Below are 128,648 nucleotides of genomic sequence, written 5' to 3'. Positions count from 1 at the left end.
CGTTAAGTCCCGCGAGAGTGAACAACGCTCACGCACTGTGTTTTACGGCACCCGGCATGCTGGTGTTTTGGGCCACAGAATCTGATGGGTCACAGATTTTTGAAACGACATCTTGAGCTGAAGCATCCGACCAGTCTTGGGAAATATCTGCGAGTGAATGATGATCAGAAGAAATGATTAACAAAGGGTAAGATCAGTCAACAGCTGCAAAGTTCCTCCACCCAAGTAAAAAAAAAAACTGAAGAAATGAATGTGAACTAGTTCATTTTAATCTGTGTGAACTAAACTTTGAGCTAGCTCTTTGTGAAGTGTGAACTTGCACAACACTGCTGAAGACTACAAGTTTGAAAATGAAAAAAATCTGGCGGTGTGGGGTTAGAAAGAAGGACAATGGACACCATTCTTTCAACAGATATTCCCTTCATTTGGGTAAGATTGGATGCCATTTTCTTGAGAAATGTCTTTATTGTGCTAAACATAAGGAGAGTGCTCTTAGTGTTTACCACGTCTGAATGTGTAGTGGCTTTTATTAAGCGCTGTCGTCGTCTCCATGTTTCTGCTTTATCTGCAAACGCATGCAGAGTGAGGCCAGAGGAGGAAAAGGAGACGACTAATAACATCCTGCTTGTGTCAGGAAGCAACAGGATTTATGGTAAATAGGACTTTTCTTTTACACTGGCACGACCAAGGTTGTTGGTATTCTGGCTAACAAAATTGCAGCTGAAAGAGGCTACTAGTTATCTTGACCACAGTCTCAGTTGTTCATGAAAACGATGTGCATATAAATGCAACATAATTAATTGGACAATGATATTTCTTTAAAGGGGGCATAAACAACAGGTTGGAAGGAGCACTTCTAGCTTGGTGCATTATAGAAAACAAGAATACAGATGAATGTATTTAAACGTAGGACCAATCACAGATACATGGAGTGAGGTTGTGTCTAAAAAAAAAAGGGGCAAACTGTGCTGTCAGTGTTAAGTGTGGTGTGTTACACAGGACACAGAGAGCTGCCCAGTAACATACCTGTACAAATCTCCAAAATGTCTGGGCATGTCCGAACCCGATTCACTCTTGACTGTTACAATGTGAAAAAGTGTGTCTTCAGATGAGGAAAGTACTGTCTGCTTGAACGTTAACTCTTCCAGCATATGTAATCACACTGAAAAAAAATGTACAGAGATTTGATTGATGATTCATAATCTCAGTGTTTTAGGAAATTTTGAATTTATCCGAAAGGTTTGGTAGTGTCTTGAAGGAGATGATTTTACTCTTCAATGGCAGAAGGACAACAGAGGTTTCACTCAAGAAACTACTGGCTAAAACCACGAATGTAGAATGAAAAAACCTCTAATAGCTCTCTTTTTATAAAACAAAAACCTTCTAATGATGATGAACTTTCTTATATTGCTAGGAAACCTCAGAATATCAAGAAATTGTATTAATTTTTATTAAGAAATGAATGATACTTTTGAGCCATTATTTTAATGCCTCAGTTCATTCTGTCTTTACCCTTAAAAACAAACGATTGTAAGTGGTCACAATTGCTTGTACATTTGTATATAACTGGGTATTACATTTCACCACAATTTGTATTACATATCACCACTTTTCTCATCAATTATTACCCATTAGAGACATGCTGAAACTGCACAAAACCTAAGGGGAGGTTGATACTCCGGCCTCTGGGAGTTCCCTCTGGGCGTGGATGCGAGCTTAGCTATCCCTTTTTGTCTGTGTGTTGTTTAACTGTGGTTGACTGGTGACCTGTCCAGGGTGTTCCCCTCCCCTCTGCCTGTTCCATGCTCGGAAAAGTTCCAGGCCCACTCCCTCCCTGTGCTTAGCAGAAGCAGGAATGGGGGCGGGGGGGAGGGGGGGAGAACAAACGGCTACACTGCAGACCAAACTCATAAATGCTCAATGATATCAAAAATCTTGTCCTGGGCGGAGGAGTCAACTGAGCCAACATCATCGACATCAGGTCTCCAGAGAAAGGAGGCAGCCTGCCATTGCAACTGGAAGACAAGAACTATTGCTGTTTCTTGATGAAATCCCTGAAGAGAAGCTGTAACTTCAACTGTGTGTTCAACTGTGTGAGCATCGAGGTGAAGGGCACTGAAGGCAGACACTACTGGTTCTGCAAAGGAGCCTCCAGGATTTAGCTTAAGAAGTGCTATAAAATAATCAAATAAATAATTTTGTTCATGGTCCCCAGAGGAATAATCCTGATGACTCTGGTGATCGTCTGACGTCGACATTTGTGGTTTTGAGTGAAATGTATCAATAGGGATTGTCATGAAATTACTTACTGACATTCATGTTCCTCAGGATGAATCATGATTACTTTAGTGATCCTCTGACTTAACCCCTATAGCGCCATCATCAGGTCAAAATTTCTAGATGTCGAATACTTTGGTTTATGAATAAATACCTGCAAAACTGACATTCCCATCAGCCTCGGCTGTACTTTGTGTTTAGTGCTAATTAGCAAATGTTAACATGCTTACACGCTAAACTAAGATGGAAAACATGGTAAACATTATACTTGCTAAACATCAGCATGTTTGCATTGTCACTGTGAGCATGTTAGCATGCTGACATTAGCATTTAGCTTAGTGTAGCTTCACGGAGCAGCTAGCATGGCTGTAAACGTTTAGTCTTGTTAACATCTCCCTGTGAGATTTTAATTGAAACAACTTTTTACTTTTTGACAGTAAGGTCTGGAACATTATAAACAATCGCTCAAAGCTTTGTGTACAGTACCTGATGTTACCTGATGTGAACCTGCATTTAGACTTTTTGGTTAAATATGTAAGTGGCTGAGTTTGCTTTCATAACATGTAAATGAGACATGTTCACCTATAAAGTACAGGTCTATGACAAAAGAAAGAAAAAAACGACATATTTTAATGTTTGTTTTAATAAAGCCTCCAGATCAGCTTCAGTGCTCCTTGTCATAGATTCTCCAAGTCTCTTTCATTTGTCACCCGTCCATAGATGTAGTGACACAGTTCAGGAGCTTTCTCCCAAGATGTTGTGGTGAAAAACAGAAATGCAGTACAAAGCTGCTATCAAGACAGACTTTTACACACACACACTGTGGCACAGAATGATGTTTTGATGGGACAGAATCCTAGATTTGTTCAAATAAGCAGCGCACAAACTGCCCGCCAAATGCCACCAGAATCAGTAATACTTTATCTATCTGAGTTCAATCAAGGTATTTTGAATTCCTAACATCCATGCACACACTTTGGCAGTGTCCAGGATTTTGCAATAAAAAGCCAGTCATGGTACAAGCATGACTGTGTAACTATTTGCACTTAACTCTGTGTGTTTTCTGTGTATTAACCTGCTCACTCCCTCTCAGAGCTGGAGGTGACCTGATCAAGATCTGCAGTGGCTGGCTGGCTCCTCTGTGAGAAATGGGCCAGGCTGACATGTGTCAGCCATGATAAATGCGCAGGTGTTTGGGTCGGTGTTAAGTAAATGGAGTCGTTATTGATGACCTCAGAGCTCCCTGTGTGTTGCCAGTATCAGTGATGACTTCCAGGCCTCTGTGCAGTAAAAGGGGATGTTTTGATTCTGCGGGTCAAGGAAGGACTCAGCCTCGGGGCCAGGCTGCAGTGTCTGCCATGGGGTTAAGTTGAGTTACTTGGACTGATGACCTCAGAGGGGAAGTTCACTGGCACTGCAGCTCTGTGGCAGCTTCTGTGCGGACTGGCTGTTACTTGCTCCTGTCATGATGGTTAGAGCTGAAAGTAACATTCATGCTTTTACTTAATTTTTTTTTGTATATAGAGAAATAAACAGTAACGTGGTGAAAAAAGATGAAGCAACATGTACTAGTCATCAAAGATTCAAAGATACACACATGCTCACGCAATATGTGCAGGGTGGCATATCGATGCTTCGCTAAAAAAGCTAGCGTGCCGTAAGAAGGCTGATTAGAATAAGAGTAATAAGAGCTAAATTGCTAGAGGTCGCTTTACTGATTCAAGTCATTTCGTTCCATTCATTTCAAAGATTCGTAGTCACTGTTCACTTTTTTCCAAGCCAAGCGATCACATCACCATTCAAATGCACTTCAGTACGTGTCAGTAAGTGAAAGCAGTGCGACGTTCAGTGCTGATTCTGACTGTTCAGTAGTACGTCATGTTCAATTCAGTACAAAACTAGGTCAATATGAGCTTTGTTTTAAAGTTTAATAATTCAGCAGCTAACTATTTGCGACAGAGTTATGGCATCACAAAGTTTCTTTTAATGAGGAAGTAACTGCATATCACAGCTGAGCTGACAACAGTGCTTTCAGACACCAGTGAGAGGAGCTCTGCTGCTAAAACCTACTGATTTTGTCAGTGACAGTGGTGATTCAGTATAAACAATTCAGTTTGAAGATTTTGGTGTTAAAGATTCCTTCATGCATGTACTGAAGACATTTACTAAATGCTAACATCAGCATGCTAACATCCTCAGGGTGACAATGTTAACGTGCTGATGTTTAGCAGGTCTAACAGACATTTCACTCAAAACCGCAAATGTCAACCTCATGGTGGCGCTGGAGTAAATGTCAGGGGATCACCAAAGTGATGAGGATACATCGTCTGGGAACCATGAATGTCTGTACAAAATGACAATCTATCCTGTGGTAGTTGAAATATTTCAGTCTGGACCAAAGTGGTGGACCGACCAACTGACTGACAGACTAACAGTGCCGTATCTAGAGCCACACCGCTAACATGGCTAAATATTCAAAGATAAAAAATGATAAATATATGTAATATAAATATTAAAATACTAACATGTATATTGGCCTGGTGTGTAGGTGGGATTTGCAATTTCAGTATAAAAAATGCAAAATGTACATATGTCACAGTAGTAAAGCAGACTACACAAGGCAAACAATCATCAATATGAATAAAAATCAATTATTAATCCCCATTTAAGATTTATGTCAATGAAGTGGTTGAAATGTATCCCACATATAAAAAGGCTGAAAAACAATTTGACACAAGTTAACTCTCCACTCCATCCCTGTAGATGCCTCTTTCCAAGCAGGAAATGTGTATGTGGAAAACCTGGATGGATGAGACATGATATTATCATCACTCTCAGCAGCAGTTTCTGTTGTCTTTCTCCATATGAAAAACACAGCAAGCCCTCTGTTATTGTCACCTGGGCTAGATACTGTTATCCCAAAGGACTGAAGGTATTTATCACCTTCAGGGTGATATGTATGCATGTCACTTTGTTACACGTCTCTCGGGATAATCTGTGATTTGAATTTACATCAATAAGATTACATAACATGCTCCATCTGTTGCCCCTTGCTAGCACAGGGGGGAGACAAACATGCATATCTTTACACAGACAAGAATCTAATTGTTCAATTAGGGACCGTATTAAATGAATAAGTGATTCACCACAGTTTACTTTACAACAACGTAGATCATTACTGCCTCTGTAATGCAATTTAGGACAACAGTGGAGGGTTCATCATTCATGGCAATGTACACTTTTTTGCTCCCATTACCCTGCAGTAATCGGAAAGTGGTATCATTAATATAAATGACTGCAAATTGAGTGGCTTTTAATATATATTGGATGGCTCATATTGATGAAATCAAGGAATCACATCATTTGCGTTCACTTCCATTAACCCGACATATCCTTCTTGACATAAGTCTCGCTCCTGACTCTTAGTGGAATTGATTAAGACGGTCTTCATGTTCTGTTTCTGGTGCGAGAAAAGCTTGTTGTGTAAGTGAGCACTTGCTTAAAACGTGGGGGTAGCCTGTAGTTGGGAGGGATGGAGGTGGGGAGGTGGGGGAGAAGCAGACAAAGCCTGCTGAGCTCCAGAGGTTAAGTCCCCCCCCACCACCAGGCCCGCAGGAATGTGTGTGTGAGAGAGTCCTGCAGGCTACATTGTTGTCTGTGGTGCATCCTGCTCTGCAAACACTGCAGAGCTGCCGTACTCCAAGACTCGGGGGTATGGACTTGGGAAGGAGCCTGTAATGTGGGAGGTCTGGATACCAAACAGCCAAACAAGGCATTATATGATATAGTTGCTGTTTGTTGTGTGAAAGCGAAGAAAACCTCTGTGGAGCAGTTGTTTAGTTATAGATGAACTTTTTCACTCTTAAGAAAAAGTGCTTTGATGCTGTTTATGTAGGGTAAACACAGCAAACCTCCAGAACTAATAGAAACTAGAAAGGCAAGGCCATGGCCATCACTGTCTTTTAATTTTCATCTTTATTGTTTCCACTTGCATTGTATCAAGCACAGTATTTTGATTGACACTCCCTGCTTTCTACTTCAGTGTCCTATCTGGTTTGTTGGTGGTGGGGTTTTTTTTGCCTATAGCTGCTGCTGGTAATGCCTTGGAGCATAACCAGAAAATGTAGGCTGCCATTAACACAGCATTGGTGAATAACAAAGCAAAGCAATGTCTCATGTTACTAGAGATGTGATCAGGACTACAAAAAAGTGGGGACGTATTGGAGGCAGGAATGGAAGAAAAGGAGTGACCCTGAAATCCTACAATCCAAAATGAAAAAGATCACATACAGTATTCAGCTTTACCCTACTCAAAGAAAAAGTTTGGCGTTTTGCGAAATTCGCTTTCCATGCCAGGAGTAAGATGTAAGTAAGAAAAATGACAATTTGTGGTTTTAGGGGAGACTATGTGCTGAACTGTTTGCTGGAGTCTTCCCAACGTGTTGTTTTTACATTTTGGTTTTTACATTTAGCTTAGCTTAGCATAAAGACTGGAAACAGCTAGCATAGCTCAGTCCAAAGGTAACAAAATCCTCTTACCCGCGCTACCAAAGCTTACAAATGAACACATCATATCTCATTCATGTAATCCATAGAAAAAGAGTGGAAAAACAACGATTTCCCATTTTATGGGGGTTTATATGTCAGACTATTCTTCACTGGAACCAGTTGCCAGACAACCAGACTCTGGAAGTTACTGGTGCTGGCCAAAATAGTACAGCACGCAATCCTCTGTAAAACAGCGAGGTGTAGTTTTAACACTTCGGCATTTGTATGGAGTAAACAACTGAGATATAACATGTTAATTAGTGAGCTTTAGAGGTGCCAATAAGTGAACTTTTTTACCTTTGGACAGAGCCAGGTTAGCTTTTTAACTTACTGGCTGCTGGCTCCAGCTTCATATTTACCGTACAGACATGAGCGTGTCTGTCTTCCTTACTGACAAGAAGAAATAATTGTCTCATGATATTCATCTATAAAGTTCTACTGTTAAAGCCTCCAAACTACCGCACATCTCTTCTCTCATTTAAATCTTGTAACTACAGTACACGATACAATAACTACTCAACCTTACATATGTACACACTTATCTTTGCAGAACTACTTTCAGGTACTATGCACCTTTTCAATGGAATGAAGTGCAAACTTCCTCCAAGCTAGATATGAAAGTTTTACTATTTGATGTTTTTCATGACTCTAATTGTTTTTATTTATTATATTTTGTTGCTTGATTGTTGGTTGTCTGGCTTTAGACATGTCGTTCTTGTATATTTGTTGCATGTTTGTCTGACTATGAAAGTTTCTTGTACTCAGGTCTCTCTTGAAATCTTGATCTTAATGACGCTACCTTATGAATCCCACCTTTAAAACTAAGAAATAGATGTGTCAGGAGTTTTCCTGCTTCAGCACTATCGATTACAGTGACTGGTTCCTCCTCCCGTGAATTTTATGCAGTTAAAGTCAGAGCTATTTGTGCATGTTAATGGCCTTGTCAGAGGCCCCTGCTTGACTGTTAACCACAGTAGGACAATTGATTTGTCAAACAGAGTAGTTCTCCACATTTCTATCCATGCGTACAAGTGTACTCTGCGGCACTCTTAAGCACTTCTGGGTTCGAGTGAAGGAGGTGGTGTTTTCAGGGAGATTTCAGACAGGAAAAGTTGGAGGGAGCACGAGAGGTGTCTGGCTGGACTTTCAGCTCAGCGCCGACAAGCTGCACTTCACCTTCCAGCTGCTCTCTGTCCCTTTGGATTCAAGGCAGGGGAGGGAGCAGGGGCCACAGGGAGGGAGAGTGGGAGGAGGGGTTTGGATAGTGGACGGGTGGGGGCACGCTCTTGAGCTGTCAGGCCCTGGAAATTTCCGTTGTATGTTTCAGCTCTTTTCAGGATGGGAGGGGTTTGGAGTTGGAGTTTGGGTTGGGGGGGAGTGGTTGGGTTGGGGTTTGGGGACTTGGCAACCAGCCAGCCACAGCAGGAAGCTTGCTAGTTTCACACAGACAAAAAAAGCAGTCCTGGACACCGCCTGGCTATCTGAGCGCGGCACTCTAGTCATCACCCAAAAAAACAGGAACTCTGAAATGAGGTCTGCACGGGTGGTGGCACAAATTGACTGCTATTTACTCACAGCTGCACTCGACATTCATATTTCCTTACTTTATGTTGACAACGTAAAAGGCATCAGCTAGAGAGGATGATGTTTTTCCTTTCAGCTGAGTCACTTCCAGACTTGCATTTGATAATGTCTTATTCTTCAGTTCACATCAATTCCCCCTATATACACCTGACTTTTCCACTAAACAGAAGTAGCCAAAGCTGCCAAGAATTCAGTATGGGTTCATATTAAATTAGTCATGTGTCAAGTGGCCTTGTTTACTTGGAAAATGTCTGGACTCAATATGTAAACATCCTCATTTACTGAGCCTAAACAAGCAATCCATCAGATCCCATTTTAAGTACATTTCACAATAGGGGATCTGACATGTAACTGCAAAAGGATTTAGAATAAAAACAACAGCAAAATCTATTCATAGGAGGTGTGGATGCTGGCCAACTCACAATTAAAAATCTGGTAACAAAAAACAACAGCAACAACAACAAAACAAGCATGGTAATTGTAGCATGAAATGTTTTTTTTAGACTGAAAGGGATGCCGTAAGTTTATTTGGCTTGGCAAAGGTCCCGATTTTAAACCAGAGGCAGGAAGAAGTGGAGCAGAGCAAGAGCCAGCGGGACCGACAGCAGGCCTGGAGAGCAGGAGGTGCTGCTGTGCATCAGGTGGACAGGATGTGTGTGTGTGTGTGTGTGTGTGTGTGTGTGTGTGTGTGTGTGTATGTGTGTGTCGGAGAGGGGAGTGTTGCAGGGGGCAGGTGGACACTGGTGTGGCTTGCTGAGGGCTCAGGGCCCCTAGCAGGTGGATGCTCAAAGAATAGAAATTAAAAAAGGGGGGATTAAGGGGATGAAAGCAAGCTAAGGATTACTTGTCTCCTTTTCTCCACCGAAGATAGAATACAAGCCAAGGGTCTCATACCAAAACATCCATTTGCAGGAGGGGGCAAAATGTATTACCCAATGCTAATGCTTTTTCAACCATAAAGATCAGAAACTGTTCATATTTGGGGAAACCAATGTTTTAACAGGAAGTGATATGTAGTAAGATTTTCCTTAATGCAGTGTAGCAGTGGTAAGTGAAAAGGTCCACTAGTCTTAGCCAGCATGTTGCATTTTAAACATAAATGCATGTTTTAGGGATGCAAATAACTATAATTTTCATCATCGATTAATCTATCATTTATTTTTTAGATTAATTGTTTGAACAACAGTCTAAAGATATCTAATTTACAAAGGGAAAGCAGCAAATGCTCACATCTGAGAATCAGGAACCTGAGAATTGTTAACATTTTTGCTCAACAAACTTGAGCAAACTTGACTTAAAGCAATAGTTCGACGTTGGGAAATATGCTTATTTGCTTTCTTGACGAGAGTTAGATCAGAAGATCGATAACACACATTTTAGTCCGTCAAATATGGAGCTGGAGCCAATGGCTCGTTAGCTTAGTTTAACATGAAGACTGGAAACAGGGGGAAACAACTAGCAGAATCCACCTACCAACACCTCTAAAACTCACTAATTAGCATGTTGTATCACCTTTGTTTATTCAGCTCAAAAAGTGTAAAAACGACAAAGTGTGATTTTACAAGGGGTTATGTGCCGGACTATTTCTTGGCCGGGAGCAGTGATTTCCTTGAGTCTCCAAGTGACGATAAGACTTCAGGAAGTCACTGTTCCTGTTCAGATTAAACATATATAACATGATAGAAAAGGTTTCAGTCGTATATATAACATGTTAATTAGTGATCTGTGGAGGTGCTGGTAGGCTGTTTCCCCATTTCCAGTCTTTATGTTAAGCTACGCTAACAAGCTGCTGGCTTCATATCTTCATATTTACCGTACAGACACGAGAGCGGTATCTATCTTCTCATCTAACTCTCGGCAAGAAAGCAAATAAGCGTATCTCCAAAATGTGAAACTATTCCTTTAAACGATTAACCTGTTAACAGAATTGTTGTCCATTCATTTTCTGTCAATCAATTAATTGACTCATCGTTTCAGCTCTAGTAGGTTTTCCTTATTTGAAAATACTTTTATGCAGCACATGACTTTTATATTGCGCACAATTAGTTATACTGTAATAGTTATTCCATAACAATTTGTAACATCTTATAAAAGATGAGTGAACTCCTAATGTGAGTGAATTAAGATTAAATGAATTTACCCTCCTTTACATCCTTGCCCTCATTCCTTCAGTTATTGCAGAAGTTGACAGCACTCATTTGGAATACGTAAAAGTTGTGCCTCTGCCTCCATTTTTCTGACTGAAAATCAATATGATCTTATCAAAATTACAGTGAAATTACTCCCTATCCCTCCACCCTCAAGACCCTGCGTCGGGTAGTTTGTTTCTGTTGTTGTGTATTGGTGAACATGGCCTCTGCAGTGGATTATGGCACACAACATTATTTATTCATGGCCGGGAACGATAGATGTGGCGCAAGCTTCTCCTGAGTATTGTCCATCTGTTAGCTGGCCTACTGTACACACTAATGTAATATGTGAGTCCTCAGGAGGTGTACTAATAGCCGTTCATGTGTTAATGCTTCACACTATTTATCTGTGTAATAACACTGCCGTTAATTATAATTAGTGCCTTGTCGTTGGAGTGTGATTTATCTGTCCCTGAAGAAGTGCAAGATAAACAGCGAGTAAAGTGTGACCTTACTGGTTTTATTTGATCACCACAGTGCTGACAGCAGATCACCCTCTCACAAGACACCTCTAACATGGGAAAACCTCAGGTCTAATTGCTCCCTATAAGACACTATAATCCGTCTCTGAGGACTGCTGTACACATCATTTTACACAAAGCTGCAGATAATTTAATTTCCACCAAGGGAGCTTTCAGCATTAGCCTGTAATAGAAAAGGAAGATTGCTGCCAGATTTCCAACACAAGTGCCTCTGTATCACTATGATCATGAAATTGAAGCAGCAAAATCAGTTTTCCTCTATTGATTGTTTTTCTTCTGAATAAGAAGAAGGCTGTACTTAAGTTGTTCAAACTTCCCCAAGACAGATTCATAAATTACGGGACAATATGTAATACTTTATCAATCCTTGCGCAGAACTGTGTGTTCTAAGCCATGATTCATTGTCTCACATTTAACGTTGTAGTTTTTCATTTTCTACAACATATATTAGGCCTAAACGTATCCATAACTTGCGCATTTTCAGTGTAAGTAACTTTTAAATTGAGCACACTGCAGATTCAAATGCACTGAGAGTGATGCCTTTACATTATGTTGCTGTCACCAGATGCTGTAATTTATGTTGCACTGAGAGCTGGAAAAAATAACTCCTTTCCCCTCCTTCCAACATTAATTATAAGGAAAAGGTGTTAGACTCAGCTGTCATTTAATGAAATGTAAGAAAGTGGATCGGCTGCAGACATAATAATTTTCTTTGGCGGAAAGATACTCTGTTTCACAGTCTGATGAGCAATGCATCAGTAGACTACTTTGCATAGACAGATAATAACATGCTTTATCATGTACTGTAATACTCCAGATAGCTACACACAGCAACACATGATCATCTCTGGGTACTGGGTCTGTGCTTCCCATCTTCAGCTTAAAAAACACACAGCTGCTACAATAGACTGCAGTGTGGAGGGGTGTCTCACTTTGATCTTTAAATACCCTCTAACGTTAAGGCACGCTCATTGGCTTTGATTTTTTTTTAATAACTGCTGGGCAAAATGCAGACGCTCCCTTGAATCTCCGCCTATGTAGCTGTAGTACAGCAGAGAATGCGAGAACACCTATCCCCTCTTTTTATTTTTTTTCTTCCTCCAACACCACTACCATCTGTCCCTTTCTTCCATTTCATGTGCTCAAGCAATATCCACACCCCTCTCATAGCAACAGCACAACGCCGCCGCCCCCCGCGCCTTGCAGTGAATTTTTCTTCCCCTGGATCTTCGCCTCGCACCATGCAGACGGTCCCTTGGCCCTGCCTGACGGTTCAGTGTTCCCCCCTCCCCCACCAGCCGTGCTCCTGTTTCACTCAAAGATGGCGTCGGCTCTAGAACCCCTGGTCTGTGGCTGCATTATTAGGCTTGTTGTTGTCTCCGTTTCGCACGGTTTTGGCACCTTCTCCTCGACGGCTCGACACGAAATTCCGGTGAGTAGCAGCGGAAGCCGGATGGGGGGACGTGAGATTTTTTTCACGGTCTGCTTTACCCGAGCTTCCCTCGGAAACCAGAACCGGACCAGCTCGGGCTTTCTGGGGAACCGCGAGAGGTAGAGGAAGAGAGGGGTACGGAGGGATGATGATCGCGGAGGTGGGTGGGGGGTACGGAGGGGGGAACCGAGGCCTAGCTAACTTACTCCGCTCCAGCGGCCTTGTCTTCACCGCACCGCAGGCTGAAGCATTACGTGGGAGGGCGGTTGGTGGAGGGAGGAAGTCAGCGAGGCGGGGACCGCTTGTAGGGACGCGTGTAAGCGGACAGAGGCTCATCGCCCATACCGAAGGCTGAGAAGGAGGCCGCAGAACATGTAATACTGCAGAATCCGCGGCTATGATATCTAAATTTTTGCACTTGCCCGCTAGCCGAGATGGCCGTCTGCAAGTTGCATTGTGCCTTTTACAAGGCCGCGATCTCACGTTAATATCTGAATGACATTCAAAATGAGATTATTTGCTGAGTTTGCTGCGGTGTGATGGTTTGAAGTGTCTGAAATATCGGTCGAAGGGGAAAATGTTGTCTTTTTGAGCTGGAGCGCTGGCTAACCTCTCGTTTCATTCTGTTTACGTTTCGTGTTAGCGAGTAACGTAGTAACATAATCGTAACGTTAGCTCGTGGGCTAGCTTCTAACGTTAGCTTGCTAAACAACAGCTGTTAGCGGGAAGACTTGTTGTCAGATACTTAGCTGCTTAATACATCAGTGAGAGTAAACAGCACCACAGAAAGAAGTTTGGCAATGCGGCAATTGACTAAGCTTTGATTTTTAGCTAGCCTCTCAGCTAATGTTTGCTAACAGTCTGTGTTTTGACTGCATCATGTTTACGTTAGCAACCCAACTAGCCCAATGGTCAACTTGCTAGTGCAGTTTTTAGGATGATGTTGTTTACCCTTTTATACCTCATCGATTCCATAATTTTATGACAAATCTGTGCCATTTCTAGTGTTTATTAGAGGTTATGGTCATTCCTGTTCTTTGACTATCCATGTGCTATAGTGGCTGTGGTTTTGACAGTGATATCCATGTAACATGAGGACTGCATGGTTGTTTACAAATATGATTAACAGGGTGCTGAGAGGTTACATGTATCAGTTATTGCCTCGCTTCATAATTTTCAGTTTTGTTAGTAGTGCATGGTCAAACATCTAAGGGCATGCATGGCTTTGTTTATATATGTGTGTTAGTGCACTGTATAATGTGCATGTGTTTAAAACGTTGTACCCTATCTAAGGTTATCTGCATCTCACTCCAACTCATCATCCCTTAACTTAACATTGTTGACATATTTGTTTCCTACTTTATCAAGTGTTTCACCTTTTTTCTGCAAGGTTTCACTAACCTTTGTCTTTGTGTGTTATTTTCTTTTTTTGTGCAGGGTTCCTCATCTACCGATTAAATCCAATAGGCATGAAGGTGATCAGCCCTTGCTGCTCCCTGGGGTGAGATATCTGGTCCGTCCCAGAGCTGAGAAGCCCAGACTGCTGGAAGAGTAGAAGACAGCGAGCGAGAACAAGGAAACGTGGATGCAGAAAAAAGTCCTTATCTTGTGGAATGTTGTAATCCACAGAAAACATATCTACTGTATTGCCCTCACCTTTATCATTGAAACACAAATTTCATTTCCTGGAGACCATGATCATCTTTCACAACTCACTTTGAGACTGGCTAGTTTGCCAGGGACAGGAAACTGACTGATCAGGTTTTATTGTCCGTGTATAGGTATTTTGCGACTGGCAAAGTGGGATACACCGTATTTTTGTGAAAGCCCCTCTTATTGTCAAGATCTACTCTACCCTACCTTGTGTGCTGTGGGAGTTTAAATTACTAATAGACCTGCTACTTCATCCACTCCCCCTGCTTCTCGCCAGGGACCTTCACCTGGCTGGGAGTGGGTGGTGGGTAGACTGCATTTTACCGGGTGGAGGCTTGGCTCAGGGGGTTTGTGCTATGGTCAGCTGCTCATTACCGTGCTGCTCATACTCAGCTTCTGAGGGACTCTCTGTGCGACCCCAGGACAAGGGATAGTAAGCAGGCAGAGGGCAAAGAGGAAGAGGAGGCGGCGGCGCTACGGCGCAGGCCAGGTGTTTCCTTGCCGTACAGTCCCTATTTATTGCGTGTGGTCATTGTGGTAAGGCCTCAGGGCCCCCTCACCCACTCAGATCGCAGCCATGGTGAAACTGGCCAACCCAATGTACACCCAATGGATCCTAGAGGCCATCAAGAAGGTGAAGAAGCAAAAGCAGCGACCATCAGAGGAGCGCATTTGCAATGCGGTCTCTATGTCCCATGGTCTGGACCGCAAAACAGTTTTGGAGCAGTTAGAGCTTAGCGTCAAGGATGGCACCATCCTTAAGGTCACCAACAAAGGTCTAAACTCCTACAAGGACCCTGACAACCCTGGGCGCTTGGCTCTGCCCAAGCCCAAAGGTAGTGGCAGCTCTGGAGGAGGAGGAGGAGGAGGGGGAGGAGGAGGAGGAGGAGGTGGTGGTGGTGGTGGAGGTGGAGGAGGAGGAGGTGGCAGCAGCAGCAGTGGCGGCGGCAGTGGTAGCTCTCACTCCCATTCGGGGAAGAAACCGGGACTCGACTGGAACAAGTTGATCAAGCGGGCATTGGAGGGGCTCCATGAGCCTAGTGGCTCCAGCTTAAAGAACCTTGAGCGCTTTCTCAAGTGCCAGGCTGATGTGGCAGCCTACTTGTCAGGCAGTGGCTCCATGGGGCCTGGCCTCTTCCACCAGCAGCTGAGGGTGGCCCTGAAGAGGGCTGTGGCCCATGGACGTGTGACCAAGCAGGGTCCACTGTTCCAGCTTGTCAGCCGCAGCAGCTCCCTGGATGACGGGACCGGGACGGTGTCTCTTGAATCACTGCCACCTGTGCGGTTGTTGCCTCATGAGAAAGACAAGGTATTGTCTCTGCATGTACGTCTTCCGCAAACAAACATTTAAAACTGTGTGCATGCACCTCAAACCTACACACATTCATGAAATACATCTGAAAAGACATGTGGTCACATTTATTAAGGTCATTATTGGCATGTCAAATGGATGTAACATTTACCATTTGGATGTTGCTGATCACTGTTGATGGCAAAAGCTGTTGTATAAATACATATGTAAAAAGATAAATGGGTGTAAAGCACTTTGGTTTGTTGGCATCACGTGTCTGATAAGATCACTAATATCCTGTTGAAACAGCAACTGTAGTTGAGGCAAGTGTGACAAGAGATTTGATGTGCTCTTCAGTTAAAACTTTTTTGGAGCAACAAAAAGAAAGTGAGTGTGATCTGTGAAAGTAACATAAAACACCTTGGGTCTTTCTGTAATCCATACAAGACACATTCCCATTGCACAATAGCTGCTGCACACTCAGAATTGTCCAGATCTATCAACTGGCAATACCCAAGATGTTGGCACTGCATTTTCTCTGCTTGTTCAAATTGGTCATGGCCTACAAGGCTGTAATTTACTACAGCACAGTAAGGTCTTTGACTGTGTGAATGTTAGTTTTAGTTCATCCAGCATATGGTGTAGTGGTCTATACCAGATAGCCCATTGCAATTAGTTCAGAAGTGGCTGAGAAAGGTTGAGCAACATTTGTAAGATCAGTCAGATGCCAGAGTGAGCGTTTTTCCACAAACTAGAGTGTGCATCTTTGTGTTTATGATGTTATCGATGTCGGTTAGGGAGACCAGGGGTATCAGATCAGAATACATGTTAGAAAGACCTCAGTGAACCCAGTTGGTCAGTGTTACATTGTTTTGCTGAATGTATAAGTGATAGAATCCCAGGTGTGTGCGCGTACTGTTGGCCAACCCAGCAATACTAGAACGATGCTGGTTGGATGGCTGGCGGGCCAGTTTTCAGCAGAAGTCCTCCAGAGGTGGAGGAAGACGTCAGGGGAGAGAGTCACATGGCTCCCAGCCTCCTGCAGGGAGTGTGGGCCAGCTGCAGGGCTGCTCCCTTTCAGGAGCCGTCAGGAGATGGGAGGAAGAAAGAAAGAGAGGGAAGGGGAGGAACACAGACGAGTGAGAGAGAGGTGGTCTGTAGTGGTGCCAGAGGAAGAGGCCTGGATGACGCAAGCTACAGGCCTCTGTAACCAGAAAGGGGGAGAGAGAGGCAAAGACATAGAGGGAGAAGAAAGCGAGAGAGACAGAATGAGTTAGAGAGAGGGAGAGGCAGACATGCAGGCGACAGAGGAGAGAGGGAACACACCCACTTTTGTAACCTGATCAGAGAGAGCAGCCGGCTGCTACCCTCTTCTTCTCAGGGCCAGGGACATGTACACACACACACACACACACACACACACACACACACACACACACACACACACACACACACACACACACGAAACCATTCAACTGAATGCTAAGAATGAAACACACAGACCTAAACACAAACTGAGTGCATTCTGACACGAGACCACACACACACATCAGTTCTCATAACTTCAGATGCCCACAGACATGCAAACATGGATTCTAACAACCAATGTGTAAATAAACCCATTAGAGCTACAGGCTGCCAGCGTAGCGGCCCATCATTGGGTCATATGTCTCTCAGGTTATCAGTCGGTTAGCAGACGTAGATCTGGAGGACACTAGACCGGCTCTAAACACTGTTTTGACTGGCTCCTGGCTTTATCTTGCCCCTTTGTGGGTGTGTATATACAAGTCTGCAGCCACGGAAGCTGCTGGTAAGGACGCCCATACACACAACACACACACACAGAGTAGGATTAGCCTAGAGAGCAGGCTGGAGTCACATGGGGTCTGCCTAACACAGTGACCTGCTTGGCTGCAGATGGCCCACCTCTTAAGACAAACAGAAATCAACCTCCTCCTTCTCTCTGACCCAGCTACTGATCAGCTACTGATCGGCCTGCTACTCTGCCCCACAGAACCAAATGAAAACAGACGCAAAATAATGCATAACTCAGTGTGAAAACAATGTTTCTGCATATGTGAATTTATTTTTTATGTGACTTCATATTGCACCAGTAAGATCTATCAAATCCTGTAAATTTAAACTAGACATTGGCACAAGCAATTTTGCTTCAGGAGACCACCCTGTTGCATCAGTGAAATAATTCATCAGTCAAAGATTATGAATTAAACGTGTAGACATGAATAGGGAGGTTTTGTTGTTTGCTTGTGAGTCTCATTTTCAGGCTAGATAGGGCATGGAGAAGCTGCGGCATCAGTGAGGAAGTTGACATTTGTGTCTGGCATTCACACAAGCCTGTTTACTCTTCTTCCCTGCCTATTCTTGTGATGTATCCTTCATATATCTCTCCAGAGGATGAAACCTTATTGCTGCTCAATCATATGTGTTTTGCGAGTGACTGTTGGTGTGTTCTTGATGTATAGGTTATCCTGTGCGTCAAAGAGATAGTAACTGTGCACGACAGAGACGGGTGTTGCATGATCACTCTCCTCCGCTCTCCCACTCTTCCACTGATGCATCATTGCCATATTGCCCTGCATGATTGCTAACAGTTATGATTTCCTAAGGAAAGGAGGAGAGCGAGAGTGTGAGTGAAGGGGGGCGGGAATCAAAACAAATGGCAAAGCACTGGCTTTGACCCCATTTGCGGAGGAGATTTGTGTACTCAACATGCTGATGTTTTTGTCAGAGCGCTCCATTCAAACGGGATCCCATACCCTACTTCTGTCTCCCCCCTCTCACCCTAATAGGGTACCATTGCCAGGTCATGAAGGGGGAGGTGAATGGGGGAGCGAAGTCAACCAGGGGTCATGGATATAGATGGCAAACCTCATTGCCTCCCTGAGCGCCCGTTAGTAGTATGAGGCTACGGCCATTAGGTGGGATGGGCTTTACGCTGAGCCTTTGTGTGTATATCAGTGTGGATATATAGTTGTGTGTGTGTGTGTGTGTGTGTGTGTGTGTGTGATGTTCATCCCGTCATAATAGACAAGAGCAATCTCCCTGCCCCGCGGTTGCCCTTTCCTCAACAGCTGGAGCGGGGTGAACCAGAGTTCTCGATGTCGACGTGCAGTGTCACGGTGAGGACGTGTGAAAAAAGTGACTTGTGAACAACACACACACACAGTCACATTTTCTGCTCGTACACGGTGCTGCGGTTGTGGCGATTTCCCTCCAAAATGTCCCACTGACCCTATAACAGGCTAGCATCCTGCAGCTAATGGTTCCTTTGCTGGTAGTGGTTGTGGAGCTGCTACATTAGGCAACTCTCATTATGAACCATAATGGATATACTGTATTTATCCACTGCAATTCCTTCCACTTTGCCGGTATTGGATCGACCTCCACCTGTCTCTGTAACATCACACACATTACCTCTGCTTGTGTTTGCTCAAGGTGAAGACACCGTGTATCGTCACTCGGAGGACCGTGTATACAAAATGCCCTCAGACATTGATTCTATTCAACTAAGGCTAAAGCAATTCCTCAAGTAACTCTTTTGCTATAAATCATAAACGAAGCTTCGTTGCAAATAATTAGCATCGAAGCTTTGTTTAATCCATAAAATTAAATACAGTTCGCTGTGTTTTGCACAGATTATAATTACTGTTGCACAGCGCGCTTACGCTGTGTGTGAGATCAGAGACAGTTCAGAGCGTCTTTGGTGTGATTTGACAGCGCAGATTACAAAGACTAAACTCTGTATAGTCTATCTATTGTAAAACTGAACTAGCCTACCACAATAGCACGACGTCCATGCCTCAACAGAAAGAAGACAGTAAAGGCTTACGTTATGCCTGAGCTGTAAGATTGAAACTTGTAGTTCTGAAAGTTAAGTATATATCCGGGGGGGTGGTGTTAAGCAAAAGGTGTTTGGTTTTGCATTTCAGAACGTGCTTTCTTTAAAACCCAGAATGAAATATGGCACTTAAATGCACTAAATGTTTAGTTTTGACATATAAAATTATTGTATAAAAAATGTCAAATTTTCTAAAAATGAAACCAATTAGTTGTTCATTTTAAGAGACCTGTCTTATTTTCTCTTTTTCATATTTACTATTGCTCTTTAATAAAGCAAATGTATTTCTTATCCGATAACTCGATTAATCAATAATTGGTAGAATATTCGATTACTTAATCGATAGCTGCAGCCCTATATGCAACCCGCTTCTTCATCTTTTTCTGTCTCTTCTCTTCCCTTCTTCTTTTGCTGCTATATCATGTTGTGTAGTCACAGGCGATGATTTTGTGTGTTCGCTGGATGGATGGAAACATTCTCAGGGTTAGCACTACACCACAGGAATGCTGGGAAAATGACTAAGTTGGTTGCCATGACTCTATTGTCAACTTTTCTTGAATTTCAGATTTTTGACTGATCCCGAAAGTCTTTATTTCTGCCTCCATTTCCTTGACAGACATCTATTGTTTCAATTTTGTCAGAGCCCTGGCCTCAGTTGAGCCATTATTAGTGCCTAAAATTGAAAAAGCTTGTTCCGCTCTCTGATGGCATGATCTTTAACCTCATGCTGCGCTGCTACCACAGACCCAGTTCTTGTTTGACATTTAGCAGCACACACCAGCAGAGAAATGGAAAAACTGTTGAGCATTAAGTACACATTTATTAAAAGGGTAATTTTTACAGAAATCATAATGAACATACTGTATTTTCTTCCTTACTTCAAGTGGTATCGTGCCAGATTGTGTTATGTGTGTATTTCCTGTCATATCTGCCTCTGAGTTCTGCTGCCACCCCAGATACAATCATGGGGAATGGAATTTCATTTGTGCTGCTCAAAGTAGTGAAAAATGACATTTGAAAACTCGACAAGCGATGTGTTTTTCAAGAAACAGTGTTCCCAAGTTGCTCAAGATAATCCACAGACCTCACCGTCAACAGTTTTCATCTGGACTATTTCTTTAGAAAATAATTATGATAAAAAAACTGTCCAAAGTGAGGTCTGTGTCTGAGGCTTGTCATATGCAAAATACATGCTGTATAGTGTGTTTATACAGTGCCGGAGTTTTACCAGTGTGTAGCCTTAGCATTGGCCATCATTTGTTTTTTCAGTGAAGGTGTTCCAATTTGACCCTATTGGCTGCAGAAGAACAACCAGGTCGAACAGACACTGCTAGCCATGAGTCTATAGAAACGGTATTAGCAGTAGTGTCAGAGCCCAGGGGGAGCAGTTACCTCCAGCTCAGCAGTGACTGTGATGTGAATGGCATTTGGCACAGGAAGTGTAGCTGTGTGAGGCCTTGCGTATGGCTAACCTCACCAACCCACAAATAGAGCCAATGTGTTGAGCAGCTGTGGAAGTGACGGCTGGAGCACGGCCAGCCCCGCTCCGTTTGAAGCGCCGATTTAGCTTTGTGCTCCCTGGCTAACCTCGATTTTAATGTAGGGCACGTTGGCACAACACAGGGTCTTCCTCAGGCTGTTGTAGATGTCGCATGGAAATGTAGACCAGTTAATTTAAAGTCATTTACAGGCTAGTGGGGCTACAGGGATTTCAGATTTGAAATGTTAAGTTTACTCTTCTGTCAACTGATGTCACTTGAACATACATTCATGCATGTTTGTGTGCTCTTTTAAGAAAATGTAACAATGGTGTATCAAGGTGTGTCTCATGACTACTAGTGCTTAGTGCCTCTAATGACTACAAGTGTGTGTGTGTTTGGCTTTCAGTACCACGACAAAAACAAAAAGAAGCCTTAGGCAGACATCATTGTATAATTATTTTCTTCTTTTTTTTTTTTAATTAACAACCTGCACACAGTGCTGGTACAGAAAAAGTCACTGAACACATACCAACTTATTTGTAATAATGTTAATAGTAATTAACATTATTACTATTGTTATGTTTTTCCTACCTTGTAGGCCCCACATTCTTTATGTCGTTATTATTGCTTTTAGTATTTCTTTTTTTCTCTAATGTTGCTTCACTTGTAAACACAGTACAGTGGTCTCTGTGGGTTTCCTGTATAAATACCTACAGTAGACAGTGATCGGCACGCCCCCAGTGTGGAGGAGCAAACAGGAGTACCAGCACGGAAGCCAAGCAATGCACTGCTGTGGGTCTGGGCAGCAACAAAACTTATTTTGCCATCTAAAAAAAAATCACTTTAAGTGTACGCTATATTTAGAATATATTCAATGCTTTACCTTGCAGTCAGACAGCCTTTCCGACGGGAAACTGAAGCCATTATATCCATATTTGCTCTCTTCAAGGTAAGTCAGTGAAAATAAAATAAATAAAGCGTACTCTTAAGCTGATATTGAATTTTTGGAATTTTTTTTTGTTTTAGACATGCTTTTTAGGTGGCTAAAATAGGTTTTGTTGCTGCCCCCGTCCTCAGCAGTGCATTGCTTAGCTTCTGTGTTGGTACTCCTGTTTGTTTCTCTAAACTGGAGGTGTGCCGAACAGCATCTAAAGATTGTAGAGCTGGGGTTTTTTGGGGGGTTCTTTATTTATTTTTTTTAGCTTCGGTACTTTCGATACTATCGAATGTACAATTAATGGAGATCATATCGTTTTAAAGACGTATCGAAAAAGTATCAAAGTATCAATACTTTTGACAACCTCAGTTTGTATGTTGTCTCTGATTGCACAGTATGTCCTGTAACAGTGATCAATGAGTTTGTGTTCGAGGTGGGGGCAGCCATAAGGGAAGTGTGGTGGGGGGGTTGCTGAGATTGGGCTTCCATGTTAATGAGATCCTTGACTTGAGACGAGACAAGGACAACAGCAATGCTTTACCCTCTATCTTTTCTCCCATTGCCTTTTATCCTTTCTCCGCTCCTCCTCCATTTCTCCTTCTCCTTTCGCCTTTCCTCCATTGTTCTGTCCTTCCTGTCTCACTCTCCTATCCTCTCTCTTTGGATAACAAAAGCCAGTTTATAAAGGGGAAATAGGGCCACCACAAGTGGTTTTCTATAACCTATTATCTCCATGTACAAGGTCTTAGACAATGCTACATGTTGCCTCGGGTATTAATTCCGACCCTTTTGAAAACAAAATGAAGAACTAGGCTAACACTGGAGCACAATGGTACAGGATATGGAGTGTTTTTGGCAACGTTGTGCTAAGTGATCCATAAAGCATGGGTGGGTGTGTCAGCTGGGTTAGACTAGGGTACCTTCACCTGTCGTCTGTTTGTGTGTAGGCATGTGTTTGTAGAGGAGCCTGTAACTTGCAAGACATGTTTGTATGGCATTTCAGGTCCACCCAGTCATTGCAGCTAGTTGCTAACAGTTGCCACAAGGCGTGTCTTTTTGGCTCAGAAAAACGTTTTGTTCCTGAATCCTCCTTATGTTAGAAAAACACAGAGCACATGCCAAAGCATGAACACACAGGCTTAAAATAGACACACATGCATCCACACACACACACAAGTCAAATGTCGACCATGACACTTAAATCAGTCAGTCAGTCGATGTGAGAAATTTCTAGAGCGATGCTGTGGTGTATGAGCAGTCCTGGCAGCCAGCGCTGGCTGAGGTAGAAAAGGCTGAAACAGGGAGGAAAAACAGCTCTCAGGAGGAATTTGAGGATTGTGTTTCGCTGTTCCAATATCCCTGTCGTGGAGGGAGGATTAGCTTTTCATTTTTTAGTATCTGTTGGGGATTAATTTACAGTGACAGCCAGTAACTGAAGCCTCACTGTAACGTGCATCTTTATACAGTGTGTGTGTGTGTGTGTGTGTGTGAGAGAGAGAAAGGCGACGCTCGCTCTCAGCTCATGTTTACTCGAGCGCTCAAAGGGCGAGTGGGAGCAGTTGACCTCCTCCAGCGGGGAAGGGGTTAAGCGTCAGGAATGATTGAGGTGTTGTTCGCACGCAGGCAGCTCAGAGGACTGCTGCTGCAGATTTTCTCTTTCTTCTCTTTCCCTTTCCATTTCCTTTGCTCTCTTGCCCTCTGGATTCTTATTTTTGTCCTTGCTCTGTTTTTTTTTTCGCACTCCTCTCCGCTTTTCTTTCTTCTTCTTGTTGCTGTCTTCCATTTCTCTTCAGTGACTTTGTTGGTTTGTTTCGCAGACCAATATAGCTATTTTCATCATGCATTCAGATCATATGGAGATTAGTAATGATTTGTTTTGGAATCTTACAGTATAATCCAGTACATAATCACCATTTTGTATAATTGTTCTTGTGAGAATGGAAAATGGTTTCAGAAATAGAGAAGCTAGTGCTTATGCATTTATCTTCCTCTTTGCACCTGCATGTCTCTGCCTCTCTCTTCACTACTCATTCTTTACAACCCTCCTCTCTCTGTTTACCTCTTTCTTCCGTTACTCCCTCACTCCATACCTTTTGTTTCTTTCCCTCTCTGTCCCTGTGCGGTTAGGTGGGTGGGTAGAGGGGTAGCGGGGGGTGTTGGAAGCAGCCTGAGTCAGAAGGAAATGAACCCAATAAATCAAGCTCTTGTCCCTGTCTCCTCCCTGCCAGGACCTGCTGCCTACCCAGCTCTCTGCAGCTATGTGCATTTACACTGTTGTCCTGTAGAAAACCTCGTAACACCATCTTCAGTGAATGTCACGCTGCTGTTTTTCCAATTTAAATAAATGATCGGATTGTCCCCTGTGGGTTGTAGTTCATGTTGTGACCTTAGGAATGTGCCTCATACAGAGTTTTTCATGATTTCCAAATAACACAATGATCTAAAATGTACAGATTAGTATATTCTGATAGTGTATTCATCATTGTCACCAGGGATGTGCTTGAGAAACTCTTCCTTTTTTCATATTTGGCAACTACCCTGTAAAGTCATAGTAAGTAGTGATAGAAGTTATGTAAGTATGAGTGTATGTTGAGGTAAAAGTGTAATTTGCAGCTAGCTCTCCCAAATAAACTTAATTTTTATATTCGTGGTTTGCCATGTGATGATTACAGCATCTGCCTCTTAAAATATCACAGGTCACATGCTAACTTTCTGCTAAAAGCCATGCTGCTAACTGAATTTTGTAGAACAACATACTTATGTCACAGACCAATGGTTAGGTACCACAAACCACAGCCTCATAAATGAGTTGGATTAATTGAATCAACAGTAAAAGATGCTTTATTATGAGGTGTCTTAACTATCTGCCCCAGGCTTTTTTCTGTTTTATTGTGTTATGACTTTGAATAATTAGTGTCTTTGACACTGATGAACACACAAATAGTCAAAGCGAAAACAAATCTCTGCAGATTAATCCAAATTAAGCATAAATATAAAACACAAAGATTGCTTAGAATTTATCCACTTCAAGTCCGTTTTAAATTGAGTTGAGAAAGTTCTGTCAAATTGTTTCAGGAGGACTGGGAGTGATCAGCAGTTTTCAGTTCCTGCCACAAGTTCTGAATTGGGTTGAGGCCTGGATTCTGACTCGTCAACTCTAGGATGTTGTTGTGTTAAAGCTTTGGCTTTATGTTTGGGCATGCGTCTTCCCCCATGTGGTAGTTCTCTTGCAGATTCTGCTGCAGTCATGTTACCCCCCTATCTTCAATGGCGTGCTGCAGAGAAGCATTCCCACAGCATGATGCTACCGTGCAGTGTTTGCGCTGACATGCAGGAATGTGGGAATCACAACATAGTTTAGAGTTTAGTATGATTTCCAAAAAGCTCCACTTTGTTGTCATCAGAACCTTCTTAGTCTCAGAATCTCCCATGTGCCTGGCAAACAGCAGCCCAGATGTCATGTGAATTGTTTTCAGCAGTGCTTTTCTCTTTGCTGCTCTACCATAAAGCAACAGATGTCGTATGCAGCGTCTCCCATTTCAGCCATGGAGCCCTGTAGCTGCTTCAGAGTGTCCATCACTTCCATCTCACACAGACAATTTTGAGGACAGCTTGCTCTAGGCAGGCTGTGCCACAGTTAAATTATTTTCTGATGAACATACAATGCATATATATGTATATATATGCATTTTAAATCTGTGCTTGCATCAATTTGAAGATATTTGGTTTTGCTTTTTAATTTGATCACTGTCAGAATATCCTAATTATGCCCACTGATTTTCAGTGTTAAACAATAAAATATGAAAAGGTCAAAAGGAGTTTTTATAGGCACCTTAAATCACCGTACAATATTACAGAATTTTTCAAACACAATATTAGTTCTCCTGGCATTTGATGCTACCAAAATTAATTTGTATACAGGACATTTATGTGAGGTGTGAATATCACAGCCAAAGTAAAAAGATTTTTATGGTTAAATTGTGACAGTAATACAAATTTGACTCACTTATATCTGTTGGATACTGCTCAGTACAAACAGAATGTGTTGCTGAAAATTACTTGCGGTATACTCTGAGGTAGCAGTAAGCCAACACTTCCCCTCAGGGCTTCCAGGCTCCAGAAACTTTGAAGGAGAGTCACCTCATGGCCCCTCCCATTTGTGTTTGTGCCTGTATGAAGTGCACCTGCAGTGCTTCAGGGATGTGATTTTTCAGCTTTATTGGACACACAAGTCTATTTGATGTCTAACAACATGTTAAGTGTTAGTCTTCCTTTTGTTTCCCTGGACACAAACCTGGCTTAGGTTGGTGCTTGTGTGCATATCAGATAATGTGTTTGTTTTGTGTCTGAGTACATACCTGCTGGCATGATTTATGTTTTCGGGGACACACTAAAAGATTTATATAGCCCCGGAACTGAATGTCTGATGGCATGTTTCAGATTAAGTGTCAAAATGGGACACGTTGCACTGGAATTAAACTCCTTAGCCAGTACAACCAAAGGAACTGAGACACAGGAATCAGCAGAGACATTGACGCACGATGGCAGCCTCTAACATGACATGTCACATAAATTATACAAACTCAGTTATCACAGTAGCTCTCATGCTCTTCATTATCCTAAATTCTGTTCACAGATCCTCGTGCTCTATGGTGTCGTACTTTTCAGTCTGCTCGTGGCTTGTTAATACACACAGCAACAGTCATCCCCAATTGCAGGACACACAAGGCCACTTTGTTGTTTTCATTTGTACAATTAAGCTGTTAAGTTGACTGACAGTCTCAACCTTCTCTCCTCTCTCCTGTGTCCCCCTTTCCCTTCTGCTCTGTCCCTCTGCCAGCCGGTGGCAGAGCCCATCCCCATCTGCAGCTTCTGCTTGGGCACCAAGGAGCAGAATCGTGATAAGAGGCCGGAGGAGCTCATCTCCTGCGCAGACTGTGGCAATAGTGGTGAGTGCTGCTTTGTGACCAGTAAGACATGAGCTTCTTTAAAACACTTCTTAACACCACTTCACTCTATTATAGCTGCATTTCACCTGTTTTAAATACTGAGCTTACCAGTGTATAAGGGTGAAATTGACATCCACTACTTCCTCAGAGTGTTGTAAATATTAGAATATGGTAACACAAGCATAAGCATTATGTGTCTTTTTACATATAGAGTAGTATATACTTGTTTTCAGATACATGAAAAGCCACTGCTTAGCAAGCCCTACTCCGAAAGTTCCTGTACTTTTGGAAAGTCCCAAGCAGGGGCCTTTTGGGGGGTAAAATAATGTCCCCGGAACTTAATTTAGACCCTGGTCCCTGCATTAGAAACGCTCAGAGTTCCTCCAAAGGTTCCTAGTCCCTGGGGAAAGTTCCTGCAATCGAAACGCAGCTTATGCGTTGGTAGACACAACCACAGAGGAAGAGGATCCAATCAGCTGTCTGCAAAGTATGTGATTGGTTAAAATAATAATAATACTCCTTTCAGCACTTTAACTTCAACAGATACTTGAACTTAACTTAAATTTACACATCAGCTTCATTTAGTGGTTGCAAAAAACTGAAACTTCCATTTTAACTGCCATTTCAACTTCTTTCACTAATTGCATTTAAACTGCCACATTACCTTTTTTCAGTATTTCAACCATTTCAAATAGTTTAACTGCTAATAGCTGCTGCTTTTAGCTGTGAGCACACTTACATTTTCTTCAGGAAATGTAGCCTTTTCTAGTTCCTTCTAGAATTATTCTTTATAGTGGTTGTGTAGTGTTATTTTGGTTGATTTCCTTTTCTCTCTGCTCCTTTTTTGGGTCCAGGATGCCATGCTTAGTAAGATGAGTAAGTACTAAGTATGAGTACTTGAGTAAGATGAACACAATAATTGAATACACAGATACTGGCACTGGTCTATGTTTTCAGAAAAATTGGGATATCATTTTTTTTTCCCTTTTTATAAATATTATATATAGAAATATTGTTTTCCTTACCAGGAGTTGTAGTATTCTCACTAAGGCCTGACATTGCTTAGTGAAAGCAGAGGAGAGATTGTGTTCCTCCTCTTTCCTCAGTGGGTTTCGGTCCCAGACAAGGCCGTCTTGTATGCTACTCTATAAACCGAGCAAAAGCACAGCTCTGACAGATTGTCATTTATGTTTGAACACTCTTTATGCAGCCAGGTTTGATTCAGTGAGGGCTTTCAATTCCAAAAGGAGCTTTTTTTTTCTCCTTCAGTGATGCAAGTGGGTCACGGCTGTCAGTCAGCAGTGACAAAAAAAATCTGTGACGTTGACGCACTTGTTTGTGTATGTGTGTCTATCTACCTGCAGGCCACCCGTCCTGTCTCAAGTTCTCCCCAGAGCTCACAGCGCGAGTCAAGGCTCTGTGGTGGCAGTGCATCGAATGCAAGACTTGCAGCAGCTGTCAGGATCAAGGAAAGAATGCGGTGAGTGAATGAGCGAATATGGCGGACTGGCAGCCTAACGGTGTCTGTGAACACTCTCTTCTCTACTTAAGTGCTAGATAGAGATGCTGATAGACATATCTGTGCTCCTGCGATAGAGCTATTTTTGTCAGCCTCTGCATGATTTCACTCTTTTCTCTTACTTGTCATGTGAGGAGTCATTGTTATTCAAATGTTTGCAGGGAGGTTTAATGGTAAGACAAGATGCACAATGATAAAATACATCTTTAAGGACGCAGAATAAAATAGAAACAAGAAGTTGCTTAAACCAATCACGGTGGATATTACTAATTAGTTTTAATGCATTGTTGTGCATAAATATGAGATATATGTAATGACACATATCTCATCAAAATGTGTCATTAGAATGAGCTCAGGAGCTTTGATCAGCCGTCAGTTCATTTTATCATCAAACAAAGTGCATCATATCTCATTGGATATGGATGGCGCTGACTGACCCTTATGTGACTTACAATTTTGGCCCAATATATTGTTCTAGCTTTCATGTATGTTTATCATGTATAATGCCTCACTATTGAGTCACTGAGACTCACCTTGTCTGAAACACATCTAAAGCCTTTGATAATCATCAATACTTGTGTGTGTGTGTGTGTACTGCACAGGACAACATGTTGTTCTGTGACTCCTGTGACCGGGGCTTCCACATGGAGTGCTGTGATCCTCCCCTCACCCGGATGCCAAAAGGTAAATATACAAGACTGCTCCTTTAACTCATCACCTACGGCCTCATTGCCTATTTATAGCCCCCCATGAATTCAACTTGTATCTGTTCTACCTCTGAAAGAGTACACAAAGCTCATACATTACTGTGTGACCATTATAGTCACACTAAACGATTTCTTGAGTTGTTACCTCCAGCTCTAACTAAGCACCTAATGCTAATGTCCCAGAGCATGTTGGTATCTGCACTGAAGCCTGTCTTGTCTAATCCACCTCAGTGTATGTGAGCCTGTGCATTTTCTCTTTCCCTCCCAGGCATGTGGATTTGTCAAATCTGCCAACCCAGGAAAAAGGGAAAGAAGCTTTTACATGAAAAGGCAGCACAAATCAAACGGCGCTACAACGCACCACTGGGACGGCCTAAGAACAGGTAAAGAAACGCCTTCAGCTAATGCTGTCGTCTTAAATGTCAGCCCAGTGGAGAGCCACAGCAAGATGCCATATATCTGCTTCACCAGAGTGCAGACGAGCTAACAGCTACAACGCCTACTCTCCAGAATGAGCTTACAGCTATTTTTTATTTTATTTTATTGCCATTTCTCTTTTGTATATTTTTTTATATATATTTTTATATAATATATTTTTATATATTTTTTATTCTTTTATATTTCTATATATATAAAACATAGTGTAGGGTTCAGTTGTCGTCAAGTAGATATGTATGTGGTCCCATAAGCAGGGCTCTGGACCCTGTATAACCTCCTGACAGTCTTAATCAGAGTGCTCACTTCCTCCTCAGGCCGGGGCGGCCCTTCAAGAAGCTGGGCGGGCGTGGTCGGCGGAAGCGCTCTGCCTCGGCCAACTCATCCTCCAGCTCCTCATGCGAGGGTTACCCTGGTGACGATCGGCTGCTTTTTTCACTGCGGGACGACGACGACCTGTCACAGAGCAGCCTGCGCTTCAACAACAAGACCAAGGGCCTTATCGACGCCCTCACAAAGTTCTTCACGCCATCGCCCGAGGGCCGCAAGGCACGGCAGGAAGTGGTGGACTACTCACAGCAGTGCCGCATCCGAAAGAAATCCAGTCGCAAAGGGGAAGGAGATGATAGGGGAGGTAAGGACTAGCTGTGTTTTTTTGCTTATATACACAGCACTTTACTACCATTGTTGGCTAAATTTTAGTCTGCAGATTAACCGCTCTGGTTGATGAAAGATATATTAGATTTGTACTGAAGGTTTCTTCCAAAAATGGAAAGTTAAAAGATTGGCAGCATAAGTTCATAAAGTTGATGTTCATGTATTTGACATGGATATTATGAATAGCGTTGGAAATCCAATATAAGTGATGAGTGATGTACATGAAGGGATGTGAATGTATTGTATTGTGTTCAGTGAAAGAGGCATACAACTAAATTGCAACAGCACAGAAAAAAATAAAATTATTAATGAAGTGACTGAATGAATTTTAACAACGCAAACAATTCCACAGCATAAAATGTCAATAGTTGCACTTTAGTGAGCCATCAGCATCATATCATTAAAAAACATACTGTATCTTCATGCGTCATTTCCCGATACTTTTATCAGACTCGATTAAGGGTTGTCAGCTAAATGGTTTGCTAACATACAGACTCTGTACTACCAGCTGTTATTGTGATGCGTAGACTGTGCTTCAGTGTTCTTTGTCCGTTTTTAAAGAATTATCCAGCCCCCTGATACTGTTACTTATTTGGAAGTTGTAGACCAGAGGTAAAAATGGTGTACAATTGATTTGTTATTTTCTGCCTCAGAAAATTGTTGCTTATGCATCAAAAGAAATTGCTTTGTAATATGAAGTGGCCACCTGCAGTTCTATTTCCACTGAACTTTCCGACGCCAAAAACACACAGAGAGTCTTTAGTACAGCACAGTAGAAGAGAATAAATGTGACAGGGGCAGGGCAGACACATCAGGGCATCAGCCACAGTGGTAGGTTTATCATTGAAAATATATGTGCATCTGTGATGATATGACCTAAATATCAGAATCAGAAATACTATCTTTTGTTACAGCTGCTCACTGTCACGTCAATGCACACAGGAATAGAAGTACTAAGCAAATCAAAATATAATAAACTATAATACAGGCGAGATAAATTAAGTACAAAGTGGATGTAAGTATAAAAGCTAAATAAGTGTAAGTACAAAAGTGGATTTAGAGGTTGATAAGTATGCACAGTATAATAATACAATGTAATAATATAAGTAATAGAGCAATAATGAGTACTGTTAAGTAAGTTAAGTGTAGCTTATTAAGATGATATATATGAAATATATATCCATCTATGATGTCATCACATTTTACTTGTGTATTAGGAAACTCACATGTGGCAAAAATATGCTCAGTAGATAGTATGTTAACCTTCACTCTTTAACATGGAAGCGTGAATGAAGTGGGACACATTCTCCGAGCACTTCATGTCTTGTGTGTTTAAAGGCTAACTTTGAGCTAATTCCGCTGCACTGTTTAGTAAAATCTGTTTCTGAGTGTGCGTGAGGATATAGGAAACTCTCCACCTACATGTTGGTCTTTCACCCCATTCATCCCCTGTGGTAAATTAGCAAAAATCTTTAGAAAGAAAATATTGTTTGATTATCAGGCTTTCTTTTAAGAAAACTGTTAACCATTTATAAATGCCTCAACGTCTGCCCACTGTGGCAGTCGCACCATTGTAACAATCAATCGGCAGACGTCTTGGCACGCCATCTAGCAAGCTTCTCACTAGATATGCATTAATGTCGATTGTGTTTCAATCCCCAGACAATCAGGAAGGCAGCGACTGGCGTGACGACGATGACAAACTGCCTGGCCACGAGAACCTGACGGAAAAAGACATTGAACTGTTCAGACACATCCAGGAGCTGGCACTACAGGTAGAAAGACAGAGAGACAAAACATAAAATGTCTTAAAAATGTGGTTAATGAACAGAATTGGGACAATGGGAAAGGAGGAGCTGAAGAGGGGTCAAATTGTAGAGTGAGACAGCATCAGTAGGAGAACCAGGGAGAGACCTATCAGTGAATGACTGAGGCTGCAAAGCTGGAGTCATTGGAAGTGATATTGTGTAAACCCACGATGTGCAGCAGGGGAGCTGGATTTCAATGGTAATGAGAATGTGGTCAGAAAGAGCAGAGTCAACAACACTTAGGTTGTAAAAGATGAAGTCACTGGTTCAGACGAGGTGACGTAGGCTGTTTGTGGGTGGAGAAGTCAATGAGCTGTGAGGAGACTTTTCCATAGAACAGCTGCCAGATTCAGCATGTATATTAAAATCATCCATTACCATAGATGCAGGGCACATGGGGCAAAACAGAATGATGTGTAGTATTCAGTGAGGATCAAAGGTTTGGGTTTAAATGACCAGTAGATGCAAATAACAAGGGGTAATTGAAGGACAACAGCTTCACTACAAGGTAATTAAAGTAAAGTGTTGTCACTGTTTGTGATTGATGGCAAACCGTACTCCATGTCTGAAAGGGCAGGGCTGGTCAGTGTAACCATACCCTGGAGGCACAACGTGGTTGAGTGGAATTGTACTCATGTTTGATGTAGGCAGAGTAGTAAGCGTTAACGATGTGTGGAAAAAGGCCAGTGTGATTATCTAGGCTGAGTAGCAGTGGAGTACATGGTCATCATGAACGACAGGCAGGGTTGTCCAAACTGGTCTTGTAAAATTTTGAGGCAATGCGTTTTCACAGCTCCACTTAAAGCTCCACTGTCATGCTAGCAGTTAGCTTGGTCTCGCTGAGAATTATAAGAAGGTGTGGCTTTTGGCCTCTGACTTATTCGATTCAATTGTTTTAGCTGTAATGTTCTTGTTTGGGGGGTTCCACTGGTTTGCCTGTGTTACTAGTGCATTTATGGACACTTAGTTATTACACTAGAGTGCAAGTTCCTAGGCCAGTAGTCTCTGGTGTGTCATCTGTCTGCTTGCCCCATGATCTGCTAATCACTCCAGTAGTAAACCTGGGTTTGACCTTCCATGTCTCTCCCTCCCTTTCTTCCTTCATCTTTGTTGCTCACCCAAACAGAAAGTCGGGGTGACAGGTCCACCAGACCCTCAGATGCGCTGTCCATCAGTCATCGAATTTGGCAAGTTTGAAATCCAGACGTGGTATTCATCTCCCTACCCCCAGGAGTACAGCAGGTAAGCTAACGCACCATAATGAAGCACAACAGCATAATGCACTTAGCTCACAGTCCTGCTTGTATGCATAAAAAATTACCACCAGCATAATGGAGCTCAATTATAAGGTTGTTTACAGTACCACCTACTTTGGCAGGTAACCAGCCAGAGCCAGGGAGGTAATTGATTCTGATTCCCCAAGGGTGTATTCATTTTTCATTCATGTATAAAATAAATAAAATCTGCCCTGCTGTTCTTACCAAAACTGCTATTATTAGATATTTGAAAATGAAAATGTGAAAGAATATTAGCATAGAATAAAAGTTTACTGACCCCTTAAGAGCAAAAATAATTATATTAACCCTTAAAATGTTGTTCATGTCCTATTGTTTCCACGTATGCCTCAGGCATTGCAGAGTTTTTTTTTTTGCTTCTTTCAAAACAAGAGCTGTGAAAAGGGTTGTAATTAACCGTTATTTTCATTATTGCTTAATCTGCCAATTATTTTCTTAATTAATTGTTTGGTCTGTAAAATGTCAAAAAACTGTTTTTAAAAAGAAAATGCCATCACAATTTCCCAAGTTGACAAATTCATATTGCTTGTTTTGCCCGACCAACAGTCCAAAACCAAAAGATACATCTACATATGTTTTTGCTTAAAAAAATGCCAAAGAATTAATCAGTTGTCAAAATAGTTGCCGATAAATGTACTGTCGATCAACTAATCAGTTAAAGGACTATTCATTTCAGCTCTAGCTATGACATTTTATAGCCATTCCTCACTTTTCCGTCTTTCATTGTACTCCCCTTCTTATTCCCTTTCCAGACTACCCAAGCTCTACTTGTGTGAGTTCTGCCTGCGCTACATGAAGAGTCGCAGCATCCTCTACCAGCACATGAAGAAGTGCAACTGGTTCCACCCCCCTGCTAACGAGATCTACAGGAAGGATGATGTCTCTGTATTTGAGGTGAGGAACTGTTCAGAAAGATGGACTGAATGATGGTGATAGTTAATGAACTGAAAGACCAGAAGAAAGATAAAATAATGTGAGTGAGTGATGGTGGATGACGCTGTAACAGAGAGAGACAGGCCTCTGTTGAACACCAACAACCACTTCGCCACTACAGCCACATGCTTTACCACAAATTCTTATTGAAGACTGTGGGAGTATCTGCATGCTCAGGGATTAATCATATGCATGGCGCTCCAATACTTTCCAAATTCCTAATGGTGATTAATTGACATCCCTACCTACTATAGTGGAATATTCTTTTGTTTATTTAATCAGGGAAAGTCGCTGTTATTTTTAGAATAATTCATAATTACCAATTTACAGTTACGCTGTTATTCTGGTTCTTGTAGCGCAGCGGTAGATTAATATAGTGGATTGTTGTCTGCAAGCCATGGCCACTGCAGCTCCTATTTCCCTGCTCTACACTCCATCCTTACTCGGCGGAGAGCAGAAATAACTGGCAAGCTGCCAACCTGAACCTCCCTCCTTGTCTTTCTCTTTACAGCTCTTTGTTTCTCTCCTCCACCCTCTCTATCTGTCAGGGTCTCCAGAGACACAGCTGAGATCATTGCCCGACACTAACTTTGACTCCATTCACCTTCACTTAGTTCCACAGCTCTCTAACAGCAGCTTAAAGATGTACTTCTGGACTGTAGTGTTTCTGGGACTGAACACTAGTCATTTAGGAAACATTTTGTCATTGTGTTGTACTGATGTGTTTTCTCAATAATCTCACAACAGGTTGATGGGAATGTGAGCACAATCTACTGCCAGAACCTGTGTCTCCTGGCCAAGCTGTTCCTGGACCACAAGACCCTCTACTATGATGTGGAGCCCTTCCTTTTCTACGTCCTGACCCAGAACGACAGCAAAGGTTGCCACCTGGTCGGCTACTTCTCCAAGGTATGGCCATGATGCTCCCAGCGTCATCCCTGTGCTGGATTTCAGTCCCTCTTGCCCACAGCCTCTCAGCAAAGTTACATTCAGTCTGAATTTTGTATTTTCACACCACCGCCACCATGCATGCCTCCTCCATTTTCAAGGCATACATAGCTCTGTAAATTGTCACCATGTATAAATTTACTAAAACAACTACATTAACCAAGATGGAGAGAAAAATATATTCACATTAAATAAAAATTAAATGCATTGGTGTCACCCCACACTGGTGCATTCTTACAAACATACAAATGCTCATGCTGTGTCCCAGATAAACACTGGGTGCTGTGAGCTCTATTGCCCCTCTGTGGAGTTTGCAGTCGCAGGTGCTCCCATTAACATGCCATCTCACTGCCAAAACACAGCAGTTAGTGAGTGGACGCAGCACCATCAACACCCTGCTGTACACCCACACAGGCCTGCTCTGTGATGTAGTTTCCATGATGTGTTTTCTAATGGTGGAATGTGTCTGTGTCTGTGTCTGTGTCCTTCCCTCTTCTGCAGGAGAAGCACTGTCAACAGAAATACAACGTATCATGCATCATGATTCTTCCACAGTACCAGCGCAAGGGCTACGGACGCTTTCTCATCGACTTCAGTAAGGGCTTCAGCTTTAACTACACACACATGACAACACCAATAACTGGGAAATATATCTGTGGATACTACTTTTGATAGACAAAATGAATGAATGAAAAAATAAAAAAAACAGTAAACCACAGTACACCATGTACTGTGGTGTACATCTTTTGTCGCTCATGGTGTCTGTGTCCTTGATTTGTTCCTCCCTCCCTGCAGGCTACTTATTGTCCAAGCGCGAGGGCCAGCCAGGGTCTCCAGAGAAGCCTCTGTCGGACCTAGGTCGGCTGTCCTACATGGCATACTGGCGCAGTGTGGTGCTGGAGTGTCTCCATGAAGTCCGTGACCGGCAGATCACCATACGACAACTTAGCAAACTGACCGGGATCTGCCCGCAGGATACATCACCACCACCCTGCACAGCCTCAACATGCTGGAGCAACGAGGAGACAGGTAAGAGACAGGACCGGCATACACTCAGATACGCACCACATTACTTAGTGCCATGTTAAATGGGTCAAGGACGCACTTAAGTGGTACACACTGTAGTTACAGGTACATTGTGACGTAAACAGTGAGCTGTACTTGTTTTATTATTTTCATCATTATTTCCCCTGTATTATCATACTGTATAACTTACTATAGTGCAGTGAGAGATAGGAGGAGGATCTGGTTGCTAGACAGTACTCAGTCACAAAACAATAATTGATCTTGTAAAGCTTAACCCAAACAAAACAGAATATGGCCAGTAGCCAGGTTACACTTTGCCTAAGTCAGCCTTTAAAGCAGACTTTAGTAGGATCATTGCTCACAGAGTCCCTATAATATTTGATGTATATAAATTCCACTGACCTTCAATAAAGGTTAGGTCCTGCTGCTGCCTTCATTAATTGACTCCATTTATTCTTGTTAAGCTTTTTGACACAGAGTTGTCATTGTTAACAACTTGATTCAATATGAAACCCTTGTTTAAATACAATTCTTAATTACGATGAAATACTGATTTTGCTGGATGTCAGCCTAAGCAGCCAAAACATTTTGCTGAGGTGGCCCACTGTGATTGTAACACACTGCATGTAACACTGACATGTACCCAAGCCATTTGACAGAGTTATAATGCTCCTGTGTCTTTTTGCTGTGGTTATGTCAGGCTGGTCCTGGTGCGAAGGGAGAAGCTGGTGGCTAGCCACATGACTCGTCTCAAGGCCCGGCCACGGCAGCTGGAGGTCGACCCCGAGTGTCTACGCTGGACTCCCGTCATTGTAACCAACACTGTGGTCTCTGATGCCGATGGAGATGATGACGATGAGGAGGAGGATGACGAACCAGAGGAAGATAACCGGAAGGAGGTAAATACATTGATTTTGTATTTGCTCTAAGTGGAGATAACAGATTGATCTCAGAGTTGCTGTACATTCTTATTGATTCATTATTGATTTTATTTTACTTAATCTTTAAATAGATCAAACCTAGTCACAAGGTCCCACCAATGTCCTGGCACATACGTCAAGGGAAGAAGAGGGAGGAGGAGGAGGAAGAGGAGGAGGAGGAAAGAAAGTGCTTCCTGGGGTTTCCCATTAGCCAGAGCTCTCCAACTTCCACTCCCATTCGCTGTCCAGCCCCAGTCCCAGAACCACCACGACCCCCTCCCCCAACAAATGGAGAACGCAGACCACGGGGACGCCCACCCAAAAACTGGCCATGGGGCAAGGTGAAAGACAGCACACGGGTGGGACGGCCACCTAAGATCCGCCCAGTGGATGACGAGGACGATGAAGACGAGGAGAGAACAGAGGGAGGAAAGACCACAGGCTCTACCAGCAGCCCCCCCTCCCTTTTCTCCCAGGACAGACAAGCAGAGTCCACAGCCTTTCACTCACTGGACATGGCCAGGCACCCCTCCATAACCCCCACAAGAAGAGGGCGGCCCCCAAGGAAAAAGAGAGGCCCTAAGCCCAGACTGATGGAAGGGCCTGGAGAGGGGCTGGCACAGCTTCCTGTGATTTCCAGGTTAAATGAGGCTCCGCCTGTCAGGAAGAGCTGCTTCAGTGAAAGCAGTGAAGAAGAGGAGGATGACGATGATGAAGATGATGAAGAGAGGAGGGCATGCTCCCCACCCATCCTCACCAAGCCTGCCATGGGGCTCAAATGCAAGGTAAGAAACTAACAGTGTTCAGATTTGCCGATATTGAAACGATCAATCAGATGTGAAAATCTGATTTGTCCGTCAGACAAACATTACCAGAGCACTAAAAATCTAAATAAACTAGCATTCAGTAGTACTTTAGAACTGGATTCAAGTCCATGCCGTGAACTTTACTCTAATTATCTTCAATCTCAGTCAGTCTGGCTCCTTTAAGTCTGTAGGTGTCATTTTAAACTAAATTTCAAAGGCACACCTAATTCCCATCCTGTTTCTACCTAGAAGCCACTGAGGAAGCGTCGCTTTCGCCAGCGCAGCCACCCTCACAGCAGCGTGGTGACAGAGACTATTTCTGAGACCACAGAGGTGTTGGATGAGCCCTTTGTGGATTCAGACTCAGAGAGGCCTATGCCCAGGCTGGAGGAGGAGTCGCCCCTGGGCCACCCACTGCACCGCTACCCCCCGGCCCGGTCTGCTCTGAGGTTGTCAGACCCAGCACCCAAAAGGGGCCGACACTCCAACCTCACAGATTCAGAGGAAGACGGTGAGCCGACATGCTTTTCATGCCAAAATTGGCAGGATTTAGTAATTATTGGTGTGTATATACATAGGTATGTGTGCAGCTTAATCTAACACTGGCAACATCTTCTTGCTTCCTCTCAGAGCTAACACCTGTGCTGAAGCCTGTGGCTGCTCTGCCAGCAACTCCATCAGAGACCATGTCGGCCAACCCTGAGGTCCCAGTCAAGAAGAAGAAAGGCTGGCCCAAGGGAAAGAGCCGCAAACCACTGCACTGGAAGAAACGGGGACCTGGAAAACCACCTAGTAGTGGGCCCAACCAACGAGCAACTGCAGACAGCCAGGCCCAAAGTGGGGATCCCCCACCCCCCAAAATCAAGATGAAGCCTGGCCGCAAGCCCCGGAGCTGGTACCTGCAGCGGGCCCAGGAGGAAGCAGAGAGGCAGGAGCAGGAAAGACAAAGGCTGTTGGACCAGCAGCTGGATAAAGATCCTCAGCTGCTCCAGACAGATGACCGTAACAGTAAGCGAGTCTGCAGAACCAACACTGACAGAGACAACAAACCGAAAGACTCTGATGAAGAAGATGACTATCTCCCTAAGCCTGTTGAGCAGAAGGTGCCCAAGAGACGAGGGAGACCGCCGAAGAACCGCGCCCTCCGACAGCCACCACAGCCTGCCCCTAAACCACCTCCCACCTCTGAGCCAGAGGAGGAAGAGGATGAGGAGGAGGAGACTGAAAGAGTCTGGGAGGACGACAAACCCAGCCGTCCACCGTCCCGTCCCCTGCTGTCCCCTTCTTCCACCTCAGGGCCCCGGGCCCCACAGTCCCGGCCTCAGGATACAGATATGGGTGACAGGGAAGAAGACGATGAGGAGAGGGAGGAAGAGGAATGTGGCAGCATGGGTGGCGGTAGTATCAACAGGCGAGCAGCAGTCACACCAGGTTCAGGAAGCAGGCGCAGTGAAGACCATGATGCAGATGATGAAGGTGACGGACACTTGGAGGACAAGAGCAACAACAGCAGTAAGAAGAGGAAAAGTCAGGACTCTGAAGATGAAGATGATGATGATGAAGACGAGGAGGAGCCTGCCTCCCGTGCAAGCTCTCCTCCAGTCAAAGAAGAACCCCAAGGTGGAGAGGCTTTTTTAGACATGGAGAACAGCGTGGCCCGGGACTATGTCAGCAAGCAGGAGGAGGAAGAAGAGGAGGAGGAGGAGGCTGAGGAGGAGGTGCAGGAGGCCAAGTGTCGGCCCTCCTCAGCCGACCCACAGCAGGAGGAGAGGCGGCGCAGAGAGCAGGAGGAGTCTGCTGCAGCAGCTGCGGCAGTGGAAACTGTTACGGCCATGTCTGTTCCCTCTGAGCCCATGGCGCTCCAGCCTCTGCACCCGGACGACAAGGACGTCACGCTTTTGATGGAACCCCAACACACACATCCGCACTCCCACCCTCACCAGCACTCTGACTTCAAAGAGGAGCTGGGCCACCATCACCCACACCACCCCCATCACCACTCCAATGAGCTGGACCTGGAGACTATGCAGGCCGTCCAGTCCCTGACACAGGGGGAAGCGCAGGACGAAGAGACTGAACCCCAGCCACACCACGGGGCCTACCAGGACTGTGAGGAGACACTAGCTGCCTGCCGGACCCTGCAGAGCTACAGCCACACAGGGGAGGCCGAGGAAGAGGCCCTGGCCTTAGTGGAGGAGTGTGGGGCCTCCCAACACAGCAGCCCCCTCCCTAATCCCCCAGTGCCGCCCCTGCCCAGTCAATCTGTGCGCTCAGTGAACAGTCCGGGTTTGCCCTCAAGCATCATGGACACAACACCAGCAGGGCAGAGGGGAGGGACACCTGGCCCCACTGGAACTGGGGGCAGTAGTGGTGGTGGTGCTGGAGGGGGGTACACCCAGATCACGCCAGAGCATCCCAGTTCTCTGTCTGCCCCCTCCCAGCAGAATATGGAGACGTCGCCAATGATGGATGTGCCGTCTGTGTCCGACCACTCGCAGCAGGTGGTGGACAGTGGCTTCAGTGACCTCGGCAGCATAGAGAGCACTACAGAGAACTATGACAACCCCAGCAGTTATGACTCCACCATGGGCGGAGGGGGCAATGGAACGGGGAATGGGGGGAACGGAGGGGGATTGTCAGCTGCTGTAGTTGCAGGAGCTTCCACAGCTTCCTCGTCATCAGCCTCCTCTTCTTCAAGCTCGGCCACCCCGTCCTCCTCCCAGTCTAACAGCTGCTCCTTTGTGCCAGCCCCCAGCCTCACATCTTCTACAGGAACTGGAGGATCCCAACTAGCGATGGGCAGCTGTAGCCTCATCCAGCAAACAGGACCAGTTCCCAACAGTGGACCAGGTGCCAGTAATGTAGGCAGTGCTGTGCCCCAGCCCCCACCACCCCCGCCGCCATCAAACACCCCTAGCTGTGGCATTAAGTCTCCTCAGAGCTGTGGTGTGATCGAGAGGCCTCCTAGCACCAACCAGCAGCAACAGCAGCAATCTCAAAAAAAGGTTCCTCAGCAGCAGCAACAAGCCCCCAACCCTCAGCCTCCGCCATCAGCTCCACCACCACCACCGCAGCAACAACAGCAGGCCCTGTCCCAGTGTAGCATGGGCAATGGCTTCGCCTCTACACCCATGATCATGGAGATACCTGAGAGCGGAGGTGGAGGGGGGGGCCGTACCCTGTATGAGCGCATGGGTCAGGACTTTGGCACAGGGGGCTACCCCCAGCCATCAGCAACCTTCAGCCTGGCTAAACTCCAGCAGCTCACAAACACCATCATGGACCCCCATGCCATGCCCTACTCTCATTCAGCCTCTGTCACTTCCTACGCCACCAGTGTTTCTCTCTCCAACCCCGGGCTGGCCCCGTCACCCCACACTCCCCTCCCTCAGGGCCAGCCCACTATGACCCCACCACCTAACCTTAGCTCTGGCTCCATGAACTTGGGCTCCCTGCAGCTGCAGTGCAACATGCCCACTACCAACATCGGTCTGGGACCCCCGCCGCACACGCAGCGGCTACAGGGCCAGATGGCTACAGTCAAAGGCCATATTTCCATCCGGTCCAAAGCCACTCAACAGCTGGCCCCAGCCCCACACCAGCAGCAGCTCTATGGCCGCAGCTCAGGGGCCGTGGCCATGCAGGGCACACCACGCACCTTGGCTGTGCAGCGCGGTATGATGCCAAACCTAATGCCCACGCCGGCACCATACAATTCCATGAACATGACACCACTTAATGCCATGTCTGCAGGCTACCGAATGCCCCAACCCATGATGAACAGTGGTTATCACGGCAATCCCCCTTACATGAATCAGCCAGCTCAGTACCCCATGCAAATGCAGATGGGCATGATGGGAGGGCAGGGTTACCCTCAGCAGCCTATGCAGCCCAATCACCACAGCAACATGATGTACACTGGTCCCTCCCATCACAGCTATGCTGGTGTTCCAAAACAGTCACCTTACATGAGCAGATGAGCAGCTAAGAACTGAAAAAGGACACATGGGTCCAGAGCTGATACTCGCTGTACTCTAAATGTCCATTACTCCTGTTCACCTTCCCTTCAGTGCCATGGCAGGCACCAGGGAATGTAGGTGATTGGAGACAGATAGGGTCTTTGGGTTTCCTGTTTTTCTATGTTGTCATTTTGTCCCTTTTTATTTGGGCTCGTTTCCCCTCCCCTCCCAGCTGGCTGTGTATGGGAGCAAGTCGGTAGGATTCCAGCTTGCGGTGTGTACATGGACCTCTGTCATGCTATGCTGCTTCAGGCCAGGCTTACACAGTCCTCTGTAATGTGGTTTCACACAGGCCCAGGAGTCTCCTCCTCCTCATGATGTGCCGGAGGAGAGTAGGGGAGGACAAGAATGACGAGGAAGATACACAGAGAAAGACAATACAGGAGTACCTTTCTTTGTCAGACTGCGAATGAAAAAACTGAATATATTCAACCATGCACACAATCTTTTAATTGATATAGGAAGCCTTACCTTGAAAAAAGAGACAATGAAACATTGTAGGCGGACTCTTGTTTTGTTAAACATAATATTGAATCTTATTTTTGTTGTTGTTTTTTGTTTGTTGTTTTTTGAAATACTCGTGTGCAGTCCGACCTCTTATATGCTTTGGTCTTTATATGTGTGGCATTCTGAAATGGTGATACACCCTCTTGCTCTCTCAGAAATACCCAAACATCTTCGTGGCCACTTGGTCAGACGGCTTTTCACCCAGTTCCAGAAAAGCAGAGGAGCGGGGCCTTCGATGTTTGAGGTGCTGAGCTGTTTCCAGAGTCTCTGTCTTCCCGGATGGACGGTGTTGTACCAAAAACAGCAAAGACACAGAAGAGACAAGCGCGTTACGGTCTTATTATATGTCCATAAATGAAACAAGTAGCATTATTTTCCAGTTTGCTGCCACTCTAAAACGTTTAGATGTAAATATTCTGGTACTTCCCAATATCCAGCACACACATACTGTCACACACAAACACACACTGGCTAGCTGTCTCCAATTGGTGGCTAGCTCAGGAAAGTACAACATTCAGCTGTTCTTGTCCACACTCCACTGACAGACGGTGTACTATGTCAGCCTTTTTTAGCAGTTTAGGGAATGCAGAACAAACGGTGGGGTTTGTATTTAACTGCTTTAAGGAAAATCAGTTAACTATAGCTGACCTCCCCTCCTTAAGTGTTAGTGACCCTAAGAGGTCGAGGAGTCTGCTTTTGAATGGTGTATTCTGTTAAAACTGTATATTTTTTTGTAATTGTATTTTTCTTTTCTGCAAAATTCTGCACTCCCATTGGCTAGAAATATGGCAGTAGACAGTTAGCCTTTGTAAAAGGTGTGCCTAAATGCCTGATCTAGTGCATGGTTTGGCCCTCACATAGAGGCACACTCATAAAAGCAGGGTCGGAGGTGAGTGTTCGAGGTCCTGTTGGTTATGGCGTTCAACTGGCAAGGGTGAAACGGTTGACCTTGTTGCTCCATGTACCAGTATTCAAAGTCAAAAGAGGAGTTTTCATTTTGTTACAGACCTGACATTGCATACTTTATTTGTGTGTATTGTTCTGTTCTGTGCTTTTTTGTTTTGTTTCTTTCTGAATTTTATCAGACTGGGCAGCTTTCTTTTATGACACAAGCTGACTCTTTTTGACTTTAGAAAACCTATTGTAGAGAAAATGTTTTTTCTATAATATAAAAGGAAACTCTGACATTGATATTGGTACTGTCATTTTTTTCACTTCTGTTTCAGGAAAAAAAACAATACATATTTTTTAGCTCGCCTCTTGGGTAATAATTACTAAGAAATTCAAAATTTAAAAAAATTACCACTCACTTTTAGTGACTTTAAGATGCCTTTAACCTCTCCATTCCATCTCATCTCTAGAGTTTTTCTATCTTTGTGTAGTATATTAATGCTATTTTAAACAAAAGGAATACAAATATCTAAAGGTCACTTGGCATTCTTTTCTTTTGTTTTGTTTTTTACTTGTGTGTGTGTGTGTATAGGATGACTTCCTTACATTTAAGAGGCATGTAAAAAGGAGCTCAGTATATTTCTGTCTGTTTATATCGCTTCCCTTTTTGTATCCTTTGTAATTGTACATGTTGCGTTGTATGCTAAGAGAGAGCGCAAAATAAAGAGAGGAGTGACACCTGGGCACACAGTGAAGGTTGATTTGCGCTCAGCGGCCTCAACTCTACTCTGTCCCTGTATGTATTTCCATTTATTCTGTTTTTTTTCCTTTCTTTCTTAGCAAGTACTTTCAAAGAACTCTGTACATTTTAACATAAAATGAAAATAAATTATGTTGAGCCATTCATGTTTTCCTTGAGGTTTTTAAAGTTTCATCTGAGTCAGTTCTACAATTAAATTCTAGTAGTCGTCCTCTCAATTCACTCCTTCGAGAGTTGCTCCAAAGGGACAAAGATGCTTTAATTATACTCAATACCATGCACGTTTTCCAAAATAGTGAACTGTCTTGTATAAACTGAATATTTTGTTTGGAATTGCTTTTCATTTTTAAGTACAAGGAAAGTTTTACACATTAGGTACAGGACAAATTTTGACAACCTTACATACATCAGACAAAATAGTGGTGTCAGGCAGTAGTACTGCAAAAAAAGCAGCAAAGACTTTATTCCAAATGGTGTACATTTATTTAAATGCCCCTGAAAACTTTGTTTCTTGAGTATTCTTCATAACATTAATACCAAATAAGCAACAATCCAAGTGTGAAAAAATGAGCTTAGGGTGTCATTTATTCTGATAAGTAGCAAATAGATAAGGGAAAGACCAGATTCCATTTTATTTTAAGAAATTCAGTTTCACAAAGCTTCACACCACTAGTTATTAATTGATCAATTTGACCTCATAGTTAGCAAACATTAGCAATGAACTTAGAGGCTTTAGTTCAGTCACTTATGGAATAGCTTTGACCACTTGTGGCCACTAGGTGTCCCCCTAGAATGTGAGCATGTCATATCAAAAAGCATTGATGTGAGAGTGTTATCTCACCCACTTCCACATCCAACAAAATCCAAAGACATAGACTGCCTCCTTGAATTTGTGTGGGGGTGGGGTGGGGGTCAGTCAGGTGGTTATCAGGTGGGAAATGGGCTGTGAATGACAAGGTCTTGACTGGACTGATTGGTTTGCAGGTCCTTGGTAAAAGCAGTGAAGATGCAGCAGCTCAGCGTTTTGGCTTCAGCATCTTCGTCACGCTGGGTCCACACGTACCTCTGTTACTAAAACAAATAACTCCTCACTCTCTTAGGGTCACCGTGTACCTCTATTACTGGTTTCATGTTCTTATATCGCAGAAACGGAGGACCATGAAGATCTGGCAGGGGGAAAGGCTGACGGGCTGAGTGCATTTAAAAGTGGCATCTTGGCTTCGCTTAAGCAATGTGCAGATTTACAAGCTGAACTGTGCTGATGTGTGTCAGTGCAGCGTTTTCAGAAACAGCACTAGTCAACAGAGATTCAGCTTTTTCTGCATCAAGAGGCTCTTTATGGTCGTAGCAGATGGATAAGGCTATGAACTGGCAAAAGTGAGATCTCAGTTTAGTATTTTGTTGGTGTCTGTGCTCTTCTCCTACCTCACTAACATTTACTGTAAGGATTTACAGGGTGGCATTTCTCAGAACCGCATTGTTTGCGTGTGTGTTGAAACTTTGTCTTAAGGGTGTGGGCTGTCGGCTCAGAAGGTGGAGCTGCAGACGGTGAACCCTCAGACATTTTATTCATTGTGCGCCTAGTTGTCATTCCTCCATGTGTTCGTGTTTGTGAAGCTCTTAAAAAACAAATAGAGCTCTACTGGTATGCTCTTTTGCTGCTTTTGAATCATATCAGCTGAGACATGGCTGAAGGTTATGACGCTGGTAACTGTGGTAAAGCGGATATCAGAGTGTTATTTGTCTTGTCTGTGTTTGCAATGTGTTTTCATATATATTCAATATATTGGTATGTTTGAAATATTGTAATTCTTTTTCAACAAGGACGTTTTAGAAATTTAACAGAACATAAGCCATCACTGGCGTGCCCCACCAGATTTTTGATAGCTGGAATTTGTATATTTATTTTATACTTTTTTTTTTTTTAAATTTAATTTTTTTTACAATATGTAGTTATGATCATTTTATATTATGCGTCAAACGTATTCTTCTAACTAGTCATAGATCATACCTCTAAAAGTCACACACCCCCTTTCCCTGTGGTATTGGTTTCTTCCAAAAGTCGCAGGATGAAATCGGTTCGCAGCAGCAGGAAGGCGCGCACACAGCACTGTGCTGCAGGCTACAGCTTAACGGTGTCTTGCTGACGTGGTTAGTAGAGCATCCATCCTTTTTCAAACGTGTGAAAATGAAATGCAGTTAGGGAGTGAACTTGGAGAGAGTTAGGGATTGCTTTTGGAGTCTTGCAGACTGACGTTAATAGGCATGAACATGCTACACTTGGCTCTCTCTAGTTATATCAGTGTGTGTAACTTTAGGTGTGGTTACAGGTTATTTGTACTTAGGCCAGTGTTGATGATGGGTCTTTCAAGGAGGCTGAGCAGTTTGGAAAATAGGTTACTTTTTAAAAATAAATTTCATCTGTGGCTTTATTATGTATGTTCTCTAAATGAATCTGCATTGTGTAGAAGTGAGTGAATAAGTGAGTCTCATTTTCAATAACCATAACAGCACAAATAATTGACATGAAAATCTCTTAATAAATATACAGTATTTACTAATATAAAGCGGGGGATTACTGATCTTCAAAAAACTGCAGTGAAGTTTTAAAATAATCCCCTCAAAGTCTTTGAATATGTATGTAAAATTGCAGAAAATTGCGTCATTATTTTCATTTTTTTTCTGGGGAAGGATCCCATATTCAAATAAGTATGACTCGAACATCAGCATCCCATGGCACTCTGTGCAGCCTTTATATTTGCCTTTGCTATTTCACTATAAGCTTGTTTGGGGGAAGTATATACAATTAGATTTGCTATTTACATAACAAAATAAGATGTTTAATGAACTGTATGCTGCAGACTAACTGGGAAAGCATTTCTGACTGTCAGTGAAGTTTTATATAAACCATGTCCCTGTATCTATTGTTTGAATGGAGATGAACTCAAGAACACAAGATGAAATCTGATACTAGAAACAAAATGTCAGACAAGCTACATCTTAAAGCCAATCAGCGGGCAGTTTTGCTGGTGTTTACTGTAGCTCTCCCTCGATGGTCCAATCACAGCCAAGTCACGAGCCACCAGCTTCCGTATTGTTGACCTATGACTCCATTAAGTAGGCAGGATTCTATAGTCTCCTCGGCTTCTGATTGGTGCGCTGTACTCTTCAATCTTTCCTCGCATCAGGATCTGCTCCACCTAACGGGAAGCAACGACGGTTGCTTAATCTTTCATTGGGAAGAAGGTTGAAAGGCGAGGCGAAAACGTAAAATTTGTCTTCGGTAAGTCAATTGCAATTTATGAAGTGCTCGAGTGGCAAATTGTAATTTGTCAGTCAGAACAGCATCGTTAATTTAATTTTCATTTTCATCCCCTGCACCGGGTGACGGTGCTTTTCCTCTGTCATGAGACTGAGGCAGGAGGAGGGACTGATGTAGCATCTTGTATGGAGACGGAGGCCTTCAACTGCTATGCGATCGTATGCGATATATAGCTAGCTAGCTAGCTAGTTACTTGGTTGAATGTTTTATTGCGGTAATAATTATGTGTAGCTGTATTTTGCTCAGGTACTTGTAGCGCTGAGTTATCTCCGGTCCGAACTCTATAGCTTTGCCGCATATTTAATGAATATTCCGGTGTCATATTACCCTCCACCATAACGTGACGCTAACTCTCTCTCTGTACGGAGAGAGAGACTCCTTTTAATATATATATATATATATATATACATTTTATCTTGTCCCTTTTTAAATTGACCCATTACACTTCGTTCACACGGGCCATTCATTCACGTCTTGCTGTGAAAAAGTTTATACACCCCGTGAGTTTTACTGAAATGTGCCTTGCTCTTCAACACATTAAAAAAACATGTCTGTAGTTACATTGTATTGTATCGATAAACATACACATATTGAGCACACAGATCCATTCTCTGCTACTGAAGTAAGCACATTGCATGACCAGTGTTTGTGCGTTATCCAGAGCGTAAAACTTGTCCATCAAGAAATGTGTCATGCGAGAGGAGGAAAGGGTGTCTTTTCAATAGTGGGCATGGAATTGCTGTTATGTATTTATTTATTTTATTTTCTGTCCTAACACTTGATAAAATACAGACTGAGCTCGGTAAGAGATTTTAAAATTATATGTAAAGTACCAAACTTCACTGTTGAATAATTGAATAGTTTGTATATAGTACTATAATCCTTTCAACATATTGTGTAAAATACAGACTCAACCTTTTCTCATTTGAAATGCTCTGGTTTTCTCTTTTTATCATTAGCCTCTCAGCCTCCAGCTAAAATGATCCACAGCCTGTTCCTAGTTAACGCCTCCGGGGACATTTTCCTGGAGAAGCACTGGAAGAGTGTGGTCAGCCGCTCCGTGTGTGACTACTTCTTTGAGGCACAGGAGCGAGCCACTGAGCCGGAGAACGTCCCACCGGTGATCCCCACACCGCATCACTACCTTATCAGTGTGCTCAGGCATCGCATCTACTTTGTTGCAGTCATCCAGAGTGAGGTGCCACCTCTATTTGTCATTGAGTTTCTGCACAGAGTCGTCGACACGTTCCAGGTTGAGGCTTCCTTGCATTTTTCAGTCCACTTTTAAGTTTAGTTTGAATGACTCATATCTGACTTTAAATACCCATACCCTGCCTGTGTTCTTTGTTCTCAGGATTATTTTGGAGTGTGTACAGAGGCTGCTATTAAGGACAATGTGGTAGTGGTCTATGAACTACTGGAGGAGATGCTGGACAACGGCTTTCCACTGGCCACAGAGTCCAACATCCTCAAAGAGCTCATTAAGCCTCCTACCATCCTCCGTACAATGGTCAACACCATCACAGGTACAAACAATTTACATGTTAACCACAGGCCACACTGCCTGTAAAATTCAAACTGAATTTGGCACTTTCACTATTTAGAGGACAACTAAATATTGTCTTAAATAATGATAGCGATGTTAGATAAAACGTGTGCCATGTGTACGTGAGGTGCTGGACAAATTAGTCCAGGTAATTAGTGTTTAAAAACACAAGAGGTCCCATTAACACTTAAGTCACTATAGGTTGAACAGTTATTAAATCAAGTTGTACAGGTATGTACACTATGGCATGTTTATTAAGGTGCTATGGGGTTTAAGAGCTAAGCTTTAATCTCCCATTAGCTTTTTATATGCAGATGAGTTCATGGTATTGTCACTCGGTGGGGAAAAAAGTGTTTTTAATCTATTACTTTGTGGTAGCTTGCTGCCATCAGTGTGTGTGTGTGTGTGTGCGTGTGTGTGTGTGTGTGTGTATGAATGGGTGAATGAGCGGCAAAAACCTTGTAAAGCGCTTTAGGTAAAGGCGCTATATAAATGTAGCCATTTACCATTTTATATAAGAACATATCCATTCAAACCAAGCACTTTAACATTAATGTTTTGTTCATAGACAGAAAACTGAGATCCCATCAGATAAAATGAATGTGAGGTCAAATGAGGTCTAAGTCACAAATACGCCAAAATTACACTGTATAGAATCAATATCAGTCATCAGGCTGAATTATGGCAGGAACTACTGCAACAATCTATTTCTGTGTAATGTGTAAATGTGCTTGTTATTTTACATTTGGTTAATGTCTGTATTCCAGGCAGCACCAATGTTGGTGAACAGCTCCCTACAGGCCAGCTGTCAGTGGTGCCATGGCGACGCACCGGAGTCAAATACACCAACAATGAAGCCTATTTTGACGTGGTGGAGGAGATCGATGCTATCATCGATAAATCGGGTATTGCTCTGAACAGCCTGCTAGTCAGACACTTCACTGTATCATTGCTGTACCATTGCTTCAATATTTAGCCACTCTGTTAGTTCTGACTAAATTTCTGTTACCGTTCCACTGATCACTTAATGGAAAAATGCAAATGACAAAAAAAAGAATAAGCTTATAAAAGAAATAGCATAGATTCTGATAAATTTAATTATTGCATTGTATGGACATATTTTATCATAATAACAATTAATGCGCATTGTAATGTAATTTGATTATATTAACTTGCATGTTTGCAACAGTTTCTATTGGAGTTTCTGTAAGAAAATGCAGTATAAAATATCAGTTATCAGCAGCTTTATTCCACAATTATTAGTGTCTGCCTTCAAAACAGTTTTGTTGTTCATTTATATGGTTTTTGTTGTCTGTCAATTTCTCTACCCCCAACCCTCCTCCTCAGGCTCCACTATTACAGCAGAAATTCAGGGAGTTATTGATGCCTGTGTAAAACTGACAGGCATGCCTGACCTCACTCTCTCATTTATGGTGAGCTTCCTCTTTTCACAGACGTGTAGATTCCACCAGACTCCACTGATTTTTTTTCTGTAAAGTTGTTAGAAGTAAGAAGTGAAATTTGTTTAAACAGCTGGAAATACAAAAGCTATCAGCAAAAGCAAAGGAATGATCTCTGCCTCTCTCTCCCAGAATCCTCGGCTGCTGGATGATGTCAGCTTCCACCCATGTGTTCGGTTCAAGCGCTGGGAAGCTGAGCGGATCCTCTCCTTCATCCCCCCTGATGGAAGTTTCCGGTTGCTCTCCTACCACGTCAGCTCTCAGAAGTTAGTGTTTTTTTCAATCATGATCTGTTCATGTCACGTTATGGCACAAAGTTGAAACATTTCAGCATATTATCCATGTGTTTTTTATCCAATAGCTGCCAATATACTGTATGTGTTCTGTCTGAAGGATTTTCCCTCAAGCAGTGTCCTAATATTAGAATACAACAACAGAATCACAAAACATAAAAACAAAAAAAAATGATTCCACTGGCTCATATGACTCTGACTCCTGTTGTTTGTTGGCCTGCTTTTTCTGCAGCCTGGTGGCGATCCCAGTGTATGTCAAGCACAACATCACCTTCCGGGAGGGAAGCTCCCAGGGACGTTTTGACTTGACCCTGGGACCCAAACAGACCATGGGCAAGGCCGTGGAGTCGGTCCTAGTCAGCAGCCAGCTGCCCCGGGGCGTCCTCAACGCCAACCTCAACCCCTCCCAGGGAACATACACCTTTGACCCAGTCACAAAGGTACTTAGAAATTGTGTTTGAGTATGTTTATAGGCCTAAAAGAAGGAAGAAGGGAAGTGTACATGAATATAGGAATGAAAAATTGTGGAAAAAGTGCTAGTGATCTCATATTGCCATCTTGATGTTTTGGCTAGTTGTTGTCATGGGATGTTGGTAAGATCAACCCACAGAAGCTTCCCAGTCTGAAAGGCACCATGAGCCTGCAGGCTGGGGCCTCCAAACCTGACGAGAACCCCACCATCAACATCCAGTTCAAGATCCAACAGATGGCCATCTCAGGTACAAACGCACACATACGCTTATCATCATCATCATCAGCACGTATCCTCACGCAGTCATGATTGTGTCCTTCCAGGTATTCCTTCATTTCTTGTAGGAACAGTTTTTCATTGTTGAGATTCTTTGTCAAACAACACTTGGTTTACATTCCTGCTAAATTATCACACACAACAACCAGGCTGTGCCAGTGAGTTAGATTCACATTTTAACACAAACTAATACATTTTTTCACTTTATATTTTGAATTGAGAATAATTTGACCTCAACCCCCACACATAAGAGAAGCTTTCATCACATAGCCTGCTCAGCTGATTACCACCTGACCGTCCATTCTGTGAGCACAGAGACACAATGACCACTAGATGGTGCCAAATGCAATAAATACACCTCCTCATATGACATCAGAATGTACTCTATAAGCAGATTTTAAGATATTCTGTAGTATAATTGTTTCTTATCGCAGTGTTAACTTTTGATACACATAAATACTTTTTTTTAGATTGTATTTATCTTAATGTATTTACGTACATTATTACATGATTTGCTTGCTTTGCTGCTATACAAGATTGTAGGTAATATGCAAAGTAATGCCAAAAATTCTTTGCCTAAAATCCTAATTTCACAACATGGAAGGCAATATGACTAGCATGCATTTAATGCATTAAAGATCCAGGGTGTAACACCTGAAAATAAAAATCGTTGTGTTTTTGTTACCTTTTAGAATAAGTCGTTTTCTATTTACAGAGAGAGTGGGTCCCCTTCCACAGAGGTCGCCATGTTGCACCGCCATGTTTCTACAGTAGCCCAGAACAGACAAACCAAACACTGGTTCTAGATTGGGCCGTTGGCATTTTTCGCAAGTTTCGCAACCACCATAGTTTCTCCTACGCGCTTGGAAGGGGAAGATGAGGCGAGCCGTATTCAAATGGTTACAAACTGCAATTTCACCGTCAGATGCCACTAAATCCTACATACGAATGTAATGATAATACCTCATGCTGACACCTCTGTAAGTTGTAGCCTAATTAAATCTCTCTGGAGGGTCCATAAATTTGTCGACATCCCCACTCTGAGCCGCCCACTATCCTCAAACATTCAAGCCAGATTTGTTTTGTTGCTGGTGTTTGTTCTTGTCCAATAACACAAGTGCACATTAGACTGTGTGTATAGAGAAATGATTGGTATTTTTATCCTTCAACAGGGCTGAAGGTGAATCGACTGGACATGTACGGTGAGAAGTACAAACCTTTCAAAGGCATCAAGTACATGACGAAGGCTGGCAAGTTCCAGGTGCGGACATAAAGACTACTGCTCTGTAACTACCGGACCAAACCATCATGAGACTGAGGGGTGATGTGATGCGGGAAGGGGAGTTGGTACATTCCCAGTGTATATGCATTTCAGGATTTACCTACAAATATTGGAGGCTCCTTGTAGCAGATAAGAAAGGAAGCTGAAGCCAGGCCAAACCCAACTAATCCAAATATATTTCTCCCGATATATACTGTCAACAGCATTTTTCACTGATCATTTTAATCCTGAGCCCAAACGAAACGAAACCCAACATAAGAAGTTTGAGCCAGTTTGTGTCCATTCAGGCTCCATCATGTTAAGACATAAATGTCAAGCTCTAACAAACAAAGAACAGGCCACAATCTGATGCTGTACTGCTTCAGCTGTAGGTATCAGGTCGAAAGTGATCTGTCCTCCACCTTTCACACAGTATTTCACTGTCAATGGCATGTTTGTCTGGACAGATGTGTGCTGGTGACTGTTTGGCTGTTTTTCACACTCCAAGCAAGAGATATTGGACCAAAAGTATATCAAAATAGAGCTTCCCCAATAATAAATTGTGATGGCATGAGCTGTATAGTATAACAGAAATTCTGTGTTTTCCCATGTCGAAGGGCATCTGCAAGATAAAACAACAGCATTGTATTACAGCACAGTAGTACACCAAACTGAATCAAGAAACTAGTGGGAGGTGATCGAGTGGATATGCTGTAACAGCCTATTCCATACATTTTTTGCTATAAGATTCTATTGTTCTAGAAAAAGCTAAATTAAAGTCAAAATGAGCGGCATCCTAAATTGTATAGAACACGGTCCTATGTTACTTTTCTCTGATCCTTAGGAAAGAGTCCTCATTGCAACCTACCAATGAAACTTGATATGACTATTTGTCATCCTCCTTCTTCCTCTCCTGTCCACTTTTTCTGATGTCTTTTTCCAGCATTCATCTGTTTTCTGTTTGTCCCGTTCTTGTACTCCTCCTTTTTGCAATAATTTGATGATTTCGTCTACAGCACTGGAGTCAGCACACTGACACATGAGAATGTGACACTGGAGCCACCCTCAATCATGCACTTTCACATCTGCTGGTACTAACATTTCCTTTTGTGTTGCAAGTGAGATGGATGTTGAGTGACTGAAGCTGTTTGAGCTATTTATTACCATAAAGGTGTCTGGGAGAATTTCAGGTACATGCTCACCTGTTTTATTCAACTTTAACTATTATTTATGAACAAAACAAAGGATTCATTTGCTAAAGTAATGTCTTGTGTACAATATTTCTATTTTCTGCATATTGTCATTAAATTCTTAAAAGCTTTAACTCTACAGAAGCTTGTTATTTAACCATATTGTGACCAAACAGTAAATTCCTTGTCACTTTCTGTTCGCAACATACAGAAACGTGGCCATGAAAAAGATTTTTGATCCTGTCAATTTGGTGAACACTGATCCAAATTATCCAAAAGGATTTTGTTAGTGCATCACAATCCTTACAGTCAGAGAAACAGTATAATGTCTAATAATAATCTATTTAACAACTCAAAATGAAAAGATTATGTAACTTTGTATTATGGTATAATGGCCAGGTACCTCAGAAGAAACGTTGAAGGTCTGCATTTTGTGTTTTTGTTAAACAGCCTCCAATGGAGTGTTATAATGGTGTAAAAATAAAGATTTGCTGTGTTATAACTGAGTGATAACACTAATTATTGAATGTGTATTATACTGTGAAGTTACATATTGTGTTACCAGTCATAAGGTCCTTTGGAAATGATTACTTCTGTTAATTTCAGTTCTCAATGTTTAAACAGATTTTGAAACTACAGTTCTGATCAATATTCATAATAGCATTTTATTGTGGATTTTAGCAATTTGTTAAGAGGCATAGACTAATGTATGCATGTTGTGTGCCTATTGATATGTAATTTATTTGTACTTTATGTAAATGTACCATAGATGAAACACACAAACGTTTTCATGTCAAAGAACCACATATAGATGCACAGCAGGTAGCAAACCAAAGTTAGATTACATTGTGGTCTATTGACCCCCATCTGAGAAATTGTTCATTTAATACAGCTTTATAAAACCGTCTGTATTGTGCAGTCATAATTATGGCAAGAGTGAGACCACAAAATTTGTTTCTATTTCGTTTTGACTCTTAACTTCATATACAGTAAATTGCAGTCGGTGTAGTCCTCTTAACCAGCATCAAATGTTATTATGCACAGACTCCTTGGAGTTCCTGCATCTGATTACATTTGCCAGCATAACGTCCAAAGCTGCGTATGCAGTCATGTGGGGACAGAGTGGAGCAATGGCTGGTTACTGAAAAGATATTGTTTGGTCAACCTTTTGTTAGATGTAGTAATGGTTGAAATATTGTTTATTTATTTATTATAAATTATCATTTTATAACTTTATACACTGCTTTTTCTTAAGGGGATTTAAACCATGTCTTTATCAAAACCTCTAGACCATTTTTTCATCCTTTTCACCACCACAGTCCTACATAACTCCTTTTCTGCAGCTGAGGATGGTGTGGATCATAAAACTGACCCTCACTTGTGATAAAAGGCAACTGAGGTACCTGAACTCTGTCAGCTGGGGCCACTGCTCCCCTTCATCTGAACAGAGCAAGCCAAATTTGTCCAGGAGGGAGACAGGGCCTCAGACCTAAAAGGTCTTGATCCTCATTCCCTTCATGATGTCACAACATCTGCTTTGAAACACACTCATGACATCACAGGACTCCGATTATAACCCACTCTTTGACATTCAAGCTACCAATTAAAACTGCATCACAGCATCATAAGGACAGTTTTAAATCATTTTATGACCTCAAAAATACCACTTAAACTCCGCATCACAAGGGCCACTTTTAACCCCCTAATCCCCATTGTATGACCTCACCCTCCCCATCTAGCTCCCAGCTGGCAGGAGTCCACTCCATAATTTACTGATGACTTTAACCCCTCCAAAAGATACTAACCCCCCCCATCTCTCTCTCTCGTTTTCACCTCCGGCATCGACCAGACAGCAGCTTTAAGTCAGAGTTATGTCATCGGGCTATAACTTTTTCCTCCCTCTCCCCGCTTTGTGCATGACTATTTTTATAAGTGGAAAAGTTTTTGCTGGCGTACTTTCAGTTCGCAAGTTCTTTTATTATGCTAAGTACTTTTGTTAGATTTGATCTTACTTCTTTTCATTTTGCGAACGCTTTTAAAGGCTGAATGGAAGAGGAATATCGAGGCATTTAAAGACCCATTCATCGCGGGTGGTATGTTGTCTCTTTTCATTGTGAATATTACGAATGATTTTCCTGTGCAGACGCGGATGCAGTGGCGGCTAACTCAAGTTAAATGGTTTAACCCACTTTTATGTGTTTGTTTGCAGAACTGCGTGTGACAAAAGTTTCTGAGCTGCATTAATCAGCTATAGTTTATATATCAGACAGCTGGAAGTTGCGTGAAGATATGGTATTTATGGATGGCATCATTAATGCATTTACTCAAATAAAAAATATTAAGACTTATTGGTGGCCGTCTGACGTATAGTATAAGCACCAATAGCAGGTATTTACCTATGCAGACTAGCTGGGACTGTCACGTGGATGTAAATGAAAATGTGTGTTCGCACTCAGTGAAAGTGCTGTTTTTGACACCTAAAGCAATTAGCCCAGTGTCCTCACTCACAGCACTTACGTGTTTTGTGTATCCTACTGTAGATAATGAGCATTATCTTAATGTAAATCTAAGGATGCCTGTTAGTTTCTATTTGATTGCTTTGATTGGTGTGGGCTGGACGGGCTCCCTGTAGGGATGTTTATAAGTCCCCCGTCGGTAACCACGTGGACATACAGTAACAGTGACAACAGTAGCAGAGGAGCTCATTCACAGTACTGGGCGCTCACTGAAGAGCTGCAGATGTCCCGCAAGTGCTCATTAAACCACGTGCGCAGTTAGCATAAAGCGCCGCGCGTGCTGCAGCTATGCGATGGCCTTGCCTGTAGTTAAATACCTCAGCTGAGTCTGGGTTTATCAATATATATATGCATTTATGTGTAGCTAATCCCACACTACTTAAAAGTAATTCCCCTGCAACGTTGCCATTGGTTTTCTGTTGTCTAATGTTGTACTCACATAGTTTTACAGTTAGCTAAGTGGTGGAGGGAAAAACAGGAACATATTTGAGTGTCACACATTTGTGTCATTGCGGTGCCCAATCTTATTTAGTCTTTTATTTCCATTGAGGACATTGGTCATTCACCTATCTTCAGCTGCACCTTTGCCTTAAATCTATGCTACATGTCACAGTGGACAGGTCTAGGAACTGCTAGTTTCATCTTCACACCAAACACTTAAAGCATTTCATTATGGATCCCCATATGATAAGGTTTTTGTCCCGAACTAAGAAGAAGTGTGGTAGCCTAAAGTATGCTTTTATGTACATGTACAAAAAAATTCGTGGTGAGGCAACAGTGCTATTCTGCTAACGCTAAATGTTGAAAAGTAGGGTGTGTGTTAGCTACCTAGCAAAGCTGTTAAGTTAAACAAGCTGAAAGTTAAAATGTTTCATTTTAGGCTACTGTAAATTAAAAAATTGTCGGTATACATTTAAATGGGGTAAGTAATAGGAGAAATTATTTGTTATTGAACAAGCCTCTTTTATTTATTTTTTACAAAGTTGCAGTTGGTGTTATGCTGACAGCCATAAAGCAAAACAGCCACAAACACCAGCAACAATCAATTCTATTGCAATTAAAGCCGTTTTGTGTTTTTCCCGCCTTGAAAGGCCCTGCCATAGCTAATAGGTTAAGGTTAATAAGTTTTTAATCCATATTGATTTTAAATCCATATTAATGAACAAGCCCACAGTGTGATGTTAAAGTAGATTAAAGTAGCCTACATATTTTATGGTAAATTGAATTTAGGTGGCTTTTATCCTCCACTGCATTGCTATTAACATCAAAAAACATGTTCAGTGCAGGCTGTGGAACCAGTCAATAGCAAAAAAACATTGGGTTTTCCCAGCACAATTCACTTTATTGACGGTTGACTGGAGCGCGTGACCACAAGACAAAGGGGACTGTCCCTGCCATCAACTTATCACCCCCCAGTCTTTCATTCAGGGAGACATAAGCCCCCCGTCCATGTGGGGTCTGCCATTAAAACACAGTATCTTCTCAAACTGCTCACGTAGGCCTGTATGGCTATGAGCCAACTGGATGCACGGCACTGACAGCTGTGTTTGGAAACCAGACAGTATCCAGACAGCAATCAGGGGTGTCAGACTGAACTCTAATATAGGGAAACACATCTAGTATTACCAAATGCTACACAGCCAATTATACCAACTATTTAAGTACATGCAGGGTTGTGAAGTGGCAAGTGACATGATAATATTTGGTCAATCTGATAGATGATAAATGTAATACAATAAACTATTGGCTTTTCAATTTAGCATCATCTTTGTTTCTTAGTTGACCTTATTAGCATTGCTTTATGTAATAGACACCTATAGCATGATTAAAGCACAGTCTGATGGCCTGTACGAGTAGGTTTCATGCTGGGAGAACCTGGGATACTGCCTTCTGCCTATAATTGCTTCTTATCTTATCTGTATTTCATATTCACACAGTTTTAGAAAAATAGCCATAGAACACACTTACCCTGAGGCCTGCAGTGGAGTTGGATAAGCGTATCTTACCAACCCCACCAACCAGCCATATTTATTTGATGGGTATAATCTAAATTTGCAGATAATCTAGAAATCCACCATTAAATACACAGATATCTACAGACACACACAAAGGCCATCGTGCCCAGTCACACAATTATTGTATTTACAATATATTTAAAAACGTGTACATTATTTTTGACTACAAAAAGAGATAACTAAATGTGATTTCAGTTGGACTTCAACTCTACTGTGCTATAGCACCATGTCTAAATCTACTTCCACTGGTAATAAAAAACACAATGTGTTTTAAAAAAGGAATATGATCACAGTCAAGGACATACGGCAGTGTTAAGAAAAACTAGTTGGCTGCATACATTGTTATATTTATGGCCAGCTTTGACAACAAATTCACATAGTTTATGTGGGGCACATCAAAAGGCATGTTCCCTTCAAATTCACACTGAAAATTTGTATTTAACCAGCAACCAGTTGCTCACAAGAATTGGTGGAGAGATATACTGTAGACATGGACCATAAGAGATAAACATTCAAAGTCCCCACTGCAAACCTAGAAAAGAAGTGGGTATGAATACTTTTTTTTTTTTTTTTAGCATTCTAGCGTTAATTAAAAATGTTTTGTCTCACCCCTCTTTGTCTTTGCTGTCGCTGCACACTTCCAGACTGTGCCCAGGCTAGGCAGACACTGCCATGACTCCCCAGGCTTCGGCTACGCTGCCCAGACTGTGGTGGGCCGCCAACCATCCCTAAGGGTAGCTGGGAAAGATGGACTCCATGCTGGAAGTTACCACCCCGATTCTCCAGGGCCACCCGTTTGACCAAGAACACGATATGATAATGAAGTTGTCAGTGAAGGGCTCAGACTAGAAGACAAGAGGAACATTAAGCTAACTGTTTTTGGCAACAGCCCACCACAGAGTTAAGGGGAATGAGTCTTTCTCCAGCTGGTTTAATATCTAGATAGACAAAGTCAAAAGCAAAGACAGATCCAAGACAAGTTATCTACCTGCCAAACTGTTGTTGAGACCAGACAAACTTGCAGCTAGTGCAGCCAAATATTCATGGTACATTTGGATGGTATCTGGTGTTGATTATTTAAACTTTTAAACTCAACTTTTTTAAACGTAACTGTGTTCATCCATGTTTTTCAATCTCCCCAATTAAGAGACAGAATAGGCTTAAGGTAGGACAGTCACCATGCCCAGGCCAAGGGCAGGGCCTGGTGTGCCACCTGAGGACATTTATGAATTCTCCATGGATGCGGAGCAAGCTCAGTCTCTCTACTTGCATAGGAAATCCGTAGAGAAGACATCTCCTCTGAGCAAATATATTGAGACTGAACACCAGCAAGCGGGACTCTTCTCTCTGTCTCCCTTCGATGCCTCCCTGGACGCCACTATTGACCTTCAGAAAAAAAGGAGGAAGAAATGTGGTGCCTGCACTCCCTGCCTCCGCAAAGAGAACTGTGGTACCTGTGCAAACTGTCTAAACCGCAAGACGGGCAAGCAGATCTGCAGGCTGCGCAAATGTGAACAGCTGAAGAAGAGACAGAACGAGTGCGAGGTGAGCAAGATATACTTATTGTCTGATAATATTACATGTATTGTCTATGGGAATACTGTATTAGTGTTAGCATACCAATTGTATTAATAATTTATGTTTCAAGGTAGAGTTTTGGAGTTGCACAGCCCTACATATACTCAGTGACCGATAAATGTAGAGAGAAATCCCAAATTCTGGTGACGTGACAGCTAATGTTGGAAGTTTATTGAAGTTACTGAGGTTTTCTGAACTCCTTTTAAGGTTTTCTGCCAAAGTGAATATTATTTCAACTGTTATCTATCATCTAAAACACACACATTTTTAAGTTACACGCTCACACTCGGGGTTTTCTCAGTAGAAGCATGTTCTGCCTTTAGCCAGAGTAAGTTCTGGTTGTGGCATTGTGGTGCTTCCGCTTGTGAACATTAACTACTGTTTAACAGAGCCAGAACTGATTGAGGTGATTGTCCTGCCAACTCAAATATATTTATAGATCACACTTCATACAATGATGCAATGCTGTGTGCTTTACAAACACGATTAAACGGTTACTGGTTATACTGTAACTACTTAGACAAATAGTATATTAGAAAATCCAATTATAAAGCTTGGTTAAAAGCACTCAATTACTAATTATCTCTGCTGTTAAGAGCTACTTTAACAGAAAATTGGATTGGAAGATGGAAAAGATGGCACAGACCAAAGCAGCCTCACTGTCATTGAACTGGCCCTGGTGGGTTACACATTTTGGTGACAATCACAGGCTGAATCTTGACTATTGCAATTGTTAAACACTCAAATCATGAAGGCAACATGCTTTAGTGATTTATGCTGGACAGTTGTTAGTTTGAAGCGTTGCGAAGTGTTTATATTTGTTGATGGGATTGCCTGACACTAAATTGAAATGCTTGTGTACTATTAAATTGAATGACATTTCTTTTAGAGCTGAAACGATTTTCCGATTAATCGATTAGTCACAAAAAAAAAGCCAACCCTTCTCTAGTTCCAGCTTCTCCAATGTGATGATTTTCTGCTTTTCTCTGTTTTAAATACATAGTAAACTAAGTATCTTTGGATTTAGGACTGTTGGTCAGACAAAATAAGACATTTGAAGATGTCAGCTTGGGCTCTGGGAAATTGTGATAGTGAGAAATTGTTAGTTCTCACTATTTTCTGACATTACACTGTTATCAGTACCTCACCTTTATCTAGATTTATCTTGGCCCCACACACTAAGAGATCAGAAAAACAGACGGGCACACCCACTTATATAGTTTATATTTTCTATATATATAGTTTATGCAGTTACTAAATAGAGAGTATGAGTATATGCGTGTTGTATGCTGAGGATACGAAGATGTTGTTATGCAAATGTTTCACATACTGCTTAAAATATTCTTCTTAAGATAAACCAGTGAGAAAGTTTTAATCTATTTTAACAGACTTTGAGTGGACAGTGTGTGTGTGTGTTTGCATGGCTGAGAGACTGTGAGGGCTACCAAACAGCAGCAGTGGAGAATTCCTGCAGTTGCCTGGGCTTTGTCCTTTGACCTCTGAGGTTTCAAATGAGTGTGGGGGTTAACCTTAGGCCATTCTGTATTTGTGTGTGTGTGGGTGCTTGAAGAAAGAGAAAGAGTGCATGTTTTTAAAGTGTGCACTTGTGTGTTAATGGAAGTGTGTGTGTGTGTGTGTGTGTGGCTCTGTGTGTTTGTACATGCATCAGCGTCTTAAACAGGGGGGATGGGCTGTAAAGTCAAGGAGGAGGACGGGAAGATGCAGTAAATGGTCAGCAGTATTGGAGGAGGAGAGGCAGGAACAATCGGACTAGGCTTCTAAAGCGTGACCAAGGAATGGACACTTACTGCTCCTGCAAGGGCTAGCAGACCGCAAAACAAGCACATGGCCACTGTTTCTGTTACCGACATTGGCTTATTAACCAACTTTCTTACACAACATGATGACTTGACAGTGTTCAATGTTTCTTTGTAATGACAAGAACTAAAAGGGGCAGGAGCTGTTAGCTGATATTAATTGGGTTGTACCAGATTTTTTATAAAGCCAACATTATTTAATTAAACTTATATGCCATATCATTTGTCACCATTTCCAACGCCCAGCTATTTCCATGCTAAAATATTCAGATATTTTAATTATTCACTGTCTCGCAAAGAATTGGGATTTTTTAAAGCCTTAGAAACAGCATATAGACTATCACAAGACACTAAAATGCTGGTTTATAATAAAAATTAGGATAATTGAATATTCTTCATACCCTTTAATTTTTTTCTTTTACAAGAATCAATTCAGATTAAGGGCTTTTCATATCAAAGTAGTATTGAGTAAACGCAAGGATCAGAATATAGTCAGAGTATGGCATCACCTGGGTGATATCCAAGTTTGTAATAAAAGGCCAGTAACTGCATGACGATTGCAAAATCAGAACTTGCTGTGAAATTATTTTTACTGTTTTTTTGACATTAAACACCTCCCCACCACTCAGTATGTCCAGAGGTGCAGATCAGAGGTGTAGATGACTTTGCAGACAAGCACATGACATGTTGGTGTTGAAGAATAGAGATAAGAAGTCAAGAGAAAAAGGTGCAAGGTTTGTTTAGCCACAAACAGGAAATCAGGGTTCCCGTTCCCATCAGCGTTGTTGAGACCTGTTCTGTCCTGTTTGGTAAGAGGTTTTTAAAGTGGCAGTAACAACACATGGGGCTCTCTTGCAAAATGAGAATAGTTTACAGGAACACAATTGTGGGCTAATGTCACTATTTAATGGACCAAGGCATCAAAAGAAAGACATAAAGGACATAACATACCTCTTAGACTGTTGTGCAATGGAAGAGCTCTTCACACACAAGAATAAGAAGAAGAAGCATTAATAGATTCATGCACACTTTTGCAAACAGTGGACATCACAGTTTGACATTTTAGGATCATGTCTTTGTCATGTGACTTCAGCAGCTGAGAAGGAATCAGGCTTCTTTAAAGAGGTTTCCTAATTGTAACCATTGTTGTTTTCACAAGCTCTCTTGTTGTTGAGGGTTAATAGAAGTTTACAGCCTCCATATTTCAAAATGCCTGACCTCTGAGGGAACTCTACTCCTACTGAACCAAACCTTTTTCACCCATTTCATTCTTCATATATCTACACGTCTATCATGAACGTTCTACAGACACAGGAATATTTGTTACTGCTGTTTCCAGGTAGCCATGGTTGGTTCAGATTTAGGGCCAACCCACTAAAACTCAGTTTAGCCATCTTTTGATTTGCCAAATAGTCTGCCTATACTAGTTATACACATAGTAACTCGCATAAACAAAGGCTTTTCTCACAATGTCTGTTGGTCAGTGTACTGCTTTTGATTCAGACTGAAATGTTTTAATAACTATCAGATGGATTGTCCTGAAATTTAGTACAGACATAAATTTTCCCCTCAGGATGATTTGTGTAGTCAATGATTCCCTGACTTTTCATCTAGCGCCATCGTCAGGTCAAACCTGCTAAAGTTCAGCATATCAGCATTGTCACTGTGAGCATGTTAGCATGCTAACATTAGCATTTAGCTCAAAGCACAGTCTCACAGAGCTGTTACCGTGGCTTTAGACCATAGACTGCATATAAAGATGGACGACAAAAGTGAAGCCAAAACATCTCGATCGCCTCCTGGTGGCTGGCTGCAGTACAGGCCATAAACCCGTCCTTTCCATGTTAGCGGTACATGGTCCAAACTAAAAACCCACGTCAAATAATTTTTTCCCAAAGATGGTTTCTGTCATTTCAGGTAGTTCTTATCACGCTGGTGTATGTTCAAGTGTTCTTTTTCTGCTAAGTTTCATTTTAATTAGTTAGTTGTTAGTCGCGATTGAGGTGTATGGGCGGCCAGGTGTATGGGCGGCACCTCGATACCGCGGCATCAACACCGATCACTACTGCGCAGACTCTGGCTCCAAATGACGTCACCAGTGCAAGATGGCAGCCCCCGTATCTGGGATATTTTGGCTTCATTTTTGTAGAAGTGGAGATGCGTCGTCCATCTTTATATACAGTCTATGCTTTATACACTTAGTCTTGTTTAAATGCACAGTTGCAGGCTTATAATATTGGAGCAACATAGGAACTGATTATCTACTGTTGCACTCATTACAAGCTGCTCTGTGTATGTCAGATAAGTAACTAAAATGTAACATGAGCAAAAAGGGATTTTACACTGGCAAGTTATATTGTCTGCCTCTCATAATGGAGATAATCCCAGACCACAGCCAGGCCAAGCCTCCGTGTGGCCTCACCCTGCCTCTGACTGTTGATACTGATTTTTAATCAGATAGTATTTATCTACAGCTTCATTCCAAAATACTACTATTTGCCGTCAAAAATCGTTATTGGTCCACGATCTCTACTGACTCTGGTGAGTGTATGAGTTGGAGCATCAGGAGATGTGCAGTAGGTGTAGCTTTTCTCAATAAACAGCTCTTAACAAAGTGTCCCTTTAACCCTTCAATATCCCTCCCCCATAATCCCTCCATCTCTGCCCTCTGACCTCTGTATGGATGTAGCAGCTGAGTTCCTTATTGCCTGGCAACCACGTCCTCCATCTTCTCCTGTGACAACTGCTCTGAAGCTCACTGTTGTACAATGAGAATATGGGTAGCAGCGTTAACCCTCTGGGTGCTCAATAATGTGCTTAGTGTGCCTTAGAGTTTTCTTTGTAGTTACAGCCCTTGAGACAGGTGACTGTAATTGTTCATGTGTGTGAAATAGAGGAGTAGGGTTAACAGAAGGATGTACAGTGCTTTTGTCAGTATAAAGAATAGGCCTGATTATCTTAATACCATTAAGACTAATTAGTCTAATTGCAGGCAAACTACCCCAGCATCTTCCTCTCTCCATCCTCCTGCAACCAAATGCACATTTTTACAACACGCTATCAGAATGGCTGCAATGGGCCTCCCTCCCCTGTGTCTGTGTGTAGTGAATGTGTTTGGGTGCTTGAAAATGAAGGTGAGCAGGAGGAAGGGTTTGTTACAAGTTTGCGGGTCTGGGGAGACTCTGATCTCTTCTTAAATGTGAGTAGACAGCAGCAACAGACAAGACGTTTGTGAATGAAAGGATTATAAAGCTGTCTAGGAGTAGATAGGATTGGCGGCTGTGCGTGTGATTGTGCTCTGTCAGTGATTGCCAGGTGTCCATTGAAAACAGTGAAAGTCTGAAAGAGGAGGGAAGGCTTGATCGAATAAGAGATGTGCTAGATTATGTTTCTTTCTCTTGATAAGTTTTGATTAGTTTCTTTCACGAAGACACTGTAGATATTTCTAACAAGCCTCCATTGACAGGTGGTGCCTGGCATTTAAATCAGAGTACGGAAATTACATAGCAGAGGATGTATTACTTCCTCTACTGTCACTGTTATTATTTCTAGTCCTACTATAACCACCCCTTTTGCTCTCTCTATAGCTTTTACTTGTTATACTACCACCCTTATTCCGACAAGTAGTGTTAGATTCAGTACTTAAACTATTATTATTAATTCTACCACCAGTTCTAATATCGTAACTACAGTTACTCTTACTAATACTGCTGCCTTTACTGAAACGCTTGCACTACACTGTTAGTACGACTACTGCTTCAAGTACTACAACTACCGCGGCCACCTGTAACAAAGCACGCTGTCCGGCTTACCACAAACACGCCTCTGCTCACACGTAAACACACACACACTCACACACACATTCAGACACACACGTGGCCTGTCTGACGTCAGCAGAGGGGATTTCCCATGCCATATGAGAGCGTCAGACAGACACCACAAATGCTGTGTCACTGTGTGGCTGCCTCGCCTCACCATGCCACACTTCAGCTCCCTCTCTCTTTCGATTCTCTCTCTGTTTCTGTGTCTCTGTCTGCCTCTCGACGTCTGTCCGTTTCGCCTCGATCCGCTGCGTCTTCGCCAGCCTGCCTGAACTTTTGCTGACTTTATCTTGTCTTCCGGCGGTTACTAATTCAGAAGCCCTTTTCACTCACGCACGTCTTTGCTGTTTTTCATATCTGAACAGACCGCTTTGCCGCACTATTTGAGTTTGTTAAATTTCCCATTTCACAAAAACTGATTAGGAGGGCTTCGTTAAAAAAGAGAAATGCATCTAGGCAGCGGTACCGGGTTGCTGATTTGGACAACAATATTTCCCCTTTGGCTTTTGTGGTTATGTTCAGCACTCTGGCAAGAACGTGCACTGACGTCTGGTTTAAAAAGGTACAGGCTGGAGATGATCTTTCGCACTCAGAATGTAAACATTTGAACACAGGCTTCCAAAATATGCTAGGTATGTCACAGACTGTGTAAAAAGGAAATGCAAGCCCCGGCAGCTAAGGTAGTGTTTGTACGTGTATGCTTTGCAGATCACTCATTTGTGTACGTGAATGTGATCACAGCTGATGATTTGTGATCTTGTGTCAACATGACAGTTTTGCTTATGGCACTTCTGTAGGTTTAATGTGTACTTCTCTTTGCACAGTATCAGTCGCACTGTGCTCATTTTCTGTGTTTTCACTTGCTTTGAGTCAGCATGTTGGGCTTTGCTGTGTAATTGGGGGGTGGGGGGTTGTGTGACTGTTTGAGATGGTTTGTGTGTGAATGAGTGAGTGTGTGTGTGTGTGTGTGTGTGTGCGCGCTGTGCAGTCCAGTCCAGTTATTGCAGCCAGCCCTGACACAGATGGTGCTCAGAGATACCACATACCAGAGGCATTGTTTAGGGAAGGCGAGTTCGAGGAGATAATTGACAGGCATAGAGAGGACCCATCCCCCCCACCCTCCCTTAACACACACGCACACACACCTCCCGTCCACCTTCACTGTGTCTCTTTATGTCAGCCCTTCTTTTATGGTGCTGCACACACACATGCAAATACACACTCACAGACCCTTTCCCTTTTTATTTTAACCTCCTCTTTTTACTAGCTCCAATTTCTCTCTCTCTCTCTCTCGCTCCCTCCCTCCCTCTCTTTCTCTCTCTCGCTCCCTCCCTCCGCTCTTTCTCTCTCTCTCTTTCTCTCTCTCTCTCTCTCTCTCTCTCTCTCTCTCTCTCTCTCGCCGCCCTCACTTGCTCTCCTTCAATTTCACCCTAGCAGCAGAGCCCAGCCCGGCCTCTGATTGGTGGACAGACTGCCTTTGTGTGCTATCTCTAGCGTGACGTCTCTCCGGCGAGCTCTGTGTGTGTTTGTGTGTGTGTACATTTGTTCATGAGTGTATGTGTTTGGGGGGGTTGAGGGGGCATTCACATCATGTATACAGAAGGAGAAGAGAAAAAAACTAAACGAGTGTGAGGAAGGAGTGATAGCGATCACAGAGAAAAAAATCCCTTGTGTGTGTATGAGCGTGTGTGCGGTAGACCTATTGGCATACTAGCAGGAGAGAGAGAGAGAGAGGGAGGGGGGTAGAGCAAGAGAGCAAGCAAGAGAGAGAGAGAGAACGTGCGTACGAGGGCTCATGTAAAACCAGATTAAAAACACAAGATGGCTTCCTGAATGGGCTGCTGGAACACAGACGAGAGAGAGAGAGACCGAGAAAGAAGAGTGGAGAGGTAGAGAGAGAGAGCGAGAGAGAAGAAAGGGCTAGAGGGATAGAGGTGAAGACGAGAGGGAGCCCGAGTCTTCTGATGGGGATTCGGCCAGCGGACGGAGGAGTACAAACCAAGGCAGCTCAGAGGCTTGGAGGGTAAATATTCATCACTCCAGACTATTTTAGGATTGATAGGTGGGTGGGTGGGGGTGGGGGGTGAGGTTGGCGGGACTGGGGAACAGCTCGAGACAAAACACATCATTTAACATTGAGACAGCCAGGGCTATGTAGACAAGGGGGGGCATGTTGTGCCAAATAAGAAGATGCTATTGTTTTACTATAATCAGCCCTGTTTGATGAACCATTTCCATCTGTTCCATCTTACTCTCAGTTATCCACTGACACATTTTGCCAATTTACCCTTTAAAAAACTGGGTTATGCTAATGCATATATTAGGAAGGCTGCGCCAGGTCGGGATACAGACATTACATAATTCTATAATTGAAATTGAATCTTGCTTTGCTGTCTCTCATTCTCTGTCCCAGCAGTAGAGGGAAGTGCCGGCTCACTGTTGGAGCACAAATCAAAGAAAAGAGATTTGTGTGCATGGCTGCTTTTTGATGATTGCTGAGGATGACAGGAATGATGAGGAGATTGTGTGAAAAGGCATGCACGTTGTACCTGGCAGTCCTACTGTCCTTAATGACAATTCTTTTTGAACAGGCCCTTGTCGCATTATTCTATTGATTGTTATTCTCTCCCCCTCCCATCTCTCTCTGTCTCCTTCTCACTCCCCCCTCTCTTGTTCTGTTGAATGGCTATAAAGGTGGAATATTTTGAAGACAACAGTCGGAGCTGCTTGGGAAACCCTGAACTGGCAGCTGAGGTAAGAGAGGGCATTGGGTTTGTGTTTCTGTGTTGTTATGTGTGTGTATGCGTGTCATCTCTGTCATCTGTGTGTAATCTCTGTCCATGTTGCCCTGATTCTCAGCTGTTGATTAATCCATGCAGTGAGGCTCTTATGAGGTGTAAATGTGGTTGTTAGTCAACTCAGCGACCAGTTCCTCTACTCTTTCTATGTGTGTCTGTTCGCACGTGCATTTTTACAAATGTGACTACGCTCTTGTTAGTTTTTTAATTTATGTATATGTTTATGTATTTGTGTTAATGGGTTTAACCATCGATATGTATTACGCAGAAAAAGCTGTGATTGTCACCGCTGTGTCGCTAGGTTGTCATTTGACTATTTGCTGCTCTCTCCGGCGAACACATGAGCTCATTATATTAGCCCTGATATCATCGCGGGGTGGAATAAAGGTGCCTTAGACACCTTTATGTATCTGTCTTCCCATCCGAGTTGTCTTGCTCAGAAGCTGACTGTTTTAAATCAGCTACTTCGGCTTTATCTCCAAGCGGCGGTGAGCTGGGCGCCTCAGTGATGAAGTTGCGGCGTCCTCAGTTTAAAGCGTCCCACGCTGCCCGCTGATTGGTGCCTGAGCCAGGCATGTGTAGATACAAGAGACCAGGGAGAGGAGGAGGGAGGAGGAGGAGGAGGAGGAACCTGACGCGCTGGCTCAGGAGCCAGGGGGCCGTCCTTCTTCTCCGAGGTTCTGGAGTCAAATGAGGTAAAGGGAGTAAAAGTTAGTGGGTCACGCATGCGTACGTGTTTGATTGTCGGGCGTAGTAACCTGTGGCGTGTGGTCGCTGAGAGCTGCTGTTCTACAGCTTGCCGAGTCGGGGCACGCTTGTGTGTTTATGTGGAAAGGAAGTTTGAGCGGTGAGGCTTCATAGAGAAAGGATTTATTGAGCACCAAACAAGCTGTTGTCTGAATGATGATGATGTGATGTCCTCACCAAGTAGAAGAAAGAAAGCTCTGACTTGCCATCAGATGCATAGTGAAACATTTCGGTGTTGTAAACCTAGACATGTGGAAGTGACAAGAAATGACTTGGGAACTTATGCCAGCAAATGCATTCACCTGCATCACTACGGTGACATGAAATATAGGTTAGTCAATCAGTTTCAGATGTCATGAATGGGTTTAGTTCAGTTCTGCTGACATACTCTAGCTTACCTCTAAGCCTGCTCTAATCCCCGTCTCTTTATCTACAAGGTATATACGACCATCTGGTTTGCAGGGAAAAAAAATCATTGAACTGTCCGTTCGTGAGAAGAGCTGTAGACCGTGTTTAACAAGTTTGTGTTCCCTTCCTTTGTGGCTTTCCTGAGCTCCTGTTTGTAGAGGGTCATGGTTACTGTGTGTGTCCTTTGTGGAGTGTAAAAACTGTTTTCTTGTCAAACATTTCCCTGGTTACACAAATACAAACACAGTCTACACCCAACAAACTCAGGGCAGTATTTTTGTCATTTTAAATACGTAGTTATACAGTATCATTTAAGTATTTTCAGGACCCACACAACTCCAAGATGTTGAAACATAAAAACATTGTGTGACAATAGACATGGTTAAAAGCGTGTTGGGCAGCACTTTCAATGATTTAATTCAGTTTTACAGCATGGTGTTTGGTAGTTTTCTTTGCTGTTCAGGAAGCAGAACTGAATCAGGAGTTTACCACAACAGGTTACAAAACACACAGATTGCACCCGCGTGATTTTTTTTGTCCACGCCCATACACAGGATTTCCTCATTATACATGAGATGAACTTCACACAGTGCACTGGTGGGAAAAAAGTAAAAAGCACCGAGTGCGTGACAACAGATGGAACGTTTGTTAATCATATGTTTAGGCTCGCGTGGAATCCCCGGCTTCATTCGCAAAGGGTTAACACTGACCTAGTTTCCGTAGCAACACTGAATGTCTGATGACATCATTGCTTTAATTTTAGCTCAAGTCCGGCATCCAGTTCTCGTCACATGACCAACTAGCCAGCACCACATGTGTGTATGTGTGTGTGTGTATTTGTGTAGTAAGTGGTTTGGTATATCGTACAGACTCAGGAAGTGGAGGGTTTGACATCACATCTTCCATTCAGCGTTTGCTTTCGATGTATTTACTGCTCTGTTTCCACTCAGTCAGTAAAGAACAGCAGCTCTGTTACCCATGTGCCTTCACACGCAACTAGTGATCTAATAGTTGATTAAAATGTGAGTAAACTGTGACATACAGTCAACAATTTTAAGAGCAGTCAGGGTTTTGGTTCTCAAGATGAGAACCTCTAACCTCTTTAGCACAGATCTTCCTTTTGATCTTGAAGTCATGTTGTCTTGGTCTTGCTTTGGTCTTGACTTCAACTCAAATGTTTTCCGATGATGAATGAAGGGCACATCTTATTCTCTTATAACACTTCTTGTTTAAGGATACTGGATTATAATAAAAGGTATTTTGAAATCTCTGGGTTAACACAATATAACAACACCATTATACAATATAATGTAATTTATTACAAGAAATGTGTTTGCATTTTTTTAATGCCATTTTTTGGTCTTTTCGTGGTCTTGGATGGTATGTGGGATGTTTGAGGTGGATGTCTTAGTGTTTTCATGGTGTCAACATGCTGTTGACTATCACTGCCAAAAATACAAACAAAGATTAATTATATGTCCTGAAATGCATTCGTTTATTTTGTGTCCTTAACTTAGTGACCCTACTGTATCTTCAACCTGATAGTGCTGATTATATGAAATAAGTTCAAGGTGAACCATTGTCTGCAGTTAAAAAGGTGACTGACTACATTTACCCTTTTAACATTGAGTGGAACCCTGTACAGTGAATCGAGTGTAGAAGCACAAGCGGTTGTCACTATGGCTTCCTTTAATGGTTGTAATTGAAGTATTTTATCAAAGATACAAGAACTTGAAAACATCACATCCTGTAAATCCTCATGGGATTTCACTTAGAATTTTAATGTATATAGTCAACAACAATTGCCTCACGTGCATGAAATCATTAATATACATCTCTAATTAATGACATTTAGCAGATGTTCGTATCTGCACTGTCTGTCCTGCTACACTGCTCATAGTTCTGCATGTACCAGTGAACATGGCTGGACTCGGCCCACACTGAGTCCTGGGCTGGATCACTACCCTGCATGGCACGGCTCGTTGTGGTCATGGCTCGTTGGCATTGTTGGTGGTATCTGTGTTTGATGTCCGAGGGAGGTTGTCAGCCGCCTGGTGCCGCAGTTAATAAAAAATGAATGGAAAGAGAAGGGGGAGGAGCCCTCAGCTGTTGCTCGAGCTCTTTAACTCTCACCTCTCTGGTGGCTGCTCTGCTGCTCCCACTGGGCACGCAGTTTACACAATCCTGAATCCCAATGTTGCCCGACGCTGCCAGGTTTTATGTAACACAGCGCCACAGCTGTTGGACTTTTAATCACACGCTATTGAAACACTAACATGAAAATATTGATTTCTGAAACAACAGAAGTATATTAATGTGAATTCAGTGGAGGCTGATGTCTCCAAAAAAGGTGGAGGATTGGACTGATTATAGTGTAAGACAAAGCATAAAACTGGTAGTAGCTCAAATTGCATGTAGTTCTCAAAAACCTCACATTAAAAGGACAAAACATCATCCAGCCATCGTCTTCTAGGAACCTGCCTTTCATTTGAATGATAAAAATACATTTTGACCTTGACTGTGAATCTGGATGATTTAGTGTATGTAAAGCACTACATGGCTTCATAGTGCATGGTCGAGTACTGGCCCTTTAAGCCCGGCTACGCCTGACTTGAACATATGGGAAGCTAATCTTAGCCCAAGTCCTGAGAGAGACAAGGCTGGCAACCAGCCACTGTGCAGAGCTGAGGAAGGTTTCTCTTGCTTTCTCTCTATCTGTTTTTCTCTCAAGTCTGAGCAATTTATGATTCAACCCCCAAATATTGTCTCCAAAAACTCATCACATAATAATTCAGGCTGTGATGTGTTTCACCTGAAAAAAAATGCTCTAGTATTTGAAACAATTGTGTTCTGTTAATGATTACATCATTGTCCAATCAGATTTGACTGCTCAGCTCTTTTTCATGACTTGGCACACATTAGCCTGGCAGGTAGTATATAGTGTTCTTTTGTTTTGAACCTTTTTTAACTCACTTGTTTTCCATCCATTTCCCTTCTGTCTGTTGTCCACTCTCTTTGTCTCAGACCCAACATTTTCTAACATTATGTATATTGATTACATTCCTCTCCTTCTTTTCATGTCCCAAAAATCAAGCACAAAGAGCTGCCTCTTAAAAACAGCGCCCCCCTCCTCTTCTTCCTCCTCTTCGTTATTTTTTAGCGGCTCCACCCTGCCCAACAGCCCCCCCACACACTCATCACCACCTTTCCATTTTTCACCCTCCCAAGCCACTCCTCCCTTTCTCTTTGCGAGCAGTAGTGAGGAGGAGTAGGGGGTTGGGCCTTTCCCAGCTGGGCTCTTCGTGCCGACTTGCACGTGCTGAAAGTCAGGAGGTATGACTCAGATTGGATATCCTACACTCAGTACTACAATCTATACCCAAACACACCCTGAACCTAACACCATCCCGGGGGGGGGGGGCAGATGGCAGTGAAAGCAAACACAAAGAGAGAAAAACAGACAAGGTACTGCTTTAAATATGAACATTATGTTAATAGTCTGTTACTCATTATAGACGGACAGGTGGATACAGTACATACATACATATATATACTCTGCATATGGTTACACGTCCTTACAGAGGATGTGCACCATTTTTTCATTATATCCAGTACAAAAACGGCACTGTCAGTCATTTTACTATCTATATCCTTTTCATGAAATTAGTGATATCCAAAACAAAACACATGTTGTGCCTGGCTTGTTCATAAAAAGACTAAACTAGGCAAAAGTAATAATAAAGTAATCATAATAATAAAAGATTCCAGTAAGATATAGTCTTATTTGTTTAAACGGGGTGAAACACTTTGTGTTGCTTCTGCTCTGTTAAACATATACTCAGTGCAGCTCTGCAGCCTCTTGTCCTGCCCACCAATAAACCCAGTGACCCTCAGTGAACAATCCAATACTGTATGCATACTAGCATGTATGTGTGTGCAGAAAAAAATCATTAAAGGGAGCCTCTGCATTGGGATTGACTTTAGTGTCTCTGTGTGTATGTGATGAGAAATGTGTGTTGGGGGGGCTGGAAGAGAGAAAAAAAGTGAAAGATAAAGAGACAGAGAGCAAAACGACAGAAAGAGAGGGAGAGGGGGAAGGAGAGAGAGTCACAGAGTGTGTCAGATCAGATGACCTTGATGCCATTAGACTACAGGGCAATATTGGTTGGGGGTGGGGGTGTATGGAGGTAGATGTAAGCAGTGGTAGAGGGAGGTGGAGTCAGCTGACAGGAGAGATGGGAGGAGGGGAAAGGACCCTCATGTCATGACCGTGATGCTCATGTGAGTTGTTTAATGGCTGCTAGAATGCTGAATGCTCTTTTTTTCCAACCCTAAATGGCACAAATTCTCCCACTGATGAGAGGTGATGAAAGTACAGAAATAGTGACATCACATCAATTCATAGAAAGACTGTTCACCCATGGTACCCTTGAAACCGGACAAGTTGTTCTTTATTGGCTTTTGCGTGTTTCATACACACAGACCTTCCACTACCGGTGTGCTGGTAACACTTTAAAAAGCTTGTTTTGGTATGTGAGGGTTTTATGTCAGGACTTTGTTGAGAAGAAAAGACAAAGATGACTCAGGCTTAGTCATGCAAGCCAACCCAACACACACTGCTGAGGATGGACTTTTGTTGTCAGTCATCCCTCCTACAACCAAGACCTTTCCTCTGTGCTGCTGAGAAACAGTGAGCGAGAGACAGAGAAGTGAGAGAGATGGAGAGAGAAAGAGAGAGAGACGAGGGTGTGAAACAACTCATTTGGACCATAATTTGACTAGATTGTGAGATGAAGTGATCGATGTGAGATTTGGAGTCTCTGTTGTACCTTCCTCTCACTCGCTTAATGCCGGGTTACAGCAGGTTCACAGTAAGTGTGAAACATACTTGTTCATGTTTTTCCATTTCATTTTCACCAAAAAGTTAAGAAATGTGTTGTCGTTTCCAATGTTTGAGGTCTTAGTTTCAAGTGAAGTGAACACAGTTGAATTAAAAGTTAACTAGGACACGGCTATGGACTGTATGCCTTCCAGTTACAATGTAATCATCTGTCACCTTGATATGTTATCTAGTTGAAAAGTAACCCATTGTGTTCAGGTGATTTCAGGACAGCTCTCCTGGACAAACCAGTGTGGCAGCATCATGGTGTTGCCTCTTTGTATGGCTGTAATCACACTGAAACTTCTTAAAGCCAAGAACATACTTTATCATCTTTTCTGTCATTGTTGCTCATCTGAATTCTCTAGTAAATCTCTATTCTTTTGTCAAAGGTAGTGCGACATGATTGAGGTAAACACCAGTAATGTTTTACGTGAAATCACACTCGCCTTGTGCTGCTGGTTTTGAGTCATCAGTGAGCACGTGTTTGTAAAGTGCTTTAGTTTGATCTACCTACATACAGTGAATTATGTAATATATATACTATATTTACAGTGTGTTGTTTAGAATCTGCATCATGTGTTGGAAACAGCTGAATTTGTTATTGTGGAGGTTCCTTCTTTTATGTTGATGTTTTGGTCAAATCATACTTCTTTGTTTTACTCAGCTGTATTTGTGGACAGTGACAAACTCACTCAGAGCTCATGGTTTTACAATGTGAGTGAATGAGTTAGTGTATGTACGGTACTCTCCTCTAGCTCACAAGCTCAGCTTATGTTTCTGTTCTGTTTTCTTGATGTTCATTTAAAAACGCCCTAAGTGTTCTAGCCAAGTGATGTCCTTTATAGCACTGTTTATATTTGATCAAGTTGTCATGACTGCTGGTCTGCGAGGTCTCTTTTAGCCTAACGACCATTAGCTTGGAAAAAATATTTATTTTGGCAAGTGTTGTATAGCCGGTATTACTTTAAGAACAAATTTAACATTTTTGATAAGAGCACAGCATTAAGGGGTAGAGAAAGTCTGTTGTGTTCAGTAGGTCTTTAAAATGAGGAACTGTGCGTGGAGAGCATGTGATTCAGGGGTTAAGTCGAGTCTTGTGCTAGAAATGCTGTGTCACTGCAGCCGGGGGAGTGAGCGAGCACAAGTGAGTCGGGTGAATGAAAGAGCATGTTTTCGAGTGTCCGTTGGTGTGTGGTGTTGGTGATAGTAGAGAGTGGGCATGTGTCAGATGACTCATGTGCCCACCCAGTGGTGGAGGCAAGCGTCCTGGTGGGAGACACTGATGATGATGATGATGATGATGATGATGATGACGATGCAGCTATGTCATCGCCACATGTGTTTCCTACCTCTCTTGCTCACTGCTCTCCCTCTCGCTCATTGGCACTCCCTGGTCACGTGACCTAATGCTCTACTTCTCCTCTCCTTCCCTTAGACAGCTTAGGCTGCGCTGTGTTTCTCTTTGGGATTGACGCTCATCTGTGTGTGTATATACGAATATGTGTGACAGACAGTGTACAATTTACAGAGCCAGAGAGCGGGTGCGTCAGAAAGTGTTGGAACGGTAATGCAATAAGCTATGCTAGAAGGGGAAAAGGCTCAGGAAACAAAACAGAGAGACAAATCGAGAGAGGGCAGAGGCAGTTTGAGAAAGCCAGAGAAAATGAGAGATCAAGAAAGACCAAGAGGAACAGGGAAAGCCAAAGTAAGAGAAGCAGGGAAAGGCTACTGAAGTTGATCCGGTCATAGCGCAGTGTAGCCGGCACATGCTCAGTAATATAAGAGAAAAATACTACGCAGGAGCTGACAACGATCTGCATGGGGGAGACGGCCATGTTTTTTCCCCTCCTCCTCCTGGTTAAATCTGCTCCAAAACTCCAGCAAATGTTGGAGAGAAGAGAGGAGACACCACAAGGCCGGTCAGCCAGCAAGTGGGCGAGAGGGAACATTCAGCGATCATGAAGACGTTGATGATGATAATGGCAATGACGCCAAGGCAGAACAATGGTGAGGAGAGAATAACAAGAGGACGTTATCGTAGGCTGGTGGACAGGAGAGGACAGTCTTGCGTCCTCAGCGAACTGTAATGGGTGGATTGCTTGTGGTTGCCGTCTTCGTTTGGCAACAACTTGCAGATCCTCTTTCTGTTTGGAACCTCTTCTTCTTCTTCATCATCTTCCCTCCCGTTACAGAATCAGTCACATGAATAACTGAGCGACTCTGTCTCTGTTTTCTCCGCAGACTTCCCTCTTGTTGTCTTCCCTCTCCTCAGTGTCTTCCTCCATTCCCTTCTCTTCATCCTGCTACTCTTGCTTGCTGATGTCGAAGTGTCATCCGCTGTTCCCTCTCCATTGCCCAGTGTAGTTTTCTCGCTCTTTTACCTCTGTTGAAATCATATCGCCATCGTTCTTCCATTTTCTATCCCCTTGTAGGTGAGTGAGTTGACATTATAGTGTTGATGAATGATTGTATATCAAGTGACCCTCAGCTTCCTTCAGTCAGAAACCTTCCACCTCGTCTGTATCCTTTGTGTCTTGGAGGAAGGGCCAGCAAGACCGTCAGCAAGCCAGCTGCCTCTTCATCTACCAATCTTTCTTGTGTAAGCAGCTAGAGGATCTAATATCAGCCACAGGTGTAAAATTGAAGCTTTTTGTTTCAAGCGAGGAATGGGCAACCGATGTGAATGTGGATGAGGAAGAAAATAGAGATCGAAAAACCATTATCTGTGCCTTCTCCTTTGGCCCAGGGCTGAGACGAATCTAGATGCTCAAACATGGAACAAAATCTCTGTAAGGAAAACCGGATGCAGTTTGCAGAAGGCATTTTCTTTGCTCCTTTTTCTTTTTCCTGTTGATGTCGTGAGTTGAGATTGTGTATTCGCTTGGCAGCCGCTGGTTCACCTCTGAACTCGAAAGCAGAGAAGCTCTGTCATAGCCGAAAAACCCAATACTGGGCTTTTGTGGATAAACCAAATACACAACATAGCCTTATATGTACCATCATCTAATGCAGTAGAGCAAGTAGTGTTGAAGGGCGTGGATAGAGACAGAGAGAGGTTTTCTCATTGGTAAGAGCTCTGCTGCACTGTGCTGTTTCCTAGGCTGCCACTACTAGCGACTATCCCCCACAGCTCTCTCTGTTTCTGCTCACTGCACACTCCTCCATTCCATCGTACGTGCCCGCTGTGGCTCAGATAATGGCCTCTCGCTCTGCACACACTGAAGAGAGAGAGGAGAGGAGATGGAGGGAGAGGCTGCGTGAGAGGGAGGGGAGTGGAGGGAGGGAGGGAGAGAGGGGGGGAAGGTGGGGGCTGTGAAGAGAAGCCGACTGCATGTGTAGCCGAGAGAAAGAAAGAGGATATTGAAAAAGGGAAGGGAGGAGCAGACAGAGATAATGAGAAAGGAAAAAGGAGAGAACAGAAAGCGTCGGCCATAAGAAGAGGCAAGAGAATGAGAAACGTGCGTGCTGTGCTCGGGGGAGGTGTGCTGTGTGTGTGTGGTTGGCTGTGTGCGCGTGTGTGAATGCATGTGTATTTCGGTGCTCGCTCTGTCTGTGCGTTGCACAGACTGGAAGAAATAAAAAGGAACACAACCCAACAAGGCCGGATTACTTGTGGGCTGCTGTGCCGGCAAGCGAGTCTCATGCTCCTCTCCGTCTTCTCTCCTGCTTTCTGCTCTCCGACCGGCAGCTCCATCTGGACGTCTAGGACCACGTAAGTACGCGTTGCTGGTCCTCGGGCTCTCACCCGGCTTCATATTGTCAGGGTCTCTGCTTCATGTTCCTGCTCAGCACGGCAGCAAAGGAAGGGGTGGGGGAAGAAGGAGGAGGACAAGAGGGAGGATGGGGGGGGTGTTGTGTATCTGGGATTTAGCTTCAGCTGTCTACTCACAAGCTGAATTTAACCCCCTCACCACCAACAACACTAGTATCTTTACATGCTTTGTCTCCTCCTCCTCCCTCTAGTTTTTTTTTTTTTTTTGCAGTGTCTGTTAAACAGCCCTTGTTGTAAAGGCTCATCTTGTTTAAAGGGCTCAAGTGTCTCGTCTACCAGGTTCAGCAAGATCTGATCCGGTTAGGTGTGTTGATGTTTTTGGCAGCACTTTTTGCTGTGTGTCAAGCTTGTACAAATGTGTGTGTGTTTGTGTGTGAAATAGAGTGAAACAGTTTGAGAGAAGACAGAGATAGACTCCAGGCAAGAGAGTAGGCTCTGTGTAAATATTTGTCAAAGCACGTGGTCTGTACAGTCCGAGGCACCCGGATAGGTGTAAAGCCCTGCAGGTGTGTGTGCAGCATTTCCATCCTGGACCGGCATATAGAATCACAAAAAAGTCAATGAAGGTCTATCAAAGCCCAGATCATATGAGGATTCAAAGAACTGTATGAAATGTGGTATTTGTCATCTTCACCAGCAAAGCTGAGTAAAGTCCATTTGTGTACAGCTTGAGGTGCTTTAAACCCATGTGACTTTTGTCTGTGACAGTGCTTTGTACATGTAACTGTGAGAAAAAGAGGAAAAGAGAGTGTCAGTGTGACTGATAGTGCGTGTTTGTGGGATGTGCTTGTTGTGCAGTGTTGCAGTCACTCTGTTTCAACACACTGCAGTTCTCATAACTGCCGTGCACAGCTCAACCCCCCCCTCCCTTCCTCTTTCCCGTCTGATGCCACTGATAGTGCAGACATGCGGCCTCTCACGTATTGCATGCCGGCTGTTCAGTGCCACCCCCGACCCAACCACCAACCCACCCCCCAGCACCTCTCACCAATACCACTGCCACCCCCTGGGATCCCCAACAGACATCTAGCGCAGAAGGTGGATTCAAAAGACCCGAGCATACCGCCTGTCCAGTAATTACCCACTTCAAAGACTCATTTCAATAATATTCAAATGATGGGGAAGCTGGATGTCAGGCTCACTTCTACTGTCATACACTGATGGAGCTACAAACAGAAGCCATTTTCTTTTCTTTTTTTGGATCTTCTGAATCAGGAACTAGCTCATCATTAACATTTAACATGTTGGGGTGTGAGACTATCAGCTAGCTTGAGGTTAGTTTGTGTTTATGTGTAAGGAATTATTTTCTCTCCATCACTCTATCTTAGTCCAGGTTTTGTTGTGTCTTCTGTCAGGGAAGGAATGGGCTTGTAACCAGAATTTGAACTGTAAAGTGTCCTACAATTAAGGCTACTGTACAGTGTAAAGCATCGAGTAGGTACTTGTTTAGGGTATCTTGTCTGTTTATAGTGAACACATACTGTAGGTTGAAGACAAAGTTAAAACGGTTATTAACAGTGTGTTGGCTTCTTTTTAGGGGGCTAACAAAAAATATATTTATATATTGAGTTTGTCATTGTTTTATTCTCACAAGGGCTAGTAGATATGTTGGAATATACTGTTCAGCAACAACATGAACTCTGTCAATGATTTCTGAGTCTGCCCTTGGATCATATTTGTTTGCTGTTCCTCTCTAGATACATTTGATTACAATCTATGAGGAGCGAACCTGGGCTGAATACTGTTTGCAAGTAGGATTCTTAGGATTCAAGTGAATTGGAGCACCATAGTTGGCTTTAACATATCAAGATAATTCCAATAACAAACTCACTCCCCTGGTGCTTCAAGCAGTCTAAATTTAAAAGAATGCTGTGAAAATGTAATTTGACACAAGTCCAGGTGATGTGTTTGCAATATTCAGTGTAACTACTAATGTGGTAACTGTCCCAATTTTGACTGAGATATGTGGCTGCACTAATCAGCTCAAGATTAGTGTTACCAAATGTATGAGAAGGTCTTTAAACCTACTGAAATAACAAAAGACATAGGAAGCAATCCCTCAGCAACTCCAGACAAGAGTTTATGACTCTTAGCCAGCATGTTTAGAAAATACATTTTACACTTTTTTTCTTACGCTGTGTACTGGGTACAATGACTGCAGTTAAAAAAAAATGAGCATCTGTGACAACAGCCCATCTAAAATACAAATGCAGTTACATTATTAAGTTTCCAGCCAAAGGTAGATTCAGTTATAGAGCAGGTAGTATGGGGTTTGCCAAAAATCATTTGGTGCTCATTCTCTCTGCATATACCAACTCTGAGCTTTGCATTTTCACTGCTACACCACTGCCTGCTTTCAGCAATTTAACTCTCTTCAACTTGGTAGACTCCTCCTTTATTAGCATTTAATTGTAAGAACATTAAAATAGTTCTTAAAATATGTGTTCATGTTGATTAAATGCTGTGTAAGGCTCTGCTGGGGGGTTGCTCAGATTGTTTGAGATCATCACATGAGCAGAGCCACACTGCCAAACTTCAATGCGTACTGTTGCAATCAATGGCTAAACCCTCTATGTGAGTGTTCTGACTGAACATCTATAATGTTCAAACACCAATTAATGTACTTCTTCACACTTTAACAAATAATTTTAGTATTTCTAGCTCTAGACTTGGTCAGCAGTTCTCTTGGCCTCATCTTTTGACTGTATTTTTACCAACCAGGGCAGTATGGTCTTTGTTCAGTTGGCTTTGTATATCATGCATGTATATATGTATATATATTAGATGCTGTCTATTACAGATTATCTTAGCATGTCATACTGGTCTTCAGATATTCAGGTCATTTTAGGGTTGCCATTTAAGGTCATCTTTTGGATGAAAATTTCTTGGGTTTGTAATAATCTCTCCAGTGAATGAGAGCTGCACTGCACACTTTCAGACACTTAGTTTTTCAGCAGTCAAGAGAACACTTTGGCTCGCAATAACATCAGTAAGTCCATTATGAACAATTGGAAAACATATTTAAATAGAAGTCCTCTTTCAAAGTTAAAATCTCCACAAGATTTTGCTGATGAAAGCAATTCACTTATTATAAGCATAGACATGTTGTAATGAGATGCAGTATATTTATGTTTCTATGGAACATTTCTAAAATATCTTGATTTGTTTCACTTAGTAATTGTATTCTTGAAATAAAATATCAACTGAGTAAAATGTATAGTTTTACTCTGTTACATTTCTCTACTTAAGAACTAGTTTGTAGTTTTTAATAAATTATGAAAATAAGCAGTTCTTGCAAGTGGACAGTAATTTTGTATATTGCTGTATTTTGTTTTCTTTAGCTCTCAATGTGTATTTAATGCCCCACTTCTACCACACAGTCTCCCAATGCCATGGGTGGCAAACTCCAACTGCCTGCTTTGCATAGTCCAACTGATCTGGAGCAAGGTCCATTTATAAACAATAGTGAAACTATGTCATATGACCTGTGACTTGCCTGACAAAACACTTGCCTGTTTTGAAATTATTCCACTGAAGCAATAGTTAATTCAGTTTTCCTTAACCCTAATGACCTAACCCTGCAGCATTGTATGTTCTGTATGTGTGAGAGGTGGGAGGGAAACCCTGGATAAGAGCTGGGAAGAAAGGAATGGAGTCTGAAATTTTTTTGATGATTGTTATTTATCATTTTGTCAAAGTATTCTTCGAATACAGATAAGATAATTAGATGAATATTTTATTCAATTGCAGCGATTATTAAACACACATGGGCAACACAGGGTGATTATTCAAAATCATGCCTAATATACATACTGTATATGTGTAATGTTGTTTTCAGTCCTGAATCCATTGGATTATTATGACCTCACTAACCTCACTCCATGTTTTTCTTTCAGACTGTTTGCAAAGTCACTTCAGTGGATGGCCCCAGAAGTGGAGGCCAGATGGAAATTGGGTCACATGACCGCCTCCAGGAAGGCGCGCTGAGCCTGGAATTGGCCAATGGGGTGAATCGCTACCCTAATGATGATGAGATGGAAACAGAGCAGCAGAGGGCAGGAAGCGTGCCTCCAAGGCAGTGGGTGTCAGGACATGGCAAGGTCAGTGACACCCAACAACAGCAACCATGTTGGAACAGCAACAGTGGTACAACCCCTGGTGAACCTGTCCACCACGCAGACATGGAGGATGCCCACAATCTGGTGGCTTTTTCTGCTATTGCCGGCTCCTTGCCCCCTTTTTCCTCTTCTTCCTGCCTTGTGCAGCCTAACACAGCCCAGCTGTATGAGAAGTTCACCCAGGAGATGGGTGCTGAGGGGGCTCAGGCCAGACTCTCTGCAGGGGCCCCTGAGGGTAGCTGCCAACCTCCAGAAGACCTGAACACCCTACAAACAGCACTGAGCCAAGCCAAACATGGACACAAGCCCCCTAACTGCAATTGTGATGGGCCTGACTGTCCAGACTACCTTGAGTGGCTGGAGAAGAAGATTAAGTTGGCAACCAGTGAGGATCAAGATGCCTGCAAAATGGCTGATGCTCCCCCACACTTACAGCCTCACCTACAGCAACCCCATTTGCAGCATCACCCTCAGCCCTTCACCCAGGTGAATGGTGGCCACCATCTGTCTACTTCATACCCCCAGCAGCTACACGGAACTCAAGGCCCTCATCCAGACCAAGTGCCCTGCTCCAAACCTCCAATTCCCTGCTCTCCCCAGGTGCTCTCCATAGCCAAGGAAAAGAACATCAGTCTTCAGACAGCCATCGCCATAGAAGCCCTGACCCAGTTATCTAGCACTGGTCCGCAAGCTGCCAGCTCACCAGGTCAAACCCCCTACAACAGTAACCTCCATCACCACCAACATACCCAAAACCTCCCATCTCTGCCCCCCAATGGCACTAGCTTGATCCCGTCCTCTCCCGGCACCCACTCATCTTCCTCACGCTCTCAATCCGTCCCTCCAGGACTACACACAGGCCAGCAGGCCCCAGTGTCTTGTGAGCACCACAGGCCCCAATCCCAGGGCCAGCCACCCCATGATACCCCTCTCCCCTCCTCTACCTCTCCCTTCCCAGGTCAGGGAAAACATCCAGGCTTCAGCCCTAATTCCCAGCAGTGGCAGCAGGGCTCAGGCAGAGGCTCTGAACAGAGGAACCCATGGATGTGTATTAAGTCTGAGCCCCAGTCTCACTATGCCGCTGCACCTCACAGTAACTCAGACCCCATGTCAGAGCTCAAACAGCTGCTTGGTGACACCAGTGGCAAGTTCAGCAATGCTTCTTTCAAGCTTCCAGTCACACAGCAGCTCAGATTGAGCCAGAATGGAGGTATCCAGGCCCAGGACAACCCAGCATTGGCCAGGATAAAGCAAGAACCAGACTCTGGTGAGCACTACCATCACACTGCCTCCATGGGACATTATGGCATGGCTAATTGTCAGCAGCAGGGTCAGCACTACCCTGGCACTCCCCTGTCTCCTGGCCAAGCAGCCATCAGTCACTCCACTCAGGCAGCTCTGCAACAGCACCTTCACTACAAGAGGAACCTCTTCTCTAACCACTCCTCTGGCTTTGGAGCACAAGGCCCTCGTGCACCTCTGGCTTGCCAAAACTTGAAAAAATGGTGGCCACAGATGGAGGCAGAAGGTTTGCCACATCTGGCCATCAAACAGGAACCCAAGAAGAAAAAAAGCAGCCAAGGATCTCCTGTCATAAAAGCTATGAGTGGGATGCTTACAGTCCCTCCCCTGGCCAAACCGAAACAGATAATCATCAAGAAGACCAAGCAGAAAGCCTCCATGCCAACCTTCCTGCCTCAGACTCAGATCACCATACAAAAACCGCCAGTCCTCATGATGGACAGAGCCCCGGCCCTGACCAGCCTGAAACCAGGTTCTCTCCCCTCTCTTCCCCTCCATAGTAACTCCACTCAGGCTGCTGCTGCAGGCCTCCCTGCCCCAGCCCAATCTCAGGTATCCATTTCCAACTCCTCAATGACTCCCTCTTCCACTGTTTCTGCTTTGTCAGAAAACACTCCAGCCCTCTTGGGCCCTCTGCCACCACCTGTGGCCCCTGTAGCCCATGCTAAGTCAGAGGGAGCGAGCAGCCTGGTCTCCAGTAACACCAGCACCACCACACCTCTGACCTCCACATCTCCATCAAGCACCTCACAATTACAGAGTCTCATCAACATAGACCCGAAGTACGAAGAACTGATCCGCCAGTTTGAGGCTGAATTTGGGGACTCAGCACCAGGCGCACCTGCCAGTCAGCCCATGGAGGAGACTGCTACAGCCCCTCAGCTGGGGAAGCGGTCCCAGACCAGTCCTCAGGACCTCAGTCCCACATCATCATCCAAATCCCAGTCGGCTCCCGTAATTCTCACCACTCAAGCCAGCTCCACACCTCATCCAAATGATCAGGAGATGGAAGTCAACAAAGATGAGTTAGGGATCCAAAGTGAAGCAACCTTGAACCAGGCATCCACAGAAAGCCCTATGGAGGAGCAGCATGTCTCTCTGCATCAGGAGGCCATTCTGGACAAGCAGCAGCAGCCCAGTGTGTTAGAGGATAAATTCAGCATGCCATGTTCTCCTCTGCCTAAACGCATGAAGATCGAAGCCTCGGGTGATATAGCAGTACTCTCCACCACATGCTATTCTGAAGAGGACACGCCCACTAAGGACAGTCTGCCTTCTTCTCCATCTCTCAGAGGCTTCCTAGAGTCTCCTCTGCGCTACCTGGACAGCCCCACTAAGACCTTGATAGATACTCCCTCCAAGGATCTACAAGCAGAGTTTCCCACATGCACCTGTGTGGGTAAGTCAGTGTGTTGGTGTCTGTCTATGCTTGTGTGTATGCAGGGGGATGAAGTCGATTTCTATCAACATACCTCATTAGCACTTTTCAGACAGTATTCAGTAATGTTCGAACAAATATCACACCACTCAAAACATTGCCCATTCATCTCTGAGTGGAGATAAATTTAAGTAAGTCTGTCAGTACAGGTAATCTAACCAGTGTTAGACATTAAAGGCTTTTTTTCTAAAGCGCCTTATAGCAGCAAGGGAGCATGCATATTTTGCAGGGAAGACTCTTTTGGGAAACATTTTCTAAATCTGTAAATGTTTCCCAAAAGAGTGTTGCTCTACCTATTGCTCTACCTATTGAGCTAAACATAAATTAACCCATAATGCTGTGACTGTTAGTGCTGTAGTTATTGAACTACACAGGTCCACTATAATGTTTTTCAGCCCCCCTCTGCTTCAGCTTCTCTGTCTGGATGCTTGTTGAGTGAGTCTAAGAATGTGTGTGTTGGCTGGGTGTGTGGCTGCGACCATCCAGACTGCGACAGTGTGAGGCACTAAAGGCAATGGGCAGGAACAATAGCAGTGGTGGCAGAAGGAGCCTTTTGTGTGGGTTTGGGTCTGGCAGGCAAGCAGAACAGAGCCTTTGTTAGACAGAAATGAGTTCAGTCCAATAGTTTGGGTAGTACCCTGCTCAGGTTATTTGTATACAACAGAGTAGGTGGTCCTACAGTAGAAACCTATGGAAATGTTCATATGATATATATTTAAAATAAATAAGAATATACATTTACTTATAAACAGTTGGCCTTAACAGGTATATAAAGTTAGTTTAATTGGATTTACTCAATACACTCACATTATTAAACTGTAAAAGGTTGAGGCGTTATTATTTAAAAAGACCCGACCTGTCTGTCTATTAAGTCATTAATTAATGACTCAGTAAATCAGAATATTACTGGTGTACTACTGTGGGTAACAATCCATTAACATTGGTGCAATAACTGAATAATGAAAGATTTTGTTCTCAGAGAAGCTATCAAGAAATTACCACCATTTTCTTGCAGTTACTGGGTGTTAACTGAAGGGCTATGAAGGGTTAAGGCCTGGTAAATAGACCCTTGCTGTGCCTAAACAGTGAAGAGGGTGCACAGCAGGGAGAGAGCAGCTGCAGCGAAACACTTGCTAGCTGTGTGCTGTTACTAAGAGTAAAGACCAGCAGACAACAAGTTGTCATAGTAAAGCTTGGTTACACACTGCTGGGTCAACTCCTGTAGCATAACACTGCTGGAATGAGACTGCCTCCAACTCACAGAGATACAGTATACAGCCATGATGTGCACACACATACACACACATACACACACAACTCATTTCCACGCAAGAATTTAGTATGACTCCTCCACTTCCTGCCCTGAGCCACGCCCTGGTGCCTCCCTGCACTAACAGGGGAATGTGACCTCATATTGCCTCTGAACCAGAGACACACACAACACTGAATGTATGTCCACATCTTAGATAATTAGCTGTTAGAGCATTTACATTCAGAGCATTTAGCTAATGTTGTTATCCAGAGTGTGTGCTACACTATGATAAATAAGTGTTGTGTACAGAAGCAAGAGCAACACAACATTAGGTTCCTGTTTTAAAACACATAGGAAGCTGTTAGAGAGCTAGGCAAAATTTGCACTGTAGTCATAGGATGTGATTAACACCCACAGACCGGTGTAGGACAATGATCAAATGCATTTACACACACATACACACACTCATACACAACATAAACACAGATGTATACAGTGCTCACACAGACACACCCTTACTCCCTCATAACACTCATGCAAACTGAGTCATTCATCACTACCTCAAAAAGCTTCTGCTTTACAAAGTGTCTCCACACACACACCACACCCTACGGTCACAGTCCACTGTCTGTGTGTTGGGAGAGTAAGTATGTTCATGTGTGTTGTGTGAACTGGATGTTGCAATCAGTTGCACATTCTCACGCTTCTCATAGATGATTTGGCTTCAGCTACGAAGAGGATGTCTTTAAGTTTGTCCGAAAATACATCAAAACATACATCTTTGACTTTTTACTCTACAAAAACTGAGATGTGATTGAATGCAAAGAAACAGCTTTATTCTTAACTCTTAACTTAAGTCAAGGGACTTTTACTGTTAAATATTTTCAGCTTGAGTGAGACATTTACTTAGTTTGATGAGGCGAACACCGTTTAGCTTTAAGCAGGACTCCATCCAGGCACTAGTAAATTAGGATTTAGGACAGAAAAAAGATGGTGATGCTTCTGATAATATTGATGCAAAAATTATGTCTATGTAGCTATAGTAGAATAAAATATGTAATGCGGAAGCATAGTTTCAAATAATGTCTTTGGTGTTGTTCTACAAATTGAGATCAGATTTTTGGAGAAATATCTACCAAAAACGGTACATGATAATGGTTGTAACCACAGCCCCTGCTGCTCTCTTATGTGACTATTTCGATGTTTTGTTTAAATCAAACAACAAAACGCATGGTACTAAAGTGAGTCAAATTTTGCCTCACTTCCTCTCTGAGTGTAAGATAAGGAAGTTGAAAATGAATCATAAAGTAGTATAAGTGTAGTATTAATAGTTACTGTATATTAGCTCATAATAATATAACAACCAGACTAAATAATAGCTATATTTAGATTTACTCAAGTGTTCACCACAGTTATAGTATGTTATAGCATGCAATACAACAACAACTTAAGTAAGAGAACAAATATATATCAAATATCATCACCAATTGTAATCTGTTGTATGTTGTGGATAACTGAACATTTAAATGTGGAATTTTCCCTAGTGCTTTTTCAGGTCCAGTTATGTGCTGTTTTCTCACCCTCTACTGCCTCTTTTTCTAGAACAAATCCTGGAGAAAGATGAAGGGCCCTACTACAATCACCTGGGATCTGGACCTACTGTAGCCTCCATACGAACCCTGATGGAGACGAGGTGAGCCTTTCCCTCTTCACTTCTATTCTCTTCTCTTTTTCTCTTCCACCTACATGCATTTGCTTTTGCTGTCTCTCCCTCCTCCTCCTCCTTTCTCTCCACCTTCCCTCCCCCTCACATTTTGTCCTTAGGGAATCCGTGACCCAGAATCCAGTAGGAGGAACAGGAAGTATCAGCATCATCAGTATATCAGAGGGAGAGCAATAAGCACAGGAGTAACAGCAGATGATAGCTGAGAATGAGAAGAATTCGGGAGGAAGAAGGATATAATTCAAATCACAAAGAGGAGAGACAGAGAAAGATAAAGAGAGAGGAAGACAGAGGGAAGGGTGGAAAGAAGAGACAAAATATAAAATTTAAGTAGAAAGTATGATAGAAATGGTGCATTTTATGTGCAGTAATATCAAGTTCAGTTATTTGTATTATGTAGCAGTCCTCTAGTATTAATTAAGGCTGCAGTTTGGAGTCGGATCACTTTTTACATGCAAATAATGCACATACAAAGCGGAATTCACTCTTTGAAACCTCAAGTGAAATAAAGAATCTCACAGTTAAATTGAAGGTAAAATCTATGTGATATGTTTTTATAAGGCAACAGATGACATTTAGCATTAGCCATCAGGACGCAAATCTAATCCAGGTCACATACACAGTAGCTGGACAGCCTCATCAAACTAATCCAATAAGCTGTTGTTACTTTGTCTGCAATGCATCAGCAGACTTGGTAATAAAAAGACAGATTGACTTTAGCAGTTTGATCTTCATAGGATTAGTATTTATTCAATTTAGGAAGGAACACCAGAAAGCTCCCCAGCTGGCAAATATTAATAACCAAAGTGCAGCTACAGCCTCTATAATGGAATTTTTGTGGGCTGTCTTACTAAAACATAATACTGATCAACGGTGATCAACTGTTTTTAAGGGTGACTGAAGAGTTCCCATATTTTTCATAGCTTGGTTAACACATTCTGAAAATGCCTTGTGTTGTGGTGTCTGTTATTTGTAACACCAGAATGCAAAAACACTTTGTATTCGGTGTAGTAACCTATTATAACCTGATGCCTCATTGTGTTATGCTTCAAATGAGTAGTACTGAACATTGTACTGAGGCAACGTTTGGCTGTTATTCACTGAGAGGCTGGAATTCAATAGGACCAATGAGTCATTAGTCCCTAGTGAGGGGGATGTTAGGCCAGAGACCACATTTTGTTGTTTGAGAGATGATGAAAGACGTTAAGACTCCAATGTCCCTAGCTGACCTTTGACCCACCCCTGACCCCAGCAGGCCACCCCTGTGGTGATAGAGCCTACTCCACTCCCACTCTCTGAGCCATCTCAGGGTGATTCCTATTTAGAAGGATCCCCTTGTGTTCACTGTCACACCAAATCTGCTCAGGGCTGAAGTTTTCACAATGGCAGGTATCAAGTGGGCGGGAGACTTGATATGAGCCGTGAGCAGATATCTGAAAGGTTCTGATGACCTATCCCCCCTCCTACCCAACCTCTGACCCCCTCCCTGCTCCTATACACCTCCCCACTCAGCAGACCTGCAGGAATACACACATGCGCCATTAGGACAACTATTAAATAATCTCCCAACACTCAATTATTTGCTCAAGCAGGTGTTCAGAGACACAGACACATATACACAAAAACACACACAAAAAAAGGGATGAGTGTACACAAAATAAGCTCATGCACGTGGACACAAACACCAGCACAGAAATATCTCCAAGAGAAGACCCTTTGGCTGGCATTGTGTAGAGGCTAGTGGGTTCTGGTTTACTCTGCCGTGCTCGTGTGAATCTCAGCAGAGCCTCGTGAACACTTCTCACCAGCCAGTGCTGCTGAGGTTGGCCTATCTTTGTCATAGTTAACATGTACTACTATTTCCACAGATTCAGAGCCACACAGGCAAAAGCAATGTTATGTAGTTGGCATAAAAAATTAGAAACACTCTTGATGAGGCCACCATGACAAAAAGAAATCATTGATTAACTTCTGAACAATAAGATTGTGTCTCCTTTTACAGCTCTGATACTCCAAGCCAGCAGTTAGCAGCTGCTGAGATTATATTGGTCTGTTATTGAGTGGCCATGTGTTGCCCATAGTTTTTGCAATGTGGAACCATTGGCACCAGTTGACCTTTATCAGCAACCATTTGGCCAACCAAGCATGTTTAATCTGAGCTGTCAGGTTGTTCAGCTCAGTAAATGAGCTTTTCCTGTGTTTTTTATGTTGAGCACAGATTCACAGCATGAAAATGTAGGCTAGTTTTGCTTGTCAACAAAAATGTTGTTTTGATGGTGAATACAGGCACAGAGCGCACATCCATATTGATGGTCAACTGGCTGTCAGGTGTACTCTTTGTTGTGTGTTCAAGTGCAACTTTTAACAGAACACATGAGGCCACAAGGAACAATCCAAAGCATCTGACTAGTCATCTTTTTTTGGTGCAAGCTCCTTGAGGTCAGCTTGGTGACCCTTAGGGCCCTGACACACAGGAAAGACTGCAGCGTGTGTTTAAGTTTAGGCCACTCGAGTGTCAGCTTGGTGTGTCAGAGCCCTAAAGTCAGGTGTCAGGGCTGTCTGATCTGAAGAGAAGCCAATCTGGCTCCAAACACCAACTATCCTAGTAGATGAACATTAAAATAATTAAAAATTGTTTCTCCTCTTGTGTAGGTATGGACAGAAAGGGGATGCCATCCGGATTGAGAAGGTGCTGTACACAGGCAAAGAGGGAAAGAGCTCACGAGGATGTCCTATTGCTAAGTGGGTAAGTAGTGTCACATCACATCACATCACATCACTGCCACGTGGTTGAAGTTTTGAAAGAGCCTTAAGTAGAAAACACACTGCCACCACAGCGCGGTGTGACATATGACGCGCGTCAAGTGCCGCCCCTAGCACCAATAGGAAGCGCCGCGCTGCAGTGCGTCAACAACTGTCTCTGCTCATCCATTGATCTACACCATAGACTGTATATGTATGTATCTATAGTCAGTGATCTACACACTTGAGAGACAGCGACAGGCCTTTACAATACATAACATTCAACGTAGGTGACTGCAGTGGGATAAGAAGCAATATCCTTGGGAGACTTGGTATTGTCAAGGTCTTTTCTTTTTCCTTTTATTGAGTTACGTTTCAAAAGAATGGCCCATGTCAACAACTCAGTCAAAGCCTGACTGTGTTCAAGTGAGAGAGAGAAAAAGAGAAGGAGAGATGTTTTGGGACTTTTGTCCCACCTGACAACAATGACAGCCAATCAACAAAAGATTTATGCAGTGAGTGTGTGTGTATGTGTGTATAATGAGGGGTCCTGGGGAGACACCTAGCCAAGTTTGTCACCCACAGTGAGTAAATCAGTATGAGGTCTCACTCTATAACAACTGCCCAGCCTCCCCTCCCGTCACCCCTGACACCTCCTGCTAATGACTTTACGGATTCAAAACAGCCATCCTATTGAGGGAGGGTGAGTGTGTATGTGTTGGAGACAGAGAGAGAGGGGGACTGTAGAGATAATACAAGTGAAAGACAGCAGGCTTGCTTATCAAAAGACATTTACCTTTTCTTTTTTTCTTGTTTTAATTGGTGAAAAGCATAAGCAAACAATAAACACAATGCAAACTTTACAGGTCACCACTTTTCATATTTTCTTCAAGGGCCCGCTACAGGCCGATAATATGGTGTAGAAACATAGGCGATCAGTCAGGAGGAAGAACAGATAAGCCATTAAAATAGGAGACAAAAGGATGCCACTTCTTTAGAAAGCGCTCGCTAGACCCTCTAAGTGTAAACTTTATCTTTTCTAGTTGCAAAAACGACATCACATCTTTCAGCCAGGCAGAGAATTGGGGGGTGGGGTTAGATGATTTCCAGGTTAGTAGTGTTCTTCACCTGGCTATAAGTGTTGCGAAAGCAATCATGTCAACCTCATTGGAATTGCATTGGAGGGGCTCTGCCGGCACCCCGAAAATGGCCAGTAACGGGCAAGGCTGTAAACTGTTATTCAACAACGTCGAGAATACATCGGAAATCGAAGACCAATATGTTCCAAGACCAGGTCTGACTGCCACAACGATCACATGTGGGATCAGAATCAGGGTAAATTCATGCAGCTTAGATTTACTGAAGTGGGCTCTGTGCGCTACTTTTAACTGGATCAAACTGAGTCGAGCACAGGATGATGAAGAATTCACCCTCTCTCTAATGTCACTTTCCACCAGTCCAAGTTCCTTTCCCAGTTCCACTCCAAGTCCCCCCTCCCACCTGGACTTTGAGCAGGTGTCCCTATTCAAAGACATGGTGTTTCGATAAATTTCAGATATAAGCCCCCTCTGAGTAGGAGATAGCTTAAAAAGGCTCTCCATAATGATTCTTGAGTGGGCCTGGGAAAGGAATCAAACTTTGTATGTACAAAGTGATGGACCTATTCAATTACAAATTCAATTGGGCCAGATTTTAAAACCCAGAAATGTAGATGGGCCAGACATTTTCAGCAGCCTATTTAAAACCTTTTTTAGTTTTTGGTAATGACATATTTCAAACAAATGCAAAGAAATGTAAAAAAAAAAAAAAAAAAAAAAAAAAAAAGCAGGCATTTGGAGATGGCGGTAAAATAAACAAATACTTGCCAGTCCAGGCAGGGTTAAACTGACCGTTTTCATTGTCAAATTTAATTAAATAGGCCTGGGCTAAAGGAAATATCCAACTGCAAGGGAGCATGATATGAGATCATGATGGCCAAATAGTCAACTGATTGGACAGAGCCAATGAGATTCCTATCTGGGAGAAAGAGTGATGAAGGTGAAAAAAAGCGAATGATTTTAAGTGGGTTTAAGAATCTCCAAGGGTCTACATACCCATTCTCCTCCATGAAGGTCGACAGAGAACTGGACATTTTGGAAGGAGTTGATTATTTGGGGCTGGAGTGGTCCAGAGCAGAAACGCAGTTTAAATTCCCCCCAAAAATAATATGATGTGTATTCAGGTTTGGAAAAAAAAAAGTTGTGAGGAATTAGATATTGAGGTTATGAGAAGCAAAATGTACTAGTATGTGTAATGTGAATTGACTCTTCAAAGAGAGAAAGAGAAAAAAAAAAATAAACCAGCTGCGTAAAAATAGAGATGAGTAGTGTGATGCCCCTGTTGGGTATCCAGTCACCAAAGCAGGTTAGACATCAGTATAGCTATCCAGTATCCTTCCAAAATGCTTTGTAACCATCAACTGTTTCTCATTGTGTCTTGTTCAGTATTTCAAAAGCATTTGTGTGTGCTGGATATCTAAAGGTGACTGCTTTGTAAGCACAAATGTTTATTACTAAAATCAGAGAAGGCCCACTTTGTGAGCATAATGAACGTGCTGCTGGTAAAGAGCCTGGGTGTTTTACCAAACTTCCCCTGGATGAGCAAAAGCTAAAATAATGATAAGCTCTGTTTCCTGTCTGGCTCTGTTTCTCTGTCAGGTGATCCGTCGTAGCAGCGAGACAGAGAAGCTGCTGTGTCTGGTGCGTCAGCGTGCAGGCCACCACTGTGCCAACGCTGTCATCATCATCCTCATTATGGCCTGGGAAGGTGTCCCGAGGGCCCTGGCTGACAAGCTGTACCGCGAGCTCAGTGGCACCCTCACCAAATATGGCAACCCCACCAGTCGACGCTGTGGCCTCAATGATGAGTGAGTAGCTGATGGGTACTGGTTTTCTATCATACAAGTTTGTGCATAAAGCTAAATTTAAGACAAATAATGTGTATATGCACAGAATCAAAATTATGCATCTTTGTAGCCAGATGTCCACACAATGATGTGTGCACATTGTCCATGTCATACATGCCACTCCTACAATTAGCCATGAATAGATGTTGACACACCCTTGTTTAACCTGGTTTAGACATAACTATTATTCACCATCTGGTGTTAGAAAATAAGTCTTATTCCCTTTTTAGCAGCCTCTGTGTTGTTACACTAGTTATACACTCTGTACTGTATTAGCGTATTGACTGATGACACGTGAGTGTCTGTGTTATACATATGTAAATATAAGTTAAAATAAAAATATATTAGTTCTATGAAACTTCTAAGAGGCTAAGATGATGTGCTTTATACATTAATGCTCCAAATGAAATATTGCCCAAATTTCCTCGCTGATATGAAATTTCTGCCACATTGGTATAGCCCACTAAGCTCAGTTAACCTATAGTGTATGCATGATGTAAAGCATGCACTAGGTACACATTATTTATACATGAAGCTGAGCACGCCCTCACTGTCTCCCCCTGCAGTCGTACCTGTGCATGTCAAGGCAAGGACCCTGAATCTTGTGGCGCTTCCTTCTCCTTTGGCTGCTCCTGGAGTATGTACTTTAATGGCTGTAAGTACGCCCGAAGCAAAATGCCACGCAAGTTCAGGCTACAAGGAGATCACCCTGAAGAGGTACTCATCACATCAAAGCCACTTGTTTTATAGCATTATACAGGAATATATTAATGCTAATTATTTTAAAGTCACCTTTGTAATCTTGAGTAATGATAAGCTACTCTTTTATAGCTCTGTGGCTCTGTGTTTTGTTCTGACCTGTAATCCTTGTTTTTGCTTGTCAGGAGGACAGACTCAGGGATAACTTCCAGCATCTGGCAACTGAGGTGGCTCCTTTGTACAAGCAGCTGGCTCCACAGGCATACAGTAACCAGGTTTGTTGTTCAGGCAAATACCCATCAGTGTACATTTACTGTGCAAGCCTTTACACAGTAAACACTGGGAAGTGCTCACCCCTACAGCCACCAACCCTACAGCCACCAATCATGCAGCCACCAACCTGTCATCTTCCTCACACACAATGAGTAGTGCTGTACACCAGACCATCATGACTTTGGTTGTCACATAATAACACTTCCTGCTTCTTAGCACAAAGACTGAGAAACAGAAAATATTCTACTGGCAGGGACTGACTCAACTCTAAGCTATTTTTACAATATGACATATAACACCTGAGAAGTGCTGCCTTTGAGAAAGAAAAAATAAAAGCTGCATGTGTTTCTATCTTGGATGAATGTAAGGAAATTAAGTTATCCCTGTCCTCTTCCTCAGTGCCAGTCGGAGCAGAGAGCTCCGGAGTGCAGGCTGGGCTTGAAGGAAGGCCGGCCGTTCTCTGGAGTCACTGCTTGCATGGACTTCTGTGCTCATGCTCATAAGGACCAGCACAACCTCTACAATGGTTGCACGGTGGTAAGATCACTCACCATACATTTGGGGGTTAAAGGATATATTGTTATTTTGTGTGAATAAGCTAAATAAAAAGTGTTGATGTTTTGTAGCTTAGCAGTTTACATTTCATCTTTCTCTCCCTCTCTCTTTGTTAGGTGTGTACTTTAACTAAGGAGGACAACCGTGCAGTGAAGGAGATCCCTGATGATGAGCAGCTCCATGTATTGCCTCTTTACCGGATCTCCCTGACTGATGAGTTTGGCAATGAGGAGGCCCAGCGCCTCAAGATGCAGACGGGAGCCATCCAGGTGCTTCAGGCTTTCCGCCGTGAGGTCCGCAAGTTGCCCGAACCTGCCAAGTCCTGCCGACAGCGCCGACTGGAGGCCAAGAAGTCGGCCTCGGAGAAGAAGAAAAATAAACTCATGCAGCAGGCAGGGGAGACGCCAGAGAAAACAGTGGTCAAGGCTGAAGTCTGCATCACTGGTTCCCCTCAACCCCAAGGCAATAAAGGTTAGTTATTGTGTTTGTTTTTGTGTACTTTGTGTACATAATGTACTTTGATTGTGTTCAGCAGGTGTCCAGACTCTAAGGCAAATTATTTTAAACTGCTTGACTTGGGGCCTTTTCTTGTAAAATGCATGTACCCTAACCCTAACCTAACACAACGGTTTACAGAAGACAATTCTAAACTGAAATGCTTTTAAAGTTTAGTTTGTAATTGATCTTTCCTTTGTTTCAAACGTTCAGCAATTATAAAACAAAACGTGAAGCCCAACATCAAGAAGGAGCCCTTCAACGGATCAATAGATGGATACCCTGTGCAGGCAGCAGACCCATTCAACAACATCTACCCACACCCTGCCTACTATGCAAGGGGAGGCCTCCCCCCAACTGGCCAGCCCTCTGCACCAGACCCAGTAAATGGTTATCACCACAATCTTCCCGCAATGCACTATGGTTACTACAACTACCCCCCCAATGCACTTTTTCCCCCTAAGCTGAGGACCTACGAGGGTCGAAATGGCTCTTTGCCCAAAACAGGCGGTAAGGCTGACCAGGTGGACAAGAAGCCTGATATTCAGGGCCTCCAGGCCAGACTGGCCCAGTCCTACCCCAGCCATCCAGAGCAAGCCAACCAACCAAACCACAGCGCTTACACCCAGCCTGCTGACTACAACCAGGCCCGTCCTTCCTTGGTGTCCTCTGAACCCTCCAACAGAGGCAATCCAGTCATCAAACAGGAGCCTATGGATGTGCCAGTCTATGAAGGCACAATGCCGCGCCAGGCTGGTGCCAACACACCTAGCACCACCCACCAGTTTGTGGCCTGGCCAGAGCACAAGCTTAATGGAAGTATCGTTCCTACCAACTGGGACGGCCATCTGAACCCTAAACAAAGCCCTGAAGCCTCATTGTTGAACCCAGACAAGCAGCTGTTGCACCAGCATCCCCAGCAGCGGCAGCCCTCTCCTTACCCTCAGCAGTGGACATCCTACCCTGGCTCAAATCCCCTGATGGCTTCCCCAGCCCCATCGCCATCACTCCAGGTAACTCCCTCTCCATCTCCGTCCCCGCACCTAGGCACAGGGCTCCCAGTTAACATACACCAAGGCACCACACGCCCTGCCACCCCACGCCCAAGCACCCCTCACCCACGTACACCACAGCCTGGCAGCTCTCACTCAGGCTCAGTTACACCACAGCCAGGCACCCCAGGCCCAGGCACCCCCAGGCACTGGGCCAGCCCTGCTCCTAGTCCTCAGCCAAATGCTTGGGCCATGGGGCATGCAGCATATAGTGCTGGTTTGAAGCACAGCAATCCTGCAGGATCCTACCCTGACAAGATCTGGTCCAAGACCGGGGAAAGTCGGTGTTCCACTCCCCTTGGGCTCCAAGAGAAGGCTTGGAAGTCTTGTGGAGGTTCCGTGGCAGGCATTACCCTGTCCCCTGCCCCTGAGGGTCGCCTCTTCCCTGATGCCCTGCAGCAGTCAGATCAGGCCTGCTGGAACCCCAGCAGAGCTGAAAGTGACGTTGAGAGCACCAAGGGCCGTGGAGAGGAAGATGATGAGGTGTGGTCTGACAGCGAGCACAACTTCCTGGATCCCAACATTGGTGGTGTAGCGGTGGCACCAGCCCATGGCTCCATCCTGATTGAATGTGCCCGTCGAGAACTACATGCTACCACTCCGCTCAAAAAGCCTGATCGCTCCCACCCCACCCGCATCTCCCTGGTCTTCTACCAGCACAAGAACCTCAACCAGCCCATGCACGGCCTGGCTCTGTGGGAGGCCAAAATGAAGCTACTGGCAGAGCGAGCACTGCAGAGGCAGCAGGAAGCGGCTCTCCTTGGCCTCTCCCAGGATGACATCAAGGCCCTCGGGAAAAAACGCAAGTGGGGGGCTACGGGGGCTGGTGCCAGTCCAGGACCTGGACAAACTAAAGACAAGAGGGAGGGGCCAGTGACACGGTTAGCCCCCACGTTCCACACCACCTCTTTGGTTACTGTGTCTCCCTATGCCTTCACCCGCCTCACTGGGCCCTACAGCCACTTTGTCTGAGGTCAGACAGACACAGACAGACTGATAGATACAGAGTGGTGCAGTGGAGGGCTGGAGAGAGCGATGAGCAGGATGAATGTCTCTCAGCCGTCCCGCAGTCTGACATCTCTTTATCCTGCCCCCTTTGCAGTCCACATGGAGGAGGGGACATTTTTATTGTTTTTTACCTCATGTCAGGCAGTGGTTTGGGCTTCAGACACACTGCCTGTGGTGCTCTTCCTCTCTCTTCCCTGGAGAGGAACTCCATTGCTTTTTCTTGTTTATAGAATTTTAATGATTCTAATTATTGCTATTATTATCAATATTATTATGATTGCTATTGTTACTGTCAATGTTGTTATTACAGGTATTATTATAATGAAGACTTGTTTGTTTTTTTATTATTGCTGTTTTCATTAATGTTATTATTAATAATGTGATTGTTTTGGTTATATATATTTTTTAAATCAATCAGTCTAAGTCAGTCAGACTCAGACAATTGCTTTTTCCATGTTTGGAAAACGTGTACCCTATTTTCTGTTTGATTTTCTTTGTTCTGGTCAATCTTCTAGCTGTACTTAGAGGAGGAGCCATTACCTGCCTGGCAAGACAGCAAATCAATATTACAGTAATCATATGTACATATATAAAAAAGCCTTTCCAGTAGGCTTGCCTTAGATATCTACTGTATATCTATATTGACAATGTACAGATATGTATCTTTGATTTTAAAAAAAAAGCCAGTTTAGGCCTCCATAAAGGATAATTACAATTATTATCAGTCATTTACCAGCAACACTGCTGTCTAATACACAAAGACAGTCACACTGTACTGGAACCTGCCAACATCCATTTTTATATTTTCTATTGCCTGAAACTTACATATACTGTATCCTACTATTTGCATAATTTCATATTTTTCCCATTAGATGGGAACATCTGTGCACTTAACCATTATGTACAAATAGAATATATTCTATTATTGTCTACATACCTGGTGAAAAAAAAGGAAAGAAGGAAAGAAAGACAGGGATCCATCAAAGTCAGTCGTCAAAGCAGTATAGTGTATGTCTGAATTGTCAGTGGTATTTGCACTGATAAAAACAATTATACCTTTTTAATGAGACTACTGTAACAAGTAGAACACATAAAAGGACTCCAAATGGAGGCTGCATCTTCGATATTACGTGAATACAGCTGAAGAGCAGTGCTTGGTTTCAGCTGTTGTGTGTTTGTTGTGTGTCTGCGTATGGGAGAGCAGAGCCCCTAGAAGGCTAAAACTGAACTCTAAAGTCTGAAACAAAACCAATCATCATGATACAAAAAGTAGGAATATAATGCCCAGGTTAAAAATAATTGCAATTGCCCTTTAAACCACATTGGGAGAAAACATTGCTGCTTCTCTTGTCATTAGATGATGTGCTCCTCCTCCTCTTCTGCACCCCTCCAGCTTTCGACTGGTGCTCAACTTCCAGCTCTGATCGATATTCATTCCGCTACTCTTCATGGCACTTGATGCTGTACTTAGGTGCTCTAACTCAAATCTGGCTCAACTAGTATTAGCAAGTAAATATTTTTGCTTAGACCGAGGTGGAGTACCAGAATGATGGGATTTATTGATTCAAGACATAGGTGCAGGAAATTTGTCATGCAAAGAAAAATATAATGAATTACCTTACAAATGCTTGTCATGTTTTCCGGTGTGGAAAACTGTACAAATATGGTACTCCACAGAGGCTAAAATAAGTGATACTATTTGCAAATGTCATTTGACCCAGACCTGCAATTACCACATAGAGATGGAACAGGTGGCACACTTTATCTTCCTATAACATTCAAGTAGGGGTGAGCACTTCCCAGTGTAAACTCTAGAGGGCAGCAGTGACTGCCATTTCAAAGTGGTGTGTACAAACAAACCTTTAAGCACTTGAGATCCATTCAGCCTTGCCTGGTTGCTTTAACCATCCATGGCCAGTAGAGGGGGATCTCACAACCTGTTAGCTGACCATGGATGGGCCTCACCAAAGCAGCTCAAGGCAAAGTTGATCTTTGTGCCATTGTGGCACAAATGTGAATGAAGTCTGGAAATGTATCTGGGAAGCCCATCCTGGGTTTGAGTAGAAAGAAATAGTATTGGGACAGCAGTGCTTTTGGTGCTCCTACACACGCTCTGGTGCTCTCCTATTACACTTGATTTACTGTGAAGGGCCCACTCCTTCCTCTGCATGGTGCTGTCATCTTCGAGCAGAGAGAGGTGTGTCCTTCTGCAGGCACCTTGTCACCACAGAGCCAGCCAGTCAAAGTGGCGGCCGTCCTATGGTTGCAGCTCTGTCATTGGGCTCAAGAACTGGTTTCTTCTGAGGTGTTTTTGCGGTTTCTTGTGGCAAAGTGGTTTTGTCTCAAACAAAGTACACTGTACAGGGCAGAGAAAGCACAGTCATTCAATGCATTTTTGGTAAACCATTCACAGAGAAAACAATAGTACTGAGAGTTAAAGAGAGACCTTGGAAAATTACTGTAGCTTCTGGGAGTTGGCGTCAAATGCAAACGCATTGCATCAATGAATCTCACTTTGTGTGTGTTTGTGTGTGTGTGTGTGTGTTTGTGTGTGTGGGTGTGTGTCTGAAAATGACACAAATGCATGGGTGCGTGAAAGAGAAGAGCCAAAGAGAGAGACTATTTGATAGCCTGGATAGAGTCCTGTGAAACACTCATTTTTATTTTCTCTCCATCAACAATGTGACCATTTGATTAATTCAATTGAAAAGTAAACGTGGTTTACTTGCAACATGTGTTGAAAATGAAAATGAGCAACTAATAGAACTCGTTACAGGCTGACTCCTGGCTGCTCGTGGTTGTTTGGGTCAAGGCCCTCGTCATCTGTGAAAGACCCTGTTACCTCTCCCGAGGGTCTCCAGCTCTCTACCTCACGCTGTAGAGACACTGGTCCCAATCACAACTTGCTACTGAGGGCAGAGAATCATGCATATGTCCCTTTGTGTGCTCTAGATCTCCACACTCATTTTAACCTGCTTTTTTTTACTCTTATTTATTACTACATGGTGATGATGATAATGATTGTCTTTGATGTTATTGTTTGTTTGTTTTTTCATCTTTTTTTATATAGCTAATACAAATTGTACATAGAGAAGAAAGATTTATAAAAGCACTTTTAATCTTGATTTTAATGACAAAAGAAAGAGCCGATTATTGACAACTTGAAGCTTAGGGGGTTTTTTTTGTTTGTTTTTTATTTTCTCAAGAGAGAGATAAAAAATGTAAATATTAAAATATTTAGGTAAGATTATTTAACTGGTGAGGATAGTAACTAAACCATGAATGACAAGGGGGTATTTTGAAGTCTCTGACAGCCCTCAACAACAGTAAACAACACTTGGTCCCAGTGTGTTGTGTGTAAATGTGTGCTTAGTAACACTGCTGTTTTGCTTTCGTAAGTACTGTACCCCTTGTCAGCATATAACTGACAGAGACCTGTCACTTTCTAAAAACAAAATCATTAGCCCAATTATGTAAAATGAAACCACACTTGACTTACTGACTGATGACAGTCAAAATAACTGGAAGATCCCTCATGTTGCAGTTCTCTGACCAAAACCTCATATTTACAAGTATGAATTTTAGCGTTTTAGAAAAGCTTGTCAGCTTGATAGCAATGAATTTAGTTGACATTTTACAGCAGGTGTCAACAATCCAAGAGAAACTCTCTCATCACAAAATTTCCAAATTTCAATTTAAGCTTGAAAAATACCAAAATTGTAATTATGTACTCAACAACAGTGATCTACTGTCAGTAAGCTAAGGACAAATCTAAAAAGGTAGCCATAAACCTGATATGTTTTGTTGTTTAAAGGAATAGTTGTACATTTTGGGAAACATGCTTAGTCGCTTTCTTGAAGAGAGTTAGAAGATTGACTCATGTCTGTACAGTAAATATGTAGCTGGAGCCAGCAGCCAGTTAGCTTAGCTTAGCATAAAGATTGGAAACAGGGCAACAACAGTTAGTCTGGCTCTGTCAACAGGTAACATAATCTACCTTCCAGGACCTCTAAAGGTCACTAACATCATATCTCTTTTGTTTAATCTGTTCAAAAACTAAAGTCTAGACATGTCAAGTTGTGGTTTTCTGGTGGTTATGTGACTTATCCTTCCAGGTAAACAGGCAACCAGCAGAAGCTACAGGAAGTCACTGCTCCCAGCCAAGAAATTGTCTGGCACATAAACTCCAGTAAAACATGTTTTTGTAAACAAATGAGGTTTAGAGGTTCCAGTAGGCAGATTTTGTTACCTTTGGTCAGACCCATGCTAGCTGTTTCCCCTGTTTCCAGTCTTTATGCTAAGCTAAGCTAACCAGCTGTCTGTAGCTTCATATTTAGCGTACAGACATGAGAGTGGTATTGATCATCTCAAGTCTCAACAAGAAAGCGAATAAACTTATTTCCCAAAATGTTGGGATATCAGTAGAGTTGCCCCTGATAAATTTGCCACCGATCATGTGCAGGACCACATCCAAGGGGGGATGTTTAGGAACATACTGGTAGTTGCTGAGCCAGTCTGTGGTGAATCAGTGGGCGATGTTTTAGCGAGTAATAGCCCAGCAATCTTTGTCAGTTGTGTTAGACTATCAGGTAAGAGACTGCCTCCCTGCTTGTTTAGATGTATCATTATTATCTACTCTAGTTCTCATAATATTAAGTATGCACTTGGCATAATAATCATGACACCCTGTGGAAAACGTTGAGCGGTTTAGTTTGTAATAATTAATTATATGACACGCACATCATGGCCAACAGTAATTTGAATGGTGCATGGGCTGGGACTGGTACAGTTACAGGGTCCATTTGACTTTTTAACCACAATGCATGGCCCACATTACACACACACGCACACACACACACACACACACACACACACACACACACACACACACTTGCCTAATAATGGGTGCTGAGGATACAGTGCACATGATATCTTAATAACTTTGTAAATTTCTAAATGTCTCACGAGTTTGGTAGATGGTTCTCATGAGAGGCGCCACCTCCCAAGCTCGTGCTGAGATAGGGGGTCAGTCAGCTGGTGCTATGATGCTACACCTTAAAATTCACTGTGTAAAAAATGTGAGGGATAAATGATTACCACAAATATTTTTCTGAGCTCTTCGAATGTCAAGAGAACTATACTTTTGATTCAAGCAGTTTCACAGGATGGGAAGCTGCCTTGGTGCTGACTTTATAAAAAGTCTTTTGTTACAACGCTACAAATTTACATCTCTTTTTGAGGGCAGGGGGCACTCAAACAGTTGAGTACATTCTCTACTAATATTCATTCCACATTGTACTTGAACTCATTTAAAATAGGATGAGATATAGAATCATATTATATGAAGACTGTTATCTGGATTTCTTGTTTGGTACAGCGCAAGTACCAAAGGCTATTGAAATGATCTTTTGAGTATGTTGCACATGTTCATGCTAACTGAATGCTAAGATATTTGAACAACACAAGAATAACAATTGTGTACTGCCTCCCTCTTCCTCTCCCTCGTCATGCACTTCCTTTACTCAACACCCCTCTTTCTCTTAACACCTTGTATATTTTGTCTCTCTCTCACACACGCAAACATAGATATACATACGCATCTCACTGTGTATGGCCCACTTTTAGAAGTCTATTGAACACCTAATTTTATGAACACTCTCCACATTTGGGATAGAGACTTGGAACCCGGCCCGTACAAAAATTAAAATGAACCTACACAACTGGCAGCTACATTCCTTTTTGAGCTTTAGGATTGTTCTTGGTTCTTTATTTTCATGTCAAGGATGCAGTATGTAAAAAAAAAGTGTTTTTGTTCAGTCTCTCTCTCTTTGTAGCTGTATGGTGTATTATGTGAATACATAGTGTATGTGGTAAAAACCCCACAATATTGTTTTATGTTGCGCGATAAATAAAAACATTGAAGTGAAAACATGTTTGGTTAAGTGACTTTATTTTCTGCTCAGGCTGTAACCGATTCTGATTTTGATTACAGTGGTGCGGTGATGGCCAACTTAGCACTGTAGTGCTGTCAAGAGTCTGCAAGTTGGTTCCAACAGGAGACATAATTTCACTGATTCATCCCTCCACTTTGATTAGTAATCTCTGTGTCTTCTTGTCACAAGGATCTAACTAGAGGCAGTAATAGAAGATTCTAGCGAGGGTCCTGCCCAATTACTTGAATTGCTTGTTCTCCTCTTTCTTTTCCCTCCCACACCTGCTAGCGGGAAAAAATGCGATGGCGACGAGGAGTGAAGCAAAGAGAGGAAGTCGAAGTCAGTTTATCTGTGAAAGGCTGGATTGTATTCCTGAGGGTCTCCAGCTCTCTGATAAAGACATTTCTTTTACGTGCATTATCACATTAGGGTGTCTCAACGTGCTTGAGGAGCCAGGACAGCGACAGCATAGATTTTGAGTCTAACCCTGAATTTTTTCCAAAGAAAAAAAATGTCCCGAAACTAGATGTGCATTTTTGGAATAAAGAAGTGACTTTAATCAAGAGAACTTTGAGTGTGTGCAGATGACCAGTATATGATGGAAAGTGGTCTGAAAGGAAGCCAGGTCCATTCAGTACTTTGAAATCTGCTCTCACATGTTTGGGCAACCAGTGCAGACAGATCAAGATCTGTGTGAAGTGATCACATTTTCTGGTTTGGATCCTTGCAGCAGTGTTCTGAATCATATGGCATGAAAAGCAAATAAGCAAAAATGTCAAATTATTAATTTAATGTTCAAATCAAATATGACACCAAGATTTTTAACTAACATTCAGAGAAAACATACTAGCATTAGTTCAATATGGAGAGATCAATTGGAAAGGTTAGCAACAGAGAAAGACTTTGCCAGTAAGACCCCATCGAAGTGAAGCATCTTCATTAAATGTAGGCCCATGAGGATAGGAGACATGATTCTCCAGAGTGTAGACGCTGGTGGTGGAGTAAAGCCAGCAGGTGGATGATGGAACCGCAATAGAGGGGTGGGTGGATCAAGATCTAACTCTCACTCAAACGACTCGGTACGCTTAATGAAGAAGCTGAAGAGGACGCCCAGCTGAGGAGGCTAATCCGTCAAAGACCAGGATGTGGTGGAGAATGGAGAGGAGATAAGCCATATTAGCAAGTCTCTCTAGCTTTGTACGATTGTCTAATCATTGTGCTTTTTTGTTAATGTGTCTACCCATTTATACGTAGACTCGACAGTTTACTTGGTACAGATTACATAGTTTAATAATGTATAAAGTCTTTATTTAATGTTTTAGAGAGGTGTTTCTAATATTTAGTCTATCTTCATTCATATGGGATGGACAAACCCCTCTCAAAAGCAGATCACATAAAAAAAACTTAACATTATAACCTTTGTATTACATTACATTAGCTTTAGGTCTACCTAATAAATTGGCAAGTACAGGGGAGGTTTGATACTTAATAGTCTAATAATATTGAAATGGATTAGCCTACATTGCACATACATACCTGCCGTTTGTCTTCTTGGTACTCAATGAAAAAAAAGCACCCACACACTCAAATCTGTGCAAGTACTTCAGAACACTTGTGTCAATCAGTTGAACTTGTGTGGCTAGACATCAAGGGAATTATGTTCTGGGTATGATGGACTACAAATTAAAGACAGTGTCTATGGCGACAGTCAAAAAAACACAATAAGCACATCGAATATACAAAATTCACAATATACACAACCAGATAGAATATACAACAATAGATATAAATGCTATGTAAACATCAGGCTTCAGCCGTCATAAAACATATAGCATGTAGAATCTATTATTGCAGTGTATTCATAACAAAACACTCAAGTCGAAATCCTCATTGAGACACAGTGGTTGCAATGTTCCTAAGGAGTGAATCCAAAAAAGCTATCTCTGGCATAACCTCCTATTAACATCACCCCCTCTACGAAGAGTAATCTGCTCTGTGCCCTGGAACCTAAGGGAGCAATTGGGATGTGAGTGGTTATTAAAGTGACACGCTACGGGATCGTTCATATCTTTGCGTCTTATGGAACTTTTGTGTTCACTAATTCTTTGCTTAAGAGGGCGGGTAGTTTTACCAATATAGATTTTATCACATGGGCATTTAAACAGATAGATAACATTTTTTGTATTACATGTGATAACTCCCCTAATATTTAGTCTATCCTCATTCATATGGGATGGACAAACCCCTTTCAAAAGCAGATTACATAAAAAAACTTAACATTATAACCTTGCTGAGGTTAACATGTATTGCAGGGCTGTTGTATTACATTACATTAGCTTTAGGTCTACCTAATAAATTGGCAAGTACAGGGGAGGTTTGATACTTAATAGTCTAATAATATTGAAATGGATTAGCCTACATTGCACATACATACCTGCCGTTTGTCTTCTTGGTACTCAATGAAAAAAAAGCACCCACACACTCAAATCTGTGCAAAAATCTCATTTAATAAACAAGCTTTTAGTCGAAGACCTTCTTCAAGGCAAAAACAGGTAGCAAGTGGATGCAGCAGTACAAAAGGTTAAAAGAACATCACTTGATTAGCCTTACTGCAGACGACTTGTGTCAATCAGTTGAACTTGTGTGGCTAGACATCAAGGGAATTATGTTCTGGGTATGATGGACTACAAATTAAAGACAGTGTCTATGGCGACAGTCAAAAAAACACAATAAGCACATCAAATATACAAAATTCACAATATACACAACCAGATAGAATATACAACAATAGATATAAATGCTATGTAAACATCAGGCTTCAGCCGTCATAAAACATATAGCATGTAGAATCTATTATTGCAGTGTATTCATAACAAAACACTCAAGTCGAAATCCTCATTGAGACACAGTGGTTGCAATGTTCCTAAGGAGTGAATCCAAAAAGCTATCTCTGGCATAACCTCCTATTAACATCACCCCCTCTACGAAGAGTAATCTGCTCTGTGCCCTGGAACCTAAGGGAGCAATTGGGATGTGAGTGGTTATTAAAGTGACACGCTACGGGATCGTTCATATCTTTGCGTCTTATGGAACTTTTGTGTTCACTAATTCTTTGCTTAAGAGGGCGGGTAGTTTTACCAATATAGATTTTATCACATGGGCATTTAAACAGATAGATAACATTTTTTGTATTACATGTGATAACTCCCCTAATATTTAGTCTATCCTCATTCATATGGGATGGACAAACCCCTTTCAAAAGCAGATTACATAAAAAAACTTAACATTATAACCTTGCTGAGGTTAACATGTATTGCAGGGCTGTTGTATTACATTACATTAGCTTTAGGTCTACCTAATAAATTGGCAAGTACAGGGGAGGTTTGATACTTAATAGTCTAATAATATTGAAATGGATTAGCCTACATTGCACATACATACCTGCCGTTTGTCTTCTTGGTACTCAATGAAAAAAAAGCACCCACACACTCAAATCTGTGCAAAAATCTCATTTAATAAACAAGCTTTTAGTCGAAGACCTTCTTCAAGGCAAAAACAGGTAGCAAGTGGATGCAGCAGTACAAAAGGTTAAAAGAACATCACTTGATTAGCCTTACTGCAGACGACTTGTGTCAATCAGTTGAACTTGTGTGGCTAGACATCAAGGGAATTATGTTCTGGGTATGATGGACTACAAATTAAAGACAGTGTCTATGGCGACAGTCAAAAAAACACAATAAGCACATCAAATATACAAAATTCACAATATACACAACCAGATAGAATATACAACAATAGATATAAATGCTATGTAAACATCAGGCTTCAGCCGTCATAAAACATATAGCATGTAGAATCTATTATTGCAGTGTATTCATAACAAAACACTCAAGTCGAAATCCTCATTGAGACACAGTGGTTGCAATGTTCCTAAGGAGTGAATCCAAAAAAGCTATCTCTGGCATAACCTCCTATTAACATCACCCCCTCTACGAAGAGTAATCTGCTCTGTGCCCTGGAACCTAAGGGAGCAATTGGGATGTGAGTGGTTATTAAAGTGACACGCTACGGGATCGTTCATATCTTTGCGTCTTATGGAACTTTTGTGTTCACTAATTCTTTGCTTAAGAGGGCGGGTAGTTTTACCAATATAGATTTTATCACATGGGCATTTAAACAGATAGATAACATTTTTGTATTACATGTGATAACTCCCTAATATTTAGTCTATCCTCATTCATATGGGATGGACAAACCCCTTTCAAAAGCAGATTACATAAAAAAACTTAACATTATAACCTTGCTGAGGTTAACATGTATTGCAGGGCTGTTGTATTACATTACATTAGCTTTAGGTCTACCTAATAAATTGGCAAGTACAGGGAGGTTTGATACTTAATAGTCTAATAATATTGAAATGGATTAGCCTACATTGCACATACATACCTGCCGTTTGTCTTCTTGGTACTCAATGAAAAAAAGCACCCACACACTCAAATCTGTGCAAAAATCTCATTTAATAAACAAGCTTTTAGTCGAAGACCTTCTTCAAGGCAAAAACAGGTAGCAAGTGGATGCAGCAGTACAAAAGGTTAAAAGAACATCACTTGATTAGCCTTACTGCAGACGACTTGTGTCAATCAGTTGAACTTGTGTGGCTAGACATCAAGGGAATTATGTTCTGGGTATGATGGACTACAAATTAAAGACAGTGTCTATGGCGACAGTCAAAAAAACACAATAAGCACATCAAATATACAAAATTCACAATATACACAACCAGATAGAATATACAACAATAGATATAAATGCTATGTAAACATCAGGCTTCAGCCGTCATAAAACATATAGCATGTAGAATCTATTATTGCAGTGTATTCAAAACAAAACACTCAAGTCGAAATCTCTGGCATAACCTTCTATTAACATCACCCCCTCTACGAAGAGTAATCTGCTCTGTGCCTTGGAACCTAAGGGAGGAAATGGGATGTGAGTGGCTATTAAAGTGACCAATATAGATTTTATCACATGGGCATTTAAACAGATAGATAACATTTTTGTATTGCATGTGATAGCTTCCCTTACTGGATTCCCCTCCTGGCATTGCGCAGTTACAACAGGGGTAGTTTCTGGGGAGCCAGAAGAGTCTGTTTAGAAGTAGGCAATGTTAGCTCTAACCGATTTATTTTGCAGGTTAGGTCCTCTTTTATAAACAAAGAGAGGTGGATCCTTAAAATGTTGGGTGAGGACTAAGCTCCTGAAAATAGGGTATTACAAGTGGTGTTGTACCAGGATATGAGTGCGACCCTTGCTTGAAAGAGAGCAGCTTTTAATGACATTAAACAGGAGCTGTACAGAAAAGGGGTCCACTTCGGGACTGTTATACCTGGCGCACCTGCGCGTCACCTTTGAAGGAGAGTCCGTTTACTTCGACTCCCCTGAAGAAGCAAAAGCCTTCTACAACCGGTGGATAGCCGGTTAAAGAAGTCATGGCATCAAAATAACTGGGTCACATGAGCAGGTGTGCATTGGCATGTGTATACATCATAATACACCTATGGTATACATACAGTGATCATTTCCTGATAAGCAGACTTTTTTGCGAAATGGTTACTGCTGGTTACTGGTTACTCCTTGCTAATATTGTTAAGATGACAGTTACTCTTTTTGTTTATACACATCACCATGTGTAGCACAAGTTTAAGGTCTGATAAGTTTCAACATATACTTTGTGCTATGGATTAATTTACTCAACTTTATTATTTTTATTGTGGTGTAACAAAGCTGGTCTTATACACTCATTTAATGTGTTGGGAGAACTTCCCAGTTAGGAGAAATTAAGGAAGGCCTTACTGGAAGGACAACGATAAGGGAGTCCTGCAGCTAGCCCCTGTTATGGAGACCACCATAGGAAACATGTTTAATGTTCAAGTAGTTTTTTATGTAGTTCAGAGCTATACGGGATACACACTGCCTCTATGATTGAAGAAGGGAAAAAGTCCAAAGGACTAAATGGCCCCATTAAAAGAGCTTGAGTCTTCGCTCACCTGAAAAAACTCAAAGCTAAAATAATTTTCCTACAAGAGACACATCTATCCACATCTAACCAATCGAGATTATGAAAACCCTGGGTTGGTCAAATTTTTCATTCTAATTTTAATAGTAAATCATGGGGGGTGACCATTCTTCTCCATAAAAAAGTAAAATTTGCCACAGCAAACATTATCTCAGATCCAAATGGCCATTATATTATTATCTCAGGTTCACTTTTTCACACACCAGTGATACTTGTTAATGTTTATCAGAATCAGAAATACTTTAGTGATCCCCGAGGGGAAACTCTTTTGTTACAGCAGCTCACTATCACATCAGTGCACTATGGATCAAGTTGGATGTATCGCTCCCTGGAGGTTTCAGAACCTCACCAATAAGACTTTCTCTTTCTATTCACATACTCATGAATAGACTATTTTTTTATTGATAAAACTCTCCTTCCATTAGTCGCAAATCCAGAATACTCTGTGATAGTAGAATCTGACAATGCTCCATTAATTCTAAATCTATAATTTAATCTCTTACAGAAACCCCGCCCCCTATAGAGGTTCAACTCTCTTCTGCTTGGGGATAAAAGCTTTTGTGATTTAATAAATAGTGTTATCGATGAGTTTCTAAAAAATATAACCAAAAAGACAATGTATCCCCATCTCTTCTTTGGGAGACTCTTAAAGTTGTCATTAGGGGGGAAATTATATGCATTTATATGCATCAATATTCATGTGGTGCTATGCATTGACCATTAATGGTTGAATGTGGGCGTGTAGAGGGCTGAATATGAGGCTGATCCACGTGTGCACATTTCCACTGTGATTCTCAATCTGTACTGTTACCATTTTCTCCTCGGCCAAGCTTCATTGAAACAATGCTGTGTAAGACATCTTGAGTTTCCTGAGTCCTTCTTCATCAATAGAGTAAAACATTTCCTTCACCAATGCCGTCACGAACAGGATCTCAATAAAACATCAACTGGTAAGTGCCAAAATTTATTTTATTTTGCCTTGCCATGTTTGTGTTTGACGAGTTCATAAAATAAAACTGTAAATTGTATTACTTGGCTGTAAACATCTAAGGCCAGAATGAGGTCAGGGCTCAGTATCTGGGGATCTTTTCCTGGTTGATCCCTCTGAGAACTTTGCTCACCACCAATGTATAGAGGTTCAACTCTCTTCTGCTTGGGGATAAAAGCTTTTGTGATTTAATAAATAGTGTTATAAAAATATAACCAAAAAGACAATGTATCCCCATCTCTTCTTTGGGAGACTCTTAAAGTTGTCATTAGGGGGGAAATTATAGCTTTTTCTTCTTTACAAAATAGATTCACAAATGACACCATCTCCAGAACTTTCGAAACAGAGATTAAATTTACAAAAGGAGTATGACTTACTGTCAACAGGTAAAGTTGAAAAACAACTACTACGGGCTAATTGATTTAAGATGACTATGGTGAGGAAGCAGGAAGGTTACTTGTTGACCAACTTAAAGTTAAATCTACCTCTCAGCATATATCACATTATATACGCTCAAATTAAAAACATTTCTAATAATGTGGCAGTAATACCTTCTGAAATTAATTATATCTTCAAAGACTATTACTCTAATTTATACCAATCAGAAAGTCCACCTAATAACACAGACATGGAAAAGTTCCTCAAGGGTCTTATATTCCCTAATATGATATATAATGACCAAAAAGGAAATTAGACCAACCATTGAATATAGGCGAGATAATGGGATCAGTTAAAGTTGCTGATTGCACCATTAAGAACGAGAAGGAGGGAGGAGGACCAGGTAGTTAACTATCTTAAACAGATGGATAACAGAGAGGAGAGAAACTTAACAGCAGGCAAAACAGGAGCAGAGATATGAGGAGGCCAGGAGGGGAGAGGAAGAATTTAGGGCGAGAGAGGAGAGGCAGGAAGAAAGATTTTTGGCATTGCTGGATGCACTACTTAAGAAGTTTTTTTGTGTGTTTTTTTTTTTTGTTATTTAAGTTTTGTTTAATTTGCTTCAGTTAATGTTGTCTAATCAACAGACCTTTAACAGTTGATGTATTTGTGTTGGCTCCAATAAATGTTGTCTAATCAACTAACCAATCTATTATTATGTGCTTTATTACAGCTCAATCAGTCAAAATATTGTATATTGTGTACTGAGTGTTGAATAATTGATGACAGGAGTAGCTTGGCCCCCACTGGACTTTAAAAATGGTCTTTCCAGCATCCATACTTTTTCCTTGTCTGGCCATCTTTTCAACTGCATGTATATCTCTCTCCTTTTTGCCTGTAACTGTTGACATGGCTTCAAAGTTACAGGTGAAACTGGGACAAAGTAACGAATGAATTACACAGTACACAATACACAAGTCATGACTGATTATTTGATGTTTTATACATAACACATGTTAAACATAATGCGGTAGCTTGGGAAAATGAAGGCGACAGAATACAAAATAAATAACATCTTAACATAGGCATCAAGCTGGGCTTTGGTGAAGAAATGATGGGGTATGATACTGTGTGTGTCTGTCTGTCTAATGTTGTATGTAATCATGTTCTTGAAGAGCTGGAACACAGTCAACAGGGGCAGACACTGCTGTAGCAAGGAGATCACCTGGTTCGACATCCCTGTTTCCAGGTTCTGGGCCATCATTGTCGTCATTTCCAGCTTCATCATCTTCCTGGGATGGAACGCCAATGGGTCTTCATCATCCCAAAAAATAACTCGATGATGAACCTGGCCTGCACAGGATTCAGGACAGGCGGGCGATAGGGCGTCATCAGATAGGGGTAACCACCATCATCCAGAATGCATCTTCCCTCTGGTGGGTAGAGCTGCTGGGCATAGACAGGACTGTTTTTCAGCCCATGGGCATCATGGACAGACCCAGGGAAACCACTGTACACATCTATGAACTTGCTGATGGTCACAGATGGCCTGAAACTACATATTAAGACTGCGATGATCTGAATTTAGATTTTTAAATTTAACAAAATCGGGCTACTTTTAATTATTTATTATTTTATGCATTCATGATCCGTTAAGAGGCAGGTGGTCAGCTGGTGCTAGGTCTGCTGGCGCTCTGTTATCCTACTGCAGCCACGCCTCCACATGACTCTGTTCAAAGCAGAATAATGGCTGAAGCTACAGTAAGAGTATGGCTTTCAAATAGCGCTAGCAGCTAATATTTACAGACGATTTCTTTAGTCCCATTGGCCGGTGAGTCAAAAAAGTTCGGACACTGCCGTTGCTATGAAACAATATGTGCTTTCTAACCTCCACCTCACAAGCACCATGACTTCTGTGTCAGTATAAATCTTTTTTTTCTCCATCTTCCTCTTGGCTGTTGTTGCCATGATTCACCATAAGCAGGCTCATTTATATGCATCAATATTCATGTGGTGCTTTGCAGTGACCATTAATGGTTGAATGTGGGCGTGTAGAGGGCTGAATATGAGGCTGATCCACGTGTGCACATTTCCACTGTGATTCTCAATCTGTACTGTTACCATTTTCTCCTCGGCCAAGCTTCATTAAAACAATGCTGTAAGACATCTTGAGTTTCCTGAGTCCTTCTTCATCAATAGAGTAAAACATTTCCTTCACCAATGCCGTCACGAACAGGATCTCAATAAAACAACAACTGGTAAGTGCCAAAATGTATTTTATTTTGCCTTGCCATGTTTATGTTTGACGAGTTCATAAAAGAAAACTGTAAATTGTATTATTTGGCTGTAAACATCTAAGGCCAGAACGAGGTCAGGGCTCAGTATCTGGGAACATTTTCCTGGTTGATCCCTCTGAGAACTTTGCTCAGCACCAATGTGTTGAACAAACCTCTCAGTGGATGTTCAAATCAAAAATTGACAAGTTTAAAGTAAAAAGATCAAGTGAGCGCAATGAGGTCTAACTCGATGAGCTTGGATTTATAAGATAAAGTGCAAGGGTCAGCGGTTGGTCAGTAAGTTTGAGAGACAAAGACTGTGGAGTGTTTATTAACTCCTAATTCTTTGGGGAGACGTTATGTGATAAGTCACACTAGGGCTTCTTTCGGTTGATCAATACCAGTGGTGGGTCTGTGTCCGTGGGGAATAAGGAGGCTCTGATTGCTTCTGGCTTCAGAGGTTTAGATGTTAATTAAAATTGTGTACATAAGGTGAAATACTGAGTTTTCACTTATTAAGTCATCAAATTGCCAACCGCCGACATAAGAAGAATAAGAAGAGTGTGGAAACATTTGATGCTGCTGCTGCAGTGTTTACTGAATGTGCATGTTTATTGTATAGTGCATGGTAAGTGTTTTAATGTGAATTTTGTAAAATATGGGTAATAATAAGTCCAAATTAGGCCCATTCTTGATTTGTCACTGTTCAACAAATCAATAATGGACAGACCTTTTCACACTTATTAACACTCAAACAGGTACTGGAATGTGTTCACCAGGGCGACTGGTTCACTTCCATAAACCTGAAAGACGCTTATATCCATATCTGCATCATCCCGAAACACAGGGAATTCAGTGTCAGTACAACCGTCTGCCGTTCGACAGGCCTCAACTGACCCCGTGGGACCAAAGGCACAAAGAACATGTTGGAAAAATGCTGATATCCAAAAGGTCTGAAAGAAAGAAGCCTGCTAAAATATCTGTGCCATTTCTGAGATTTAACAAGGTTAGAAAAGAAGAAACCCTGGTCCTTACGCACCAGTCACACGGTGCAAAGAAGGAGAAACAGAGATGGAGAGATGGCGTGAAAAAGACTCAAAGACTTAACTTTTAAAGAAAGAAACTATTAGTAAATTTAAATTGCTGTTACCAGATTAAAGAAGTTGCTACATCCAGTTGCAGCACCGGAGGCCTAACAAGGGCTGTAACAAACTTTAAACTCAGCCAAAAGCTGGCAGACGCTCACACCACGTTGCCATCACAACCCAACTTCATCAGCCTGCTTATGGAAGAAAAGAGATCCGACTCAGGCCAGAGTCACTCTGTGGGACCAACATCATGGCTTGAAGTCAGGGGAGTTTCATCCGGAACTGATCGCCACCGAGTGCCCAGAGAAATGGCACTGCTTCTCCTCTCCTTTCCAGGGTAACGCCTGCCCTGCTCAGCCAAACTCAGATGAAACAACAGATACTTTTCTGTGACATTGGTGTTTGATGCTTTAGCTTAATAAGAACAATTATGTAGATAAAAAAATAGGCTCTCCTATCAACATAGCTAAATTACTTCATAATAATAATCTCACTTGACTTTCCAAAACTTCAGTTGCTGAACAGTGACTATAGTTATTTAATTGTTAACTATTAAAGTTGTCCACATAGTGGTTTCCTGTGTTTACACAATACCACTAACCAAAATAATTTTTCACTGCATCCGCTGTGTCAAATGGTCATTCATTCACTTCTAAATTATTCATCGCAGTGTTCATATCATTCATTCATGGTTGCATTTATCTGTTCATTTGTGTCTAAAACGTCTAAAACGTTGGTTATTGTGTGTTTGTGTGTATGAAATGTTCCGGCCAGTGTCTTGAGACAAGAACTCTGTTGCAACAAAAGAGCAAGATTAAATTGATTATTAATTCATTAATTATAATAAATTACTATCAAGAGTTGTTTTGATGATGAGAACTTGGTCACTCTGGCAGAAAATCAATGATTAGTAATTTTTAGGCCTATCAACAAAATGATTAAGCAGCGGAAATTGAGGCTTATATATTAAATTAAATGCTTGATAAGCTGAAGCTTGCATTGCCATCCATACACCTTACCAAATGCTTGCTTGGACCAACAGTCCACTTTATGAAAAAAATTAAAATGAAAAACAACAAATTGTCATTTTTGAGAAGCTGAAACCATTAAATATTTTACATGAAAAAAATGAGTTAAACTACAATCAAGTGGCCAAATGATCCTTTTGTCAATCAGCTAATTCACGAATCAAATAATGGTTTCAGCTATAGTTGTGTTCTGTATACAAACTTCTTGAAACTGAAGTGTCCCGCTGGAAGCAACCTGAATGTTTCAACAGCGTCACAGTACACTTATTAAAAAGGAACCAATGTGGCTAGTTGCAGTGGCTGCGCCGTGCCAGCACTGTTGACCCAACTGTTGCATATGCTAAACACTTACCTGCTCTCCTGTCTCCAACTCCTAGGGTGCATGATTAAATGAGTCACCAGGGAAACAAGCACTTCTATCGTTCCGGGAGGTTTTCACCAGATAGGATTGTGTAGGGGGTGGGGAGTATATGTCAGGCTTATGTTTTCTAGGTTTGTTGTTGTGTTTTTAGATGTGTTAAGTATAAAGGGGCCTGTGTAATAACATTTAATGACATCTTTATCTTTATGACAAGTCCAAATTGTGGTGTAATAAAACTTAATGATTTTTCTTTGCCGAGCCAAGAGGGTTAACTACCTCAAAAGCATCCTGGTACAAAATAAGCTTTAAATTTATACCTAGCTGCATACACAAAGCATTGGTATTGAACACTGATCCATCAGGTTCAGGAGGTTGCTGCAGCACAGAGAGTTCAGGAGGCTCAGAAAGTTGCTGCAGCTCAGGAGACTCAGGAGACAGCCACAGCTCAACAGGTTCAGGAGATGGTTGCAGCCCCCCTTAGCAGGTTCAGGAGATGGTTGCGGTGGCCCAACCGAGACAGGACTCTGTTGTGGTGCAGGAACTGGTGTCGGCCATGCTGCCGACTGGAGACCATGAGCAGGAGTTAGCCGGTCCACAGACTAGGGATCAGGCAGGACTGATGACGGCTCTGAGCCACTGTGCAGCTGAGTCTCTGGAGCACTGGGCAGCGGGACCTCCACAGCACAGGGCAGCAGTGAGGACAAGCAGCTGGGCAGCAGTGAGGCATGACGTTGGCAGGAGCCACACTTCCCAGAAGGTGTCTCCAGGCCCTGAACAGGCTGAGGCGCAGGCCAAAAATTAGCAGGCTGATTGCTGTCAGACTCAGGAGCTGGAGCTAGCAGGTAACTGGTTGGAGGACTGAGGACCTGGGGCTGATGCTTGAACAGGCAGAGTAGGTGCAATTTCAAACATTTAATAAAAGAAAAAGGCTTACACTGACTCAGGCAGGCAGTGGTAAAAACAAAACAAAACAGGAAAGCAGTCCAACTACAGCAAACGAATCTAAAGGAGCAAACAATAAACAAAGTCCAAAAATCCAGGCGAGGTCCAAGCAAACACAAAAATAAATCCAAGAGACTCAGGGGAAACACAGGAAACAAGTCCGGGACGCCTGACATTGATACATAAACGATCTGACCCACAACAAAGAACACAGACTAAATACACTCAAGTAGGGGAGCCCATGAGACACATTTGAAACCAATAAGGGCTAGCAATCAAAGACAGGAAGCAAAACTACAAGACACATGAGGGAGGGAGAATATTTCAAAATAAAAAAGGAAACATCAATATAAAACATGAAAATGAGGAAAACCAAAACTAAGAGGCAAAGCAGGATATGACACTTATGGGCTCTGCACTGTAATTATGGTCTATTGTGTGATTGCTATGGGTAAGGTATTGCTTATTATGGTCTGCCCCTGATTGCCATAAGCCTAGAAACCACTTACAAACACCTTAGCAACCACTTCAAATCACAGAACAACCACACACCCTAGCAACCACTAGTAAATGCTTAGCAACCACCTTGTAACAGCTTGGCAAACACTTCTACTTATAGCAAGCACATACTAACACCAGCATCCATCATAACACTCACTACATTTCTACCTCGAAGTTCTAACCAGTAGTAGCCTAATATGGCATAATCTGTAACTATATATAACTATAACTATATATTGAACTGATTTTTAGGGGCATTTACTAAACTCTGACATAATATATAATTATTACGTTATATTGTCAAAAAAACACTTGTGGCACAGAGATTTGCTTTATTGAAAAAAATAACAATTGGGAACAGCAACAAAAAGTATTTTTTGAGCATTCAAGGGTACTTTTGGTCCAAGCTCTGTTAGTTTTTGACCCACCCTCCAGCATGCTGCTTTCTCCTTTCCCCCCATATGCTGTAGAGAATATAGATAAATTGTTGAGGATCATAAAATTTTGATGGAGCGTTTCTATTTCTATTGGCGCAACTTTTCTAGCCTAAACGGCGCTGGTTTAGCGGCATGTGAGTCAAGTCAGTGAGTGAGGTACACACACAGGAAGAGTAGAGACGAGACGAGACAGAGAAATAATTTCACATGGAGTGCTCTAAAAAGAGAAAAGTAGACAGCGGAAACAGAGCTTTTAATCAAGAATGGACAGACTCTTACATGTTCAATCTTCCCATAGGCAGTTCAAAACCAGTATGTCTCACATGTTCCGAGACCGTGGTGATTATTAAAAGAGGCAATGTGAAGAGCCACTATGAGACAAAGCACAAAGCGTCTTTTGAGCAGGTTAACAAGGGGGACGGATTTTGGTCATTTTGCTAACAAGGGGAACGGCATCCCCCCTCGTCCCCCCTCAAATCACCTACTTGTCATGGTTTTGTGTTTGTGTTCTGTTATTTTGTTTTATTTTGAAATGGTCTCCTTCCCTCAAGTGTCTTTTAGTTTTGCGTCCTGTCTTTGATTGCTTTGATTGTTTTCACCTATGTTTTGATCAGTTTACCTGTGTCTCGTTGTCTCCCTAACCTAAGTGTATTTAAGTCTGTGTCCTTCCTGTGTTCAGTTGTCAGTTTGTCTGTCAAGCACCCTAGTTTCTTGTCCCTGCGAGTTCTGGGTTCTTTGTTTGTCTTGTACTTTGCCTGCTCACCATTGGACTTGTTTTTCTGTTTTGGACTGCTTACCTGCTGAGAGTTGCTTTTTGTCTGTCAATTCAATGTAAGCCTTTTTTGTTAATAAATTATTTATCTACACCAGCTCTACCTGCTAGTCTGCGTTTTGGTCCTATGCCATTGTATTTCCCTGCTTGACTAATTATAACAGTGCGAACAGACCAGAAACACGAATGCCACAAACATCTGTTTTCAACTGGAGGAAATGGAGGTGAGATCCGCCATGACCAAAAGTTATTTTGATTTAAACAGCACAATAGACTTAAAGGACAAGCTAAGGGCCATAATAATTTTTAACAGTCCATTCTATGCCCTGGTTTTTGGCTGCTAAAGGCGTGGCAGACTTATTATCTGGTACAGATAAACTTAAAAAGGTCTTTCTGGATTCCTCCAGTACCGCCAATGCTGGGTTTAAGATGGAGCATGCTAACCTTCAGCTTGTTAGCATTAAGCCTGCTAGCTTGCAGCCTGCACTTTGGCCTGTTGCAGTCCTGGAGCCAGCTTCTAGAAAGCCCCCCCAGAAGGATGCGTGGCTCCTGCTGCTCATCGTCCTCACCGCCCTTTCAGTGAGCCTAAAGCACAAACCTAGCAACCTTGCCAGTGAGCACAACGTTGTGGCTATGTCGTAGCTCTCAAACAGCCCTCAATATCTCCGGCTAAATAGACCACTTTTAGCCCAAGTAGTTTAACTCATTGTTACATAATTTATGTCACACAAACAATTGTAAATATGTAAGATGCACAACTGAACTGTTTAATTTCTTTATACTTTTTTCCAATAGTTGTTTGCAACCACACTGCCTCAAGCAGAATAAGGAAATTAAGAGGTAAAGAGGGATGCAAACTTTTCACTTTTCAGCAAAAATGGCCATTTTTGAACCCTCTCTGTTCAAGCAGACCCTTGCCCATCCTACTCACCATGAGTGATGTCATTCATTTGTGCTATGAATGGACGGCAATCAGACTGCGACTTTGAAAGGCTACTGCTGATTAAACTTGACAAAGAGAGATCTTTTTCCAAAGATTTAATACTTACTTTTTTGTTTTCCATGATCTTTCTGGAGCTGCCTCATCACCATCCACAATTAAATTTTATGTGTTGCCGTTGAGAGTAGCGCCACCATTTCCATGTGCATTGCATTGTGGGACAATTGTGTACATGTTAACAGCGCACTCAAAGTTTTTTTTTGACTATATTTACTTTTGTGACTTCTCCAGTGTGAACACACAACATACTCAAAGTAGAATTAGTATGGAACTGATACAGTGTGTTCTGAGAAAATGTTGTGTCCCTATGTGTGTCACCTCCTCCATTTATTGAGGCTCCTAAAGGGGAAAAAATTGTGCTATGAATAATTTTGAAATTTTCATGGATAAACTTTATTCACTCCAGTACATCTAATAAAAATACAGTAGAGCTAAAAGAATGTGCCAAAAGTTTAGATATTAAGTTTTATAAAACTGGTCAACTGGACAACAGATGAATAGAATCCAGTTTTAGAATGGCTGAAGAACTGTTGAGAAATGATCTTGCCCTCTATAAACGAACAGGCTGCTCAATAATAAAGGCCAGTTTGCCAAGGTCATCATAACTGAGCCAGAGGGAAAATTTGCTATGACAAAGACCAAACAGGGTACTTTAAAATAAAACACTTTACAGTGAATACTGGTCGCAGCATTTGGGTGCACTGTATAGAAAAGAGTGATGGAATGATATTTGGGACAATGGTGGCGAAATTATTACAGATGGACTTTCTCAGATAAATTTCATCCACTCTGCAGACACTGCTTCACATGAAAGGTACTGCGTTAGTGTCTGAATACAACACTTTGCCCTGTGAGGTACCTTTCTGCAACAGTATGACAGGGTGAGTGCTGTGTGCCATCATAGCAGTGCTAATACATCATGGTAGGCAATAGCAATACTTTGAGGATGCTATTGCTTTTGTAGCCTGACTGACTAGTAGAGGAGGACAGAGGGAGAAAATGTTGTCTTGGTATTAATGCCCAGGAAGGGACAATATGCTGAGTATGTTGTACACAAAACGATACAGTAATGGTTGTGAAGAATACAGCCGTGAGACAAGGCAAGTTGACAATGCCTACAGTTATTTTATTAAAAGATCAAAAATTCTTACAAAAATATTAGTATGTTAAAAAGCTAACCATGAGCATGTTCATACTTCTATTACTGCTGTGCAATATCCTCTGTCTCATTATAATCTTAATAAGCTACACTTAACTTGACAGTTCATGCACTAAAATTTGCGGCTCAGTAAATTTAAACAGTCACTAAAATCCTGTGTTCCATCAGTGCAACCAATCACATCATGAGTGAAAGAGATAATTATTCATTGATCCTACTGTCTACAGCTTCAAACCGATTTTTACCATTTAAACTGAGATTACACATTATGTGCAATAAACATTTTAGTGGAACTGCTCTAACAAAGTGACAGCTGTCTTGTGTGCACAGAGTCACAGTGTTTTCTGAGCTGAGTGACTTGATGCTGTGTAATGTTTGAATGTGAGGGCATAAAACCGCTGTTCAAAGAAATGACCAGTTACCTCCTTAAGTTACCTTTCTTTCTGGAACTGAAAACCCAGAGTTTCCCTTAATCACTTAAATGATCTCACATGAGCTAGCTTGTACACCACTGTCACAGCTAGCTAACACTAACGTTAGCAAACTGTAGGTAACGCCAGGAAGTAGGCAAGCATAGCTAAGCACACTCACCTGGAGATGACAGTGATGAACCCGATCCTGAATCACGACCTTTGGGTTAAATAAAGATGCTCCACCTTGTCTTTCTCCTCCTGGTAGAAGCTAGCTAGTTTTTTCCTATTGTACGATGGCTCTTGTTCAGCCTTCTTCCAGCAGTTTACAGACTGTAGTTCCATCAGCTCATGTGAGGGAATCTCGCTACCTGCTGGTGTAGCTAGTAACTGCACCTCAATTTCCAGATTCTTTTTTTTTTACAGATCTGAATTGGACAAAATCCCAGGAGGGAAATCACAAATGTCATGTGGCCCACAAACTGACAGGAAGCAATTTACAAATGTGCAAAACCCCTTTCACATGTAAAAATGGATCCACAAATGCTTAAATATCACTTTACATGTGTTTTTGTGGTGACACTATTTACATTTGTAAAATCTATAACATTTGTATGTGAAATTAAAATACGTTTTTACAGAGTAAGTTATACGTATTTGAAAATTTCTCCATGTTTTTGTGGATATGACATTTCACAACACAAATACAAGAATACATGTTTGTGGATAGTGAAATATTTGTGTATTATGGTACACATTTTTGGATTGTCTCCTGTGGGTTACAAATAATGAAGTCCAATAAAAACTTCCATAAAGAGGGGAGGGTTGTGTTGAATCAAGAAAAAAGGAGCCTAATCTGTGGGTAACCCTACGGGTGTCATACACAGTCCAGCCATATAAGTCTTGTTTTTTTATGTTTTATGAATCATGGAGAAAGTATTTTGAGTATTAAGTATCTTGTTACAAATTACATTTACATTTTTTCAGCCCTGTCAAATTCCAATTACAAAATACTCACAAGTAATGGAAATACGTATTTCAAATACAAGTAACAGAAAGACTACCCATCTCTGCCTGCCTGTTATAAATGACCAAAAGCTTGGCCTCATTCCTCCCTGAGATCTTACTGACAAAAGACTTCCAAGTCTAATCTAACTCGACAGATTTGGGTTTCCAAAACAAGCAATATTATAGAAGGTTAAAACAGATTCAACATGGGATTCCTTGTATGACAGTTGGTCTTGGTGGTGACTTCCTGAAATCAATGATCATGTTTTTCATTTTTGACACATTTAGATGAAGGAAAGACTCATCACACCAAGCCACAAAGTCTTCCACCACCGGCCCAAATTGTAACAGATCTAGTCGTTCCTCGACCTGCATTAAAACCTCATTCTTGATAAGCTTCTCAAATGACTTCATAACTGAAGAAGTCAGAGCTACTGGCCTGAAATCATTTAACACTATTACTCTTGGCAAGTTGTTAGACCCTAGCCACAGATGTTGTCAGGTCCTGGGCTTTTAGTCTCAGTATATCTGAAGAGGTTAGCCACTTTCCTCACATTAATATCAAATGCTGCTTCTCTTATCTCATTCATCTGTGCAGTAAAATCCTGATTATCAAATCTTAGATAAAAACCGTTTAGTTAATCAGGCAGGTGTATCTGGATTAAAACCATCCAGAGCAACCCCCACTGTTGCCCTTATCCTGTGATCCTATCAAATTTGTCTTTTCGTTCCAGGCTCTCTTTAAGTTGTTACTGCCGAGCTCTGCCTCAACATTAGCCTTATACCTCAGTTTAGCCTTTTCTATTTCAGCCCTCACATCCTTATTTAATTCCCTCTCTGTATTGACACCCCTCAAAGCATTTTTCCTCTTTCATATCAGACCCTTAATGTCAATGTAAATCCACTGTTTGTGGTAAAGTAAAAAGTAAAAATCTTTACTTCTGTGGTAGGAATCACAGAGTCTTTGCAAAAGCTGTACACAACGTCCAAAAGTTCATCAATATCAGAGGAATCCTCCTGAAACACTGACACTGCACCAGTCCGTGCAATCAAAACACCCCTGGAGGGCAAGAGAACTGTTCTCAGTCCAGACCGACACAGACAATAGCTCTCTATCGGAGAGGTATGGCCGCTCACGCACAGTAACATCATTACACTGTCTGCGGTTGAAGTACAAGCATACCCCCCCTTCCCGGTGATTTCTGTGTCCCCTCACTGGCCCAATCCAGCCAGAGAGGAGCCCCAAAGCTAGTGATATCCAAAATTGAGTTTGTGTCCAATTTTCACTTACTGCCATAAGACAGGCATTCCCTGTAGTCACGTAAATGACATTTCCTTGTAGCTCGTCAAGCTTCTGAACATTTGGCAGAATTACAGAAGGCAGAGGAATGCAATTCTTTAGCTGTTGCTTCCTGATGTGTTGACGCATGCCGCCTTTCTTTCCTTGTTTCCTGACATAATGTGACTTTCCAGAGTTATTATCAGTCTCAATAAATATATTCTGGATAAGGTTATGATCCAACAAAGAGTGTATGGGATCATCCACGGCTTAGCGATTCCATTGTAATCCCAGAAGAAACTCATGCCTGTACTTGATTGTTTGGGAATACTGGTGACTACAGGAAAAGTTCACATTAAACATCAAAAGTAGAAGGTAAAAAATATCCATTCCTGAACAAACTCAAAAAACAACCTTTAGGCCATAAAGGGACAGGATTGGACACTTGACAAACTTTTTAAAACATACTTAAAAACAAACAAATGAAACACGAGTTGCTAGTCGTTGCAAGAGCAGCAGCCCATCATTCCCTTTCCTCGTTTACTTAGTTGATTGCTTTTGATTGCGCAGTGCTACAGGTGTTTCCGTGCAAGTGACATTTAGCTAAGACATTTGTTAAGTTTTAGTGATGCAACCTGAGATAGTAAATAACTAGTTTGACACTAGCTAGTAGACACTAAGAACTTAGGCAGGACATTATACAGAAACTTACTAATGGGTTTAAGAAGGTGCAACCCAATGTAGGGACACTGACACAAGAAACCTGTGTGTCAGGGGTCAGCAATGTTCAGGGGGGCCAACATAGTTCTACAGGCTCGGTGGAGATGCAGCACTCTGTGTTGTCAATATTGTTTTTTCTTAGAGTATTTTATTTTTGAGAATTTGATTTCTTTTAAGAATAAAACTGACTTCTAAAACTGTTTTTTTAGGGTTTTATCCAATGCCAGGTGTCATTTTCCCATTTAGCTGGTGAGGGCTGACAGAGTTACAGCAGCTTATGGTACTGTAAAACTAAAAGAAAAAAACTCTTAAAAAAATTAAGCTTTGTGTTGCAGTACTAGACTTGTTAGACCTGTTCCATTTATGATTGAATGAAAATACTGTAGTCATTGTTGCCTTAGAATTTTTTGTTATAAGCTTGCTATGTTTATTAGCCTGCAATCTATTTGTGTTTGAGATTGTTGCTTTAAATTGCTGCTACAAGGCCACACAATCCTGTTTTTTACATTGTTACCTACTGTAGATTTGTGAAAAATCATGTTTCAGTATTGATGCAAACTATGAAAGGGCCGCTATTTGCCTACCACTGCTGTACGTTTTCACTGTCTGCACAGTGTTGTTAAATATGATGAGGGGGCAGTGTTGGGGGCTTCTCCTCTCCACAGTTTTGGGGGTGATTTTCTTTTCGTCATTTTTACTGTTGTTTCAGGCTTCCACGTTCCTCAACGTGAACAGACTCTATTAGGACAAGCCATATGGAACCTCTACCCTAAGTGGCCCTGACAGCTAGAAAGGGCATTTTTTTGTCAGTCCAAAACTAGACACCATGCTTTATAAGCTATAACAAATTGTCCATGCTAATGGCCATTTCTGGTTAGATAGCTGTAGGGATGGACAACCATTTGTGTGAACCTTAAAGGTGGGGTATGTGATTCTAATCGAATACACGTCTTTTTGTCAAAATCAGCGAATATCGCCTCACGGTCCTCTAGCTGTCCGTTCAGTGTGCGCGCTGAAAAAAAACACAAAAAACAACCCTGGCTCTGGGAAATAAACAAAGTGGCTTGGACCGAGCCACACAACATCATTCCAGCCATGATTTGTGTGTCAGGTAACATTAAATTACTTGCCCACAGGGCAATTTTGGTCAGAAGTGTGCTCTGTTTCACCTGTAACCACACCCAACAGCAATGTCATGTACTGACAGACCCTGGAGTACCCTTCTACATCACTGCTGCAAGGTGAGAAGTTAAACCACTGGTCAGTAAAAACAGAACATATTGTGTGTATCCTTGAGGTCTAACAAATGTGATGAATGCTTTTTTCCCTCATAAAACATTTAAAGCCTAACAAAGCCTATTTCTGTTTAATATTTGAAATATTGCATTGTTTACATCCATGTTTACTTGCTAGCATTCGTCTTCTTCTCTGCCTTTTGTTGGCGCATTCCGAAGCTACTTTTCGAGTTACACATCCATTGTGTACTCGATGCACGTGTGCAAAAGAAAGAAAACTCATAATGCTCCATACGCACTACAAGTGCTCAATGCTTGTGATTGCATCACTTTGGACTCAGGTGGCTTTGCCCACTGGATGCTAAATGTTTAAATGTGGAAGGGTTAAGATACACATTACACTTCTGTTCTGCAAATATTCACTCCCTCTCCTATTCACTTCAGTAGAAGCCTGCACTGGCAAATTTAAGCATGCGTTTCCTGTTGTAAGCTCCATCCAACTTTGACTCAAAGGTCAGATTTTATAGTGGCCAATAGAAACACTGATGCACTGTGTTCAGAAATATAGAAGTCATTATTCTAGCTTACAATATTACACTACCTGACGCAGCATCACTCTCACAGACAAAGCTGGATAACCAACTGGACAAAGCAGGCAAATGCCCAGAGGGCATCAACTATCAGCTAGGGGTGGGAATTGCAGACGTACTCACAATACGATACAATCGCAATATTTTGTCCACGATAACGATATCACAATACAGGCGATCCCTAATCCATATACGATACATCATGATATCTGTGCAATACCTCTTCTTACATCCTTATGTTCGATCCATGCCCCCTCTCTGTCTATCAAGGTAAACACTTATTATATGAATTAATATAGTTATTTTCCAGTTACAGTAATAACTATGTTTTTTAACAGGCTAGGTTAGTACACCCACAGCCTAACTGCACCTATGTGCTGAGTACACCCCCCCAAACAAAAGTTTTGTATTTGCATTGATACATTTTTAATCGCAAATTAATTTATTTGCAATGATTGCATAATAAAGAGACAAAAGAAACCCCAAACCCCATGTTACAGCTGGATATGGCGGATATGCAGCCCCTGCTTAATTTTCCATAAAACCATCTAAATGCGCTGAATTAATGTCTTAAACTTTAAAAAAATGAAGGTACTTCATTAAACATTCACAATGGAAACAAAACCCTACAAAATTAAGTAATTGTGTGGCCAATATTTACAAATATAGATATTAAATAGTACATAATAAATAAATATTAAATGTAATAAATAATAAAGCCTATTAGCTTGTTCAGGACATTCAATCTTTGCAGTGCAATAATTAAAAGCATACATAGCTTGGATTCAAACATTTTTTACTCATTTACTTTTATGTAATCAATATACGTTGAATTCCAAATAGTTAAAAATCTGTAGTACTTCACTCAGATCATCATGTGGAATAAAACCAACAACATTTTTTTCCATTAAGTTCGCTGCTGACAGATCGTTTTCAAATCATGAGGAGAAATAAACAAATTTGAGGTAAGTTTTCGAATTCATGTGTGTCAGCATTCATGCATTTAAGACAAATGAAAATGCCTTTCAACAAATAAAAAAAAGTACATTTTCAATGCTTATATTTCCAACACATTTTCAGAAACACAAAGTTAGCAGAACATGGATCCTACACTCTCCAAAGATATTCTGGATTATAAAGCAAAGGCTGAATATTTGGCAGGAATTTCCAAAACAAGAAAAAATTTAATTCGCCGAAAGGCTTCAAAATATGATTTAGGAGGTGATTTTTAGTAGCATTCATATTGAATAGACTGATGCGCTCCCTTACTGTTGCTGCTCGTTAATGACGCAGTTATTGTTAGCGGTTATCCTCCGTATACTAATTGTAACCTTAGTAAATGCTTAAGTAATGTTTGCTATCTCTGTAACCCGTTATTTATTTATTTATTTGTTGAAATGTTCACTTTGCCTGCATTTTCATTGATCTGTTATTCTGTTACCTTGTTCTAGGTAAGACGGTGTAGTCCCTCATTCATCCAGGAGTGTTCCATCGTAGAAAAGGTTTCAGTCGTAGTCATCTGGACACTGTTTTCAGAATCAAGACGTTTCGGCTCCCATCCGGAAGTCATTCTCAATTGTGAAAATGGTCTGAGAACTCGGAAATTTAAGCTACTCTGTGTTGCTTAGGCCCTGCCCTTAGGGAGGAGTCTTCCTGAGTGTCTGCTGTTTACCCTGCCTAGTTTCACCTGAAACTGACCTTCTTTTTGTTTCCATGATGGTCCAGTAATCAGGGCTATTGTTTTCTGGCTGCACCTCCCTCATCACTGTTAAGTTCCTGATTAGCATATGTAATCAGGTACTTAACAGTGATGAGGGAGGTGCAGCCAGAAAACAATGTTTTAGGATGGGAGTTGAAACGTCTTGATTCTGAAAACAGTGTCCAGATGACTATGACTGAAACCTTGTTCCAGGTAATTGTAATTTCTTTTAGCGGCTGCAACATTTCTTTTCATGCAGTGGTAGCTGAACATGGAGCTCCCCAAAGCTGCCACCATAGTTCATTTCTTATCTGATTCCTCTTTAACGTGGGGCGTCTCAATATACCAACAAGCTCAGCCAGCCATACAAAACATTAAAAAAATGTTCCTGCCAGCTCAACGGGAGCTCACACTGGACATAAAAAAAAATAAATAAACGAGGGATGCCATATCAAAAAGATTTTTCTGGCCTGGAATGACTGCAGACATTGATAAATTGGTAAGTAAGCATCACAACAAGCTACTTCCTTTTTATATAATCCCACAACAGCATTACTTCTTCCAGTGTACTTCCAATACAACTGATCTGGGGCAGTTTGTTTTTTTTTTGATGGGCTTCAGCGCACTACACATATACTTACATGTATACATATAATTCTGACCATATTAATGACTATATTTTGACACCTTTCTGTGTACCTTTTTATGTTGATTCACTCTAGTGTTAATTGAAACCAAATTTTTCCCAGCTGATGGTTAACTTTTTCATGTACATATGTTTAACAGGTGTCGGAATGCGTGGTGTGCCAGGCCGGTCAACATAGTATCAAAAAGGAGGTGGTGTATAGCGCCATAAAGGTAGATATGGTTTGTTGACACATGCTGTAAAACATGCTTCTTAAACTTGTCTTCTTCTACAAAATAGGTACTGCACAGTCACCTCACCACAGCTGCGTTCACAGTGTTTGAGTCAGAAAGGAAGCTCTCAAAACATTTCTATTAAAATATAATCTGATGGCTAATTACTACCTCCAGACAACAGTATGTTCACAAACATCCATATTCATGGATTCATTGTAG

The 128,648-nt window shown here is 42.2% G+C and overlaps 3 protein-coding genes across 12 annotated transcripts; all 3 read left to right on the top strand.

Annotated features, from left to right (window-relative positions):
• Positions 1 to 12,328: 12,328 nt before the first annotated feature.
• Positions 12,329 to 44,057, top strand: kat6a (K(lysine) acetyltransferase 6A). The gene is given in 18 exon segments (XM_044196984.1): positions 12,329 to 12,512; positions 13,950 to 15,474; positions 26,574 to 26,682; positions 28,047 to 28,162; positions 28,804 to 28,885; positions 29,177 to 29,291; positions 29,661 to 29,977; positions 31,663 to 31,775; positions 32,935 to 33,050; positions 33,856 to 33,997; positions 34,784 to 34,945; positions 35,486 to 35,579; positions 35,780 to 35,961; positions 35,964 to 36,013; positions 36,711 to 36,909; positions 37,023 to 37,715; positions 37,986 to 38,247; positions 38,367 to 44,057. Coding segments are annotated over 17 exon segments (6,834 nt in total). The 5' UTR covers positions 12,329 to 12,512; positions 13,950 to 14,742; the 3' UTR covers positions 41,717 to 44,057.
• Positions 44,058 to 46,017: 1,960 nt separating this feature from the next.
• ap3m2 (adaptor related protein complex 3 subunit mu 2) lies at positions 46,018 to 54,239 on the top strand. Of its 4 annotated transcripts, XM_044196994.1 has the most exons (10): positions 46,018 to 46,064; positions 47,102 to 47,196; positions 48,195 to 48,487; positions 48,590 to 48,761; positions 49,549 to 49,686; positions 50,129 to 50,214; positions 50,374 to 50,507; positions 50,767 to 50,974; positions 51,109 to 51,253; positions 52,455 to 54,239. In XM_044196994.1, exons 3-10 carry the CDS (start codon positions 48,215 to 48,217, stop codon positions 52,553 to 52,555), a joined length of 1,257 nt encoding a protein of 418 aa, XP_044052929.1. In that variant the 5' UTR covers positions 46,018 to 46,064; positions 47,102 to 47,196; positions 48,195 to 48,214; the 3' UTR covers positions 52,556 to 54,239. The 4 variants fall into 4 exon arrangements, with proteins under 4 accessions (XP_044052929.1, XP_044052930.1, XP_044052927.1 ...); XM_044196995.1 differs by lacking the exon at positions 47,102 to 47,196 and having other exon boundaries at positions 46,042 to 46,064; XM_044196992.1 differs by lacking the exon at positions 46,018 to 46,064 and having other exon boundaries at positions 47,055 to 47,196.
• Positions 54,240 to 55,466: 1,227 nt separating this feature from the next.
• On the top strand, positions 55,467 to 103,617 carry tet3 (tet methylcytosine dioxygenase 3). Of its 7 annotated transcripts, XM_044196985.1 has the most exons (12): positions 55,467 to 55,826; positions 58,909 to 59,809; positions 68,175 to 68,234; positions 81,984 to 84,906; positions 87,800 to 87,890; positions 90,573 to 90,666; positions 93,359 to 93,567; positions 94,173 to 94,323; positions 94,491 to 94,580; positions 94,978 to 95,115; positions 95,250 to 95,604; positions 95,842 to 103,617. In XM_044196985.1, exons 2-12 carry the CDS (start codon positions 59,444 to 59,446, stop codon positions 97,650 to 97,652), a joined length of 6,288 nt encoding a protein of 2,095 aa, XP_044052920.1. In that variant the 5' UTR covers positions 55,467 to 55,826; positions 58,909 to 59,443; the 3' UTR covers positions 97,653 to 103,617. The 7 variants fall into 7 exon arrangements, with proteins under 7 accessions (XP_044052920.1, XP_044052921.1, XP_044052925.1 ...); XM_044196986.1 differs by lacking the exon at positions 68,175 to 68,234; XM_044196990.1 differs by lacking the exons at positions 55,467 to 55,826; positions 58,909 to 59,809 and adding an exon at positions 66,878 to 67,503.
• Positions 103,618 to 128,648: the final 25,031 nt, after the last annotated feature.

The sequence above is a fragment of the Siniperca chuatsi genome, linkage group LG5 (genome assembly GCF_020085105.1).
Source record: "Siniperca chuatsi isolate FFG_IHB_CAS linkage group LG5, ASM2008510v1, whole genome shotgun sequence".
Lineage (NCBI taxonomy): Eukaryota > Metazoa > Chordata > Actinopteri > Centrarchiformes > Sinipercidae > Siniperca > Siniperca chuatsi.
This window is presented reverse-complemented; position numbering and strand designations above follow the sequence as displayed.

What these genes read in the sequence shown, in the direction of transcription:
- ap3m2 (XM_044196994.1), top strand. Translation starts at nt 48,215, where the DNA reads ATGATCCACAGCCTGTTCCTAGTTAACGCCTCCGGGGACATTTTCCTG. An exon ending in AATGGTCAACACCATCACAG is followed by an intron (nt 48,762 to 49,548) that starts GTACAAACAATT and finishes TCTGTATTCCAG; the next exon opens with GCAGCACCAATGTTGGTGAA. An exon ending in ACCTCACTCTCTCATTTATG is followed by an intron (nt 50,215 to 50,373) that starts GTGAGCTTCCTC and finishes TCTCTCTCCCAG; the next exon opens with AATCCTCGGCTGCTGGATGA.
- tet3 (XM_044196985.1), top strand. Translation starts at nt 59,444, where the DNA reads ATGCCCAGGCCAAGGGCAGGGCCTGGTGTGCCACCTGAGGACATTTAT. An exon ending in CGAACCCTGATGGAGACGAG is followed by an intron (nt 87,891 to 90,572) that starts GTGAGCCTTTCC and finishes CCTCTTGTGTAG; the next exon opens with GTATGGACAGAAAGGGGATG. An exon ending in AAGGAGATCACCCTGAAGAG is followed by an intron (nt 94,324 to 94,490) that starts GTACTCATCACA and finishes TTTGCTTGTCAG; the next exon opens with GAGGACAGACTCAGGGATAA.